General features: G+C 37.7%; 1 protein-coding gene across 3 annotated transcripts; it reads left to right on the top strand.

Moving 5' to 3' along the window:
• Positions 1-47316: 47316 nt before the first annotated feature.
• On the top strand, positions 47317-141682 carry GOLGA4 (golgin A4; the record flags this gene model as incomplete). 3 transcript variants are annotated; one of them, XM_084247003.1, is made up of 24 exons in its annotated part: positions 47317-47388; positions 58752-58841; positions 71537-71602; positions 78224-78538; positions 80800-80847; positions 83241-83297; positions 89993-90091; positions 90432-90561; positions 91707-91894; positions 92182-92265; positions 94333-94480; positions 105827-106005; positions 107934-108062; positions 109311-109466; positions 110853-115096; positions 115792-115913; positions 116285-116415; positions 122019-122132; positions 124833-124853; positions 125037-125105; positions 126755-126830; positions 131050-131153; positions 135220-135306; positions 141659-141682. In XM_084247003.1, 24 exons carry the CDS (start codon positions 47317-47319, stop codon positions 141680-141682), a joined length of 6753 nt encoding a protein of 2250 aa, XP_084103129.1. The 3 variants fall into 3 exon arrangements, with proteins under 3 accessions (XP_084103129.1, XP_084103130.1, XP_084103131.1); XM_084247004.1 differs by lacking the exon at positions 124833-124853; XM_084247005.1 differs by lacking the exons at positions 71537-71602; positions 141659-141682 and adding an exon at positions 139123-139152.
• Positions 141683-142584: the final 902 nt, after the last annotated feature.

Genomic DNA, 142584 nt, shown 5'->3' with positions numbered 1-142584 from the left:
GGAAAATGTAGTTTTACTAACAACTGTATTCTTTCTCAGTAAGCCTTGAGAAAGAAACCATTTGCTAGCACCAAATGGCCTCCTTTCCCTATGCCTTTTAAAGTATCTCAGAACTGTACGAACATACATTCAGAAGATAAAAGGAAGAGAGAAATTACATATTGTTGAAGATAGGTCTGATTTAAAAGTGAAATTCCAGAAGGCGGGAATCCTACACTTCCAAAGTATAAACAACAATGTAAACAAATAATGCTCAATTAAAAAGTAAATACTCTGAAAAAATAGTAAACTTGCAGGTACTTGGGGGAAATGTGAAGCTAAGAAATAGTTGGATAGGGTCTCCCCGGTGGCGCAGGGGTTGAGCGCTGGGTTGCAAAGCTGCCCGCGGCCTCTGCGGCGCCAGTTCAATCCCCGGCTGCTCCCCGGCCACCTGAGGAGGGTCCCACATGGTGGGCAGACCTCTCCTGCCGCCCGCTGCTCCCCTCAGCAGTGTACTTCGGTCCTTCTGCCTGCTCTGCTCCCCGCTCTGGCTCTGGTGAATTCTCTCACCCTCCCGCGCTTCTGACTGTACCCAGTGCATGTATAAACAAAAAGCGAACAAACAAACAAATAAATAAATAAAACATGCCTCTATAAAAAAAAAAAAAAATCCTACTGTGTAAAAAAAAAAAAAAGAAAAGAAAAGAAAAAAAGAATAAATAAAAAAGTCTATTAAAAAAAAAGAAATAGTTGGATAAACAACAGAAACTCAAGCAGCAAAGGACAAAAATAAAACAATATACAGGGTAGAATGGGAAAGCATGCAATTAGGATTTTTTTAAAGATTTATTTATTTATTTATACAAGCACTTGGTACAGTCAGAAGCGCGGGAGGGTGAGAGAATTCACCACAGCCAGAGCGGGGAACAGAACTGGCAGAAGGACCGAAGTACACTGCTGAGGGGAGCAGCAGGTGTGGCAGGAGGGGGGATTGAACTGGTGCTGCAGAGGCTGCAGGCAGCTTCGCAGCCCTGCGCTCAACCACTGCGCCACCAGGGGAGGCCCTTAGGATTTTTTAATCAAAGTAGTATGAAGTTCTAAAATTAGGAAATTTTATAAAATAAATCATATACCTTTAATTTGTTCCTTTTCAACAAAAGGAAATTTTCTATTGAAAATTTGCAAGGTACCATGTATACAATCATTGCTGTGTTTAGTAAGCAAAAGAGTAAAATGGAAAAATAAAAATGGTTAGTAAGTTAGAGAAAAGGTACTTACACTATTTCTATACATCATAGCCTGAGTCCCTGGATGACTTTATAAATCAACCTACCTTTTTGCCACTGTTTTCCAACTCACAGGAGAGAGAGGTGAGTGAGAAATGAATGTCCAATACTGAAACTGGGGGGGGGGGGGGTCGGGGGGGGGCTGTTTGTTAAAGTTGGTTAACCTATGCTGCCTAACAGAGCTATTCAGGTTTCCAGAATTAAACCACATATTGATTAGGAATATATATGTAAGAAGTGGTATGGGACTGCAGGGTTGGATGGGGAGTGATACCAAGAGGGTGATTAATAATGTAAAGCAGGGTTGTGATTACATGGAGGAGAAGGTTCCTCTGTTAGTGGCTATACACTGGGAACTTCTAGGATAACTGTAATGTTCAATTTCTTGATCTAGGTAGTAAGACTACAGTGATCGTTTATTCTTCCCAAAACTGTTTTGTTTTGTTTTTTTAAAGATTTATTTACTTATGATTACAAGAACTGGGGTATAGACCAGAGGTAAGGAAGGTAAGAGGATCCACCAGAGACACAGCGGGGAACAGAACAGGCTGACAGACTAAAATACACTGCTGAGGGAAGCAACGGGTGAAGAGAGGTCTGCTGCGCCATGTGGGTAGCTCCCTGACCAAGGATCGAACTCGTGCTGCAGAGGCTGCAGACAGCTTCATAGCACTGCGCTCAACCCCTTGCACCACCAGGGAGGCCCAAAAACTGTTTTGTTTTTAATTTCTCTACATTTCACAAATACACTAATTATTTTGCTCAAAATAAATGAGGGGGGATAGATGCTTGAAAATTTGTTGGGGCATTTGGGAAAAATAAAGTGAATAGAAAAGTAAGCAAAAAGTGAAAAAGCAGCTCTTAACTCCCTGGAAAAACCAGAAGTTAAAGAAGAAAGGAAACAATCATGACACAACACTTGGGTGAGCAGTAAACAATATTAGTTATAATTAAAACACCAAGTATTGATTAAAAATTGCAAAATTGGAGTCTTGCAGGGAGGGAAACAGGAGGAAATAATGAAGAAACAAAATAACAACAACAACAAAAACCCACCAATAATATCTACCAGCTGAAGACAGGCTTATTTTAACTGTGTATATAGGTCTTTGAAACAAAAATGGGTTTCTAAACTATGTACTATTTTCTAACCAGCTATGGTAGACAGACTCTAAGGTTGCGCTCCATCGTGCTTGCCTTCCTGCTGTTTATATCTTCTTGTAAACTGTGGTTTATGTCTTTGTATAAACACCTTCCTAAGAATGTGTGCAGGACTGTGACTTGCTTCTAACCAATAAAACATGACAAAGATTATGAGATGTCGCTTCCATGACTGTGTTACATTATATACGACTATCTAGCTAATAGACTCGCCCTAGAGACTCTCCTTGATGGCCTGATCAAGTAGTCATATCAGCTAATATAGGAAAGGACCAGGAATTTTAGGATGCCTGTAAAGCCAAGTCTTTAGGAGCTTGAAGATAGCCATTAGAGGACCAAATAACCTGATAGAGAAACAAAGAGTAAAGCAATAAAATTTGATTTAAAAAAAAAAATCACCGGGGGGTAGGGGGGCTCCCTGGTGGTGCAGGGATTAAAGTCTCAGCACATCAAGCTAGCACCAGTCACTGCAGCATGAGTTCAATCCCCGGACAGGGAGAGAACCCACATGGTGCAGCAGACCTCTCCTGTCTCACCTGCTGCTCCCGTCAGCAGTGTGTTTCAATGGATCTACCTGTTCTGCTCCCTACTCTGCCTGTGGTAAATCCTCTCACACACCCCCCACCTCTGGCCTACGCCCCAGTTCTTGTATGCATAAATAAAATATACCTTTAAAAACAATCTCTAGGGAGCAAGAAGCCTCACCCCTAAAACCACAAAGAAATTAATTCTGCTAAAAAGCCTAAGTGAGACTGGAAATTAATTTTTCCCAATTAAACCTTCAGATGATAAATCAGCCCAGTTAACAATCTGAATGCAGTCTCATGAGATCCTAAGCACAGAACTCAGCTCAGCAGTGCTCAGAATCTTGCCCCACAACTGTGGAAAATAACAACTGCTAAGTTTTTGTAATTTCTTACATAGCTTAGAAAATGATTACAACAGCTTCTAAAATTCTGGATGAATGCATTCAGCAGAGTCATAGAGATACAAAATATCAGTTGTATTTTTATATACTAACAATGAACAGCCCAAAAAAGAAATTAAAGGACAATTCCATTTATAACAGCACCAAAAAGAATAAAATATTCCAAACAGATTTAACCAAGGAGGCAAGAGACCTACACACTGAAAACTATAAAATGTTGCTCAAAGAAATTAAAGGAGACATGGGCCTCCCCTGGTGGCACAGCGGTTGAACGCTGGGTTGCTAGGCTGCCCGCAGCCTCTGCAGCACTGGTTCATTCCCTGGCCAACACGGAGAGGGTCCCCCCCCAAAAAAAAAAGAAAGAAAGAAATTAAAGGAGACATATGTAAATGGAAAGTTACCCCATAATCATGGGTAGAAGACTTAATGTTCTTAAAATATCAATACCATCCCCCAAAATCTACCAGTTCAATGCAATCTCTATCAAAATTCCAATGACTTTTTTTCGCAGAATTAGAAAAACCCACCATAAAATTAAAATTCACATTTCAAAGGATTCCAAATGACAAAAAAAAAAAAAAACCTTGAAAAAGAACACAGTTGGAGCTATCATGATTATATCAAAACTCATCTAAAAAGCTACCATAATCAAAAAGTGTGTTACTAGCATAAAAACAGACATATAAACCAACAGAATTAACACAGTCGTGAGAAACACAACCCTAGCACATATAGACAAATGATTTCAACAATAATATCAACACTATCACAAATGCTGTTGGGAAAGCTGCAAAAGAAAAAAGATGAAAAAAAAAGAACTCTTGCCATTTACAACATAGATGGAATTAAGTCTGCCAGAGAAAGATAAACACCATATGATTTCACTTATATGTAGAATCTAAAAAAAAAGAAAAAGAAGAATAAAAACTGAAGTCATAGATACAGAGAACAGAATGGTGATTACTAGAGGGAAGGGGAGCAGAAGGAAGGTAAAATGGGTGAAGTGGATCAAAAGGTATAAACTACCAGTTATAAAATAAGTTGTGGGGATGTGATTTACAGCATGGTCACAAATAGTTAATAATATAATGTTACATGTCAATTTATATCTCAATTTAAAAAGACTATTTTAATTTAAGATAAATATTAAAAAGGTAACTTAGTTGTACACTAAAATGGTAAGTTTATATTATGTATATTTTTACTACAATAAAAATATTTTGGATGGCTAGTAAAGGGTGAGTTTGGTAAAACAGGAGGACACTGACCTCATTTCCTTTACTATCCAATTAGACATAGTGATGTCCATGGCAGGAGAAAAAACATCTAATCACACACTGAATTTTTGTTCTGTTTTTAATACAATGATCATTTGGTCACTTAACTAGAATTGTTTTTTTAAATAGCAACAACTTGTATGTTTTTAGCTGTACTATCTGTTGTTGTTATAAATGATTTAAGCCATTTAACAGGGAAATGTACATTTTAACATCCTAATCCTCTGCAACATACTTTAATTTAGAAAACAAAGAGAGGAAAAAGAAAGAAACCAATTGCACCTGTTAAAATGTCTCTACTTAGGAAAGGGGATGTACAAAGAATCACAAAATAATCAGAGTAAGTAACTTAAGACAGGTTCCTAAAGCAGTAAAGATAAAGATCAAAATTAGTTACATTTTTGTGTTCCTAAAGAAGGGAAATTAAGATATACAGGATTTAAAGTAACAACAGTGGTGTGACATGAGCTATGATTCTTTAAGAAGGGTTTTAATATTCCACTTCTGAGAAAATAAAAATATCTGTTAATGCACTTGCACTCCAGGGTTTTCCCCAACCCCTTTTCCATTGTCTGTGCTCTGTTCTAACTTTGTAACTTAATTTGGGCGTTGGGGGGCAGAGAAGAGGGAGGATGGCAAAACATGGAAGGGATTACAGTCATGTCATGCTCTGCATAAAGACTTTTTGATCAAGGAGGGATCAGTGGTCCCTAAATATAGCCTATGTGTGCAGTAGCTATACCATGTAGGTTTGTGTAAGTACACTAGATGATGTTCCAACAATGAGGAAATTGGTTAACAATGCATTTCTCAGATCATATCCCCTCATTAAGCTACCCATGGCTAGAGCAGGAAAATAAGAACAAGCCAGATAATAGGAACAGAGAAGTAAGAAAAATGTTCAGTTTAGTTTTTTTCTTCATACTGAATACTAAATATATCATACATCATCATTTTTTTTAAGATTTATTTTTATTTATTTATACAAGCACTGGGTATAGTCAGAAGCGCAGGAGGGTGAGAGAATTCACCAGAGCCAAAGCAGGGAGCAGAGCAGGCAGAAGGACCGAAGTACACTGCTGGGGGGAGCAGCGGGCAGCAGGAGAGGTCTGCCCGCCATGTGGGACCCTCCCCCGGAGGCTGGGGAGCAGCCGGGGATCGAACCGGCACTGCAGAGGCTGCGGGCAGCTTTGCAAACCAGCGCTCAACCGCTGCGCCACCGGGGAGGCCCCCATACATCATCATTTTAAATGATGATTGTCAAATGCTAGCAATCCAAGTTTCTGAGGGCAAGGAAAAGCTAAATATCCTGGAGTCCCAACCTCATCTCAAGCAAAAGAAAGGAAATCACCGGCACGCTTTGCATCTATAAATTAAGACTGTCTACTGAATTGTTCAAACAACATGGATGGTAGGTAATATACAAGGTTGTAGTTAATCATGTGGTGACATGAACCTTGATCTAAAAGGTGGAGCATTTAAGCGCTTTAACAGCTTTCTTGCTTAAGGGAGCTCAGTAAGAACTTTAAACTCAAGCACTTCATTCACCAAGCAGAGAAATCACGAAGGTTTTCACGAGAAAGCACATGGCACAGGGAGTCAAGATCTGGTAATACCAAAAATTTGAAGAGATAACTTCATACTATTGTACATGACATTGTACAGATCTCTGGGAAGAAGAGAATGAGAATTTGGGAAGAAAATAATTTATCTGTAAGAACTCAAAATAATGATGTAAAACAGTCCATCATTCCCTGTGACAAGTGTGAAGATTTCTGGATTGGATTGCTGTTTCAACTAGGGGCATGGACTCACAGTGCTGATAACAGTGATGTTTTTCATCTGTTAGAAAACATTTGACTGGTCCTTGGCAAACGCTCTGACAACCAGAACGGAACATCAATAGTGGTACAATCCTGTGCTCCTCCTCATGTACATTTTTAAAAAATGCTTTACTTGTCACTTTCCCTTAATCATGCTCTTTATTTTAAAAAGGAAGACTAAAAACTGGATATGTATACCACGCAGACTTTCACCCCAAAATTTAGCCTTAATCTTCCAAAGGCAAATGTCCTTTACAAGCTCTCTTTTCTATAGTTGCCACTTTCCCTAGACCACAGGCCTTCCTGACTTGCAGCAGGGCCAGGACAGATTACAATTATGTGGCAGGTTCTGTCAGGCGAGCTTTGACAAGGCCTCAAAATAGACCCTGGGCACCAGCCAGGGGAACTGCTACTCACAAGTTCCAACTTCACCATCATACATTAGGCCCTCAGTACTTTTTTTATTCTCTGGTCTCTCATTCTAAAAGGGCAAAGATTTCTGAATCTCCTCCTAATCATGAGTGGCCTGTATAGCATCAAAATTAAAAAATTAAACCCTTCTTATTCTGCTCACAAATACTTTGCAGAAAAAAGACTGAATCTGTACCTATCTCTTGCACTGGAAAATAACCCATCATAGCACTCTGGTTTGTAATAGGATTTTTGGATCTCAAACTCCATAGAGGTTTATTTTATTATGAGTAGACTAGGATATGTAAGTCAAAGGAAGAAGAGACAAGGTGGGCTACTTATTTCCCTTGGAACTAATAATATAGTAGCAGATTTCAGCAGGGCAAGACATTTAACTATATACAATTATATACAATGTTTTTAATTGATATTGGTCATAAAACCTACTACAAAAGGTATTTGTTTAACTATTACCAAACATAAATCAAGCGGTTTGTAAGAGACAGTACCATTTTTCTCAAGTTACAATATTTATTTTTACCCTCACAAATAAATAAAATTAACTGTCACTCTAAAATGTTTTGAATTGCCTTATAAAATACATTTGCTGTACTTTTTTTAATGAAGGAAAGAATACAAAGTAATTAAAAGTTCCTTTCACCTTCCACAAGTTTGATAAGTTAACTTCTAGTATAAAGTCCAATAAAGACTGAAATAAATGTTTTAATTTTTACAACTATGCCCCAATTTTGCAGCCACACTTTTGAAACACAGTCCATATGCATACAGATGGACTAATACAAAGACCTATATATGAGTTGTTCATTATAGCAGTGTTTGTAGAAAGCTATAAACAACCTAAATGTTAACAGTGAATGGTAAAATATATTAGGGAATATGAATAAATTATGACTCATCTACACTGGACAGAACATCTAGTCTTTAAAAAAAAAAAACTAGCTATGTAGTTTATAGAAAGATCAGTACGATATATATATATATAATATAGAAAGATATATATATCTTATATATGTGATATATATATAATATAGAAAGATCAGTACAATATATATATATATTTCTCAAAGATAAGGGAAAGTACAAGCCACATTTCTTCTAAACATATGTGATTAACAAGTAAAAGAAAATTTTAGAGAGAGATACACAGGAAACCATTAGGAGTGGTTGCTTGGATTAGAGGATGGAGAAGATAAGGGGAAAAGAAAAAGTCAGAAGTTTATTATGTAAAGGAGACTTCCTTTCCATCACATAACATGTTCTTTTAATATAGTTTATCAATTTTTAAAAACCCCACAAACATCTACTGAACCCAGGAAGTAGCATTCTCCTTCCCTTTTCTTAACGGTTACTACCCTTAACTACTCCTCTCCCTACCACCAGACCAAAACAAGAGCACACATACGTAGTAAATCTCAGTTTCTCAGAGAAGCAGAAGTCCCTGAGCCCAAATAAATTTAAAAATAGAACAAATGAAGTATAACATTATAAACTCACTTTTTGGCCAACTGCTTGATTCCTTTTCAATCTGACCTAATTTATTGTAGACCAAAATGTTTTAAAAGTGAAAGTGCAATGTGCAATAACAAAAAAAAAAAAAAAAAGAAAGAAAGCATTTCTAAAGGTGTCCTATCTATTATTTTAAAAGGAAGAACAGAGAACAAGGGAAGTTGTTTTACTCAGAGGTAAAATTTTGCTCGATTCCTTACTGCTTAAGTTTTTAAAGCTGAGTTCTGAACGCTGGTCATAAAGTCTATTCTTTACTTGCAAACTGGATAAGATAATATGTTTTCCCAGTTAAAGAACCATCTCTCCATTCACATTCTCCACAGAAAACAACTACCTAAAGGGAAAGGCTATGAAATGGCCTCTATTTTGTAGGTGCAAATGGACAGTGCTCCTATGGTAAGAAGAATTTTTTTCCTTTTAAATGACTCTCATCAATATTCCCAGCACACTGCAGGGATTACTAATTTTCTTCTGTACATCATAAACTGTTCCTTTTCCCACTCAAAGCAGGCTAAACAATCCACAGAGAGAGTTTTGCAAGGCACTCCCCCTCATTTCTAGTAAAGATTTGTTGTTGTTTAAACCAGAATCTACTTTGCCAAATAAATTGTCCATGTCAGTTTTTTCCTTCATTATGGAGATGCTTAAATCCTGACCTAAGGTTTCCCCACAGCCACTGCAGCACGAGCTCAATTCCCGGCCACGGAGGTGACCCACATGCCGCAGCAGACCTCTCCTGACTCACCAGCTGCTCCCCTCAGCAGTGTATTTCAGTCAGTCTGCCTGTTTTGTTCCCTACTCTGTCTCTGGCGAATCCTCTCACCACCACCCCGCCACCTATGGCCTTTATCCCTGCACTGACCTTACACAAATAAATGAATCTTAAAAAAAAGAAAGAAAGAAAGAAAAAAGGTTTCCCTTGCATAATTGCCCATCAAGATTGTCAGTCATGTGAATATGACAAGGGATTTTCCAGACGGGAATCCCTGTTCACTGAAAACTGAAACTCTTAAGTCACCATTAGCTGGACAAAAATCAAAAGCAACTTTAGGGGACACACTGAGTCTAAGAATGGATATCCAAGGAAATAAGATGCCAAAATTTAGTAAAGAATTAAAGGAATTTGGCAAGCAAGACCAACAGAATAAACATACCATTACTTTATAACTGATAACTAACAAACTAAAAGTCTTTATAAATGAAAATCAAAGTAAAATCAGCTTAATTCTGAAAACAAAGCTAAGAGTATCAACAACTCTGTGAGTCAACATTATTTAGCGTAGCATTTTAAAAGCCAAAATGATCAAATTACATTTCAGCAATAAAGTTATTTCTGGTTTAATATTAATTCATTCTACTAATCACAACTTCAATATACACTTTCTTCTATAAGAGAACTTAAATGAGAATTCAATATTGTTATCTTACTCCATGTTTTTAAGACCGATTCACCAAATGGATGAGCTCTTTCACTCAAAAAAAAAAAAAAAGAGTTTGTATATTGTAAATTTTTCTGTGAACTCTGTCAGACCTTAATCATGGTAGCTGTCCTATTCACTGGCATTTATTTTGTTTCAAAACTCCTTATCTTCCCACAAAAATGGGTGAAATCACAATAGTCCTTAACTTTTTGCTACTGTTCTTCATTCTTTATTGCTTACCATACTTCAAGGTAGTAAATATCCAGCAACAAAACTGACAAAGCATAATACAACATTTCTTATAAAATGCATGAACGCATCTAATTAAACAGGCAGTAACAAATTTCTAGCTTTTGTCTATTCCAATTTTAAGATCCATATCAATGATTCATGAAGTGAATGACCTAACTTCGTAAATGAATCACACTTTCCAAAATTCTTATTCTTTAGTAGTATAATACTAAGTCAACATCTCTACAAGTGTTAAACACAGCTTGGTGTTTGTTAAATAGGATTTATTTTGCAACGCTTTTAAACCATAGCAAACTCAAAGTCCCTGCAAAGTAACTCTTACTGCAATACTTTGCAGTCTCCAACAACTGCACTTTTCCATACAGATTCATCCCCAAAATAAACTGTTATCTTGAAAACATACTGTGTTATTTTAAACACTGGTTAAGAACTCATCCATCTATATATACCCTGCTCTCCATCTCTCTGGTTCCACTGCTGCATCCACATTCTTTTCCTGTTGTGATAACATTAAAGAAAAAAAGGAATGGCCACTCTGTTATCTATCTGTCTGTCTGTCTGTCCGTCCGTCCATCTATCTATACAGGTATATATAGTTTTTAGTTAATTAGCCTGCTCTACAGTTTCTCTCTTTACAGCGGAGTTGCTGAATCACTAAATAAAAACCCAAAATAAGCTACAGTTACAGTTTAGGACACACTATTTCCCTAGTCATGTCTCAGCAGCCTGATGTTTCTATCTCCCACGGTGGAAAAAGGAGAGCAAACTCTTGAACTTTTTCCAAGAAAGAAAGAAAGAGAGAAAGAAAGAGAGAGAGAGGGAGAGAGGGAGAGAGGGAGAGAGGGAGAGAGGGAGAGAGGGAGAGAAGGAGAGAGAGAGAGAGAGAGAGAGAGAGAGAGAGAGAGAGAGAGAGAGAAAGAGAGAAAGAGAGAAAGAGAGAAAGAGAGAAAGAGAGAAAGAGAGAAAGAGAGAAAGAGAGAAAGAGAGAAAGAGAGAAAGAGAGAAAGAGAGAAAGAGAGAAAGAGAGAAAGAAAGAAAGAAAGAAAGAAAGAAAGAAAGAAAGAAAGAAAGAAAGAAAGAAAGAAAGAAAGAAAGAAAGAAAGAAAGAAAGAAAGAAAACGAAGTGGGATCCTTCGATCTCCTGCTTCCTGCTGGATAACTACAGGCAGGAGAAGAGGCCTGAATGGAGCTATATAACTTAACAATGTGGGTGTGAATAACACCCCATATTAGTGAAGCATTAACCCTGACACTCCTTTCTAGTGCCTGTTATTCCCGAGTTTCAGTTCGGGTCAAGGAAGAAGGAAAAACTAACCCCATCAACATGCCAAGTCCTCCACCCTCCTGACACCGTTCCCGGGGGGCTCATCTGGGGACAGAACCTAGGAGAGCTGCATCTGGGGAGACGGCGCCTGGAGCACCCGAAGCCGAGGGACAGCGGCCCAGGCCCATTTCTCCTACAATGGGAGCAACATCCCCGCGCGGCCGGAGGGTGCGCGTCCGCAATCCAGCCTGGAAGCCCCAGAACGCCGCGGGCAGGCGGGGGGCGACCCGGGTCCCCCGAGCCCGCAGGGGGCCCGGCCTGGCCCTGGGCAGCCCGCCCCGCAGTTCGGGTCGGCGGCGGCGCGGAGCCCCCGGCTGCAGAGCCCCGGGAGGCGGGCGGGCGGGCGCCGGGGGCGGCCTTACCTGCTCGCGGGCGCGCGGTGGCTGCGGCGCCGCCCGGCAAGGGCCAGAGCGTCTCGCACCCGCCCCGGCGAAGAGCGAGGGGCGCAGAGCCAGGGGCGCAGCGCGAGGGGCGCGGAGGGCGGGCTCGGTCCCGGGTCCCCGGCCAGGCGGGCCGGACTGGACGCGGCGGCTCCCGGCGCCGGCAGCCGGTCAGTCAGCCACGCCGGTGTCCCCTCCGCGCCGCGGACAGACAGCGGGTCCCGGCCCCGGGAGGAGCCGCAGCCCGAGCGGCAGGCGGAGCGGCGGGGGGCGGGGCCTCGGGGTCGGTGACCCGCTCACCCGGAAGCAGTTGCGGCCGCGCCGGCCCGGGAGCTCCGCGCGCCGGGAGACCCCCCTGGTCCCGGCCGGGACAAGGACGCCCCGCCGGACGCGGGGAGCCGCGCGCCGCCCGGCTCCGCCGCCCAGAGCTGCCGGGGCTGCGCCGGAGAGCGGGCCGCGGGGCGCGATCACGGGCGGGGCGGAGCCCGGGGCGGCCTGCGCGCGGGTCCTGGGGGCCCGCGGGGCCCGCCTGGCCCCTCCGCCCGCAGGACCGCGGCCGGGAAGGGGAGTCGGTGCGGGTGCCCGGTCGAGGCCGCCCCGGCCTTGGTCTAAGCGCCGCCCGGCCTCTGGGGCTTGGGTAAGTGGGCCGGGGTGGCAGTACCGACCCTAGGAAGCGAGCGTGCGAGGGCGAGTGGGTGTGGTTGAAATGCTAAAAAGCCTGATTTCCAAAGTGAAAACGCGTGATTTCAAAATTATTTCCGGAGAAGATTGCTGGGGGCAAGAAGGGGGGGTAGGGATGGAGTAGAGAGCCCGTTAAATATCTGATTAGATACAGACCAGTCGTTCATTACAGAAGTATCTCTGCACCCACCAGGTTCAAGGCGCTGGAGAAAGAGCAGGAGTCTGCTCTTGGGGAACTTACCTGCTAGTGGGGTAGACGGATTTAAGCGTTAATGACAGGTTGGTAAAACTATGCAGGAAATACACGAAAGTGATGAGAGAGATTATGTGGGCGAGACCTCTTTGGCATGATAGGATGGATAGAGAAGACCGAGCTCGAAGAGGAAGTGGTTGTTGATCAGTTTCCTAAGAAAAAGGCACGAAACAAACACAGTTTTACGCACAGGGACTGTGGATTCCAGAACCCTCTGAATAATTCCAGAAATTCCACGTTAAGAACCTATCACTGAAGCCTAAGTAGGGGCTGTTTCTGAGCTGCTCTGCAATTCAGAAGGCTTGCAACCTTTTAGAGTTCGCTGAGGGGGGCTGGGACTGTGGCACTGAGAGGGAGGTTCAAGGTATGAATTAAGGAACTTTGATCTCTAGACACTGTGACATCAACGGATATTTCATCACAGGGAGAATTATCATACCCTCGGTCTTAAAAAACATATTCTTTGATAAACTTCTCTCTTTCTCTTTCCATGTCACTATTCCCAAGACCCATGACTAAACATTAAAACTTTGATTTTTACCTGAGATCAAGAGTAACTTGATATGCCCAAAAGATCATGCTGTGTTATAGGGAAGAAAAGGGTCAGTGACATTTTGCTTAACCATTAAAGACAATTAAAAAAAAAAAAGCTGACTTGCCAGAGACAGGACCTATTCAGGTAATAAATAATGCATTACTCAAATAATACTAATAATCTTAATCTGCCCAAAAGGTCATGCTATGTTACAGTGAGTAAAATGGTCAGTGACATTTTGCTAAACCATTAAAGACAATCAAAAAACCTAACTTGCAAGAGACAGGACCTATTCAGGTAATATATAATGCATTACTCAAATAATACTAATAAACCTAATAACATTTATTGAATATTAGTTTATGTAATTGCATAATTGATGGAAAGATTGTTTGGATAATGTTAGAATTGGAGTCTCTTGCTCTTTTTATTTACTCTCTAACCTCTTGTTTTTTCTCACACCAAACTAACAGAAGAAATATTTTCTTACTGGAAAAACTGGTAGGGAGCTCAGACTCAAAGTACCTGTCATTAGCACACTATCATGCTCAGTAGGTACTTAAATTTATTGTCCCTTCCAGCACTAGGACCAACCATGAGAAAAGGGGGATAACTATGCCCATTGTAGTAGCAAAGGCATTGAAATTCAAGGAGATTATAACATTGTAACAAAACCAATAGATGAAAGAACAGAATTTAAACTCAGGTCTTTCTGACCCAAAATCCCCTTTTACTTCACTGTGTTGTTGCACTTTTATATTTAAGAGGGAAATACAAGTCAAGTGTCCAGCCAAGCAGATTTCCATGTTTTGCTTTTATAATTTTATTATGAAAATATACTTTAACTGGGGGCCTCCCTGATGGTGCAGTGGGTTAAGATGCAGCACTTTGAAGCTATCCACAGCCACTCCCTAGCCAGGGAGGTGACCCACATGGCGTAGCAGACCTCTTCTGTCTCGCCTGCTGCTCCCCTCAGCAGTGTATTTCAGTCAGTCCGCCTGTTCTGCTCCCTACTCTGTTTCTGGTGAGTCCTCTCACCCCCCACGCCTCTGGCTTGTACACCAGCTCTTGTATACATAAATAAATAAATCTTTGAAAAAAAAATACTTTAACAAAGAGTGATATGAGACAATTTTAGAAATTTTCGGTGTTTTTCCTTCTCCCTCTATATGTTTGCCCTCTATTTGGCACCAAGATGCTACTCCACTTGTTTTAAGAATTCATATGTCATATATCTTTTGAACACTCCCAAGAATGTTATAAAGTATGATATTAAAATGTCATTGTAAGGTGATCCTGATTAAATGCATCACTCTGGCTACTTCACAGGCTTTTCTTGCACATTAAGTGATTTTTTTTCCTGCCAAAAAATATGATCCCAGATCTTTGTGGAATGTTCTGACGTGTGAGTACCCCCTGGTCTGTGTGGGCTGGCTGGTCTGGGGACATATTAATAGATGAAGGAAAATGTTGTCAGTATTTATGCAGTTTTGAGAGATGAGGTGATAGGATTTGTCCATTTTTGTACCTTTCACATAAGACCTTTTGCATTTTTCTTTGATGATGTCAAGAAATAAGAATTTTCCTTTTCAAGAACTAACACTCATTTTTTTTTTTTTTTTTGTGGCTTTCACAAAATTAAGTTATCTTTTGCAAACAGTATTGTGTTCCACTCTGTACACATCTCTGGAAAACATTGTAAGTTCAAACATTAAAAATGGGATACTTCTTTTCAGAGGCTAACATTTTTATTAGTAAAATGTGTGTTTGAGTTTGGAAGCATTTTTGGTTAACTCTACAAACCTGGCAAAGCAACAGTCTTAGGCTATAAATATTTATTTTTCTTTCTAAAGATTCCTTCTGATCTAGATTTACTTTTTTTTTCTTGCTGAAACTTGCAAAAGTAGTGCAGAATGTTTGTGTACACCCTTCACCCAGTTTCCCCATGGATAGCATCTTACATACCTATAATACATTTTTAAAACTAGGAAATTGAGATCTTTCTATGTTCTTTAGCATTTTAGCATTTTATCCAAAAAATTTAGAAGTTTGAAATAATTTATTTCTATTGTATTTCATTTGCTTCTTCTCCCTTTTCTAAATTGATAGCTAATAAACTTGTGTGGGGCTCATCTGGAATTACTACTCTACTTTTAAAAGTTCTGAAGGTCAACATGCTAAAAGTGATTAATTGTAAGAGTTTTGCTGTTCCTACTTATACTGTTCCATGCCATCCTGCCCTAATAAACCTATATAAATTTATACAACCTGTGTATGTGTGTATTTTAAGACACCCTATGACCACTGATATCTTTCCAGAGATTGCTATTAATGTAAGTGGGAAAGGAATGCAAAGGTTCTCATTTGATTGGAGGAAAAAAAGGTTTCCTGAACATCTAAGTATACAAATCAGAATCCTGGGGTCTGTTGATTAGGATGCTAAATCTCACTTTTGACTAATTCTGACTCTACATGGATTTTCCCAGCCAGAGCAGCTCACCCTGAAGTATAAATCACTTTCTTCAGTCTCAGTGCTGAAGAAAGGTTGATAGGGGAGAACTTGGGATCTTATCAAGTATAAGTAGGTATCAAGTATAAATACCTAATCATAGGTAATTAAGTGATGGGCTTCTGCATTATATACTCATTATAAATGAGTAATCAAACACCCTTCATATTATGGTTCATTTAGCAAATTATTCATCTACTGTCTATCAGGCACCCAGTTAGGCCCTAGTAACACAGGGACACAACAGGATTTATTTTTTAAATGAATAGGAAACTCTAATGTGTGCCAATAACTTCAAGGTGCTAGGCAAATAGAAACTGTTTATTTCTCTCGTAAAATTTGCTGTCTGGTAAGTTCTAATAGGTCTTAGGGGTAGGTATATGGTAAATGAGAGCATTAAAGTGGCACTCATTCTAAACTAGGGTGTCAGAAATAGCTTCTAATAAGAAATGTTATGAGCCAAGATATAAAACTGCCTGAGAGTGAAATAAGTATAAAAACAGGATGAAAAAGGAAGAACAGAGAAAAAGTCCCAGGGACTAAAACGATATGACAGAGAGTATGAGATGAGCCTAAACTAAGTAGGAGCTTACCTTGCAGGGTATTACGTGCTGTGGTAAAAATTCTTTGAAAGCAAAAAAAAAAAAAAAAAAAAGATATATATATATATATATATATATAATATATATTTGTGTGTGAGAGTTTTCAAAAGACCACAGTAGCTTCAGTGTAAAGAATTTATTCTTCAAATAGGTACGTGCTAAATTCCTACTACAGGCCAAATACTATCCTGCACATTAAGTATGAAGTAGTGGAGCAAACATCTGCTCTCTTTGAGGATCTTAAAGACCATACACAAATAGAATTGATAGTGCAAACCTGGGAAAAGAGCACCCCAAGCAAAGGGACAGCAAGTACAAGGGCCCTAAAGCAAACATGTTCTTGCCATGTTTGAAGAAGAAGGAGACCAGTGTGCCTGGAGAGTAATTGACAAGAAGAAGGAGTAGGAACTAGATTGTGCCGTGTCTTGTAGACCATAGTAAGAAATTGGCTTTTCCTCTTTGAGGTAAGCTATTGAAGAATTGTGAGCGGATTTCCATGTTTCTCTTAGAATTTCATTATGAAAATATACTCTTAAGTGGGGGTGAGGGGGTCTGCCTGGTGGCGCAGGTGTTAAAGACAGCGCTAGCAAGCTATTGCCAGTCACTACAACATGAGTTCCATCCCCAGCCAGGGAGCTACCCACATGGCCTAGCAGACCTCTCCGTATCACCTGTCGTTCCCCTCAGCAGTGTATTTCAGTGCATCTGCCTGTTCTGCTCCCCACTCTGTCTCTGGTGAATCCTCTCACACCCGCCCACACACACAACTCTGGCCTACACTGCAGTTCTTGTATACATAAATAAATCTTTAAAAATATATATATGTACTTTAAGGTAGAGTGATAAGAGGCAATTTTGGTGCTTTTCTGTGTTTTTATTTCTCTTCTACAGGATTTTTGCCTTTCCTCCAAAGAGGAAATGGCAACTTGTCATTTATCAGAGGACTATTTTGTTAGTGGTAGATTTTAGGTAAGGATATACAAATGGATCACTGCAAAATTCATTCAACATTGCTGTATGTTTGAGATTTTTCATAATAAAATGAGAAGACTTTTAGCTGCTGTATTGTTAATAGACTTGGGGATAGCAGGGGGACAGGTGAAATCAGGAAGACCACTTAGGCTATTGCAATAATTCAGATAATTGTGGAAGTAGGTTAGATTCTGAGTAAATTTAGAAGGGTAGGGTGGCTGCTGCTAAGGTGCCTAATAAGATTTGCTTATGGAATGGATTTGAGATGTAAGGGGGTAAAGTAACACTTAAGTATTTAGACCTGAGCATCTGTAAGCAGCTGTCAGGTTGCTATCTACTGAAACTTGGAAGGCAGTGTCAGTAAGCAAGTTTAAAAGAAAAGACTTTTGGACTGCTCAAGTTTGAGATGCCTGTGGGATAGCTGAATGGAGATAGCAGATAGGCAGTTGGATAGACAAGTCAGTCATTCAGAGGAAACATCCAGGTAAAAAATACAAATGTATGAATCCAACTAAAGATTCGGAATATAAGGATCTATGTCTTGAGAATTAAATGGAATTGCAGTTTTCCTTAAGCCTTTACTCATGCTTTGGTTCTAGGCTGCTTTTGTTTCCAGATAGTTATCAGTTACTTTCTAGTGTCATTCAGAATACTTACACTCCTTACTGTCTACAATTCATTTGTGTTCTGAAAGATTCTGTTTTCTTAATGTTGGTCTTGTCTTTGTAGCCATCCCTTGAGAAAAGATCTATTTTCTTATACATTCCACAATGCCATGTCCCTAGAAGACATTTTACAATGTTAATATAGTAAAATAAACTATTTTCAATATAGACTTGTTCATTTTTTTGTTACAGACTTTTTCATTTTTTTGTTACAAAGAATTAATGTTCTCAAAAATATTTAATTCAGACACTTCTAGCTGTGAAATAATGGTAGAATTAGAATTTTCATGCCCATTTCAGGTGAGAATGATAAAAGGGAGCCTTGAGATGGGGGAAGGGGTGGGAAGAGGTGGCTCAGCACACCTCCATAATGGCCTTCTCAGATTTCATGTTGCCAGCAAGAGGGTTCCTAGCTACTTCAAGCCTACCTCCACCTCAGTCCAGGTCTAGCAGAAAAGAGATCCTAGCCAGTAGTCCTGAATTCACTAATTGAACCACCATGAATTACCTGCCCATCCCTTAACAAATTACTGTAGCAAGGAAAACTCTGTGGTGTGATTAGCTAAATCAAGTCATGCTTCACCTGTGGTTCACCTAAATAGCACGGATTTAGGAGAGGAGTGGTTCTCCGGAAGACAAAATGGGGTGCTGTCAACGAAATAAGGAAATGGATACTGTTGGTCAAAAAACAACACACGCTACACCTGTAACTCAATGGCCTAAGCATTGTTCCTTCCTTAAGCTTTTGAAGGAAGTCAGGAATGCCAGGGCCCTCTTTGAATTTCTTCCAGTTCTATACACAGTATTGTGTCCCCCCACCCCCCATTCATTAGGCTGCCTCATAGTCACTTGTCATTGATGAGTGAACGTCACAAAAAGTAAATGCATGAATATAAAAGTTAACCAGCTGGAAGGGTCAGTATTTCAGCAATCACTTTCCAGGATACTCCCACGTAGGTATTGCAGGTAGTTTCTTGTCTTATAATTCTTCTGTATTGTCACGTCTGCCTGAAACATATTTATTTGCCCTTGATACCCTGAGGGTAGGGTGGCTGCTGCTAGGGTGCCTGGGAAATCACTGCAGAAGCAATGATTGTGACAATGAATCAGCTTATGTTCATCTGGAAGGACATTTACACAGTGTAGAACCTTGAAAGCAAAATATATCTACAGATATGTCTATTTTCTCTGCATCTTCTTTTCTGCTTCATCATTTCCATTCCTTCCTATTCTAAGAGGTGACTTACTTCACAAGAAGTTTGGCCTAACTTAGAAGGTATTTTTCAACAGTTTAGCTACAAAAATGGGTAACATTGGTGTAAAGAGAATGTTGGCTCTATTATTCTGGAATTTAGGATGGCTTCTCTAGTTTGCTTTCTTGAACACCAAACATAACATTCTCTATTCTAGAACTTGCTTCCAGTTGGTCATATGACTGGCAGAAAATAAAACCAAACTAAGTGAATAGTTGTCGAAGTTCATCACACATCCTGGAACTGTGCTTTTATTACCAAGCACAATTCCAATCAGAATCACTGTTCTGGGGTCCTATCCATCATCATGTCATATTCAGAAATTGGATTTGGGTCTGGTTGCTTTTAAAAAGATATGACAATGGGGGCCTCCCTGGAGGCCTAGGGGTTAAGTCTCAGAGCTATCACCACTGAGGCATGAGTTTAATCTTGGCCAGGGAGCTAACCCACATATGGAGCAGCAGACCTCTACTGTCTTACCCACTGCTCCCCTCAGCAGTGTATTTCAGTAGATCTGCCTGTTCTGCTCCCCACTCTCTCTGGTGAATCCTCTATTCCCCCTCCAGCTTATACCCCAGTTCTTGTAAGCATAAATAAATAAATCTTTAAAAAAAAAAAAAAACTATTTCTAGAGGAAATGCTCATCTATGCTCAAATAAATTAATTTTTGAAGAATAATAATACCAATACCACAAAGTCTAAATATTCAAAAGACATAACTAAGAAAGACCTAATTTGATTCTCATTGCTCAAATCATAGATTTTTTTTTTCTTGCCTTGTATTCTTCATTTGTTCTTTCATTTAAAAATTTTAAAAAAGCATATATTAGATGCTGGCAGTAATATATAGGTATATAGATATAGGTGTGGTTCTTGCCTTACTAGAACTATCTAGTGGACAAATAAATTGACACAAACAGGCGCCATGGCACTATCTATAAAAAAATTTCCTGCATTTTCCAGGAAGACAACCAACGCTCCCTTTACACATCAAATTCTGGCTTTGCTGCATCAGCTGGCAAGCGTTTGAACCCTCATCAGTGACATTTCACACACTTCTGCTTGAACTGATTCCCCATCTTCATCCTTGTAGTCATGTTCAATTATCAGTGTTCAATTATCTGAATGTTTATTTGCTCTTATATCATAAAAATAAAAGTACAAATGCTAGTTATAGGAAAGATAAGTGTAGGGTAAAGAAAATGTCAGGCTTTTCTGCCCTTCCGCCATCAGGATAGATGATGGATCCTTGTCCTGAATACATGCCTGATGGCGGGCACCTGGAATAGGGTGTGGGCATAGGTAGATGGGATTCAGCTGAGCTGAGACTGTGCTTTTAAGGGCGGCGTCACGGGGGGACGCCAGCAGCAGAAGCAGCCCCAGACAGCAGCAGCAGAAGCCGAAGCAGAAGCCGAGAAGCAGCAGAACGAACGCTAGAGAGCCCAGATAGTGTGAAGACTTGCTGGGGGCTGGGAGGCCTGCCAGCCTCCCAGCCCCCCAGCCAGCACCCCTGCCTGCCATATGCCTGGTGAACCCCAAATAAAAGACCTGCAAAACTACTGAGAACTCTGACTCCTCCTTTACCCGGTCTGCATGGGATCGGAAAACCTGCACCGTGTCCAAGTCCTGCCCTTACAATAAGTCTCCTAAGTGTAATTTCAATACTACAAAGAGAGAAATCATTAGCTGTGTCAGAAGCAATGAATCTTAAGCCTCCATCAGAAAACCAGATATTCATAAAATGAAGGCCAGTAAAACTGAGCAAAGGAAAGGAAGAAAATCAGAGGCCAAATACAGCACCATGGAAATATTCATCGTAAAATGTTGTACCTAAAAGTTATATGTAGAGATTTTTTTTAAAGATTTATTTATTTATGCATACAATAGCTGGGGTATAGGCCAGAGTTGCGGGGGGTGAGACGATTCACCAGAGACAGTGGGGAACAGAACAGGCAGATTGACCGAAGTACACCGCTGAGGGGAGCAACAGGCCAAGTCAGGAGAGTCTGCTGTCCTATGTGGGTTGCTTCCTGGCCGGCCAGGGATTGGACTTGTCCTACAGAGGCTGCAGATTGCTTCATAGTGCAGTGCTTAACCCCTTGTACCACCATGGAGGCCCCATATGTAGAGATTTTGATCTTACTTTTGAATTCTTCAGGAAAGGAGTCTTCCTAAAACAAGTTTGGTTTTGGTTTTTACATTTTCAGGTATGCCTTCTGTTTGAAAGCTGAGGATTGCCTGCAGTGGCAAATCATTGCCTATAGAAAATATTATAAATCATGTATCACATCAGAGATGTTAAAATTCACAGGTCACGTAGAGAAGTTACTATGCTAAGTTCTTCGATAACATTGTAATAGTAGTTGGTAAATGGGAAGAATCAAACATTTATTCTGCCTGTCCTATATAATATATATTTTAGGATAGCCAGAGTTGTCAAGGAAAAGTTCTTTCATATAAAATTTTTGCAACAAATAAATATAGAGGAATGATAAAAGTAAGGCATCATCATTTTGGAAACAAATTTAAATATTTTCACTACTGGCTTCTGCATGCAGAAGCAGACCAGGTAGGTAATGTACACTGTGGTGGACAAGAAGGAGTGTTGGTGACGGCAGTGAAATGGAGAGCTGAGATCTATGTAAGCAAAACCATACTTCTAAAAAGTACGGTGTGGGTCAAACAAACCTCATCTGTGGGGCTCTAAGACCAGTGGACCAATCATTTGTGACTTCTGCCAATCATTAGGAACAAGCCAGAAAGACTGGTCAATGTTTTACTCTTCACTCTGGAATGTCTTTGCCGAGACCACATGAGTGTTTGAATGAAGGGAGGAGAGAGGCGGACACACCCACTGGAAAACAGAATGTAGGTTAATATCTTAAAACATTATCTTGCTGTAGCCACATGTGACTGGGGTAGAAACTCTATAACATGTGTCTTGGGCTAAACTATAAAATTGCTGTAGAGGCACAATTACTGGCTCAAACAAAAGCTGCCTTTGATAATTGAGAGGGGACATTCTGGGTCAGAAGGATCAGTTTTCTGATGAATCAGTGAAAAATTTTAAGTGGAACTAATCAGGCTTGTGTATGTCACCCTTCTTTATAACTCAGTCCAGTGATTTAAAATCTTACCCCTACCTCCCATCGACTCCCCAACAATTCCCCCTCCTTCTGTTTTTCTAACATGTATGCACACATGAAAACAGAAAGACAAATATGTGGAAGTACCTTCTAAGCATAAGAAAACTTGGAGAGATGCTAGAACCATTCTGGACAAGACAGGGGAAAAATAAGATGTGCAAGGGTGATGATGGCTGGAAAGAATTTAGCTCTTCCTACCTCCAGGGAATCAAGAAAGTCTGGAGTAAATAGCCATGAATCATAAATTAGCTCCCCAGCAAGGCAAATTCCTGGAGGATTAAAAGTTGGGAAGTGTTCCCAGCAACACTTCTACTTATTGCTGGTGCCCAGAGGATAGGAAGAATAATTGATTAATTTTTCCCATCCAGATTTCAACTGATGTTATCTCCACAAAGCACTGAGTCATATTAGGTCAGACCTGGATTTCCCATTATGTTAGTTAAGGTTATATTGGTTTCAGGGAGGAGAAATTGACTCTAACTGACTTAAACTAAGGAGCAGTATTGGAAAGCACCTGAGGGCTTTTATGAAATCAAAGGAAAGCAGAATAAGCCCAGCTCAGCAGTAGCTGAGTGGAGAAGAAACTGATCTCTAGTTCATGGCTGTGACTACAGTCTGCAGGTCCTAGGCTCTCTGGCTCTTTAAGGAAAGAGAATCTTCTGGGCCCTCTAACTCAGCTCAAGTTCCCTGGAAGCAGAGGCATTCTGATGCCTCTGTGATGCAAGCGTTTAATGGGGGAGTGCTCTCAGGAGAAACCTATAAGGCAGAGAGGGAAGAGTGTGGAGCAGGAGACAGAGCTAAGCCAGTCTAGCTTCAGCCTGACCTCCCAGTGGGGTTCAGAGAGTAAACAGCCCTGCAGAGAGTACCAATTTTGGAGCAATGAAGGCTGATTTCTTGTACCATTCCCCCATCCATGTTTTGTCCTGTGGGCTGTCTCTGGGAGGCAGCATACTTTTTCAAGCATTTGGGGCAAGGGAGTTCAGGAGAAGGGGCAGCTGTGAGTTGCTAGCTGTCAACAGGCCCAGGAGCCCAGCATGAGACACTGCCCCAGTGGGGAATCTGAGCATAGCACCACCTGCAGGAACTGAAGTTCGATGAGATGATTTACATTCAGCCAGGTGGGTGGATGGGTAAACAGTCAAAAAGCAGGTCCATCAGTTTATTTCTCTTCAAAAATTTAAATGGAAGGCACCTGAAGTCTTACGCAGATGCCCTGAGGGGAGGCCCAGGGTGTCTAGCTGCCCGAGGTCTCCAGTTCCTATCTTTCCAAAAGTCGTAATGTTCTCTCCTCGGTTCCAGAACTGCTGAAGATTTCTCTTCCCATGAGCTCCCCTTTCCCTTGGTCCGAGCCAGTTTCTATGGGATTCCAATCAGAGAAGAAATATACTCCCTTTTCTCACTACTCTTCCACCGACAATGAAATAAAGAGTAGCATATCTTTTGAGGATTTAATTGCATTCTAGTTATTTCTATTTTATAAATAAAATGTTCTTAATTGACTCCCAACTAATCGTTGCATTTTAAAAATGTAACTGTGAATTTCTCTTACTGCTTTATGGATAATTTGCAATATATCACAGGTTTATTTATTCTAAGAGCTAGAACATAGGATAAAATTAAAAATTTTAGGGATTGGTAAAATTTTCTGTAAAGACCAGGCAGTAAATATTTCAGTCTTTCTGGGCCTTATGATCTCTTTCACAACTACTCTATTACTGTCATAGCCATAGATAGTACATGGCTGTGTTTGAATACATGGACACTGAAATTGGAATTTTACATAATTTTATGTGTGATAAAATATGCTTTTGATTACTTTTTCCCAAAAATATACAATTTTTAGCTTTCAGACCATACAAAAATAGTTGTTGGGAAGATTTGTTCCATGAGTCAAGATTTGCCATCTCCTGCTCTAGTCTCCCAATTGGTTATAATTATTGAACAGAAGAAATACTGACTTATAAAATTGAGATAAAAAATAATAGACTTTATTTGTGCAATATATAGCAACTTAGTTGTCTTCTAAATTGATGGATATGTATTCATGAATGTAAGTATAAACTATTGACTGGACCAAGGTTTTCTTATTCCCAGAAATTCCCACGTAAGAAGAGAATGCAAACAGATCGCTCCATATGTTACATTTCTCTGTAATGTTTCATGAGTACCTAATTTTATAATGTAGTAATTAAATATTTATTGTTAATGTAGAATAAAAAAAGGGGGGTTAAGATATAAATCACCTAGTCACTGACATTAATAATGATACTTTACACTTGTATAGCATTTGGTAGTTCACAAAAATTACAGTTCCATGTATTATCTCTTAAGAGCCTCATAACAACCCTGGAGGTGGGAAGGCAAGGTATTATTATCCTAATTTAAAGAAGAGCAACCTGCCCACGATTACACAAGGGACAGGGGAGTGGGATGAACGCTCTGGTCACACCTCTGAATCACAATCAGTATTGTTTCCATAAAATATAATGATATATCTGTGCAAGCCTCCCTCCACCACCTTCCCCCTCTGTCTAGCAATCATGTGATCACAACCTTAAGTGATGGCTGGGGGTAGTGGGGGAGTAGTTACTCTAGCTGCTGGAAAAGCTGGGAGCCTGTTGTTATTTGGTGACTCCAGAACATCCAAAAGCTATACACTTGGAAAGCAATGCCCCTGTCAACTTCCACTGCTGCCCATAGGATTTGAGCACAGTGTCCTCACATCAACTGAATGAACCCCTAGACTAAGGTAATTATACTCCAGTTGAGAACTAAGCTCTAGGTGTTGGCAGGAGTTTCAGTTACTTTGATCATCTGTGGGCAAACAGGGCATCTGAAAGAAGGAACTCAGGTTGAACTTCTTGTCTCTGCTGTGGCTATTACTAGTGTATTTCCTCTCAGCAATTCCTCAAAAAGGAAAGGGAGATGTCTCTTCACTTGGAATAACATATGCAGTCAAGTGCATGCACACCTAGTTGCTCAGGGACCCCAATAATATAGTTCTTGGGATTCATTCACTCAGGGTCTTCCCCCACAGCACCAGAGTAGAAATAAGCTGTCCTAAAGCCTGTATGTATGTGTGTGTGTATGTTTGCACACATATTTAAATTTTGCACACATATTTGCATGCATATTAAATGTTTGCACACATTTTTAAATTTTAACTTACCGTTATGGAAAATTTTAAACAACACAGAATAAAGAATATGGTACTATACCCCATCCCCCATATGCCCATTACACAGCTTTAATATTTGGGTTTTATCAATAAACCTTTATGACCTTTTTTCATTAGCTGGAAGAAATACAAAAAGAATTCCAGTTTTTACAATGAAAAGCAAAAAATAGCACTCAGTGTTTGTTTTGCAGGGAGCTATTCTAGTGGTAGCACTTACCCCCACATTTACCATGGCACTGCCAGGGTCCTTCTCTTGGATCCACTTTATACAGATAGTGTATTTATCATATCATTCCTGCTTTAACTGTATGTTATTGTAATCTTAGGCATTGTATGTTATTTAGTATGATTTGGTAGGCTATTTGGGGGTCCAGAAACACTCACAAAAATTTCCACATAAATTAGTAGTAATTGTGCCATTTTGACTTATGTTGCTGCACAGAAACATGTCACTTTCCAATAGTGAGGGAAATCTGTATTGTTCATTCTCTGCTCTTCTTGTAAACTAATAGTCTACCACTAAAAATGGATCTACCCTATAACCTAATGATTCCACTCCTAGAAATCTACTCAAAGGACACAAAAACACTCATCTGAAAGGAAACCTGCACTCCTATGTTTATTGGTAGCATTATTTACAATAACTGAGACATGGAAACAACCCAAATGCTCCAAAAGAGATGAATGGATCAAGAAGGTGTGGTAAATATACACAGCCATCAAAAAAGGTAAATTCATGCCACTTGTGACAATATGGATGGAGCTGGAAGATATCATGCTGAGTAAAATAAGTCAGAAGGAAAAAGATAAATATCAGATTGTTTCACTTATATGTGGAATATAGAAAAACTGAACAAAGGGGCAGGAAAATACAAAACTTGCAAAACATACAGTGGTGGTGGTGGGGGGAGAGAGGTCAAAACGAAGGAGGGAAAAGCACAAGGGACCGAGGTGATGGGTTATGTGCTATGGTGGTGGGAGAATTATGGGACTACACCTGAGGGGAGAAATCAATACTACCTGAGGGCGGGGGGAAGCAAACATTGTTTAAAAATGAACAATGATGTAAAAAAATATATATAAAGAAAATAAAAAAAGAAATAAAATACTGTCCCTCAAATTAACAATGACATTAAGAAAATAAATAAACAAACAAACAAACCAAAACTTGGATTTCTCTAGTGATCATCCCTGACCATGGCCCTTCTCTACTTTTGTAAGCGTGCCCACTCTGGAATACTATGATCTTACTCTGGCCTCCCCATCACCCAGCTGTTCTCAGGATCTCTGAGTTTGAAATACCATGTTTCCTCCCCCAGAGTGTTCCCAAAGAACAGTGAGCAAATATGGACAGAGTCCTTGGATCATCACGTGCTCACGTGCTCACAAAGGGACCTTTTCCCTGGCTGTTGGCAGGTGAATTAGTTTCTTCACCACAAGGAACTCTCTGTAGGGCTGCTTGAATGCTCTAACACCATAGCTGTTTTCCTCTTGAGTGGACGATCCAAGTGTATGGCAGAAGCTGCAATGTCCCTCTCCTGAGACGATGACACCATCCCCTCTACAGTAGCCTATTGTCACGCAGACCAGCCATGACTCAGTGTGGTCAGGGACAGTATAAGGGCACCGATACCAGGGGGAAAGGATCAGTAAGAGTTTCGCTAACACAAACGGGGACCAAGCATGACAGAGGAGTGAGGCCTGATGGGATTAATCAGCCTTAGGATTGCAAAGAGAACTCTGATATAAATCTACTTCACAGAATCATAGATATAGTTGGGTTTCCTGTAAGAGTTACTAGTCAGGCCCTCAGTGGAAGCACAACTTTCCGTAGACTTGGGGGTTGTGCAGGCAGTGGCTTAGCTATTCAAAGAACAGTTAGCTCTGTTGTTCAGACTGCTTCAGACACTCGCCCCTCCTTTGGAAGGTACACAATGGCTGGACCTGGAAACCTGTGTGACGAGATAGAAGTAGTAACATGGCCAGAATGTAAGAATGTGTTTCCACTGACTCAGCCTGATCTTAATGATCAAGGTGTCCCTCTTTCTACCTCTGAGATTCCATTATTTCTAGTAGTAAAATATCCAATGTGGGGGAAATAGTTTTACTTTCCAATTTCATGTGTCATAAGGACTCACAATGATAGGCACAACACCTCCCATCTGAATCAAATCTGTAAACTAGAATTTGCTATAAAATGGCCCTTCAGGGAATTCTCTCTTGCTGTCATCTTGTGGCCACTTATAGTCATAACAACTAGATGTTGCCTTTGATTCTGAGAATCACCCACCAGACTAAGCAGGACATCCTGCCACTTCAGCTCACCCAATGGTCACCTGAATCCTGGGTGTATACTTCTGGACTTGCAGGTTGCAAGTCTATACTCATGTTGTAAAGCTTTGATTATTAGGAAGTTCTTTCTGATCTGAGCCAAATTCTGCCTTGATCTAATGTCTAGCCAACTTGTCCTTTTCCTGCTTACTAACAAAGGCAGATATTTACCATGTTTCTACATTTTTCCCCTTTAAAGTAAATATTTCAGTTTTTCCATCTCTTCTTAGATGATACAGATTCGGGTCCTTGTCATCCTGTGCTTATCTCTCAGGTTCCCTAGAAGCAGACTCTGAGATAGGGATTCTAGTGCAAGTTATTTACTGGGAGAGGGGCTTCAGAGAAACCTGTAGGGGGTGGGGTGAGTGAAGCAGGGGACAGAGTTAGTCAAGGATGTGGCCTCAGCTGGAGACAAGCCCGGAAATTCTGGGGCATGAATGACACTACAGGCACCCCACCGTGACACAGCCTTTTGTATTCTGTGTCACTCAGACATTTGGTGTTGGGGTATGGGGACTTAGGAGTTACCTTCTGAGTGAAGCAGTTCTCATTGGGGGAAAGGAGTTCTCTCAGGGGCCAGGTACAGACATGAGCTGTTAGGAGCCAACACTCACAGTATGTGGGGAATGTGTACCCAGGAAAGGGATCTGTATGCCTTCTGCTCATCTTTCCTCTCAGTCTCATTATTCACAGACTAGGGCCCACACATCCCTGATATGGCCTGACGAGTAGAATTCAAGGGAACCATTACATCCCATTCTCTTTCATCTAGGATCAGTAGTCCAAGGTCACGCTGAGGTCATGTTCATGTAAACCTGGAAATACTTTTCACAGAAAAACTGTTCCCCAGCCAAGTATCTTCCATCAGTGCTCATGGCATGGTGAAACCAAAAGCAAAAGCACTCTTATTCCTTAAAAATGCCATGCTACTGGGCCTCCTTGGTGGAGGAGCGGTTGATTGCTGGGTTGCGAAGCTGCCCGCAGCCTCTGCAGTGCCGGTTCGATCCCTGGCTGCTCCCCGGCTGCTCCCCGGCCACCGGAGGAGGGTCCCACATGGCGTGCAGACCTCTCCTGCAGCCCACTGCTCCCCTCAGCAGTGTACTTTGGTCCTTCTGCCTGCTCTGCTCCCCATTCTGGCTCTGGTGAATTCTCTCACCCTCCCGCGCTTCTGACTGTCCCCAGTGCTTGTATGTATACATAAATAACTAAATTAAAAAAAATGCCATGCTACTATTTTGAGCTCACATTCTAGCCAAGTGAGTTTCCTTTGAATAGAAACTTTGTTGTCCAATTCAGCACTCAAGGCTCTATTACCTGAAGACCTGATAAGTGAATCTCCTTGGTGACTTGCAACTTTCTTGTCTGTTCTTGATACCCAAAGACTGGTCATCTCTTAATAACTGGCTATTCTGAAGTTTGATTCATCTCCCCTGCTCTGTCGTTGCCACACATTGAGCACAAACTTTTAATTGTGATTAACACTAAGAGAATGCCTGAGAACCAGCCAAGGCCTCACTGAAACATGAGTCAGATTAGCAGACAGTATGTAACCTGGGTCGTTAAGCAGGCGATGTTGGGTGAGCAGTAATGAACAAGAGAACACCAGCACAGTGGCCTTGAGCCTCTGGTAGCTTGACAGGAGGTGGAGCGGTGTCAGAGATTATTTAGGGAATGTATTCAACTGACACTCCATTCATTTAATTGAGTTCTAATGTTTCATGTGATTGCCTTGAACTTTATAATTTGTGGGAAATTGTTCTTGGTAATTGTCCTCACCCATCCTCAAGGATGATGTGTTCCATGTATCCAATGGCAACAGTACCTTCAGCATCAAACCCAGCAAAGGTAGGCAGTCTGGCTGCTCCCTCCCTCCCTCCATTTATCAGCTGGGAGAGAGAAGGTCACCCTTCATCTCTGATCTTGATTGAGGTGTCGGGCATAGCCTTCTCTCCCCAGGCCTCCAACCACAGAAATTGTCACTGTCAGGAGTCCTTCAAGCATATTTCTCTCTGCTTGTCTTGTCCAGAACAGGCAAATCATTATCTGCAAAGAATAGAGGGTCACCATGAAATATACAACATAGTTAGGAAAGGTGAAGGACCACCTAAAACCACCTTCTTTATCCCCAGAGATGTACGTGTCCGACTTATCCTCTGGGAAATCTTTGCAGTATATATTCCAAAGTGGAGAATCATCTAATTATTCTATCCTCCCACCCTCTCAGTTAATTCCAGACCAATGACCTGAAAATCTTGAGGGTCATGGGCCCAGTCTAGCAGAAGCACCCATTCCAGCGATTCCAAGGAGGATGCTTCGCTTGCTAGCCTGTGTGCTAGTGAGCCCTTGAACACAGCCTGGAGCCATTTGTCACCCGAGTCCAATCAAAATGTCAGAATCAAAGTGCCCCAGGAGCTGATGTGGGAATCAGTTTGAAATTCCTTCTGAAAAAATGTGGCTGAGCCCCCTTGGTCTCAAATCTCACTGCTTCTCTGCACACACTTTAAGTGATTCAATACAACAAAGGAGTCACCTTTCCAGGGGCCCAATCAGGACAACCCATGTGAATGTGAATGCCTTTAGGTCACAAAGAAGTGCTTAAGGTAGTGATGGTGCCATGCAGTCCAAGAAGCTCTGGGTGCAGGTCAAGGGTCCACCACTCAGGTCATAAAATCTCCCAGACCTTGTTACTCTTCTGGAAAATAGGGATGGCACCCACTCTGCCCATCTCAGAGGTCCCCTGTGGGAGGTCGTTGCGTAGGAATACAGTTGATCTTTGAACAACATGGGTTTGAACTGCATAGGTCCACTTATAGATGGATTTTTTTTCAACAACTGGAGTCTTTCCTCCATCTCTGCAGGTTCCTCAATCCTGGATCCCACTGAAGCAAACTGTTGGCAAAGTGTCAAGTCACTTTTATTGTCATAAGCAATAAAAACAATTTTATTGTCATAAACAATAAAAAGTGGAGCTGATTGCTGTTTTATTTCTCCCACAATAAGCCCCTCCTCTGGCATAATGGCTTGTTACTGCCCATTCTTCTTTTCTTCTGGAGATTAATGTTAGTTAACTGGAGACTGAGCGTCACATCAAATGCCACTTAGTGTGTATCCAGAAGATAAGCAGTTAGTTAGCTTTTACTAGTGGTGGAAGCTACTTTCCACCTGCCAAAATCACCCTTGAGAGCTTTTATTGCATTAAAAAATGGTCCCAGATGCAATTTTTCACAACCTTCATACTTATCTCTTAGACATTTTTCAACAGATTAATCCACAAAGCAAAAGCCACTACCACATTCATTTATTTTTCATGAGTGCTGTAACAGGGATCGTGGATTCAACAAATGAAGCTGCAATTCATATTAATAATGTATGTTACGTAAAATTGATAGGCACTCTTGTTGTAACATCACTGAGCGTGTTAGAGCAAAGAGGCATACATGTGGCAACATGGTCACACAGGGCATCCCTTCTGCCAAGACATTATTTTTTTAAAGACTTATTTATTTATGCATACAAGAGCTGGGGTACAGGCCAGAAGTGCAGGGGGTGAGAAAATTCACCAGAAACAGAGTGGGGAACAGAACAGTCACATTTACTGAAATACACTGCTGAGGGGAGCAGTGGGAGAGACAGGAGAGGTCTGCTGTGCCATGAGGGTCACTTGCTGGCCAGGAATTGAACTTGAATTGCGGTAGCTGGTGATCTTGATAGCGCTATGTCTTTAACCCCTGAGCCACCAGGGAGGTCCCCCTTCTGCCAAGACATCGTAATGAAGGGACTACAGGTGAGTCTTTAGCGTTCAGTCTAAGTTGTTCTCCAGCATTGGTGAGCAGAAGACCACCTGAGAATGATCCAAACTCAATAGGTCTCCCTCTCTCTATCCCTTCCTTGCAACATGTATCTCCTAAGACAATGCCACAGTCCTAGCAATCTGCATATTAATGGGATGTCTAAATGGTTTTCATGTAGGTGGTTTACAGAACATATCATAGCAGAAGCAGGACTAAGGAAATCTGTAAAGGATCTGTGTGCAGTACCTATAGTGACTACAGCCAGGGAGTGGAAGTGGGCTTGAGGTGGGCTGCAAAATTTTTGGCAGAGTGATTAAGCAATATCCCTTCCCCCGTGATCCACACTGGGAACTCAGTAATCTTCTGGGATTACTCCTGGGGAGTCCCTTGGATTCCTAGCCCTCCCTAGGGTGCAGACACTTACTTACTATATACACATATCTGATGGGCAGGTCACTCTAGAGGGGCTCGGATTTCAGGGGGAACAATGAAGGCTCAGAGAGCAGACTGTGAAGGAGAAAGGGACATGGCCCAGTGAATAAGACTGGGAACAAGTACCTGAATGTCAAAGAGGGGTGGTGACTCTGGACAGACCATGGAGCTGCCGTCAGAACTGTCTCTTCCAGTCTCTGTGTCCTCTGCTTATTATGCTTCCACAATACATCTCCCTGTTTTATGACTGTCTGCTCTTTGGTTACCTTTTCATATGACAATTTTATAATGCCATCTTCTACAAAGAGAATAGAAGACATCTCAGTCTTTCCTCTTGCATGACTGATTAAAATTTGGCTTTTACTATTGGTCCTTTAGAAACATTTCTTCTTGGGCCTCCCTGGTGGCTCAGCGGGGTGAGCGCAGCGCTGTGAAGCTGTCCACAGCCTCTGCAGCGTGGGGTTGATTCCCAGGTGGCCAGGGAGATTCCCACATGGCGCAGCAGACCTCTCCTTTTGCGCCCACTGCTCCCCTCAGCATGTGTTTCAGTAGTCTTCCTGTTCTGTTCCCTGCTCTGTCTCTGGTGAATCCTCTCACCCTCCCGTGCCTCTGGCCTGTACCCGAGCTCTTGTATAAAAATAAATAAACCTTTTTTAAAAAAAAAAAATTTCCTCTTGCTTCATAGCTTGTTATGGAAACAGACACTTCTCTTCCTTCCTCCTCAGTTCTTTGACCAGGGGTTATTTCTTGTCTGGAGAAAGTCCTCAGATCACACCATCACATGATCCCATTTTCCTTGGCTTCCCAACAGCAGTTGCCAAAGGAGACTTACATCAGGTCCTCTCTGCCCTGTTCTATCACCAGTAAGGTAGCAGGGGTGGGGCAGTGGGTGGAGGTGGGTGAGGTGAAGGAAGAGGGGCAAGATCCCGAGTCATAGTCACCCCTGAGCAGGAAGCAGAGGAACTTCTCGTTCAGATTCTTCCCCTGGGGGTTGAAGATGGAACCCCGAGGTGAGCAACACTGGCGGCAGTTCATCCACACCCTCAGTGCACACTAGCCCAGCTCTCAAGCGCTAGCACCTGTGACTCTGCTGCACTGAAGCCTCACATGTGTGACAGGTTGCTGTGCCCAGGAATTACTGGTCCTACTTGCCCTACCCCGGCTCCCCAGTAGCCTTGATAGTGTATAAATGCCAAAGCTCCTCCCCCTTAGGTGGGATTCCTGAGTGTGAGTTCATGTTGGTGCCCGGAGTACCCACTCATGGCTGAGCTCCTATTGTGCCCATGATAATTGGCTCAGTAATGTCCAAGCCCCCTTTTTTTGGCTGCCTTTCCTATACTGTCTCACGTCCCCATCTACTTCCAAATGAACTGTTCGCACTTGAGTTATTGTCTCAGCATCTGTTTCTGGGGCAATCTAAGGAAGACATCAAGTGAAATCCACAAGGGTGGTTGTCCGTGGGGACTGGGTAGCGTGGACAGAGTGCTGGCCATCTGTTGCCCAGCCTAAGCCCTAGGTAATGATCAGGGCACGGGGCTGGGGGTGGGGCACACCATGCCTGAACCTCTGCAGAATGGTTACTTTAATTGCAGAGTGAAGATTACTAGCAAGTGTATGAGTCATGAAGCAGGCCACTTATTCCAATATCATTCTTTTCAGTTATAAAACTGAGACTTTGTCCTCCATCTGTCTGCTTTCCACTTATTACTCAGTTGGCTCAGAATTTGAGAGGAGAGTGGGAATTTATTAATCGAGGCTCCTGAAACTGCTACAATAAACATGATAGAAAGAAAGGAATTCAGGATGAGCAAAATCCAGGGTGACTATATGCTGGCACCAGCCTAAGGGAAGCAGCAGTTCTGTAATCTATAGAGGAGGAGGCAGAAAAAGTAGTAGGTGGCATACCAGAAAGATTCAGGAACAGAGACAAGGCAAAAGTCAAATCACAACACTTGGAGATGTGATCCTGTGGATGTGGCCAGAGCTCAATTACCAAAACTGGGTCACTAAACCAGAAAGGAGTCACACCATCTGTGCTGATGCATAATTTGCAGGGTGGGAGGTTAATCACATGCTTCCTTTATCAGCCTATGATTGGGCCTGGAGGCAAGCTATGCAGCTGGAGAGAAGAGAAACAATAACTAGAGCTGGCCGGTACTGATCCATTCTGCACCAGATGTGAGAAGGCAAGCTCACTTCCATCCTTGTTTGTAAAGGGGCAATGCTGTGCTTTGTCAAGCCACAGAGAGAAAAATACCATCCTTCAGTTTCTTTTCTCAGATTCTGCAGACATTAACCTTAAAAGCACACCTGCCTAGCTCATCTCTCTCATCTTCTCTGTCAAGATTCATGAATCATGAGGGGATAGCCACTAAATGACTTCAGATAGCTCTAAATGACTTCAGATTTTTCCTGCTCCAGACAAGTTACATACCAGTTGTACGGGTTGGGATTCCATAAGTTATAAGGGACAGAAATCTGACTATAATCAGTCGAAACAGAAAGAGAATTTATCCGTTCAGATAACTGTGAAGGACCATGGGCTAATGTAGAAGGTAGGAAGAAAAGTCACAGTACCTAGGACCTGGTCCAGGCCTGGACCTGTGGACTCAGTGCCAGCTCTTAATGCAGTTTGTCTCAGCTTTTCTTTATATGTTGCCCCATTCTCTCAATAGGCAGGTCTTTATGTCACTTTTAATCCTCCCAGCAGCCCAAGAATCACAAACTCTCAAGCTTAGCCATATCCACAGAAATGATCACTTCCCAGGAAAGACACTGATTAGTGCTGTCAGGGTCTCCTGTCCATTTCATGGCCCGGTGTATACAGGGTAATAAACCAATAGCCCTTGAAATGAATCCTGTTATATTGATTCATGTGACAGAGCCCTCCCTGGTATAAAGGCACCCATTATAGTTTATGTTTTTGTTTCTCTCTTAAGATATTGGATCATGCACATTTGCTTCTGAGAGATATCTGCTGTTGGAGTGTTGAGCAAACAGTCTCTGAGCCAGCAAGACTGAGAGTTTTGAAAAATTTGGTAAGATAATTAAGTGCCACGCTGGGAGGTCTCCTGGACAACAGCCTGCTCTACTTTCTCAAATGACCACCTGGTGTGTACTGTTGATGGAATATATATGTCTTTCCCCTGAATCTCTACATGGAGATCTTAATTACGAAAGATATGTTTTTCAAACTTACCTTCACTGTATCATTATGAAATAACTGTCAAGTAAGATCTTATGGTCTCCATTTACTAGCTAAGAAAGTCTAGGAACATTTTTTATTAAGTCAATATTTTCCAAGGTACGTTTTCCTGAACACAGCCTCCCTTGGTGATCCAGGAAAAGGGGGTTGTGGTCAGTTATGGATAGGTCACCTCTGATTGATTCACTATGTATGCTAGTATATTAAAGTCTGTGAAAGCAACCAGAGTTAAGAAATCTATCTGAACTAAAATTAGTGCTCAAAAGGATTTTGCAAAATTATTAGAAGTTAACCATCCTGCTTCTGCTTCATCTTTCCTTGTTTTTGCTTATTTTCATAAAGGATCTGGCTTTTCTCCAAAAGCCTTCATCTATGCCCTGCATCCTATCCCCTCCCCCATTCACAGGATTTTTCTGTCTTTTTCTCTTTCTCCTTCCTGGATCTTACCCAACAGCACTGACACAAACACAAGAGTCTTTCTGAATCCTGGCTTTCAATGTGGTCAATGGACCAGCAGCATTGACTTTATCTAGAAGCCTGCTGGCAACGCAGAATCTCAGGCCCCACAAAAAGTCTGCTAAATTACTAGCAATTTATTAAATAACTTCCTCAGATGATCTGTATGCACATTAAAGTTTGAGAATCACTATGCTAACTCCTGGTCAGGTTTCTCCTGTAAAAATGCCACTCAAACTTTATCTAATTTCTGGTAAAACAAAATGAAACAAAACAAAATCCCTTGTTTTCCCAGATTTATTCCCGCACTCCTTCCACAACTGCTAACATTTTCCAAAACTTGTTTGTCAAAGACCGGCCTCTTTGGTAAACACTGACGTCCTAGGTCCCACCTTGGTGACAGCCCTGACTCACTTTCTCGGGAATTTGTGCATGTGAAGTAGTCAAACCAGAGCACAGAGGCTGCGTGTAGGGGATTTTTGGCTCTTATTTGTTGCAGAAGTGACATTTTCAGAAAATGCCATTTGCCATTTTGTTCTCAGGACCACTCTCCATTCCTGGTTACAAGAGTGTCAAAGGCTGATCCTTCAACTACATTTCCCAGGCTTCCTTGCCACCTGAGTGCTGCCAAAGGGAAGCACTGGAGGAGACTGAGGCTGGGTGTAGGGGAATGTCTCTATGGAGGTGACACCACCTGTGTGTTCCTGTCCTGCTCCTGGACTCTGCGGGCCCCTCCATTGCCCTTGCTCTGCTAACTCTTGCCAAGGCAGCTGCTCCTTGCTCCTGCTAACCTCTGGGTGGCCTCACTGTCCCTTGTTTGGCTTTTTGGTTTGTCTATGATCTATAATACTAGCTCCCTAGGGACCTCCCTGCTGGCGCAAGGGGTTAAGACACAACCTATGAAGCTATCCGCAGCCACTGCAGCACGAGATCCATCCCCAGCCAGGGAGCTATCCACATGGTGCAGCAGACCTCTGACTCGCCCACTGCTCCCCTGAGCAGTGTATTTCAGCCAATCTGCTGTTTTGTTCCCCACTCTTGTCTCTGGTGAATCCTCTCACCCCACCCTCCCCCACACCTCTGGAGTGTACCCCAGTTCTTGTTTGCATAAATAAATAAAATCTTAAAAAAAAAAAAAACTAGCTCCCTATACCTGATATGGGTTATGTGTTCCTAGATTGGCCCTGGTTGGTACAGTCCCACATGGCGCGCAGACCTGTCCTGCCGCCCGCTGCTCCCCTACAGCAGTGTGCTTCGGTCTTTCTGCCTGCTCTGCTCCCCGCTCTGGCTCTGGTGAATTCTCTCACCCTCCCGCGCTTCCAGTGCATGTATAAACAAAATAAACAAACAAACAAATAAATAAATAAAACATGCCTCTATTAAAAAAAAAAAAAAATAAGGGATTGGAGGGAGGGAGAACATTTCAAAAGTGGCCAGATTTTGGCTGGCTGAAGTCAAGGCACACAGGGGAAAGTGATGCAGGCCGGACAGTGCTTTCCTGTGGAAGCTAATGTTCTCCAACCCTTGGGATTGTGGGAAAGTTTTGTGAATAGAGAAAAGGGCAGATTACAGAGGACAACCTATCTCCCTACACATGAGCCAATTAATTCTGTTTTGTTGTAAATTATGAAGTCAGCGCTATCTACAGTTGCCTGGGGTCAGAGGAGCTGCCCTACAACAGAAACCTCTGCATCTAGGAACAGATTGTGGACAATTTATTTTGGCTACATCCATAAACTGTCTGGGTTGGACCAGGTGCTGAGCTGTCACAGTGGGTGGGTGGGGCCTATTGTCAAATGTCAATATTTTCACAGTTATCTCACACGGGCTCAGCTACAGCTCACCCTGGCTCAGTTACAGCTCACCCTGGCTTTGGTTCCTTGTCTTTGGGAGGACAGGCAATTCTTTCATACATAGTGGGAACAGATACAAGACTGTTCAAGTAGCAGGCCAGTGCATTCTGAAGAATGCCTTTTCAAATGGAGAAAGAAGAGAATTCTGGAATCACACACTTTTGGGACAGTTAGAGACAGCAGTTGACTGAGGATGATTTTTGCAAGATGATTCTGCAGTGATATGTAAGCCTCAGCCTAAAACAAATATAATGTAATTATTCAAAATGTTGCATGGGTGCTTACATATGTGTGTTATGATTTATCACCCTTCAAGTGTCACATGATCAAGAGAGGAGAGAGATAGGAATTTAGTACAGAAGCTACACTCTTCCACCCCACCCCTATGCACATTCCAGAATAGATGACCCAAGCCCTACTAGTTTAGATCCTATATCTCACACTGTACACTGTAAAACTTCTCCTATCTTACTTAACTAACATGATGTTATGATCATGGCCTTATTAAACTAAACTGATCAGAACCTGGTCAAGACCCCATCTGTGAGCCCCAAACTAAGCAAGTATTTATATCAGCAGCTTTAAGCCCAAAGGTATGATTTCCTCTTGAGTCTGCCCACACTCACTCTTAAGAGTGTTCTCTCTCTCTCTTTTTAAAGATTTACTTATCCATGCATACAAGAACTGGGGTACAGGCCAGAGGGGTGTGTGTGGGGGGAGAGGTGAGAGGATTCACCAGAGACAGAATGGGGAACAGAACAGGCAGATTGACTGAGGGGAGCAGCGGGTGAGACAGGAGAGGTCTGCTGCGCCATATGGGTCACCTCCCTGGCCCTGGCTGGGGCTAGAACTTGCAGTGGCTGCGGGTAGCTTCATAGTGCTGCATCTTAACTCCTTGTGCCACCAGGGAGGCCCTGAGAGTGTACTCTTAACTGAAATAAAGCTCACATTTAACTCACCTACTGACTCCTCATGGATTGTTTCCTGCTTCTAAAGCCCAAGTCAAGAAACTCCGGGGTCCCTCAGCCCCTCTAGGCCCCATCAGGCAGAGAATGAGAATTGTATTGGGTTTGGGAGTCTACACTATGCTGAGAAGGAGAGTGCAGGGCACATGGAAATTTTACCAATAAAACTCCCATCAACCAGGTGTCCTGTTTCTCTGAGAAATCTGGAACTGCCTGTCCTTGGGTGTGCTCACTGGTTTGTTGTGAACAGGTGTGTGGGGAGAGGTGTGGGATAAGAGCACTCTCCGGGGGAAGGAATGCTTCTCCAACTTTTACAAGCTGAACTGGCCAGGCAGCTTGAGGGGGGAGGGTGGAGCTTTAGAGCCCCATCCACTGCCCCCCCCCCTTCCTGGCTGCCATGGAACTGTGGAGGGAAGGCAGCTCCTGGGCAGTTACCCCTGGTAAAAGGAGGATACTTCCTCTGAAGTTCTGTAAAATGGCACCAGCAGCATCCTGGCCTCTCCCAAAGGTGTACATGTGTTCATTTACCCCAGGGTTGAAAAGCCAAGCCCAATTCTTTTAATAATGCCTCATGGACATTAACCTTCTTCACCTAGTCCTATAGGATCTGAGCACCTGGAAACTGGCTGAGATAACAACTCTGTGTTAAAAACACATTTCCGTGGTTTAAACAAAATGCCAGCAAAAAGTCTTTATTTTAGCTCAATATTTCTTGGGAATATATTGGAACCCCCCCAACTCCTTCCCTACACCCCTCTAATTTTTTAAAATTACAAGACTGGTGACAGAAAAAGACACTGTTTATAATTGCAAACCTTCCTCCAAAGGAGGCAGTGCATAGTAACCAGAGGACTTTTGTTTGTTGAGTTTATTTACAACTTCCTGGTAACAACTGCCTCTCTGGCACCCAAGACAGTGCAGTGATAGAAGTGGAAAGGCAAGACTGGAGAGGCTAGCAGAGGAGACTCTCCTTCAGGAAAGGAAGGGCAGAGAAGGACAAGTTCTTGTACCAGGGGAGGAAGCTGAGCCAAACCTGGTTGAAGTCTGCGTGGGGAGGTTAGGACAGCAACCCAAGAGGCCAGTGGGTAGAATTGGTTTATATGGGTAGGAAAGATATTTAATAGGATTCTTTGGAGTAAAATACTGTGCACTAGACGATATAAGTGGTGATCTTTGTTCTTCCTGGAAAATCCCAATTCTAGAAATTCTAGATTCTGTAGTAAAATATTCATTTTTCACTATTGTGAGGAGGACTGTGTTCTCCTTTAGAGATTCGGTTGAAGTTGTATTCTGTCCTGAGATGGAGGCAGGAAGGGGGCCACCTTGCTGTTGTCAACCTCGGTCACATTCATCAGGATGGACTCAAGGTCCTGGGTGCTGATGATGTGGTTGCCAGAAGAGCTTTTCTCCAGCTTGTCTGGGGGACTAGGGAGGGGGGCGATTGGTTATGCATAATGAGGAGCCCCTGGAGGCTCCACAGGCAGTGTGAGCACAGAAACCTCTTTATTTGATGCTATTTGTTTATATAGCAAACTATTATTTTAAAATTTACATGTAGTAGAATTGAATTTTACCTTGCATGTACAGTTCTGTGAATTTTAACACGTGTGAGGTTTGCCTACCTACCATACAATGAGGGACCAGAGTTAATTCAATTACATCCATGTGACCACCAGGAACAAATAACTCTACCCACACCCCAGTGTCTCTCCTCAACCCCCCCCATTCATTGCTATGCCTTTTCCTACACTCCAAGACAATATTTTCCTTGACTTGAAGATTAGTTTTGCATCTGTGAATCATGCTGTATATAGTCTTTGTTTTCCTTCTTTTGCTCAACATTATGCAAGCTCCATTTATGTCGTCATGTAAGTACTGTAGAGCAATGACTTGCACATTTCATTATAGCATTTTCTAACATGCAGAATTTTAAAAATCCCTTTTATATACACTGATAAGCTATGTTAGCTTGGTGGTGGGTGTGGTATGGTAATGTACACTTGAAGACATGGGATCCTGTATTTCTGAATCATATACATTGTTAGAAACCATTGTTAAAGTACTAAGAACTATGTGTTTTTTCATGGTTTCTGTTTTGTGTTATACTTAGAAAGGCTTTTAGGCACTGAGAGTTTATAAAATAAATCCCCATGTTTTCTTCTAATACTTTAATAATTTCATTTTTCAGGTGTATGGAATGAACCCAAAATTAAAAAAAAAATACCACTTATTATCCAAACATTGATATAATCCTCATAGGAAATTTATAGTGGGTACAACTACATGTCTTCATTTTACAGATGAAGAAGTTGAAACATACAGAAGGAAATTTCCTCCATTACTGAACAAGTAAGTGGCAAAGCTGGAATTTGAACCTAACCAGTTGAGTTTACTGTCTATGTTTATTCATTAGACACCTTGGCCTTTTCATGTAGAAGCCACCCACCCACACAATATCTCAAACATAAAAAAATTAATCTTGAATGGCAGGCCATTGCTTTTTTTTTTTCTTTTAACACATAACAGAAACATGGTATCCAAATGTTTGCAAGGATGAATTTTTTTACTTTGGAATATGATTGTCAAGTAATCACTTAAGAACGCAGGAAATTTGACACTTTCTCATTTCTAGTTCATCAATCCTTCTCTTTGTTATCAAGCAGCCTCATTCTTGAAATAAGGTTTTTTTTATTCTTAGCCCAGTGTTGTGTTTCCCCGCTAGCTGATTTTTCTCACTTAATTTATGAGTCATCAGCTGTATAAACATCCCTGGGACAAGTCATGTAAACAAAGTACAAGACTGTTAAAAATTAAATTGAACTGCTTAAAAAAATTGAGTAGGGTGTGTCTCAGAGAAGGAAGTGTTAGACATTTCACAGTTGTAGACTAGGACAAAGGGCAAGAAGGCCTGAGATCAGTTTCTAGTTTTGTCCCTGAGATCATAGGACTCTGAGAAATTATTTTTTTTGCTCTTCTTTGTACTTATTTGTCAAACCAGTACAATAATAATGTAGCCCCTCATTTTCCCCTTATTTCTTTACTTTCTGTCTACCTAGGTAATTAGATAAAAACAAAGCATACTCCCTCTCTAACTCCCAATTCACTAAAGAGAAAAAAAGGTCCTAGGCTGAAAAATAGGCTAAATTCCTGGGAGAGTCATAGTCTAAATTTAGATACTAAATTTAGATACCTTTTTTTCCCTGAGAGGGTTTTCCAACCGTTTTAATTTACTTAGCCCTACCAAGTTCTTTTGCAAAAGCAAATATCAAAAACATGTTAAGTTTCAAAGTTTTCTCATGAAACAGATTAAAACAGTATTCTAAGTATTTCCATCACTTCCAGATCTGTTACTTGCTACAGTAAAAGTATCTGACCCCTGAACAACATGGTTGGTTTACTTATATGTGGATTATTTATTTATTTATTTATTTATTTATTTATTTATTTATTTATTTATTTATTTATTTAAATAGAGGCATGTTTTATTTATTTATTTGTTTGTTTGTTTGGTTTATACATGCACTGGGTACAGTCAGAAGCACGGGAGGGTGAGAGAATTCACCAGAGCCAGAGCGGGGAGCAGAGCAGGCAGAAAGACCGAAGCACACTGCTGAGGGGAGCAGCGGGCGGCAGGAGAGGTCTGCGCGCCATGTGGGACCCTCCTCAGGTGGCCGGGGAGCAGCCGGGGATTGAACCAGCGCCACAGAGGTCGCCGGCAGCTTCGCAACCAGCGCTCAACCACTGCGCCACCGGGGAGGCCCCTATATGTGGATATTTTTCAATAAATATTATCAATGCATAATATATGAATCTTCATTCTCTTCATTTTTGATGTCTAATGTAAGCAATTGTTAGGAACAGCATTTGAAATACCAATTAAGCAGAGTTGGCTGACCAAAATCCTCTATATACTTACTGACATTTTTTTTTTAAAGATTTATTTATTTATTTGTTTATATAAGCATTGGGTACAGTCAGAAGTGCAGAAGGGTGAGAGAATTCACCAGAGCCAAAGGGGAGAGCAGAGCAGGCAGATTTACTGAAACACACTGCTGAGGGGAGCAGCGGGCGGCAGGAGAGGTCTGCGCGCCATGTGGGACCCTCGCCAGTGGCTGGGGATTGAACCGGTGCTGCAGGGCTGTGGGCAGCTTCGCAGCCCAGCGCTCAACCGCTGTGCCACCAGGGGAGGCCCACTTACTGACATTTTTTGGTCTACTTGTGCACTAAAGATTGAAAGAGTTGTGTTAATATCTCCAATTATAAATGGAAGTCTTCAAGTTTGTCTTTTCAGTTCTGTCAGTTTTTGCTTCATCTACCTACTAGGTAGACGCACTTTTAGGATTGTTAAGTCTTCTTGAAGAGTTGACCCTTCTGTACTTTTGAAATCTCTCTCTTTTTTTTTAAAGATTTATTTTTATATAAGAATTGGGGTACAGGCCGCAGATGCGGGGAGGGGTGTGTGTGAGAAGATTCACCAGAGACAGAGTGGGGAACAGAACAGGTAGACAGACCAAAGTACACTGCTAAGGGGAGCAGTGGGCGAGATAGAGAGAGGTCTGTCCCACCATGTGGGTTTCTCCCTGGCCGGCGGGGAATCGAACTCATGCTGCAGTGGTTGCAGATTGCTTCATGGTGGCATCTTAACCCCTGCACCACCAGGGAGGCTCTGTCCTTTTTTTTTTTTTTTAAAGATTTATTTATTTATTTAAATAAGCAATGGGTACAGTCAGAAGCATGGGAGGGTGAGAGAATTCACCAGAGCCAGAGTGGGGAGCAGAACAGGCAGAAGGACCAAGGTACACTGCTGAGGGGAGCAGCGTGCGCGGCAGCAGAGGTCTGCACGCCATGTAGGACCCTCGTCCAGCAGCTGGGGATCAAACCCGCGCTGCAGAGGCTGCTGGCAGCTTCGCAGCCCAGTGCTCAACCGCTGCGCCACCAGGGGAACCTCCCCCCCTTTTAAAAAAGATTTATTAATGCAATCAAGAACTGGGGTACAGGCTGGAGGTGTGTGTGTGGGGCTGTGTGTGAGAGAATTCACCAGAGACAGAGTGGGGAACAGAACAGGCAGACTGACTGAAATATACTGCTGAGGGGAGCAACGGGTGAGTCAAGAGAGGTCTGCTGCGCCATGTGGGTAGCTCCCTGGCTGGGGATCAAACTCCTGCTGCAGTGGCTGCGAATAGCTTCATAGGTTGCGTCTTAACCCCTTGCGCCACCAGCGATGCCCTGAAATGTCCTTCTTTATCTTTAAAATATTCCTTGCCTTGAAGTCTACTTCATTTTATATTAACATAAACAATTTTCTTATGATTCATGTTTGGATATATAGTGGATCCTCTTGTGTGCTTTTCATTTGTGCTCTCAAGACTAAGGCATTTATTCCTAGCTGCTGAGAGTATGAAGATGGCTCAACCTGGCCTCCCTAGTGGCACAAGGGGTTAAGCACTGCACTATGAAGCGATCCGCAGCCTCTGTAGCAAAAGTTCGATTCCCAGCGGGCCAGGGAGAAACCACATGGCTTAGCAGATATCTCCTGTCTTGCCCACTGCTCCCCTCAGCAGTGTATTTCAGTCAATCTGCCTGTTCTGTTCCCCACTCTGTCTCTGGTAAATCCTCTCAGCTCCCCCCCACATCTCTGTCCTCTACCCCAGCTCTTGTATGCATAAATAAATAAATCTTTAAAAAAAAAAAAAAGATGGCTTGCTTGCACTGTCTTCAGTTGAAGGTGGCTGCCTTGCAAAAGTTATCATATCTCTCTCCTTTCCTCCCAAATTCCAAAAGTTACCTTTTAAACAAATCTCAGAGTCTGTTACCAGGGAGACTTGATTCATATATCCTTCTCCATGCTTTACTATTATCTGTATCTTTATATTTAAATTGCATATTTTATATCAAACAACATATAGGTGATCATGTTTTTGATATTTGTCATGAACATTTCTGCCTTTTCATTGAAATATTTGATAAATTTACATTTAGTGTGAGTTTCATATGATTGGGTTTAAGTCTACTGTCTTGTTCTTTGTTTTCCATTTATTACATTTGGTTTTTGCTCCTTCTTTGCATTTCTGTCTTTCTTTCAGTTACTTGAGATTTTTAGCAGTGCATTTTATATCTTTAGTGGGACTTTAAGCTCTATCTTTTGTTTTCTTTTTTATTATGGTTGCTCTAGGCATTACAATATGCATCAATTTTAGCTTAAATCAGTCTAACTTGAATGAACATTGTATCACTTCACAGATAATGTAAAGAATCTTACAATAGTATACTTCTATTCACCCACTTTTTGTCCTTTGTGCTACTGTTGTCTTGTAATTTACATCTTTTACGTTAAAAGCCCCAAAATATAGTGTCACAATTTTTGCTTTAAGCAATGAATTTAATTAAAAAAAAATTAAGAAAACACAGTACTTCATTCTTGTCATTTTGGGATCTCCTCCTTCCCTCCCATATACCTATCTAGTCATGATTTGTTTATTCAAGCACTTATTGCAGTACAAATTTTCTCAGCTTTTCTTTCATGAAAATGTCTATTTTACTTTCATATGGATGGATACATTTCCTGGTAATTTTTTGCTTGTTTGTTTCAGCATTTTAAAGATGTTACACCTTTACATTTTTGCTGTTCCAAATACAATGTCTTTTTTCTCTGGCCTTTTTTTTCCTTCAGGCCTTTTGTGTGTTGGGAAGCATAATAAAATAGTACTCTTTCAATTCTCAAGGAAAACTTGAGTTTTGGTGTGGTGTGCTGGTCTATCACAAAATCAGTCCCCTTTCCATGAAGTACCATTTTAGGCTGAATAACTCAGAATGGGGCAAATGCAAAATTAAGAAATATGAAGTCCTTAAAGCTGCTACATGAAAAGAGGATGGACCAATACCTGTGAGAAAAGTTGTTTTCCTAAAGGTCAGTAGAGACTTGCACTGTAGAAGTTAGAAGAGATTGCTCTTGTAGAGGGGTGCCAATGGTCACAGACACAGAACAAGATTAAGGCATGGGAACAGAAATTTTATGTTAAGTACTAAGAAGGACAGAACTTTTGATGAGGTGGGTTTTTTTTTTTTTTTCCTTCCAACCATGGGAAAGTTTGCGTTTATTGATAGCATGTAGTTTTAAATTCTTTCTTTAATATGCTATAATCCCTTTGGTTTACTTTTGACCACTAATACACACTGATGAGCTGTAATGGAAGGAAATGACAGTTGGGGTCAGGATATGATTTATTCTCCAAATTCAGCATGATCTTCCAGTCACTCCCCAAGCATGGAGTCTCACTCAGCCAGGGCCCCAAGAGAGACCGAGAGAGAGATTGTGGTCATGATGTCCAGGCTGAGATCAACAACAAGTGAAGGAATGAAACTTTACCAAAGTGATGTTGGGAAGAACACATACCTTGGAGACCAAGGGATACTCCATGTCCCAAAATTTACTTAGAGGTAGTTGTCCCTTAGGGTTAAAGGAAAAGACAATATTTGTATTACATGAATTTCACAACACACTATGAAAGAACACTAATAACATATATAGTAGTGAACTAAATTTTAATTTTCCTTATAATGAAAGAAATGGAAATAAAAACAAAAGTAAAATAGCATTTGTCATCTATGTGAATGTCAAAAAATCAAAAAATACTTGATATGGGCATTCCCACAATGTTGATAGAAACAAATTGGTATACATTTTGGAAACCAAGTTGACATTAACTATATATTGATAGATCATTCAGTTACTTTCTACAGAAACGTACATACATGTATACATATTTATAAAGTTATTCACTTTAATACTGTTTTTTAATAGCAAAAGACTAGAGAGAAGCAAAATATCCACTAATACAGGCAGCTCAGTACATGAAACTTAAAACTTAAATTATATTTCATCCATTATCTATGTAGCCATTAGAGACTAAAATACATGTACTGATTAGAAATTATATTCATGGCATAATGAGAAAAGATATGAAATATGTATGATCCATTTTAGCCACTGGAGCTTCGTGTCAGAGAGTTCTTGATTCCTGCAAGAGTGACGGGAAGGAAAGCAGCAGGAGTATGAGGCTTGAAGATACAGAATCCATCTACAATATACTATCCTTCGGCGCCCAAGGCAGCTTCCCTGGATGCCCCTTCTCTTACCCTGGACGCTCCCACACGCGGCTCCTCGCTGAGGGCTTGTCAGCCCCGCGGTCCTCAATTAGAAGCGGCCCCCTCCAGGCCTGACTTCACAGAGCCAAAGCCCAAAGCCCACACCAGTCCTCACGCCGGCTCTCCACGCGACCCTCCGCTCCAGCGAGGATGCCAGCACCCCCCCCCCACTTCCGGCTTTCAGGCGCCACCCCCGAGCGCGCATGTGCCGGCCCGAGGTCGCGCGTGTCCCCTCCGGCGTGCCGTAGAGCCTCCCGGGCCAGCTCCACGTAGGGCGCGCAGGCGCCCTGGGCACACCGTTCACCTGCTGCCGTTGTCGCCGTCGCCGCCGCTGCCGTGGCTGGATGGGGGGCCGGGGCCAGCCAGTGGCAACCAGGAGAAGGAAACGCGGCGGCGGCGACGCCGACACCCGCAGGATAAGTGTCCTGATCCGCCTGCGAGCCCAACGAGGAGGCGGCGAGGCCCGGCCGCCGCCGTCCCTGGTGTAGAGCAGCCGCAGCTGCTGCCGCGGCGGGCGGCCCCCCGGGCGTGCGTCCCTCAGGTCTGTTTCATCCTCAGGACCCCCGCGCTGCGCCATGTTCAAGAAACTGAAGCAAAAGATCAGCGAGGAGCAGCAGCAGCTCCAGCAGGCGCTGGCCTCTACTCAGGTACGATGGCCGCCGCCCGCTCCTTAGTGCCCCACGACCTTTGACACCTACTGGGGGGCGGTGAGGAGGGGGACGTGCCCTCGTGACCCCTGACCTCTGACTGGGGATTGCCCCAACTCTGAACTGGTCCAGTGGTCCAGGGGGGTCTAGGTCCTCTGACTTCTGACTCAGGTCCCGTGTCCTGATTCGGCTTCAGGAGACCGGGTGGGGATGGCCGGGTCCTTCGTGACATCTGACCTGTGCACGCCGCTGTTGCATAATTTTTGACCCATTTCGAAGGATTTCTCATCTGTTTTCGAAATTGCAGCTCAGGAGAGAGCTGGATGGGAAAATCTGGGTCCTTTGTATCATTTGACCTCACTGACCGAAATCCCCTCTCCCATCCCGGCCCGAGAGGAGGCCAGGGTCCTGCAGGGCTTCTGCAGGACCCGAGACGGAGTAGCCTGGTTCCGAAGCCTAGAGGGCCGGGCTGTTTGTTTGCCGGAGCTTTGGGACCTGAAGGAGGTGGCGGTGTGGCCGGCGTCCAGCTCCCAGGGCTGTCACGAGTTAGTCACTTCGCCTAAGTTGGTTCATCCCGGACTGGCGGCGGAGGGGCTGACACTCAGGCCGGTCTCCTGCCCTGCTTCAGCTCTTCAAGAGTCTTGTTAACGTTTGTTTTTCTCGGATGCTTTCGATTCAGGAAATGACAGTTTGCAGGAAAAGGGGGGCGTGTTGGTATTGTTAAAGAAACAGTCTCTTATGCGTTATTGAATGTGTGTTTTTTTGTTTATTTTTTGTTTATTTATTTATTTACTTTTTTAAAAAAATTTTTATAGAGGCATGTTTTATTTATTTATTTATTTTTTTTGTTTATACATGCACTGGGTACAGTCAGAAGCGCGGGAGGGTGAGAGAATTCACCAGAGCCAGAGCGGGGAGCAGAGCAGGCAGAAGGACCGAAGTACACTGCTGAGGGGAGCAGCGGGCTGCAGGAGAGGTCTGCGCGCCATGTGGGACCCTCCTCCGGTGGCCGGGGAGCAGCCAGGGATCGAACCGGCGCCGCAGAGGCCGCGGGCAGCTTCGCAACTCAGCGCTCAACCGCTGCGCCACCAGGGAGGCCCTGAATGTGTGTTTTGGTGCGAGCAGCCCATGGTCTTTTTTTGCCAAGAGCAGGACTTCTGCTAAACTTCTTCCCAACCTTTCTGAGCCTTAACAGATGGAGCAAATCTCTCTTAATTTTAGGGTTTGTACAAGAAGCCTAATAAAACAAGTTTTTATTAGAGCATCTAGTTTCTAAAGCTTGTTGTCTCTGTGAGACAGGGTATCTGGATCAAATAAAATAACTGAACGCAGAAGATTTAAAACAATCCTCTTTGGTAATATGTGTATTTATCCAGAATGCAGAAGTAAATTATTAGTGATCAGCTACTAATAGAAACTTGATTCTCTTCTGATCTCAGATTTTGCTATTCAGAACCCTCCAGAAACCTGCAGGAGGAGATCTGGATTATTGTTTTCAATAAGTTAAGGTTGTTTTATTTTAAGGGTGAATTAAAAAAGCAGTCTTTTTGTGAAAGATTACATGTATCTTGTTTTCTTCAGCAAGGGATCTTGAATTTGTTTATTATCATTTCTTGATGCATGGGGGGGGTCATCATTTTTGAAATTATATTATTCTGTGTCTAAGGACCGTATCCTCAAAAATTTCATGGGTGTGAAAGACAGTTCCCGCTTATTCAAGATTATTTATTTGTTTGAATTGGTTTACTTTTTATAACTATTTTGAGATCTCGCTTGTTATTTTCTTCTTCCTGCTTTTGAACTGTTATGGGCTTAGAATCAAGACACCTAAACTAAAATTTTCGGTACAATAAGAAAAAGTATCTAAGGAATTCTTTAAAGTGTTCTAGTGACCACAAACAAATTTTGAGCAATTTGCTTTGAGTGTTTAGAAAACAAAAAGTTGCATACTTTTTGGTTCTTAGTTTGCTTTCCTTAAATGAGATTGCCTGATGGGTATTTTTCAAGTAGAGTGAGTTGTCAGGTGTAGTTTTGGGATGAATGAATCATTTGCATCACAGTTGCAAAATTTTCCAGCAGCAACAACAGTGACATAGTATAGGGTTTCTTAAAATTTTGAGAACATTGCTTAACAATGAGACCTTCTAATAGTTCCCCATCACTTCTTTTTTAATTTTTATTTTTATCATTGTTTTTCCCTCTCTTCTCTCTTTTTTACAAAAGATTTATTTATTTTTATACAAGAACTGGGGTATCGGTCAGAAGCACGCGAGGGTGAGAGGACTCACCAGAGACAGAATGGGGAGCAGAACAGGCTGATGGACCGAAATACACTGCTGAGGGGAGCAGTGGGTGAGAGAGGAGAGGTTTGCCGTGCTATGTGGGAATCTCTCAGGTTGGCTGGGAATCGAACTCTTGCTTTAGAGGCTGCGGACAGCTTCACAGTGCTGTGCTCAACCCGCTCGCCACCGGGGAGGCCCCCCAATCACTTCTTTTGAGGCTTGTGCTAAGATTATTTATACCCTTACTTGGCAGATATTATTTTAAGTAATGATTTGTTCAACTCTCATGGTGACATGAAGCCTAATCACTAATTAAAACTAAAGCTACAAGAGGTTTCAAATCAAGTTTCACTTAATATTACTTTTTAACAACAGATATCTATTTGCATTTTTAAACTTGTAGAACTAATTGTATAAAAGAAGCACTAAAACATGATATAAGACTATCTAGTAATTTTTGGGGGTGTATGTAGTACATGAATAATTTTTTTTCAACACTTCCAGCTTTTTCAAATGTTACAAAAACTTAAAATTTAAAAGTACATATATGAAAAGATTCTGCTTATATGTGGTACTTGGAGTAGTCATTCATAGAGACCAAAAGTGGACCTGTGGTTGCCAGGGACTGATGGAGTGGGGGACTGGGGAGTTGTAATAGCAAAAGTTGCAGTTTGGAAAGATGAAAAGTTCTGGAAATAGTGGTGATGGTTACACAACCATGTAAATATACTGAATGCCACTGAATTGCACACCTAAAAATAGTTAAAATGGTAGATTTTATGTTGCATATATTTTGCCACAATATGAAAGTTTGATCAGAAAAAGCAAAATATGGGCCCCATCTCAAACTTGCAGAATCAGAACTTTTTAGAGTGGTATTCCCAACTAATGGTTTCTGAAATCGAAGTTAAAGAAAAAAATTCCAAAAATAACAGAAGAGTCCTTTCCTGAAGGAACATTTTCTTACTGTAAATTCAAGTTTACTATGTGATTTCCTCAATCTTGAAGTTAGGGAAAGCAAACTCCCTGAGAAGACATTTAAGGTCAGAAGAATCAGTATTAAATGTTATACTTTTAATTTGAGAGTATATAATGGCTATTGGTAATGACAATCCCTGGTTTATGTGATTTAAAAAAATAATCTGCCATGAAATCTGAATAGGGTAAAAGCCATATAAAGTTCTCTCATCTGCTTTATAGGAAGAACAGAAAGAAAAAATTCTAACAGAAGCTTTATCTCCCTACCTTTTGTGATGAGTTAACCCAGTTTGCTAAATAGTGAGATTCAAAAATCCAAGAACACATCATCTTTATATTCTACTGAAGCTGCAGCAGATTAAAAAACTCACATCCCTGGGCACAGGTGAGGAAGCACGGCCAGAAACTTTGATATAGAATTTCAGTTAATGTGTTACTGAAGGTCTGGGTTCTAAAAGCATAGGATTTTAGCTAACAGTGATTGGTTTCTTCATCTTCTAAATTACAAAATATTAGCAAACCTTATTTTTCTGGGTCAATTTTTTTTTTAAGATTTATTTATGCATACAAGAGCTGGGGTACAGGTCAGAGATGTGGGGGGGGGGGTGAGAGGACTCACCAGAGACAGAGTGGGGAACAGAACAGGCAGACCGACTGAAATACATTGTTGAGGGGAGCAGCAGGCGAGACAGGGGAGATCTGCTATGCCATGTGGTTTCTCCCTGGATGGCCAGGAATCGAACTTGTGCTGCAGAGGCTGTGGATTGCTTCATAGTGCAGTGCTTAATCCCTTGCGCCCCCAGGGAGGCCTCTGGGTCACTTCTTATACTTGTTATATTTATCCATGTTTTTGTTGTTTTGCTTTTTTAAAAGAAAAATGTTTTGTTAATTGTTGGCTGTTCATTGATATTTATGAAGTCCTGGAGGATGATTTATTTTGAGAGGTGACTTGGGATTTCGTTGCTCTTACCTGCTTCTCTCTCATGTGAAAGGCTAGAATTTGTATGTGGGATATGGGTAGGGAAGAAAGTCAGGTAAGAATTCCTTCTCTGCCAGCCAATACAAAGGGAGTTCTACCTTGAAAAGTCACCATATAATTTATCATCTAAACATTTTTGAGGATGATCAGGGACACTACTAATAATTGCCTTGGAACATAAACTGTCATGAATTGGGTGGCACTTGGATTGCTGTGGGCAGACAGGGGTATATTGTTACCCTGCTATTCTGTGGCTTCAGTTCCCACTATTGGAGTTCCAGCTTTTCTAAGGCAGGTTGCTTATTATATTTGGCAATTAATTTTGAGATATGTTTGGGTTGGAGGAGGCTGACCCCAAATACCTGCTTGAAGTATAAACCCTTAATTAATCCCTGAGAGCAATAATCTCCTCTTGCAGAAAACCTGTGATTTTTTTTTTCCTGTTGGAAAAAGTTGCTGCTGCCTCTCCTGCAATCTTCTGTGTATTTTTGGAGTTTTGCCTACCTGATTTCTCTACCAATTTGAATTGACTCCTTTTACTTTTAATTCTTTGGAAATTGTCGTCTTTATTGTAGATGGTCTCTCTTTTTTAAACTTTCAGTGGTTTTTTTGGGGAGGGAAAGAAAGTAAACTATAGTGTTTAGTCTACATTCTTGTACTGGCAATCTAATCACCCTGCAGTTATCTTTAGATTGTATTGCTCAGCTAGAATTTATGCTTTTTAATTTCTATTTTTTTGTATAATTAAAATATGTTGAATATATTTGATGTACTCCAGATTTAAGTTTTAGTGACCATGTTTGTCGACACTGTTCTTATGAAGACAACATGGTATGGTAAAAGCAGTTCAACTGGGGTATTGAATCAGTGAGTTGAGATCAGTTTTCTTTCTTTTTTTTAAAAGGTTTATTTATTTATGCATACAAGAGCTGGGGTACAGGCCAGAGATGTGTGGGGTGATAGGATTCACCAGAGATGGAGTGGGGAACAGAACAGGTGGATTGACTGAAGTATACTGTTGAGGGGAGCAGCGGGCGAGTCAGGAGAGTCTGCTGTGTCATGTGGGTTGCTCCCTGGCAGGCGGGGGATGGAACTCATGATGCAGTGGCTACGGAAAGCTTCATAGGTTGCATCTTAACCCCTTGCGCCACCAGGGAGCCCCCCCTTTTTTTTAAAGGTTATTTATACAAGAACTGGGGTACAGGTCAGAGGTGCAGGAGGGTGAGAGAATCCAGCACACAGAGCGGGGAGCAGAACAGGCAGACAGACCAAAGATGCTGTTGAGGGGAGCAGCGGGCGAGGCAGGAGAGGTCTGCTGAGACATGTAGGTTTCTCCCTGGATGGGCTGGGAATTGAACCCGCGCTGCAGAGGCAGTGGACAGCTTCTCAGCATGGCGCTCAACCTGCTGTACCACTGGGGAGGCCTCAGTTTTCTTTTTAAGTGAAAAAATAAATTAGGTCAGAAAATATGGCATCTTATATCATAAAGATTAAGGTTCTGTAAAATTTTTGTTTCAGAGATATCTGTGTGAAAGGGTGACCCCACACCCACACTCCTCCCTGGGTCCCAGGGATGTAGATGAGGGAATCAAAAGACATATATGCTAACCCAGATTTTGCAGTATGCAATTGGGAAGGCCACATAAGCATTCTGAGCTGCTTATTTTCTCATCAGGAAAGATAATGATATTATCTTGTTTATTTTTCACACTGGCTATAAGGATGAAAAAAGATAAAGTATTTGAAAGCATTTATAATTATAGAGCACTTATTTATTTAATGGAATCTATTAAGGTGCTATACTGGGTATTTGAAGGGTAGATGTAGTAGTCTCTCCACCATGTGATTGAGGGCTAGGAACTCCTGGTATAGTGGTAGTATATGGCTGCACATAGGAAGGTCTGGAGAGGGTTAGGGTGATATCTGAGTAGAGTCTCAATGAATAATGAAAAAACATAGTGTAGGGACATGACATTCAAGGCTTATTATCCCTAAAGGTGACTGTAATTAGAAATTATTACAAGTTTGGTCAGAAGTCTAGTATGGTGTGACTGGTTTCCCTGCGAAGGGTCTCACAAGGCTAAGTAAGACCAAAGTATCATCCTGACTGTTCTTATCTTGAACTTATCATCTTTTTCCTTCCTCAAATGGTTGTGGTAGAATTTAGTTCTTTGCGGTTGTTAAGACTTTGTTTCTTACTTCTTGCTGGCTGTTGAAGGGAACCACTTTTAACTTCTGGAGACTACTTGGTGTTCCTTACAACTTGGCCTCCAAAGGCATTTTGCCTTCTTTCAGGACAGCAGGAGTTTTTCTCTGCCATCTGCCTCTGCACGCTAGACTTATATCTGAAGGGTTGCTATGATTAGTTTGGACCCATTGAGATAATCTTTTGATCAACTCAAAAGTCAACTGATTAGTAACCTTATACTTGTATATTTATAACCTTATACTTGTATAAATATATAAGTATAAATATACTTGTGTATTTGCAAAATTCATTTTGCTGTGTAGTGTAAGATAATCAAGGAAATGATATCATATTCATAGGGCAAGGGTAATTTGGGGTCATCTTAAAATTCTGCTTTATATGTTACATATTCTTATACTGAATTTGAGGTCCATGGTCAATTTATAGTCAGTTGGTTGGCAATAAAAATATTGTGAGCCATTAGGCTTTTTGACAAATGCCTTAGAAATCTGTCTTCAGATTTCTCATGGCTATCACAATTAGTTTGAAGGACTCTAAATTCCTTTATATTTTGAAGTGAGGATAGCCCATTAGTGATCCAGGACCTTGGAATAAACGCTTATGCTTTTACTGCACGATTTATGCTTTATAGTCAGTCCATTCCCTTATGCGATCCGTATTCCTAAAGACAAGTCATCAGACCAAACCTTGCCAGATGGTGCTACTTATCTGAGGACTGTGTGTTTTGGAAACTATTCTTCAATTTTGTAACCCCCAACATCTGATTTTGTTAGTTTATCCAGAACTGATGAGACTACTCTCAGTTACTGATTAGGCTCACACAGGGCCAGGATAAGAAAACTTAGTGCCAGTGTAAAAAATTCACTATGTGGCTATTCTTTTCATGTGATTGGAAAGTCACTGCCTAGTGACTTTGTTGGTATTTGGCAATTTGGCAAGCTGATCATTAACCAAAGATTATTTGGAGATGATGGAATCACAGCAGAGAGTTGGATAAGAGCTACTTCCTTTAGTTTGGTGGTACTTTCCTAATTATTTTCCTAACTTTTTGCCTCCACAGTAGCCCTTTAATTAAAGGAGACATTATATACAATCGTTTGAAAGCAGATATAAACAGAGCTCTTTCCTCTCATAATGGCAGCCTTTGAATCATCTATCACCGCTGAAGCTGACAGGATTTGAAAATTATGGCTCTTGGTGGAAAAATGATTTACTGAATTTCCTTTAGTTTCAGTGAAGTCTATTTCTAAAGTGCGCTGGGCATTTGTAGTTTAGTTTTAGTCCTTAGGATTAAACATTTTCCATGACTACTTTCTCTTGCCATTGTGTAAGTATAGTGTTGACTTCTAGTCATACATTTCTGGATATTTAAAATATTGGTAAGACTTTCAGCTTTATTTTATAGTCAACCACTTTCTTTCTTTCTTTTTTTTTTTTAAATAATAACTTTTTTTTTTTTAGAGGCATGTTTATTTATTTATTTATTATATTTGTTTGTTTGTTTTGTTTATACATGCACTGGGTACAGTCAGAAGCGCGGGAGGGTGAGAGAATTCACCAGAGCCAGAGTGGGGAGCAGAGCAGGCAGAAGGACTGAACACTGCTGAGGGGAGCAGCGGGTGGCAGGAGAGGTCTGCGCACCATGTGGGATCCTCCTCCGGTGGCCGGGGAGCAGCAGGGGATCGAACCGGCGCAGCAGAGGCCGCGGGCAGCTTCGCAACCCAGCGCTCAACCGCTGTGCCACCGGGGAGGCCCGTCAACCACTTTCTTTAAACATGTTTTAGGTCCTTATCATTTCTGTTTGTCTTGATTGGGAAAAGATCTCTTATCCCTTAAGATAATGTCTACATATAGCTAATTTCATCTATATTTTTTTCTGGCTCATCTTTTAGAAGGTATTGGAATTCTTAGTGATAAGCAGCAGAACTCAGTCTAGCTAGTTAAGCAGAAAAGGAACTTATTAAAGAATATTCAGTAGCTTGTAAATTTCCAGGGGGGCCTGAAAGTCTGGACTGCTTTTGGGCCCCGCCACACTGTGGCGACTGCAATACTAAGAGTGTTGCTGCTACCTCAGCTCCGCCCCAGCCTTTTCTCCTCCACCACACTGCTCTGTCCTCATGGCTCTGTGTCCATGCTTGCCAGATGACGAATTTTACTTCTACATGTCTGTTTTCTCTCAGTGCTTAGTTGTAACTCAGTCTCATGTGGGTGTATTCACTGGTAGAATTCAGGTCATCTGTCCTCGATGAAAAGAAAACTGGGTTAGCCAGTCTTCTGAGTTCTAACTTCCACACTTAAAAGAGCTGTTTATAAGAAAAGGTTATTAAGATTTTGTCATATTTTGTTGGTGTTTTTCCCCTCCTTCCAATTAAAGTTCCTTTTGGTTTCTGCTTTTGACATAAAAATCACTTCCCCATTCAGAGATTATAGAAATATGCTCATATTTTCTTTTATAATATTAAAGAAGCTTTCAAATCTTAAAATAACTGTGAGGTAAGGAGATAATTGGGGTCTCTCCCTCATATAGACAACCAGTTGTTCCATCATCATTTATTCAACATCTGTCTTGATTTAAAATGTTAGGCTTAAGTGATGGTGAAGGCAAAGATAAACAGCTGGGACTACATCAAATTAAAGAGCTTCTGCACAGCAAAAGAGACAATAACCAAAACAAAGAGAAACCCCACCGACTGGGAGAAAATTTTTGCACACAACACTAATGATAAAGGACTGATCACAAACATCTACAAAGAGCTGATAAGACTCAACAAAAACAAAGAAAATAATCCAGTCAAAAATGGGCAGAAGAGGGCTTCTCGGGTGGTGCAGTGGTTGAGCGCTGGGTTGTGAAGCTGCCTGCAGCCTCTGCAGCGCGGATTCGATCCCCAGCTTCTCCCCGGACACCAGAGGAGGGTCCCACATGGCGCGCAGACCTCTCCTGCTGCCCGCTGCTCCCCTCAGCAGTGTACTTCAGTCCTTCTGCCTGCTCTGCTCCCCACTCTGGCTCTGGTGAATTCTCTCACCCTCCCACTCTTCTGACTGTACCCAGTGCTTGTATAAATAAATAAATAAATCTTTTAAAAAAAAAGGGCAGAAGAGCTAAAAAGAAACTTCTCCAAAGAGGAAATGCAAATGGCCAATAGGCATATGAAAAAATGTTCAGCATCACTTGTGATCAGGGAAATGCAAATCAAAACTGCAATGAGATACCATCTTACACCAGTGAGAATGGCACATATTAAAAAAACTAGCAACAACAAATGTTGGTGAGGTTGTGGAGAAAAAGGAACTCTCCTGCACTGCTGGTGGCAGTGCAAACTGGTCCAACCACTATGGAGAGCTGTGTGGAGATTTCTTGACCTACTAAAGATAGAGCTTCCATATGATCCAGCAATTCCACTCCTAGGTATTTACCCAAAGGACACAGAAACATCCATTCCAAAGGGCACCTGCACCCCTATGTTTATAGCAGCACTATTTACAATAGCTAAGATTTGGAAACAACCCAAATGCCCAAAAATAGATGACTGGATCAAGAAGATGTGGTACATATACACCATGGAATATTACTCAGCATTCAAAAAAGATAAACACATGCAGTTTGTAGCAACATGGATGGTGCTAGAAGGGATCATGTTCAGCGAAATAAGTCAGAAAGAAAAAGAAAAATACTAGATGGTCTCCCTCATAGCAGAAATTTAGAAAACCTAAATAAGGGACCAGGAAAAAGACTAATTAATACAAAGTAAAAATTAAAATCAACAAGCAGCTATGCACTGGAGATGCACTGCAGTGGGGGGAGGGGGGAGAGTGGCGGCGGAGGGGAGAGGAAGGATTAGGGTCAAAATAAGGGGGGGGGTGCAATTGTATGGGGAATATAACCAAAATGAAAATTCATGCATTGTGCAAAAATGAAAAATGATGTTAGAATTATATAAAATAAAATATTAAAAAAAGAGTGTGAAATGAAAAAAAATAAAATGTTAGGCTTATCATAAACTAAGTATGTATGTGTGTGCATGTATATATATGTGTGTATATATATATACTTATACATATATTGTGTGTGTGTGTGTGTATACATTCTTTATGATCTTTGCATTCCAGCTGCTCCATAGTGGTTTGTACACTGACTTGACAGGTTAAGTTTTGTTTTTTCATTCATTCATTAATTTAACAAATATTTATTAAATACCTTTTATATGTGGTGCTGTATAGACTACAGAAGGGTAAGACAGACTTATTTCTCTCAATAGATGAGTTCAGATCTATTTTATCATGGGTGAGAGAGGGTCTTGAAGTTTTGGCATTATATTACTGAGGGTTTTTGTACTAAGGATTATAGGAGTTAGATTGTTCTTTATAGAACTAAATTGACTGGTACCTCAGGTTCTCACTGTGGGGTAGTAGATGGACTGAGAGCAAGGTTCTTGACAAGAGCCATGTCTACCTGTGCATTTCATAATATTGAGTGTTAGAACTGGAAGGCACCTTAAAGATTGAATTGACAATCTTACTTTTTTAAAATGGACTTTTTATTTTGAAATGATTTTGATTCACAGGAAAGTTGCAAAGAGAGTATAGCAAGTTTTCATATACTCCTCACCTAGTTTCAGTTTCCCTATTATTATTATCATGTTATCACAGCCTCGTTTTATAAATAAGGACACATAACCCTCCAAAAGATAATTTAGCTAAGATTATAGTCCTTGATCAGAGTCAGACCAAGGATATAATAGATAAACTGTGTCTTAAAATTGATTATGCTTTGGTTATCATTTTCTGTTTCTTATGTGTTTGCTTTTTTCCTTTCTTTTACTGGGCTCTTTGGGCCTGGACTGAGAGAAAGACTATCCAGTTCATAGTACACTAGTCAAGGTAGTCTTTCTAATTTGTGCAATTTTTTTTAATCTAGGCTTCCTCCAATTCTTCAACACCAACAGGAATCAGGAGCAGGACATCTTCAATTACAGAGCAACTTGATGAAGGTACACCCAATAGAGAGGTAAGTTTGGAATTTCTTCTTTAAAAAACTTCTCACAAGACACTTATTAAACTGAAATGTAATGCTACCATTAATAACAAAATGGGAAGTTATTTTGCTAGGTCTTATGTATTACAAACAGAATAATTATGTTACAATAATTTCTAGGTTTTGTTTTTGTTTGTAATGTAATTCTTTGTTTACAAATAGTAGTAATGCTTTTATAAAATATGTTTTCTTTGTACATTTTAGTTTGAGAGGATAATGTACCTGCATTTAATACTTGAAGTTTTCATAATAATTTCATAATTTGTTCAACATTGTTTCACTTAGGAAAAAGGCCTATATTATCATGCTAGTGATGGGAAACTGTAAAGTAACTGATTCATTGTGACTTGCAACTATTTTTTTTCTTCTGTGAAGTGTGCTATAGCTATAGAAAAAAGGGTAGAACATAAATACATAAATCAGTGAATCCCCATGTAACCACCAACCATGTCAAGAAAAGAGACACTGTCAGGCACAGTAGTGGTCCTTCAGTTTGGGCTGCTCTAACAAAACTCCATAGAGTGAGTGGCTTAAACAAATTATTGTTTTTCACAGTTCTGGGGACTTGGCAGTTTGTGATCAAAGTGTCTGGTAGGGGCACCTGGCTTGCAGATACTGTCTTTTCATTATTTTTTAGCATGACCTTTCCTTGGTTCATGCACCTTGGAATAGATTGGGGAAGAGCACTTACGACTTTTTCTCCCTTTATAAAGGTATGACACCTAATGTGCGGACCTCACCCTTATGAATTCATCTCATTCTTAATTATTAAAGGCTTTGCCTCCAATCACCATCACTTTGGGGGTTAGAACTTCAAAATATGAATTTTGGGGACACAAACATTCAGTCCATAGCACTCCTTCCTTGTTGTTCTTGAATGCCTTGGTTATTATTATTCCTTTACACGTAAGTTCCATATAAATTTTATAATTAGATTTTCAGGTTCCACAGAACCAGAATAAAAGACAGCAAGAAAGCAAGCCTATGGAGATTCCTGTTGGGATTGCATTGACTCTGTAGATTAGTTTGAAGAAAGTCTGAATATTATAACCTAAATTTTATAATCTCTAGTGAGCATTAATGCACAAACACTTGTAATGCTCTATTTTGTAGGATAGAATGGCATTGGTGTGACTTAGGAGATATTCAAATTTAAAAAATTGGAAGTTATTTGCAAATTGCCTTGATAAAGGTTGCTTTAAAACAATTCTAAAAAGATACTTATTTAGCAGCCTCCCTGGTGGCCTAGGGGTTAAGTCTGCTTGTATGGCCTGAGTTTGATCACTGGCCAGGGAGCTAACCCACACAGGGTACAGCAGAGCCCTCCTGCCTCTCCAGCAGCTCCCCTCAGCAGTTTATTTCAATAAATCTGCCTGTTCTGCTCCCCACTCTGTCTCTGGTGACTCTGCTCACCTCCCTGCACCTCTGACCTACACTCCAGTTCTTCTTCTTCTTTTTTTTTTTTTTTTCTATAGAGGCATGTTTATTTATTTATTTATTTGTTTGTTTCTTTGTTTGTTTTTGTTTATACATGCACTGGGTACAGTCAGAAGCGCGGGAGGGTGAGAGAATTCACCAGAGCCAGAGCGGGGAGCAGAGCAGGCAGAAGGACTAAAGTACACTGCTGAGGGGAGCAGTGGGCGGCAGGAGAGGTCTGCGCGCCATGTGGGGCCCTCCTCCGGTGGCCGGGGAGCAGCCGGGGATTGAACTGGCGCCGCAGAGGCCGCGGGCAGCTTCGCAACCCAGCGCTCAACCTCTGCGCCACCGGGGAGGCAGCACTCCAGTTCTTCTATGCAAAAATATTTATTGCATTTCTTTAACTTTATTATTTCAAATTTAATGCTGTTGAACTTAGTTTATGCATGTACTCAATGTGAATGAGAGCTGCAGTAGTGAATAGAATTGGTTTTTGCAATCAGTGACGTCATTCCTCAGTATATTAGTTGTTAATTATAACATATTGGTTCCCAATGTAGTTGAACTCTTGAAAATGACTTGATTGCTACTATTCCTTAAAAAAAAAATTCTCTATAATGTTTTAATTGAATGTATCTTTACAAAATAATCTTTGATGAAAGGAATGATATGCATATTCTTTTACAGTAGGCTAGAGTAAAATAAAGATTTTTTCTATATCTTCCCAAATTTTGATACTAAAGAACCTTTGTTTCATAGCTAGTTTAGCATATTGTTTCTGATTGAAACATTTTTTGGGAGTACTAAATGGCATTTTTGACTACAAAATGAAATATAAGCTTTAGTTCAACTTACTGCACAATAAATAAAGGGGTTTTCTAATTTTATGATTAAATTACTGATTATATTGATCAGAATTATTTTTAGTCATCCTCCCTAGGATGCATTATGTTAGGAGGCTTTGAATATTAAACCATTCTTTCATTCCTAAATCAGCTCTGTTGTTCAGAGCTCAGTATTAATATCCTGTTGCATTCACTTTGAACATTATTCATGTTTCTCCCACACTCTTTGAACGTAGAGTGGTTTCTAAGGTGCTTCTTGTATCATTTTTATCAGGTTTAATTAATTAGCAAACTTTTTATCTTGGACACCTCCTTGTCCTCTTTCTTTTCCCTTTTCTCCATTTATTTAAGTCTTAGTTTCTTTCTACAAAAATGTTAGTTTTCAACTACAATGAGATACCATCTTACACCAGTGAGAATGGCACATATTAAAAAAACTAGCAACAGGGCCTCCCCGGTGGCGCAGAGGTTGAGCGCTGGGTTGCAAAGCTGCCCGCAGCCTCTGCGGCGCCGGTTCGATCCCCAGCTGCTCCCCGGCCACCGGAGGAGGGTCCCACATGGTGCGCAGACCTCTCCTGCTGCCCACTGCTCCCCTCAGCAGTGTACTTTGGTCCTTCTGTCTGCTCTGCTCCCCGCTCTGGCTCTGGTGAATTCTCTCACCCTCCTGTGCTTCTGACTGTACCCAGTGCATGTATAAACAAACAAACAAACAAACAAATAAATAAAACATGCCAAAAAAAAAAATAGACATCCCACTAAATGGGAGAATATATTAAAAAAAAAAAAAAAAACTAGCAACAACAAATGTTGGTGAGGTTGTGGAGAAAAAGGAACTCCTGCACTGTTGGTGGGAGTGCAAACTGGTCCAACCACTATGGAGAGCTGTGTGGAGATTCCTCAGTCTACTAAAGATGGAGCTTCCATATGATCCAGCAATTCCACTCCTAGGTATTTACCCCAAGGACACAGAAACATCAATTCCAAAGGGCACCTGTACCCCTATGTTTATAGCAGCACTATTTACAATAGCTAAGCTATGGAAACAACCCAAATGTCCAAAAATAGATGACTGGATCAAGAAGATCTGGTACATATATACCATGGAATATTACTCAGCATTCAAAAAAGACAAACCCATGCAATTTGCAGCAACATGGATGGAGCTGGAAGTGATCATGTTCAGCGAAATAAACCAGAAAGAAAAAGAAAAATACCAGATGGTCTCACTCATAGCAGGAATCTAGAAAACTTAAATAAGGGACCAGGAAACAGAATTACTATAAGAAAGAAAATATCAAAATCAACAAACAGCTATGAACCAGAGACACTCTATGGGGGCATGGGGGCATGGGGGCCAGGGAAAGGAGGGATTGTGGTCAAAATAAGGGGGTTGTAATTGTATGGGGAATATAAAAATAAAATTTAAATTAAAAATTTAAATTAAAAAAATAAATCTTTAAAAAAATCAGATATTAAAAAAAAAGATTGGAAGGAAGAAAAAAAAACCAAAATATTAGTTTTCAGAATATGTTTTGTGCTATGTTCATTAAATTTATTCCCACGTATTTTATTCTTTTTGATACTATTTAAATTCAATTGCTCCTTGATAGAAATAAAGCTGATTTTTTGAAATTGATTTCATATTCTACAATCTTTGCTGAATTTATTTGTTCTAGTACTTATTTAGTGGATTACTTGATATGTTTATATATAAGAAAATGTCATCTGCAAATATAGTTTTATATCTTCCTTTAATCTAGCTGCCTTTTTATTATGTTTTCTTGCCTAATTGCTCTGACTAGAATCTCTACTACAACTTTGGACAGAAATGATGAGAACAGACAAACTTGTCTTGTTTCTCATCTTGGGATATCAGCTAGTCTTTTGAGTAGGGTATTTGCTGTAGGTGTTTAATAGATCCCTCTTATTATGTTGAGAAATTTCCCTTCCATTCCTAGTTTGTTGAGTTTTCCTGTGATGAAGCAGTGGCGAATTTTGTCACATTGCTGCATATTTTGAAATAAATATGTGGTTTTGTCCTTTATTCTGTTGATTGAATATAATTAATGGGCTTTTGGATGTTAAGCCAACATTGCTTTCCTGGAATACATTCCACTTGTTCATGGTATATAATCTTACATTGCTGGATTGATTTGCTAATATGTTGTTGAGAATTTTTGTGTCTGTATTTGTGAGAGATGTTGGCCTGTACTTTTCTTTCTTTCTTTTGGCAATGTCTTGTTTTAGTATTAGAAATAATATTTTCCTCATAAAATGAGTTGGGAAGTGTTTCTTCCTCTTTTTTGGGGGATGATTTTATAAGATTGGTAAATTTTAAATGTTTAGTATAACTTACTAATGAAGTTATCTGATCCTGGACTTTCCTTTGCAGGCCATATTTTGATTATTAATTCATTCTCTTTATTTTTTAATTCATTCTCTTTATTTTTTAAACTGGGGAGTCAGTTTTGGTAAATTGTGTTTTTCTAGCAATTTTGTGTCATCCAAGTTATCCAATTTGTTGGCAACAATTGTTCCTTAATCTTTTTTTTATTTCTGTAAATGCAGTAGAGATTTTTCTGTTTTCATTCCTGATGTTAAAATGTGTGTTTTCTCTTTACTTTTTCTCTGTCAGTCAAACAAAAGATTTGTTGATCTTTTTGAAGAATCAACCTCGGTTCCATTTAATTGTTCAGTGTGCTAAGTACTCTTAGAATTGGTGAGGCAAGCGGATCTTTGATGAATTGTTTTTCTAAGTTTCAGGTGACCTGGACTTAGTGAAAAATCCTTGAATCCGCGTTGCTACTTTTGGTTTCTTGACCTGATACACATTTTCTCCCAATCTTTATAAACTCTTGGGGTTTTCAGTGGTGATAGGCTAGGGAAAGATACCTTGTTCTTTTTTGCTTTTGTTTTTGTTTAAGGATTTTAAATGTAATACAAATGTCAGTATAGATAAAACAGAGTCTGAAGTCATCATTTTGTACCTAATTAAAATGATACACACCTTTTCTGCCTATCTCCTTACCTGTTGCTGCTCTAGACAGTTTTATTCTTCTGTCTTCTACAGAGTGTATTATTTCAAGTACTCCCTAAATGCATACTTTGTTGCAAATCAGAATGGAGTGAATTTAATTGACCCAAATTAGTAAGTGTTGCTAACAACAGCTGTATATAACAAGTTGGTGAAGATAGAAACAAAAACTCTAAGGAGAAATACTTAGACACTTGCTAAGACAATAAGGTTTCCCCCCTGCCGCCCCTAATAGGAGATACATTAATTCATTAGGTACCTTGCTAGAAGATGCCTTAGAGCAGACATTAGGACTTAATTTTCTTTTTGAATTCTGGTTGAGAAGGTCTGGTAGAATTAGATTTAGTTCTGTGAGTTGGGGACTGAAGTGTGGCTTCTAACGCTGTTGAAAGGTGGTTGAAAAAGTAGCCTAGAGCCCTCTGAACCATTGTGAGAAGCTGCTGTCCCTAAGGAGTACTCATGATCGAGAACTAAGACAAATCTCATGTTGACTTTGACTTGAGTCTGTGATAACCCTGGTATTGCCATAGGTCAGGAAACCCAAGCTGGGATGCAGGGAATTAGATGGATTGAATGAGAGGTAAGCATGAAGGAAGGAGAAAGATAATATCTTCCTCACAATGAGCCTGTAAAATATATATTCTGAAACAAATATTTAGAAGGCAACCAGTAAAAACAGGATCTGGGATATAAATTTGCTGCAGGTGAAATGAAAATAATACAACAGTCTGGAAAAGGCTTTAAAATAATTATCAGTAGATGAATGAAGTAATAATTTTCTTAAAGTAAAAATCAAAATCAACAAGCAACTATAAATCAGAGACACACTATGGGGGGGCAGGAGGGAGTAGGATCAAAACAAGGGTGGGTGGGAATTGTACAGGGGACTGTAACCAAGATGAAAATGCATACATTGTGCAAAAATGAAAAATGATGTAAATATATATAAAATTAAAAAAATAATAAAAAATAAAGTTTAAAGAATGTAGATGAATGAAGTCATAGTTTTCTTAAAAAGAACATGAAGGGGTATGTGTGTGTGTGTGTGTGTGTGTGTGTGAGTGCATGTATGTATGTAAACAGGCCAAAAGAAAACTAGTATAGGTAAATATGAAAAAGAACCAATTGAAAATCATGGAAATAAAAAAAATGGACATAAAAATTTAATCAGAACAAAACTCAGACTGGTCCCAACTCAAGAGAACATTGGGAAATTCTAAAAGAATATCGAGTAACTCTACCAAAAAAACAAGATTAAGGGGGGAAAAATGTATGAGAGGAAGAGACATGGTGGTTAGAGGGAAAGCTTTCAACACACAGCTGATAAGAGTTTTCGGTAGTCTTTGTGAATGTTTAGTCACATGAACTTCAATCAGTGTTACTTCACATAATGGCTTCAGCAAGGAACCCATAGTGGGAGTGAATTATTAGCATATTTAAATTAGAATTTGAATAGAATTTGAGAGATTGAACTGTGACAATTTTATGGAGTTTGTAAGAGTTTCACAGAAAGCAAATGACAAGGACAATACCTTGGCAGAAAGGTTCAGTGGAAACTAATTTTGATACATTTTGCTTTTACTTGGACAAGGGACCAAGGTGTAAATTCATGTCTGACTGCAACATCTTTTGAGATGTTTGGTCACTATGTTTTTCTATATTGGCATCAGTTTTTGTGTTTTTCTCTTAAAATTTCCAATATATCTCTAACTGAGAAATTTAAAATTATTTCCTTGTGTGCATGAGTCATTTGGCTTAAACATAACTTTGGAAGCCTAAGAGTGACTTTCTATATCTTTTAACTTAAAATGACATCTGTTCTGAGTTTCTAAGAAAGCAAGATTTTCAGTAGGAGTAGAGACTTGGATAGGCTGATTTCTTAGAGCCAAACAGGCACTTAGTTTCTTTTAGTATACTGCTAAGTCTAAATTTGAGGATCTAGTATAAATCAATTCTTGAATTCTACCTAAGGAGACTTAAAAAAAAAGTTTGTCATGACTATAAGATGGTCTGTAATGTACAACCTGATGAAGAGTTAGTGTAGGATCTAGGTAGTATTTATAATGCTACAGTACTAAGGAGAAAAGTGTAAGTTCTTAAGCTTTTGCCAACATTTATTTTCTTATATAAGCTCTTTATTATATATTTTGCAATACATAACACTTTCATTGCTAATATTTCCAAATACTAATTTTTATTTTGAAATACTAATAGACTCATGGATGTTACAAAAATTTTGGAGATCCTGTGTACCCTTTTCATAGTTTCTCCCAAAGGGAACATCTTGTATGACTATACTAAACTGTCAAAACAAGGACACCCACATAGCTAAACTCTGACATTTGCAGAGCTTATTCAGTTTGCATCAGTTTTACATGGACTTATTGTGTGTGTGTGTAGTTCTATGCAATTTTATCATATGTAGATACGTGTAATCTCCACTGTCAAAAAGTTCATTTAATTATTTCTTAAACATTTAATTTATTCATGATTGCTACTATCTTGTTGTGTAGTGTAGTTTCTCAAAGAAAATGGAAACAGAATATATATTTGAAGGATTAGTATAATTGAACTTATCTATAAAACATTAGAAATTTCAGTTTTAAAATTTTCTTCTGTACAAATTTTGGGGAAAACTATTTTTGCATGTAAGTATAAATAAATGATGATTTAAAGGTATTCTCCCCAGAAATTTCGCTTTTATTTTTTTGAATGTATAAAATGAATGGCTCAATATTTGTTATACTAAGGCTTTGTGTTCTTTACCATTTATTGTTTTTACTGGTATAAATTCTTACCCCAAATTGCCAGATGTGCTATGTGCTGTGGTGCCTGTTGCATATGTCATTTGTATGTCAATAAGCAAGTGGTTTATAGTTGGACTTGATCAACTCAACTCTATTCCTGATCTTTCCCAGTAAATTATTTCGTTGGGTGGAGTGGTCTTGGTGGTAAAAAGCCAACACAGTGTTGTGCATGTAGCATGATGAGAACACGTTGCAACATGCCCTTATGACTTGATTTTCATTATTTGTTTTATTTTTATACCTCTGCTTATTATATTGAATGAGACAGCTCCTAGCCGGGATGATAGCAGAGCCTGCTTTTCTCTCTGAGTATACTATATTTGCTTTGGATTCCTCCAAACAGCCTAAAACACAGACTGACAGTGTGGTGAGTCCTTCCACCGCTTTCTGCATTCCCTTTGTGGGGAAGCAAAGTGATTTGGTAATTCTAGAAGCAAATCTCTTGTTGCTTGTCACTTACCTTCTCTCAAAGCATCTTTGGTGCCATGTTGCTAACCCTGCTTAAAAAAATCAGAGAGTAAATTGTTGAATTCTGATGGCTGGTTTGCTTTCTGGTAGCATTTTAACAGCAACACAAATAACATTGTTTTCATGAATGTAATGACTACCTTCGCTATGTCTAAATGCTAAAGTTTTTCCCTAGGATGTTTGCCTTTTAAAAAGATATGCATTGCTAGAAATCTCTGTTCTACTATTGGTAGAGGCCAAGAATATTTTGAGATGTAATTTATATTTTTGGGAAAAATACAGTGTATGTAAATCTGTAATTAAAAAACATTGAGTAGGTAGAAGAATTCCATTGTAACAGGTAATTGTATCTTATTTTGGGATAGTATCAGTTTTCTATGTATTAAATATAGAAATAATTATCATTTTTCAACTGACTGAATTCATTGTTTTGAATCTTGTATATCATTTCATTTTGGGAAAGTGGACTTTTTTCTATTTAAAGCATCCAGTTTTTTTTTTTTTATGTAACATCGTTTAAAATATCCAAGTTCTTAATTTAGTAAGTAATTTTAGACATGTTTGATTGCCTCGTTAGGATCACTTTGGGTGTTAAGATTGCACGCTGACTAAACAGGGATTGAGGCTTTTAAAAACTCTGAGAATTGGTTTAATTTATTAAGTAACTGGTGATGAAATGGGTGTGTTCCTGTATTTAACCTCTGTAGCCAGTAGTAACTTGGTCTGCATATGGGCCAATAGCAGTTGTAAATTACATGCTAATTCCATGTTTATTTATTACAAAAGAAAGCAGTTCTTAGTAAAAGGGTTGATCTGGTGATGCCTTAACTTGGATCTCAGGGTCTCTCGGTATTCTGCAATATGTAACAAACACACCACTATTTTTAGGCATTCCAGTTAGAGTGAATTTATTTTAAAAACAAAACGATATTGCTTTGTACTTCATGTAGTAATAATAGAGACTTAAAAAAAATTTGTCCCAATTCCATAACTACATAAAAGTAATTTGTATTGAGTACCTATCCTATTGTTAAAATGTTAACTTTTTTAAGATTTACTTATTTACGCATACAAAAACTGGGGTACAGGCCAGAGGTGTGTGTGTGTGGGGGGAGGTGAGAGGATTCCCCAGAGACAGAGTGGGGAGCAGAATAGGCAGATTGACTGAAATGCACTGCTGAGGGGAGCAGCGGGCAGGTCAGGAGAGGCCTGCTGCGCCATGTGGGTAGCTCCCCAGCTGCAGCCAGTTTCATAGGTGTGTCTTGTGCCACCTGGGAGGCCTAAAATGGTAATATTTTAAAATGGCAATATTTTAAAAATAGAGGCTGGACCACCTTGGTGGCGCTAGGGGTTAAGCACAGCACAGTGAAGGTATCTGCAGCCTCTGTAGCAGGAGTTCGATCCCAGCTGGCCAGGGAGCTACCCACATGGCACAGCAGACCTCTCCTGTCTTGCTTGCTGCTCCCCTCAGCAGTGTATTTCAATCAGTCTGCCTGTTCTGTTCGCCACTTTTTCTGGTGAATCCTCTCACCCCCTGCACCTCTGGCCTGTACCCCAGTTCTTGTATGTACAAATAAATAAATCTTTAAAAAAATAAAAATGGAGGCTTTGGAAACGCTTAAAAATAAAGTAGACTAAAGGTGTTTATTTAGATTTTGACTCATTCGTGTGATAATTTATTCTCAAAGGACAAAGGGAAATTCTAGAACAACCTATATACTAGGGTAAAAATTTGGTGGGGTTCTAACTTACTACATTGAGTTCACCAACTGCTGACTGTTCCTTAATTCAGTTTTCCAAAAATCTTATCTCTTTACCTCAAGTTCTAAAAATTGCTGTATCCTTAGTTTAGTAGTGAATAAGTAGTTATTGAAAGAGTGAACAAAGTGTAATTGAAGATGAATCTGGCAGGGACCCTGTGTATGCTTTTTAATTTAACTGTACTTTGGAAGGGTTTTCCTGTTATATCTAAAAATTGTTTCCAGTAGAAAATACTGGTGTATTGATATCTTTTGAGTTAGTTTGATGCTTCTTTCTGGAAGAAGGCCTTCAAAAGTCTTCCTAGACTGAAAGAAATAACTGCAAAACAATTTAACAGCATTTTATTGAGTCTTTTCTAGCAGCCACGTAAAATGTTAGGTCTTTAGGACCAGCATGAAAATGCAGGGTTCTTCCCCTTTCAGAGTTTATGGTTCAGTATGAAGGTAGTCACATCAACATGGAATTCCAATACGAAGAAATTAAAGCTTCATAGAAGAAAATACCAACATGGGGAATTTGTTAGACCTCAGGCAAGCCATGTGAAGCTTCACAAATGAAGGGGCTTTTGAAAGTTGAAAGATGAATAAGAGTTTGCAGGGCAGAAATGGAGAAGTTATTAGAGGTAGTGACAAAAATCTCTAATTTCACTTCTAGATATTCCTAACTCAGGTTTATAGGGTAATATCAGTCAGTATTTTCCTTAGCTGTTCTGAATTTATTTACATATATGATATGATAGCTAAAGTGAAATGTATGTGCAGGGAGAGAACGTTTTCAAATTTTGTGCTGTGTTTGATAGGGTGAGATTTCAAACAATATAGAGTAGGTTTTTTTTTTTGTATGACCCACAATCATGTGTCAGTTAATTTAGAATGGAAATACGAACTCTGTGACTTTCTCCTAAGCCTAAATATTTTATGGAGTCCTTTCATCATACTTTTCAGTATACTAAGAGACCTGTTGATCTCTATAAAGTATCCTTTTTATTTTATGGTGTGTAATGTAGCATATTTTTAGAAAAACTTTAATTAGGATGCTACACAAATACATGCCATCTATATAGTAACTTGTAGTTCTTTGAAGTGTCAGCGAATGGGAAGATAAAATTTAATCTGTATATTCCTCCAATCTTACTCCCATATGTAACTTTAAGAAAATATATTGCACTGTAAAATTTGATAACTCACTTTATATTAGATGAGGAGGTACTTTAATTTTATTAGGGAATAATTCAAACGTATTCTAGAAGTGGAAATAGTTGTAATAGTGGCGTAAGAATTTCCTCCCCTTCCCCAGTATCCCTACTGGATTATTTGAAGCATATATTTCTAAAAGATAAGGACTAAAGATATGTAATCATAATACATTTATCACACCTAAAAATTAATTTCTTAGTATCAGATATTTAATGGAAGTTAAAAAAATTGAGAACACTCGCAAAACTGAATGTCTCCTCCACCTATATTTAAGAATAAGTAAGATCATATATTTAACTTTTTCTTGGTTGACAGAAGAGATGTAGGGGAAATGTACTTTCACTGACTTAGATACCAACTCACTGAAACATAGTGGTTAGTATTTGGTCAAATGCTTTTGTTTAAAACATGGAGGTTATTTTTATCATGAACTACTTCTATAGCTGTAATTTTAGTTAGACACTTATAGATGCAATATAGAATTCTCAATTGCAAAGAATCTCATTTGTTGTCTTGGACCTACTCCAGCATGATGTAATTAGTAGAATGTTGCTGAACTTGGAGCACTTGTCATAGCAACAGACCAAAACAAAACGTTTTCAGATGTGAAAGGAGATACTTTAAATTACAAGTTTCTCTGAAAATTGTTATAATTTCTTTTAGGCTGCTGGCTTCTAATGAATGAAGCATTTCCATCCCATGTAGTCAAATTATTTTTTCAGAATTTAGTTCAAAAACTTTAATTTGAATATTTTTTTACTGGGAACAATTGACATTACTTCTTTTTCTGGATAGTTTTCTTTTTGAATGAGTTTTTTGCTAATTGAAACAGATAATAGTTCTGTCACGGGGGAAAAAACTAGGACTTTGTAATGGGAAGAGGTATGTGATCAGCTTTTAATAAATTTTCCTACATACTAATCTTTGCTATTTAGTTTCATGTACTACAGCAAAACGAATTTTCTAAAAAATACTTACCAGACTAGTTTTGCCTTGCATGAAAACATCCTAATAAGTAATTACTAATTTTGTTTAACAGAAATGTGTATTTAATAGGATTTGATAATAGTCTTCGTTCTTGACAGTTTTAAAACCTTAGTTTTTGGTTCCTTTTCTTTATGATGTTTTTCTTTTTTCTTAGAATGCATCTATCCAAGCCACAAAATCTCCCGACAGTGTTAATGGAAGTGAGCCAGTGACTCCTCAGGTTTGTTATTAATGTCATTTTAAAATATAGCCAGTCATTTCAGAGTGTTGGTTAATTTGTATTATTCGCTTTTGACTTTACATTGAAATAGAGATGTCCAAACATTTGATACAGTGTGTCTGGTAAGTCTAGGTTTGTAGATGGTTTCTTGGAAAAACTTTGAAAGTGGTTCATGTCTATAATAGATCATGTTAAGATTCCATTATTACTCTTTTTAAAATTAATGGTAAAGAATTTTTGGCAAAGAAAATTTTTTGAAAAAAATTAAGCCTGGCTTCATCATTATAAAAGATTATAGTGGAAGTTATATTGGAAATGGAACATCTTTTCAAGCTTGCTCCAATGCAGAATATTTTACTACTGGAGAATTTAGGTTATCCTTGATTTATAAAAGTTATGTGGAGAGTGGAATTCAAGTGACATTCTTTTGACTTCTTCCAAAATAGAAAGAAAAACAATTCATTTGAAAAAAAGCATAGGGCCTCCCCGGTGGCGCAGCGGTTGAGCGCTGGGTTGCGAAGCTGCTCGCAACCTCTGCAGCGCTGGTTCGATCCCCGGTTGCTCCCCGGCCACCGGGGTCCCACATGGCGCGCATACCTCTCCTGCCGCCCGCTGCTCCCCTCAGCAGTGTACTTTGGTCCTTCTGCCTGCTCTGCTCCCCGCTCTGGCTCTGGTGAATTCTCTCACCCTCCCACGCTTCTGACTGTACCCAGTACTTGTATAAATAAATAAATAAATCTTTAAAAAAAAAAGCAGCATAGTTATTGATAGTAATGCCTGAGATGCACATTTGTTTATTTTGGTTTTAGTAAGTATTATCATTAACCAGATTGTTCTCAGCAGTCTCTAATGTAGAGCAATAACATTCCTAACTCTGAATCTGGGCTTAATGATGAGATAAGAGGCATGAAATCTTAAATTAATTGCCCAAGGACTAGTATCTAGGTTTTTTTTTAAAGATTTATTTATTTATGCATACAAGATCTGGGGTACAGGCCAGAAGTGCGGGGGTGGAGGGGAGGGGTAGAGTGTGAGAGGATTCACCAGAGATAGAGTGGGGTACAGAACAGTCAGATTGACCAAAGTACACTGCTGGGGGGAGCAGAGGGCGAGTCAGGAGAGGTCTGCTGCGCCATGTGGGTGGCTCCCTGGCTGGGGAATTGAACTTGTGCTGCAGAGGCTGTGAACAGCTTCATAGGTTGCGTCTTAACCCCTTGTGCCACCAGGGAGGCCCTACAATCAAGTTATTGACAGTACTATGGGATTATCATAGGTAAAGGCAAAATATCACCCTTATCTAGCTGTAATTTTTTGCCATGTACTGTCTCATTTGAATTTTATATGCTATGAAAACAAAGTAAGTACCAAATTTCATTAAATTCAATAGATGAGAAAATGAGGATTTAAATTACTTTCATATGCAATTTTTAAAATTATGCGTAAAGTTCTTGTTTTGAAAATAATTTATGAATTTTTAATGTAAGAGAAGTGTTAATAAAAGTATTAAAATTGAATTTTGGATATTTTTGCTATTTTTTTAGATACGATTCCTTTTTTTTTAGGATTTTTTATTTATGCATACAAGAACTGGGGTACAGGCCAGAGGTGAGGGGGGACAGTAAGAGGGTTTCCCAGGGACAGAGTGGGGAACAGAACAGGCAGACTGACTGAAATACGCTGTTGAGGGGAGCAGCAGGCGAGTCAGGAAAGATCTGATGTGCTATGTGGGTATCCCCCTGGCCTGGGATTGAACTCACGCTGCAGTGGCTGCGGAGAGCTCCATAGGTTGCATCTCGACTCCTGTGCCACCAGGGAGGCCCAGGTACTATTCCTTTTTCTTTCATTTTCAACAGTTTATTGTGAAAAACTTAAACCAAACAGAAAAGTTGAAAGAGCTTTACAGGGAACACCTATGTACTCACCACTTAGATTCTATCACTGATACTTCCTTTATCATAAATCAGACCATCTGCACATTCCTCTATATGTCCTTTAATCATTTTGCTTTATTCATGCATTTCAGAGTTAGTTGCAGGCCGTAGTACCCTCCCCCCACAATGTTTCAGCTTGTATGTCATTACCTAGAGTTTAATATTTGTATTTTTTTTTAAAGATTTATCTACCTATTTATACAAGCACTGGGTGCAGTCAGAAGCGCGGGAGGGTGAGAGAATTCACCAGAGCCAGAGTGGGGAACAAAATAGGCAGAGTAACGAAATACACTGCTGAGGGGAGCAGTGGATGCAGCAGGAGAGGTCTGCACTCCATGTGGGACCCTTGCTGGCGGCTGGGGATTGAACCGGCGCTGCAGAGGCTGTGGGCAGCTCCGCAGCCCAGCGCTCAACCGCTGCGCCACCAGGGGAGGCCCCCAATATTTGTATTTTTTGAGGTAAAATTCATCCAAAATGAAATAAACCTTACATGTACATTGACTAAATTTGACAAATTGTATGCCAAACCCACAGAGATTACAGAATATTATCTACACCCAGAAAGTTCTCTTATGGTCGTGCCTTTCAGAGGCAACCTGTTATTTTCCCCCCATAGATTATTTTTTCTTGTTTTAGAACTTTCTATTAGTGGCTTCCTAAATTAAGTGCTCTTTTAATGTTCTTTTTTTTTTTTTTAAAAAGATTATTTATTTATACAAACACTGGGTACAGTCAGAAGTGTGGGAGGGTGAGAGGATTCACCAGAGCTAGAACGGGAGCAGAACAGACAGACTGACGGAACACACTGCTGAGGGGAGCAGCGGGCACAGCAGGAGAGGTCTGTGCGCCATGTGGGACCCTTGCCCGCCGGCTGGGGATCGAACTGGCGCTGCAGAGGTTACGGGCAGCTTCGCAGCCCAGCTATCAACCGCTGCGCCACTTGGGATGCCCTAGGTACTCTTTTGTGGAAGGCTTCTTTCACTATGTTTTTAAAATCCAGCTGATGGAGGATAAAGGTCTGAAAAAAGAAAACAGTGTTGGAGGGCCTCCTCTGGTGGCGCAGCGGTTGAGCATGGGGCTGCGAGGCTGCCCGCAGCCTCTGCAGTGCCGGTTGGTTCCCTGGCCACGGGCGAGGGTCCCACAAAAATAAGAAAAAAAACAGTGTTGGAGATATAAAAAAGGGTCTGAAAACAAACTAAAGTGAAGACAAGAAGGAATTAAAAGTTACTGATGTAATTCATTCATTTTTACTTATAAATTTTCCTTTTCTAATCCCCACATTCATCTTTTTAAAAATGAATTTTAAATTGATGAATGTCTCTGGCATCAATAACCTTACAACAGTGGGCAGCAATGGGTGTGTGGTTTTTCAGGTGTTAGAAGGCCTGAAGATAAAGTCATTAAGGAACCCAAACCCTTTGCTTTTTCTACCACACCCCCAACTCCCTTTAGCTTCCTGTCCTTATCAACGCCTTTCATCTTCATAATTACAAACTGGTCTCCAGAATTAACATCTTAGTTCTAGTCAGGAGGAAAGACTGAAGATGAGGACAAAAGGCAGACTCCTTGTTAGCAGGATAATATCTCCCTAGAAGGTTTATACTGTAGATTTCCTCTTTTAGTATGGATCATTGGATAAAAAACTTTAAATGTAATATATCACAATATGATGCATACATACAGAGATGATATATTCTTTATATAGCTTTCTGAATTTTTGCAAACTGAATGTATCTTTGTAACTAACACCCAAAAATCAAGAAACAGAAATTATTCACACCCTGTGTTCCCTTTCTCTTACCCCCAAGAGTAGCCACTATCCTGACTTCTAATTTTATGGGTTAATTTTGCCTGTTTTTGAACTTTATGTAAATGTAATGGAGAGTGACTACTCTTGTGTCTGTCTTCTTTTGTTTAGTGCTTGGTAAGATTCATCCATAATTTTGCTTGTAGTTGTAATCATTGGATTCTCTTTGCTGTATAATAATCTGTTACTGAACAGGCTGTAATTTATCTGCTCTGAACTGTTGTCATCAAGAGTAATTTAAAGTTTGGTACTATTTTGAATAATGCTGTTGTAAACTTTATAGTTTACTTTTTTCGTTGAATGTATTTCTGTTGGAAATACACTTAGTAGTGAAAATTGCTAGTTCAGAGTGTGTTCACGTGTTTTGTGTTAGTAAATACTGACAAATAGTTTTCCAAAGTGGATTCTCCATGTACCTAATAATTGGTGTTTTCCATAGTTTTAATTTTAGCCATTCTGGTGGATGTGAGTTCATAACTCATTGTGGCTTTGAATTATATTTGGGAAGGTGAATGCTTTTGCCTGGTTATATTGTTACCCTGAACAAAGTTGGAATCTGGTGGAAAGGAAAAAATATTGGTTGATAAGTAGTATTTATTTTTTACTTTGAATCAGTCATGTTTCTGAGTACTTTATGTGTGTTTATTTTTCCTCACATTCCCCCTCTGAGCTAAAGTGCTATTGTTATTCCCATCTTACATATGAAGAAGCAGAGGCAAAGAGTAATAGATTAAGTAACTTTCTGGAGGTTATATTTCCAGTAAATGATAGAGTTTATACTTGACCCCAAGACAGCTGGTTTCATATTCTGTGCTTAACTATTGCATTATAGTATCCAGCAGTGTCTGTCACCTAGACTTGTAGATGGCATCCTTATTAATTTTGTCTTTTGTTTTAGCTCCTTTCTTTCATAATGATAATTGTTAACTGTGTTATTTGCTACTAGTGACATCCATGTAAGGTGTGTGGTATTATTATCATCATTATTGTTACTTTTATCATTCTCATTTTCAGAGGGGGAAATGAGTAATGAGGTTAAGTACCTTGGTCATGGTCATAAAGAGCATGGTGATGGGGCTAAGATTTGAATTTAGACAGTCTTCTTAGCAGCCGACAGGCCTAATCACTCTACTTAAACATGTCACTCCCAAATCTTGTAGATAGGACAGCTATTAGGTTTATCAGCTTCTACAAATACATATCTTTGACATTGTTCTTCAGCTTCTGACTGACCCTAAAATAACAACTATTTCTAGTCTTATTCAAACTTGCTTCACCTATTTGCCCTAGGGCAATTTACAAGAAGATTGTATGAACTAAAAACTATTTTTCACATAGCTTAGAAGTGGGTGGTAATGGAATAACAAGAAAGTGGTTCTTTAAAATTTTTGAACATGAGGGTCTCTCTTCTTCCTATAAAACCCTCCCTCTTCTCCTGCCCCTCAATATAAAGGTAAAACTTACACATTATGGAAAAAGTTAGAATGTATGGGGGAATATAAAATGGAAAATAAAAATCATCTGAAATGTTACCACCCAGAACCACTCATGGTTAACTTTTGGATGTCCTTAACTTGATTCTAAGGGGTTTTATGTAAACTTACATAAAAAATTGAAAAATGATTTTTCAAGTAATTACAAAACAGTAAGTATTGTAATTACTTGAAATCAAAATTAGTTTACAATATATTGTTTTAAAATCTGTTTTTTTTTTCTTCTTTAGTAGTGTATCTTAAACCTCCTATTCATTGTAATGAATATTTGTTTGGCCTCCACTTTTTACTATTATAAACAACCTGTGATTAATTTCTGTGTCTGTGAAGAGGGTGGCACAAACCCCTTCTTGCGTACTTCTACCTTGCCTAATCATGTCTTTCTAAATCTAAAATCCATGGGTAAAGTATTCCTGGTTTGACTTTTTAAATTGTTTACTAAAGAAAATCTTTTTGTTTTCCTGTATTCTTTGCCTATCACATGATTGCAGTCTCCTCCCCTGAGATTTTCACTGCTGGCATCTTTGAGATCTTGCAGGTGACTTTGTTCTACTAATAAGAATGAGTTTCTAGAAAGGTCTGTTCAATATTGATTGCTCTCATCTGAACAAAATATTGATACTTAGAACAGTTTGTTGAATTATATTATTTTTAAAAATTAATTATTTAAATTAAGAGAGTAAGTCCTGCTTATCAATCACTGTTACTAACATCACATTTACTGATCTGTGTACAGGGACTTTAGCTCAACTGCCCTCCATGATTTGTCAGTGGTTATTTTATTCCCATTAGACAGAATGGTAAGTAGGGCAAAGTTGGATGGCACTAATCCATTCTGCTTAGCAGTCTCTTATTGAAAAAAAAAAAATGGGCTCATTACCCCTTCTCCCCCTTGGTTCCCTTCTTTTGTTGAGAAGAGTGATTAGAATCACCACGCTGTATAGTGGTAAAGCCCACTTGATTTCAGCCTCATACTTTCTGCTTCATGGTCTATATGTACATTTTAGGCACTGGGTCTGTACTGGTGACAGATGGCTGCTGCCTCCAACATCTAAGGCACTGTATAGATGAATCCTCATAGCATACTTGTGAGGTCAGCTGGGAATGTATGGCTTCCTTCTCTTTTACAGATGTGCAAACTGAAGGGAAGTGACTTAGTGAAGTTCGCTCTACTGCTTGGTGACACCTAGGGCCTATATCCCAGTTCTCTGACCAGGTGCAGTACTTTCTCAGAAACAACGAGGTGTCTGTTGCTTTTCAGAAAATATTTAAAATGTCAAGAATATAAACTGAATTTGTTAGAGCTTTTTAATAATTACTGCTGATAGGGGATTATAAAGTCCAAATGTGTGGATTTTAACCCACGTGCTCTGTTGGATTTTGGTTTCAGTCAGGTGATATACAGTCTTTTGCACAGAAGCTCCAGCTCCGGGTACCTTCCATGGAGTCTTTGTTTCGAAGTCCAATAAAGGAATCTCTATTCCGATCTTCTTCTAAAGAGTCTTTGGTACGAACATCTTCCAGAGAGTCCCTGAATCGACTTGACCTGGACTCTGCTGCTGCTGCCTTTGATCCACCCTCTGATATGGAGAGTGAGGCTGAAGACTCGCTAGGAAATTTAGACAGTCTCAACAAAGAACATTTGATTCAGTGTTTGCGGAGAATGGAACGACGGTTGAATGGCTGCAAAGGCAAATATTCTGAGGTAGGAGCGTTACTTATTTGCTTGTACAAAAATTTCTTCCCATCTTTCACTAAGACTCTTACCAAATGACCTCTGTACCTCTGAAAGTCTTTAACTAGATATTGCCACAGACTACCCACCGCTAGTAACCAGTTATGTGGGGCTCAATAGTTTAGCCAACCACGGAAATAGAAGTCAAATAGTAATAGCAATTAGTGAAAGAAGGGAAGAAAGTTTTGTATTATTTTCACTAATTTGTCTAGGACTTTTAAGTTTAAGGCTGGGACAGCAGTGTAAATGGTATTTAAGTGTGTAAGAGTATATTTTATATTTATAGTGCCATTTAATTTTGTACCATCTCTGTGAAGTAATATTAACTAGCTCTGTTTCACAGAATAGGGATTAGAAACTCATAGAGATTTAATTATAGAGATTAGTTGACTTAAAGTCATTCAGGTAGCAATTGACATTATAGATTTGATTCTAGGTCTTTGTTTCTACTGTTCTCTGCTCCCTCAGGTAAAGTGATACAGATTATTAGATTTGAAAAGAACCCATAATCTTTATCTTTACCTTTCCTTGCCACTGTAAGTACCTAGGATGAAATTGTACTGTAATGACATCTTATTGTTGGGTTACTCTTCCGTCACTACTCACTTTTTGAGCGTTTCCTACCTGGTCTTAAGGACCAGAGGAGGGTCCTGGTCTTAGGCAGAATATTATTTTTTGTATTATCTTTATTGCTGGACTCACTTTTTCTTGCAACCTGCCTCTTGATTTGGGACATTGATGGAAAGCATTTGGGACAAATATTTTACCAGCCTTTTCCAAGGAAAATCGCAAGGCTTAGAATGGACCTTCTAAGGAGTGGGGTTATTTCTTCCTAAAATTTACAACCTCTAGGTAGCACTTCCACTGCTCATCTGTGACTGTGCAGGTGCTTCTTTTCACCAACTCTCTCCGTCCACAGGGCAGCAGCCTCCTGCTTGCCTGTGACCTGTACATGCCGGGGCTTCTCTTCACTGACCTCCCTCAGTGGAGGCAGCTCTCCTCAGTGCCACCCGCCTGCAACCTTGCAGCCCTCTCTTAGCAAACCTGTCTCTTTTGGGGAAGCTCTTCCTGCCTGCTTGCGTTTATGCAAACGTCTTTTACTATCCTATCCCTTTTCTAATAAACCTGCTCTTTAAATAGCAAAAAAAAAAAAAATTTATAACCTCTCACTTCAGAGAACACTGGCACTTCTAATGTAGTGTCCAAATAATTCATTGGAGCTATGTACTTTCACATGAGTAATGCTGTATAATAAAAAGATCTGTTAAACCATAATTTCATTGAGTTGTGCTAGAATGTTTAAATTTCCTATTTAAGTTTAATGGTTAAACATCCTTTTAATACTTGAATTGTCAGTTTTCATCTATTGGTTAGGATTTTTTTTTACAGAGTCACAGTGATCGGTCCTATAACCCAACGGAACTTTTAGAGATCAATTATGTGGTCTGTTAAAGTCCAAATCATCTGGAGAGCTTGTTAAAACACACATTCTTCTTCTCAACTCTCACTCAGTTAGCTTTAGTTGGGGCTCAAGAATTTCTATTTCTAGGTCATGCTGGTTACTAATGGTGGTGGTCTGTGACTATAGGTTAAGTAGCCTCCTGCCTTTAGGCAAGTTGGCTGTAATGTCCACCTATGAATTAGGTACTGTAATTTAAAAAGGTATATGTCTAAGGTAAAGTCACTTAGAGATTTAATATCTTTGTGTTTAGAGTCATTTTAAAAAATTTTTTAGAAGTATGTTTTCTGTATTGTATAGCTTCAACTGTACATGCATCTATTTAGGCTGAACTATCTCTAAAAATATTCTTCTGATTTTTTTTTTTTAAAGAGGCATGTATTATTTATTTATTTATTTGTTTATTTATTTGATTGTTTGTTTATACATGCACTGGGTACAGTCAGAAGTGCGGGAGGGTGAGAGAATTCACCTAGCCAGAGCGGGGAGCAGAGCAGGCAGAAGGACCGAAGTACACTGCTGAGGAGAGCAGCGCGCGGCAGGAGAGGTCTGCGCGCCATGTGGGACCCTCCTCTGGTGGCCGGGGAGCAGCCGGGGATTGAACCGGTGTCGCAGAGGCCACGGGGAGCTTCACAACCGAGAGCTCAACCGCTGCGCCACTGGGGAGGCCCCTTCTGATTTCTTTTGACTTTCATAATGAGATATTTTATCAGCATTTAGGAAATTATAATTATTTAGAAATAATTAATATTGGTGACTTTCTTTATTTTAGCTTGTTACAGCTTATCAGACTCTTCAGAGGGAGAAAAAAAAGTTACAGGTAAGTGATTTGTTGACTGATACTGATGTGTGTAATTTTAAATTAGAAAGGATCTTTGAGTAAGATAGTTACAATGCTCACTTTCAGTAATTCTTCATATGATTAAAATGTTTAACTTGTTTTACCATTATTGGAGATTTTGTTAAGTAATCCTAGAGATTTCACCTCTATTAGGATTGGGCTGGAGTTTTAATCCCTGAAGTGTTGAAGGTATTTGGATTTAGGCATGCTTGCTTCTTTTACGCCTATTTCCTAGTGTCTCATTCTGCAGGTTATATTTTTGCTTTAGCGGTAAAAAGACAACTTTCTAAACTTTCCTTTCTACATTTTTAAACCCACAGACATCTCTGTTCTTTATCCTTTTATCAGACTATAAACCCAAACATCCTTTCTTCTGTATTTTGAGATTAAGTATCTAAAGAGAAGAAGCTCTTACGAGCCCTTCTGGGTCTCTGACCTTGGCTCCGCCATATCCTGTGGCCAGAGATGTCCCACCCAATATCTCAGATGATTGTTCACGTGTCAGAGCTAAGGGGAAATATCCCTTTCATTTTCCACTTGTACCATAAGTTTGCTGTGTTATTTATCAAATAATAGTCTTATTTTTTATTATAAAAATTATTTTAAACAGTTTTAGTGTTTTGTCACATTTAAAGGCACTAATTACATAGCCAAAACTATTTGTAAAATGATTTGATGTTTTAGAAGTAAAAAATTTAAGAAGATTAATATGCCATAAATGTTAATCTTCACTAAGGTACAGTATTTAGTTTTCTGGCTTTGGTATGGAATATAATCAGTTCAGAATAGTGACCCTAGTTATATGTGTTGAATCAGTATTCTAATAACAAATGTGAAGATTAGATTGTTACAAATAGAGTTTTCAGTTTGATAATGTTTTCTTAAGCATGAGTTATATCAAAGTGGGGCAGATAAATTCTGGTTTACCCCATTGTCTTATTAATATTAATATTCTGTAAATTGGTTCTCAGTTTCTTGGTTTCTGTGAATTATCTATGGATTGTTATTTCTAGATGTATGTTAACTGCCACTAAGTGGCAGTAGAGAATTATGATTGCATAGTCCCAAATACAAAGAGCATTGGAGATAAAAGATAATATGTGCTCTTTTCTGCACATATATATATGACCATGTGTATGTGTCTAGAAGCCTCTTTATTAAATAGGCAAACATCCTTGCAATAGATATAATAAAATTAAAATTTAAGTATTGCCAACACTATTATCAGTGCTACTTGTACTGGCTAAATAGCATTTAGTGAGCTCTTACTTATGTCAGGCATTATTGTGTATTTTAGTCCTTAAGCCACACCTGGGAGGAAGAAAGGCTTGCTTCTTCATTGTTGCACAGCTTGAAAGAGATAGGGAGAAGAGGTCGGGTGTACTTCTGGGCAGTTAAAACTATTGAGTGTGTGCATGTAAATAATGCATTACAGTGTTGCATTGTTCTCAGCATTGCATCTTCCTGCATTTAAAATTTTGACTTAATATTTGATTTTTGTTTTATACAACCCATTTACACTTCCCTGGCTCATAAGCAAACCATTTGCCTACCTGTTTTTACATTTTATGATTGTTTTATATATATATTTATTACATCATCCTTCATTTTTGTACAATGTATGATTTCCTATGAAATTCCCACCACCAATTCCTCATGCACCATCTTATAGTCCCTTTTGCTCTTCCCACCCCTGTCCTGATCCCTCTCCCTCATTTTGTGATTGTTAATCCACAAACCGATGAGATTCCAGATTACCTCCATTCCTTTACCTTTATTTATTTATATTGTACAAGAATAAGCAGGAATATGCAGTTACTTTGTTTTCTCAACTAGTGAAAAGAAGCCTCTCCCTCCCCTGGTGAAAGAATGAGTAATTTCATCTTTCAGTAGAACTTTTAATTTCGGGATTTTTATGTATGGTTGCTACTTTTGCAATCTGTAGTTCTCTTTGCAAGTTTCTCCTGGACTTTATTTTTTCAAATGTAGAAAAGGGCTATTTTGTTTTTAACTCACAAAAATCTTTAAAACAGACTAATAATTGACATTATAGGCTACAGTGAGATAAATTGCATTTAAAATGTGATATAATTAAAAAAATATTTTTTTAAATTAACATACAGTAGAACAAACTTTTATTTGCCCTTATGTGATTTGAATAGCCACTCTCATAGACAGGAAAAAGTTTGTAAACATCATGATTTAATACACTTTTAACATGACCATGGCCTTCGTATTTTCATCCCTGCCCATCATTCTTAGGTTATTTTTAGATATGTATCTGTAATGTAAAAATAATTATTTTTGACTTGCTTTGTATTACTGTGTCATACAGTTTTTTGAACCAACTTTTTTTTTTTTTTTAATTAAAGGGTATATTAAGTCAGAGTCAGGATAAATCACTTCGGAGAATTGCAGAATTAAGAGAGGTAAGTAGCAGAGATTAGTAACAGTAATTAAAATTCTCTTATTTACCTGGACTCTTCTCCACACTGCAGTAGTTTCATATGTGCTTCAGTAACTAGGGTATTAACTAAATAGCTTAGTCTACAAGACCAGGAATCAATTCTTAGTTTTATTTATGCGGTTTTCCTGAAATATATGTTGTTGGTGGAATTAGTAAAATAATATTGTCTTGGGGCCTCCCCGATGGCGCAGCGGTTGAGCGCTGGGTTGCGAAACTGCCCGCAGCCTCTGCGGCCCCGGTTCGATCCCCGGCTGCTCCCCGGCCACTGGAGGAGGGTCCCACATGGCGCGCAGACCTCTCCTGCCGCCCGCTGCTCCCCTCAGCAGTGTACTTCGGTCCTTCTGCCTGTTCTGCTCCCCGCTCTGGCTCTGGTGAATTCTCTCACCCTCCCGCGCTTCTGACTGTACCCAGTGCTTGTATAAATAAATAAATAAATAAATAAATAAATCTTAAAAAAAAAAAAATATATTGTCTTACTTAGCAATATAACATCATATGTCTCTATGAACATTCATTGGCCACTTCCAAAGCTAAACTGTCCCTTCCATTAGGTATTTTGGTTTTTTTTTTTAAATATTTATTTTTATTTATGCATACAAGAACTGGGGTACAGGCCAGAGATGTGGGGGTCGTGAGTGTATTCACCAGAGACAGAGTGGGGAGCAGAACTGACAGATCTACTGAAATACACTGCTGAGGGAAGCAGCGGGTGAGACAGAAGTCTGCTGTGCCATGTGGGTTAGCTCCCTGGCCAGGGATCGAACTCCTGCTGCAGTGACTGGCAATAGCTTGATAGCGCTGCTTTAACCCCTGCGTCACCAGGGATGGATGCCCTGCAGGCTTTTTTTTTTTATAACCAAAAATATTGATAAAGTAATGTTCACTGTAATTTGGGGGTGTTGGGTAAATTTTTACAGTGAAGTATTAGACTCCAGGCAAATATTTATCATTTGTAATTATGCTTTACTAGTGTCAGCTTCTATCCTGCCTTGAAAAAGAGGGAGAATATTGGCTTTTATTTATTGGTTGGAGAATAGCTTTTGTATCTCTACTATATCATTTATTGTTAACATTTAAAAATCTTTTATTTTATTTATTTATTTATTTATTTATTTATTTATTTATTTATTTATTTATTTATACAAGCATTGGGTATAGTCAGAAGTGCGGGAGGGTGAGAGAATTCACCAGAGCCAGAGGGGAGAGCAGAGCAGGCAGACGGACGAAGTACACTGCTGAGGGGAGCAGCGGGTGGCAGGAGAGGTCTGCGCCATGTGGGACCCTCGCCTGGCAGCCGGGGATCGAACCGGCGCTGCAGAGGCCGCGGGCAGCTTCGCAGCCCAGCGCTCAACTGCTGCGCCACCAGGGGAGGCCCTAAAAATCTTTTAATTCCAAAATAAAACATGAATAGAAAATCATTCATGAAAAGGTATATATAGCTTATATGTATATGTTGAACATTATAATAACTACCACCAAGGTCAAGAAGTAGAATTATGCCAGTCACCACAAATACCCCTCCATGTTTTCCAACCTAATCAAAGCTTTCTTCCTTTATCCGGCAGTAACTACTGGCCTGATTTTTAATGTACCTCATTGTGTCTCTTTAAGGTATTATCACCTAAGTTTACTCCTCTAGACACTACATTCTTGCCCATGCTAAAAAAATTGACATATCTCTTATGACTTTTTAAATCTGCATGTTCCTGCATCTGTGTTTTCCTTGCTGTTCATCTGTTCATAAATCTGATGACAGCAATAGTTCTGTACAATTTTTGTAGGTTATGTCACTGTTTAGCATATTAGATATTTTTTAATGAGTCACAAAATGAAGTAAAAAGGTAAGCAAAAATATTTCTAACAGATACCTTGTAATTTCCTTTGGCTACCCTTGAATCATATAACACGCAGATATATGTGATTATACTTTTGCAAATTATGAGGCTATCTAAGTAGATGGGGTTCTCTGATTTCCTTTTAAGGTCAGTAAAATAGGGAATAAATGAAGACATTGTCTTCTGTCTGTGCATGGCATGTGCTTTTTCCAGGCTTACCCAGATGCAATTTGTTATAAGCAATTGCTATTCTCAGTGCTAACTTCAGGGAGGGAGAGTTTATATTTTGTAGCTTGAAATCACTCTGACCATAATGGGTAACATAGAGTTGAGAGAAAAAACAGTGAAACAGTTAAAGGTATTTGATACTTTCTACTCACCAGAATTTCTTTTTTTTTTTTTTTTAATTTATTTATTTATGCATACAAGAGCTGGGGTACAGGCCAGAGTTGTGGGGGGTGAGAGGATTCACCAGAGACAGAGTAGGGAACAGAATAGGCAGACTGACTGAAATACACTGCTGAGGGTGTTACAGGGCAACCCCGCTCTACAACGGGTTGCCTGACTGTGGGTCCTCAACCTCACACTTAAAAGGGACTTACACTGCAGACACACACAAAAGCTTAACAAAAAGTTTATTTACAAGGGAAGGGGAATGAGGAAATGTACAGCTCAGGGAGAAAAGAGGGATATAAAGTCTTCAATGCATCCTACCCGTTCCACTGACCTGGAATCCCGATGGCACGCTGAGAGCTGGTGAAGAGCCAAGAGCCATGAAGCCAAGGGAGCCCCAAGGCCCTCGTACCTGGTTTTATACCAAAGCTGGCTGCTTAATTCCACCCTCAGGTCCCAGCAACCCTCCCTTTGGTGATGATGGGATTTGTCATTTCCAGTGTCTTGATGGCTTTGGTCATTTAGAAATTAGCTCAGGACATCCTTTCCCTCTAACAAGGGGAGCAGTAGGCGAGACAGGAGAAGTCTGCTTCGCTCTGTGGTTTCTCCCTGGCCGTCCGGGGATTGAACTTGTGCTGCAGAGGCTGCGGATTGCTTCATAGTGCGGTGCTTAACCCCTTGCACCACAAGGGAGGCTCAGAATTTTTCTTTAAGAAATTATTTTTCTTAAAAAAATTAGATCTTGCAGTACTTAAACATAAAAATGTTGAGTCCAAGGTTTGCCAAAATTTGAAAGCAGTGTAAATGACCAGCAATAGCATAATTATTGAATTAGTTGTTATATTCAGTAATATTACAGAATTATTTATCATTATTGTGTTAAAAAGTTCAATTGCATTATACTCTAGTATCTTGTGACTTAAGGGGCTAGTTTAAGCAGTTAACTGGAGGCATCTTTATTAATTACATAAATGGCAGAAAAAATAAGTTGACAATATTTTCTAAATCATTATTGATTTAAACTTAAACCAAAAATACAGTTTATTTTGATTTTTAAAAGAGTTTTCTTTATGGGCTTACATTTGCCAAAATAGTTTTGATGATTGCTGTTGATGTATAACCTGTCAGATAATACTAAATCTTGAACTTTTTTTAAACTCTGTGTAACAAGCAGTAAGATACTGAATTTTAGGATAAGACTTATTTTGGCTGAGTGTTGCATCATTGGGCAACACTGCAATGGTAAAGAAAAGAAACTGAGTCATGGAGCAGACTGTAGGATGTAGGATGCTGCTTAAGAGCAAGATTTTGGCCTTTTTATTGACAGAGAATTGTGAGTCAAACTAAACACTGGATTTTGGGCTGTAGGAAGGTTGAGTCCAATGACGTACACCCCACTCCTACCCATGGCTCCAATCTAATTAGCAAGGTGGTCCATGATCAGTCCCTGGGGCACAAAGCATATCAGTCACCGGCCCCCAGAGTGTTCCCGGTCATGCCTCAGGATGTATACCCATTGCCCCAGGGCAATCGGGTGTCCTGTTCTTGTCTAACTTGAAAGAAGCCTTGTAGGCTACACCCACAGGAAAGGGTAGCACTTTGTGTTTTTTGGGGTTTTTTTTGGGGGGGGTGAAAGGGTTTGATTAAATTACTGAGTGCTAAAAAAGATTGGAATGGTGATAGAACTTGAAATGACCTCTTAGGAGTGGTTGAAAAGTTGGGGATGTTTTATATGGGAAGACCAAGGAACTTTGTTCCTTATTCAGTAAATATTTATTGTGTCAAGCTACTAGATATGTAGATTATGATGGCATTATGTACCTATATGCTTACATATAGAATTAGAATGGTTGATAAGACAAAATTCTTGGCTGAATGGTGCTTATTTTATTATTGATGAAGACATACATACATACATGTACACTACACCATCATTTAGTAAACAGTTCTAGTAAAAAAAAATAAAGTAAGCACAAATGGATGAAAATTGAGTAAGATTAGAGAGAGTGGTCAGAATTTAGCTGCTCTTTGAAGAATGGATTATAGGGGTGTAAGAATGCATATGGAAGCCAGTTAGAAGATTCTTACAGCAATGGTAAGACTGGTAATAGTAATGGTAGGGATAGAAGAGTTGAGAAATGGTCGTATTTGCTACCTATGGAAGGTAGTGCCAATGCGATATGCTAATAATTGGAAATGGGATCAATACAGTTGACCTCTGTGTTTGACTGGACTGACAGTGAATGCTGTTGTCACTTGCTGAGAAGGGGAATAGTGGGAGAAGACTAAGTTGTTGGAAGAAAAATTTGATTTTTGTCTAGCTTCAGAATTAGAAAGTGATATTTCATAGAAGAAGGATTAGATTTATTCTTAGTGATCCTAGGGGTTTAATGACAAGCATTTTTTTAAAAAAAGGGAGCGGTGACCCTAGCTACTAGGATCCAGTTCTGGAGCTGTTGAGGTCTCCATCATGGAGGTGTTGGCAAGCCAGCCTGTGGGTGTGGTTGGGAGATAAGTATACAAATCTCAAGTGGCTTTATAATTCTAATCTATGTTGTTTATGGAGTGCTTATTGATAAAATAAAATTGTTAAGTAGGGAAAGGAAAAGAAGGCCTGATTAAAAGATGCTGCCATTGTATCCAAGCACTGCTTCTCTAGATGAGATGATAACATTCAATACCTGAAAATCATGTATAACTTGAGTTTTTTGGTTTTTTTTTTTAGATTTATTGATTGATCGATTGATTTATACATACAAGCACTGGGTACAGTCAGAAGCACAGGAGGGTGAGAGAATTCACCAGAGCCAGGGTGGGGATCAGAGCAGGCAGAAGGGCCGAAGTACACTGCTGAGGGGAGCAGCGGGTGGCAGGAGAGGTCTGCGCGCCATGTGGGACCCTCCTCCGGTGGCCGGGGAGCAGCCAGGGATCGAACCGCCACTGCAGACCCTGCGGGCAGCTTCGCAACCCAGCGCTCAACTGCTGAGCCACTGGGGAGGCCCTATAACTTGAGTTTTTTTGAACCATTAGGGATGCCATTGTAACAGAGTGTAGGATGGTAGGATATAGGAAATTATTTAGAAGAAATAAATTTTAAAGGATCTCATTGTTTTTAAGGAGATGTACAACTGCTCCAGACTAAAGAATTGGCCTGTCCAAAATCATGGAGGACTTTGTAATCAGATTCTTTTATTGCTATTATTTCACAAGAAAGTTTTCTTTAATAACAAAAAAGTTAAGAAGGACATAGTCTTAGAATAAAGTACATTTGTTTAAAACATGTAAGAAAATCAGATTTAGGAAAAATCCTTCTCTTTCTTATTTCAGCATAGATGGGTGAAAACTTCATTCTGGGCATTTCTTGGTCCAAAGACCAGCATTTGGAGACCACTGTTATGGGAGGATGTCAAACTAGGAGTCTTTATTGAGAGGAGTAGCATAATGTGCTTAGAGACCTTGGATCATGGTGGGTGTGGAGGAAAAGAGGACAGTTAGTGCCTCAGTGTATTGAGAGTTTGTAAATTTGAAACAATAAAATAAGTGGGTATTGTTTATAAGTCCTTGAAAATATTTGAGGGAAATTTTCTAGCCAATGTGTGAGGCATAGATTCAATCAGAGGAAGACTTGCGGTAAGGATTCTCTCTGGGAATGCTATTAAGGACAATTAATCATCAAAAATTATAGAGATCTGGACTATGATTATATATGTGGAAGAAGAGTAGGACTTTCACATTGTAGGGAAAGTAAAAAGTTTTTTGATCACTTATGCAAAGGTCAACAAAGATAAGTAAGATGTGACTTTGAGTGTTTTGGGTGTAGGAATTAGAAAAATAGAAATCCTAGAAAAATAAAGGATTTTGATGAAATATTTAATATGTTCCAGATGTTAATCTCTAGCATTCTGTGGGAGCAAGTGTAAGGGAGAAGCACTGGGGACACAGAACTGAACCCAGAGCAATAGATGCCAATAGAGAAAACTCTAAGAGACAAGAATGGAGTCCTGAACCCACAGAAAGCAGTTACCTCAAATAAGGAGGTAATTATTGGTGATGCTCTAGCAGAGAGGTAAAGATTGTTGGATTTAGTTCAGAAAACTCATTAATAAACTAAAGGAATTTAAGTAACTTCAGAAACTTGAAATTTTACTTATCTTAATTTTTAACTTCACTTCACATTATCAATCTGCAGTCATTACAGCTACAAAGATATGCCTTTTCTTCTTCATCTTCATATTCTTTATGGAACAGAATTATTTATTGGTATAAATAATAATATTTTAAAGGTTAATTATTCTCTAATTATTTTTGCTGATACCTTATCCTAAGAGAAATGCAAATATGGGTTGAACATGTTTCTAAACTTTGAAAATTTCAAGTTTATATTTGTATTTTATAGTGAAAATTACCTATAAATTCTTATATGTTTTAGGAGCTCCAAATGGACCAGCAAGCAAAGAAACATCTCCAAGAGGAGTTTGATGCATCTTTAGAGGAAAAAGATCAGTATATCAGCGTTCTCCAGACTCAGGTAAAAGATTTAAAGTAAAAGTGTGGAAATTTTGGACAAAGAAAAATGAAGTGTTTTTGATGAGATAGGTCTCAGATGTTGAGAAAAGTGGCCTGTGTTTAAAACTTCTTGCTTTCCTCAAAATTTTAAGAATAATTTTTTAATTTATTGTGTCTTTTGGCTAATTATGATATTAAAAACAGTACATAGAAAAATCAGCAGCAGTGGAAGTAAACTTTTTGTTTCTTTTTTTCTGTCAATATAACAAAAAAAGATATCATGTATTTTCCCTTTGTTTTAAAGAAAGTACTACTGTCATAATTTCTAAAAAGTTTTTCTAAAGAAGCAAATTTTTTTTTAGGTTTCTCTGCTGAAACAACGGTTACGAAATGGTCCAGTGAATGTTGATTTCGCCACACCACTCCCTCAGATGGACCCAGAGGGTGAAGACTTCTCTAAAGAGAACACAGAGAATGATGTAGAGCCAGTCGGTAAGCTGCATCTTTTCAAAAGGTTAATTCAGAAACTAGAGTAGGATGTCAAGAGATTCCAGGTCATGAGCTAATGGATGTGAGCTGAGATAGAAGTAAAATGCCCTTGATCCTAACATTTCTAGAAAGTTGCAAGAATTTTTAGTTCCTTGTTTGGTATTTTTTGTTATTTAGGGGAAAGTAACTAAGTACTTGGTGTAAAATTCAAAAGTCTATGAGTAGCACCGTGTTTTATTGTAATTTAAATTTATTATTATTTTTCAAATTTTATATATTTTTTACATAATTTTTCATTTTTGCACAATGTGTGCATTTTCATCTTGGTTATAGACCCCATATAATTCCCACCCCCCTAAATTCATTTATATTATCCTATCCTCTTGATAACAATAGCTGGATTTCACATAAATAGGTCGGTTCTGCTCAAGACTAATATATATACTATTTGTAATTGTTTGGGTATTTTAGTTTTTAAATAATATTGATTATATATTTCTACATCCAGAGGTACCTGTATTTGAACTAGTACTTGCTTTTTAACTGGAAAAGAAGAGACAGTTACATTTTGTTTTAAAATTCAATAATAGGCCTACCTACTCTTTAAGTTTTGAGTTATATGTTCATTGGAAGGAATACTACATAACAATATTTCTGTCAAAAATATATGCACATATGCAACTGTGCTCCCTATATATCTTAGGTGTGTAGATGGATATACCAGGTAGGCTTGTGTAAGTATACTCTATATACTTCCACAGGAGAAAAATCACCTAAGGAGACACTGGAAGGCATTACCTTGTAAGCCTTGACTGTGCTTTATTAATCCTTTTGGGATATTTTTCAATAACAAAAGATTGTTATCAAACTGTCTTCTCAGGAAGGTGGATTTAGTTAATGTTAGTTAACTACTGAGTGCTGTGTGCCGGAACCAGAGATGTGAACACACTACTAAGCCTTTCAGATAAAGTTCTAACAAATAGTAAGAGAGGAAGTTTCTGGGGTCTCTCTCTCATGTTGGTCTGACTCCAATACAACAGAATGTTGGGATAAGAATATACTCCTGTGTTTCTAGAAGAATAACTATTCCTAGGTACCCTTACATTCCTTACTGACTGCCCCTGTTTATGCTACTTTATTGTTAATAGTGGGAGATGGAACTTCTGTTAAAACATTGGAAACACTTCAGCAAAGAGTTAAGCGTCAAGAGAATCTACTGCAGCGTTGTAAGGAAACAATTAAGTCGCATAAGGAACAATGTGCTCTATTAACCAGTGAAAAAGAGGCACTACAGGAACAACTAGATGAAAGACTTCAGGAACTAGAAAAGATGAAGGTAAAAGAGCAAATGAATTGGTTTGATGTAGCCCTGTACAGCTAGATCCACAGGTCCCAGCGTGACCTTCGCCTCCTCTGAAAAGCCTTTCCCCTTCCTCTGTACAGAGCCTGCAGAGGGCACCTAAGTGTCCTGGGCTTCATAGCATTTCCCCTTCTTTCATCACATCTTGTGTCCTTTTCTCCTAGTAGACTATGATATGTATTCAAATTAAATAAAATGTTTAGAGTTCTCATATAAGGAGAAGCTTTATTAGAGATGGAAATGAATTTTTAAAATTTTTTTAGGAGCTTCATATGGCTGAGAAGACTAAACTTATCACTCAGTTGCGTGATGCAAAGAACTTAATTGAACAGCTTGAACAAGATAAGGTAAAACCACAAAACTTATAATACTAAAATTTGCCAGGGACCCCCAAAACCTAACTTTTAGAAGCAGTTGGAAGCATTCAGCTTTCTGCTTTCCAAAGTTATTGCAGTTGCTTCCAACGAAATATCTTTTTGTTTCAGTTTCTAGATTTATATAACTATTAGCTTTAGTTTTGTATCATGTGAAGCTGATTCTCTGTGATTTCTGTATTCCAGTCAGTGTTTTGATTTATATCTTAGAATAACTGTTGGAAAGGAAATCTGTTCATAATATATAACATTTCAGAGAAAAATTAAATTATGTACAGTTAAGGCATTACTAAATGTGAATGATATCAGTATTGTCTTTCAAATATAATGGAAACTGATTAGTCTTTTAGATAAATTGCTAAAAAGTAGATAAGTGGTACTAGCATAAATAGACAGGTTTGCAAATGAATTTTAGAATGTATAGATGAGATTGGCAGTTTTGAGTTAGAGCAGCAGCTGTAACTGTAGTAGCAACAACAACTGAAAAATTCATGGGTAGTTTTGATCTAAGTCAAATTAGTAATATATTAATGTACTGCTTCACAGCTATAGTATTTTAGTGATCATATAATTAACATGTCAGTGCTGTTCTATTGAAATGTATTGGCAGTCTTTTTGTTCTATAATGTTTTGCTAGAGTCTACTCCATAAACTTTTACTCGATTCTACTCCATAAACACATTAAAAAACTTTGTTATGAACACAAAATATTTACAAAAGTAGATATATTAATAAAATGAATATCTACAACTAGCTTCAACAATCTAATGTTAATTTATTTCATCTGTATATTTCAATCCCCATTATCCTCAAGTAGGGATTGTTTCAGGGCAAATTCAGGAAATCTTATCATTCGTTACATAAGTATTTTAATATATCTTTAAAATAAGGATCTCTCTATTTTCCTCAAAATAGAGCCACATTATCATGGTCACATCTAAAAACTTAGTAGTGATTGCTTAATATGATCAACTATCTAGTTAGTTTTAGATTTTCCCTTTTGTCTCAAACAGTTTTTCCACATTTTTATAAATAGGATCCAAATAAGGTTCTTTCATTGCAATTGGTTGATATGACTCTTAGGACTTCTTGTTCACTTATAGGCTTCACTATCCCCTCTCTTTCTTTCTCTCTTTTTCCATTGTGATTTGGTATTTGAAGAAACTGTTTTGAAGTTTTGCATAATAATGCCCCATTTACCTGGTTTTTAACTGTCCATTAATATTGGCAACCTGAAAGTCAAACACTAAAGCAGGAATTGACAAACTCTAGAAGTATAATCTTAAGACCATAAAATTCGGTCTTATTTTTCAAAGATAAATTGAACCACCCCATTTTTTGTTTATCACAAATACTGGTTTAATATATAACATTTGATTACCTTTGTGACCATCATTTCTTGTGTAGCTAATCCAGAGAGAGGAATGATAGTAACTATTAGCAAGTTGGAGGAATGGCATGCCTCACTGACAGCAGTAAGGGGTGGTAAATGGGACCATTGGTAGTGACAAGAAGAAAGAGAAAAAGCAGTCAGATCTGCTCACAGTCTTGGTTCCTCTAGTGCGGCATTCTTCCAGTAGCCTTCCACTCTCAGCAGCCTCTGACACCTTCCCTGTGTTTCAGCACAGATCAGTAATTGTAGTTCTTATAATGGCACTGAGTCAAGTACAAAAGGGTATATTTGGTTCATTATAATTGTTTACTAAGGTAGGGGAAAATAAAGCAAACATTTATAGAAAAATTCTAAAATAAGTCTTTGAAGTAAAATCTGTTTTTAATGCTTAAAAGATTAAATTCACTATTTAAAATACTTTTTACATAAAAATATCCTGATATCATGCCAAGTAACCAATGTTAAAGTATTATCTAGTGTAGCATACAGTATACAAGGTAGACTTCATTTTTTGAAATACTGAAATAATACTTAGGCTGTATTTAATAAGTCATGTTATGTTTCTATCCTTTAAAGTAAGTTTGAAGTGTGTGATTAATGATGTAATTTTGTTATATAAAAGCTTTAGAATCTGTATTTCTGTTTAGGGAATGGTAATAGCAGAAACAAAACGGCAGATGCATGAAACCCTGGAAATGAAGGAAGAAGAAATTGCTCAACTTCGTAATCGCATCAAACAAATGACTACTCAGGGAGAGGAGTTACGGGAACAGAAAGAGAAGTCTGAAAGAGCTGGTAAGAACTCGGGGGTTATTTTATGTTAGAGCTAAAAAGTCATGTTAAGTGCTTGATTTAGAAAATAAGTATAATACTAATTAAAATGCTTAACTGTAGAGTCTCTTTAACACTGAATTGTACCTTGGAGGAGGTAGGGATAGGTAAACTATTGCCAATAGTTGACATCCAGCCCATGTGAAGTTCTCAAACAGAATGATTCTTATATTTTTAAATAGTTAAAGAAAAGAAGACTTTGTGACTCTGAGACTGACCATTACCTGCAAATCCTAAAATCTGGTCCTTTTTAGAAAGAATTTACTGACCACTGCCTTAGAGATTAGAACGCAGGTTTTCAATATTGGAAATGCCCCAAGTAGTCCCAACATGGCACATACTAAATAACTACCAACTTGTTGATGATCTAAGGTAAACAAAGAGTGTAAGATACGGTTTGCTTTTTTAAGGCAGTAGTGAGTAACTCATTATTATACATAGCAACATGTGCTAAAGCACAATACTTTTTAGGCTGTAACATGTACATAAACAAAATGGTGACAACAACGTGTAATACTGTGTAATTTTGGGAAGAACAGGAGAGATGTTAGAAGTTGAGAAAGCTGAATGAACTGGTGCCTTCTGGTTAGTGACAATGTGTGCTGCTGCTTTTTTTTTTTTTTGTAGAAAAACTGGGGTGTAGGCCAAAGATGCGGGGATGAGAGAATTCACCAGAGACAGAGCAGGGAGCAGAAAAGGTGGATACACTGCTAAGGGGAGCAGCAGGTGAGACAGGTCTGCTGCACCATATATGGGTTAACTTCCTGACCAGAGATTGAACTCAGACCACAGGAATGATAGTGCTGAGACTTAACCCCTAGGCTACCAAGGGAGGCCCAAGAATGTATGCTTTGAGCCCCCAAGTAGTGAATAGAGTGGGCCTAAACTGGTAGCTGGGGACAGCACATATTTCAGAAGCTACATTATAAACAGGTACAGTGACCATAGAGGGTGTGGAATCAGCTGAAAATCATTCTTGCTGCAGTGAGAAATGAACTTGGTTTGTGAAGGAACTTACTATTAAAGTGCTTAAAGGTAAGTAGCTAAGTTTAGACCTTTGTGTACAAGGCAATAGGAAATCAGTAATAGGGAATTGTAATGTGATGGAAACTAGTGGTTTATGTAGAAAAGAAATGAAGGGGGAAGTCAAACTTTGAAGCACAAGCAAAAATTCAGGTTTGAGGGACTGAGAGCTTTGATCACCATGACTGGGATTGTGGATCTGGGAAAGGGGAAGGAGAATAGAAATGCAGCATTAGGTATTTAATCAACTGGAAGGGGCCAAAAGAAAAGTGGGTCTCAAAAGTGACTTCAGGTTTAAGCTTAGTAGGCTGAATGAGTAATGGAAAATTAGAATAGGTAATCTAACTGTAGAAAAGGAAGAAAAGAGTGAAATGATGACTTTGCTTAGATACTTTGAATTTGAGACAATTATGAACTTTCCAAATGGAATTGACTTGTAGGACTTTGGGAATGAGACTGGAACATCTCTCAGTGCCTAGGTTGAAACCCACAGTTAAACTTGTAGTTTTACTGTAATTATATGTTAGTAGTAGCAGCTTATTTAGAATATATGCACTGCTATTGTTCTACCATTCCTGTAGCCAACACGTAATTATTTTATGCAAAGCTCTGTTATAAATGCTTTACTTGTATTTACTGGTATATATAGTCCTCACAATTTTTCTTTTTAAAGAAAGAGGTGCAGGGGACAGGGTGAGCAGACTCACCAGAATCAGTGTGGGGAACAGAACAGGCAGATCTACTGAAATACATTGCTGAGGGGAGCAGCAGGCAAGATAGGAGAGGTCTGCTGTGCCATGTGGGTCAGCTCCCTGACCAGGGATTGAAGTCATGCTGCAGTGACTGGTGATAGCTTGATAGTGCTGAGACATTAACCCCTGTGCCACCAGCTGAGACATTAACCCCTGTGCCACCAGGGAGGCCCAGTCCTCACAATTTCTATGAAATAGGTACTGTTATTCTAATTTTACCAATAAGAAACCGTAAGAACATAGACTCTAAGTAACTTGTCTACATTTGTGTATAGAACGGAAGTATATAGTCAGGATGTGAATTCAGTTATTTTGAATACAATTTGTGTTCTTACCCACAGGGAACTTAAGTTTGGCAGAGAGAAATAAATGAGGAAAAAAGTTGCCCAAGAAGTCATAGGAATTGTGGATAGTTAGGCTGTTAAGGGGAATATAAGAGGTGTTTCCAAAAGTTAGAGGAGTAGAATGAAGACTTTAAAAAGGGTCTTTGAATTTAATAATGATTTGATTTCCAGGATGTGTTTTAAGAATTGATTAGAAATCAAATTGTAAGGTGAGGACAAGAGTGTGGTTCTGGACAAGAGAGGTAGTTGGTTGAGCCACCAAATGTGGTCACAAATAATCCCCCATCTCCTTGAAGTTTTATTGATAAGTGAGTAGGGAATTTAGTTAATGAATTTGTTCCCTGTAAACCTAAGAAAATTTACATTCACAGAGTGCTAATAAATCTTAGAATAAAATCTCTGAGGGTTTTACGTGAAGCAGTTTGAAGTTCGGAGACATTATTAAACAGGTTTGCTTTCGCTGAACAGAAAACATAATGTGAACTCAGTTTCTCATATCAAGTGTTTGCAATTTTAGGGCTGCCTTTGTTTACAACCAGTCAAGAGTAAATAATGCTGTTTAGGGATTAGATTTCTTCTTAAAATTGGGGTGTTTCTTGTGGGGAGGGAGAAAACCATGAATAAACATCTAATTGAAAGGGGTAAATGAGAAAAACAAAGGTAGACAAAATCTACAGTTAATTCACATGTAGGATAAAATGTTCCCATACCACTATTCCAGTAAATTCATTAGTAAATTCATGAGTAAATTCATTTACCTCCCTTCTCTTATTTCTCCAAAACAGATGTATATTTTGTTTTAAAATTTGATTTTTATAAAACTGTTTTTGTAAATATTTCAGTTTTAAATTGAGAAATTTTTCTTGTAAATAGCACTGCCAAAATATTAAAAATTAGTTAATAAATACTGAGAAAATTAAGATTTAAAGTTGCCTAATAGGTATATTCACTTTAGAATGTCTTTGCATGACACAGTCATAAATGTTTTAATAGATAATTTAAAAATTATATTGTAGTTATAATTGTTAAGGATGGCGATGGAAAGTTATAGTAGACTGATTCCACCCACACTGAAGATACTACCTTTCAAACCATAAGGAAAACTAGTTTTGTATACCATTTGCATTTGTTCAGACACAAGTCTGAACTGAACTGTCCAAATATGTAATGGTTCTTAGTCAGCTGAAATATAAAATGTATGTATCAATGGACAGGAAAGTACCAGTCTAATACTAAAGGTAAGAAAAAGTCTATGTAAAGGAAGTAGTTAACATAGTCTGTTAACATCATCTTAGAGAATTCAATTACTGTGCTTAATGTTTGTTTTTTATTAGATTTAGATTTCAGAGGCTAAACACTTAAGAACAGGCATGAGAGAGAAGCATTAGCATTAGCAAATCTCCCAGTTAAGATTTTTAGAAATAAATGTGTCTACATATAAAAGCTATCAGAGAACTTGAACTCCTCATGCATTTCCAACTGTAAAAAAAATTTAATTCTGATATACTTAAGTAGTTCTTGACATGTGGATATTAATAGACAACTAATTTTTTTGGCTCACTTATTTTGGAGGTCAAAAGTGGTTCAAGTACAGTCTCCACTACTTTTCTTGGAAAACAATCTATTGCACTCAGTTTTTCTATACAAACTGTGATGCCTCCCATATGTTGAGGACAAAGGGAAATTTGAATGTCTTTGGATTTTAAAAGAATAATGCTGTCATAAAATATTGAGTGTGTGAATATGGTATCAAGGCTACTTTAAGAGAGTACATATTGGTATGCAGTGCTTATTCTACTCTGCAGTGAAACTTTAGAGATGATTTTTGAAGTATGATGTTATAGCACTCTGGTTTGTTAGAATTATTTATTTTAGTGAATGAAGACTGCTGAAAATGAATATACTGGTTACAAGCATCTTACTAGAACTGTTGAGCGCATTCCTTTTTAGGCATTCCTTAAGAATAGATGGTCGTATCTTTAAGTCACCAAATTTTAAACATGAAGAAGTCTGGCGATGGTGTATTTCAAGTGTTGGGTATTATTACTAATTGTCCAGAATATATCTCTTCAGTGCAGCAACAGTGCTAATTGTCAGTACCACTCAGTTCGCACTAGATTTTGGCTATTCTGTGTGTGCAAGTGTGTGTACGTTTTAACTGGGATAGGTTGGGGGTGGGGTTACTGGTAAGTCTTTAATGTAATACATCACAAAAAGATCAGAAAATGAAAGCACATCACTTGTTTCAGTACACTACCATTTAGTTTTCACTCCAATCCATATCTTTTATTACTATAATCAGTATACTGTACATATAATTTTGTATGCTCTCCCCCCCCATTTAGCTTTATATTAGGAGTACTTTTTCATGTTGCTAAAGTACTAACATATCTTGATGGCTGTGTAAGAATGCATGTACATCATTTACTTAACCATTTCCCTTTTAATCAACATCTAGAACATATTTTCTCTATTTTAAATAATACTGTAATAACTGTGTGACACAGCTTTTTCCATCCTTGTTTTTTGAGTTTCAGGGTACATTCTCATAGATAGATAGATTTTACTAGTAACTTTTAAGTGATTGAAATATATAGCCTTTACAAAAAAGAGCCCACACCACAGTATTAACAACCCTCCTCCATTAAAAAGTTCTTATCTACGTTATGCAAAAGAAATAGTCTGCTTGGATTAGGAAAGTTTGCAGAGTGCACTAACTTTTATAAACCCTATTTCTGTTTCACATATCCTGTCTTTGCTAAAGTTATGTGTTTTATATGATTGGCTGCTTTTAAAAATGTAGATGAATTCATAACATTCTTTGCTTTTTTATTGTCATGTTGTGTTTGTGCAGGAAATACGTTTTTTATTCATATGTATAGTATAGGACTGATATATCAAAGACATTCAGTGGAACATATTTATTTGACATTTGAAGGACCTTTTAAAATAGAATTTATGTATTTAAATAATGTATAAAATTTGTGCATATTTATATAATAAACAAAATTACGTGTATTAAATGCTTTGTCAGTTGCTGATAATTTATGTAACAAAGTTTTCTTGGAGTCTTGAAGTCTCACAAAACATCTTATTTTTGTGCATCCACACATGCCAATAAGTGAATCATGGTGCCTTTCCCAAGCCTTGTATGAACAGGACTGGGGTAAGGGCTACTTTTGTTCTTATCATAAATACCTAGAATAAGCTTTACAGAAAAAATTCCATGTTTCTCAGGCAAAAAAAAAAAAAAGTATGAATTAATGAAGAATTAAATATACTACTTTAGAGAATAATATGTAGATATTTTGGCTCTAAATGAATAATTGATGGAAAATTTATTACTTTAAATGAAATCACATTTTCATTTAACATCAATTGTTTGCTATTCATGTATTTGTGGCTTGATACATTTCTTTTTTTTTTTAAAGATTTATTTTTTATTTTTATTTATTTATTTAATTTATTTATACAAGCACTGGGTACATTCAGAAGCTTGGGAGGGTGAGAGAATTCACCAGAGCGAGGAGCAGAGCAGGCAGAAGGAGTGAAGTACACTGCTGAGGGGAGCAGCGGGCGGCAGGAGGTCTGCGCGCCATGTGGGACCCTCCTCCGGTGGCCGGGGAGCAGCTGGGGATTGAACTGGTGCCGCAGAGGCTGCGGGCAGCTTCGCAACCCAGTGCTCAACCGCTGCGCCACCGGGGAGGCCCAGCTTGATACATTTCTACAGTAGTAGTTGTGCATTCATCTGTTTAGTCTTTGTCACCCTGCATTTATTTATATCTCTGTCATATAATACATCAGCAACTGGAAGAACACATTTCTTTGCTACAGAATCATATTTTCAATTTAATTAAAAAAATTTAACTTTTTAACTTAAAGTTAACTTAAAGTTAACTTTTTAACTTAAAAAAATTTAACTTTAAGCCTAATATTTTTCAAGATCAGCCTGATATTTGCAAGGTATTTGCTAGAGGAATTTGTGTGGTTAATATAAGTAGTGCATGAAAAGCCACATAGGTCCATAAAATGTTTAAAAGACAAAGCATGGTCAATCTAGAAAATGAGTCATGTTATATATTTAGAAAAGTGACTTAAAAGTAGATTTGCATTACAAAGATGATGTGGATATTAAATTTTTGAAATCCCCCTCTATATGTAAGTATTGCACTTTTGGTTTATGCCACTGGGTGGTAGTATTATGATATCTTCATTTATGTAAATTCAAATTTTCTGATCACAGGAACCTCTTTGTACTCTTAAAACTTACTGAGGATTCCAAGAACTTTTCTGTATATCTGTTATAAATACTGATATTTATTAAAAATTAAAACTAAGATTTTTATAAATGTTTAGTTTATTTTTAAATAACAATTATAAATCTATTACATATTAGTATAAATACTTTTATTAAAATCACCTATATCTTCCTAGACACAATTTGTGTGTGAAGAGTGCCTTATTTGACTTAGTGGAAGTCAGACTTCTTCATGCCTACTTCTGCATTTAATCTGTTGTGATGTGATTTTGTTTGAAACATGAGAAGAAAGTGGGACCTTATGGAGAAGTACATTTGGAAACTGGAGGACTGCATAGACCCTCTGAAAAGGTCTCAAGACCCTGAGGGTCCTTGGGTCATATTTTGAAAACTACTGTTTGTAGATTTTGCTTTTATTCACAAAAGAGGCTTTTGCTGACTGGGTGGGGAATTTTGGAAAATATAGTTATTATTTTTGTTGCTTTTTTTGTTAAATTGCATTTCATTCATTTTTGTAGTAACTATGCTTTAAATTTAATAGCACACGCATTTTAGCAGCTATTATATTGGGATAGAGACATAAGCACTGGCTTGCATATTCATTCTTTTTTTTTTTTTTTGGATTTTTTTTTTTTTAAAGATTTATTTATTTATTTATACAAGCACGGGGTACAGTCAGAAGCGCAGGAGGGTGAGAGAATTCACCAGAGCCAGAGCAGGGAGCAGAACAGGCAGAAGGACCGAAGTACACTGCTGAGGGGAGCAGCGGGCGGCAGGAGAGGTCTGCGCGCCATGTGGGACCCTCCTCCGGTGGCCGGGGAGCAGCCGGGGATTGAACCGGCGTCGCAGAGGCCGCGGGCAGCTTCGCAACCCAGCGCTCAACCGCTGCGCCACTGGGGAAGCCCTTGCATATTCATTCTTGATATTATTATTCAGCTTCTTAGGATCAGCCATTAATCTGGAGGTTGTGAGCTTTTCCACATTTCTGTTTCTGCTTATTCCCTGCAGTGGAATAGAAGTGAATCTTTATTATCCTTACAGTAAAATGCAACAAAATAAAACAAAACATGCTACCTGTAATCTGAGAATTCTGGCATTTGTTACTGTGATAAGGATATTAAGTTTGGGGAGATGAAAAGGTCATGAGCTAGCATAAGCAAATGCCATATTCTTCCTATATTTGCCTAAGGTTTAGATCTTTTATTTCCATCCCTTTCATACTACAGCTGTCTTTGTGAAGTACTTCCTTTAGTCTTTGTTCACCCAGTACTGGTAGATGGCAAACATTCAATAAATTTATGATGAATGAATGCTTGAAGTACTGAACAGTAGATTGCTAGCCTTTCTCATTTAACTCTTAGAGTATTTGTCCATTTTTATAATTCCCATGGGTGTGAATGAACCTTGTCTTGAAGTGGCAAGTGAGGAGATAGCAATAAAAGAAGCACTTGCCCAACACTGCTTTACTTTCCTGACAAAGGACTGTATTTAAGGTTCATTAAATTTTTCCTAGACATATTTTCAAAGTGTTTTTTTATTTTTTAAACAAAAATTGCCTGAGATACATTGAATTTCGCTTTGGAAGAACACAGTGTGTTCTTGCAACATTTGGCGGCAGTCCTGCTTAGCCTTCCTGTTGATGTGTGCTGTGACGGTAGTTTTCCCTGCTCACTCTTGCATGTTGGCAGAAGACTTGTTAGCTGTGGTTGATGCACGATTTCTTTCTCTCCACTCACTTATCTTTTGTTGGTAATAGGAAGATATATTATATAGATGCTGAGAACGTACTTCTTTAGTACTAACATTAAAATCCCAGCATAGTTTCATTTTGGAAAGAGTGGGGAATTCACTTTGACAATATTACATCACTATTATATCACGTCATAAATGGACTACATCTGCTGGTTGCAGAAGGTGAGACTTTCCTGGCTATTAAGTAAACTCTCAATATCCCCCCCCCCCCCACTTCAGCATTGAAATGGGAAACATTGTTGGAGGCTGACTCCCTGTAAGGAAGTAGCTTCATCTTTGGTACAGTGTAGGATCCAGAATGGGTTTTCTGTATATGGCCAGAGCAATGTGTTTTACTCTCTTAGTGGGGATTGGGTGGGGGCTAAGGGATGGGGTGCTTAACATTTCCTTTATGGAAATGTTGGAGATGGAATGTTGCATGAAGGAGATGGAAAACAGTGACTTTTTCTGTATTTGTCAGAAATTTAATCTGCTATATTAGGTTGAAAGTTAGAAGCCATCAGTAATTGTTAGGCTCAGAAATTCTGACTTAGTAAGTTATACTATTGATCAGCTGAGCTTGGTCAGTGTCAGCATTTTTAGTATTTAAAAACTACGCAAGGTAAGGGCTGTTCCTTAAATCCAGTTTTGAAGTTCTACCATCAAGTCTATATATCCGAGTTTGCTTATTATCTGAGAGCAAAGAGGAGCGCCTCAGATAGTGGAGTTGAATGATTATGTTGAAGTATAAGTATCAAAGGTTTCTTTTTAGGTATATAATAATATGGTTCTCTGACACAGTGGCAGAAAATGGGGGAGGAGATTACATTTAGATTTTTAAAAAACTGAGAACCAGATCCTAATTTACCTGATAATCAAATGACCTAGAAAAATGATTTCAGTGGATTAAATACTAACATTAGAACAAATATAGTTTAATAGTCTAAAATTTACTTAGTGTGATTAGAAAATTAAGTTTTTAGAAAATTTCATCTGAATAAGAAATTTGTACCATGGATTTTTTTGTTTGGAAAAAATGAGTGTACTATATCTAATTTTATACTATATTAGATTCTAGAATTTAAAAAATGAAAGCAGGGAACATTTACTTGGTATTGCCTACATACAATTTTAATTTGCTTAATTGGAAAGTTTTTCATTTTAAACTATTTTGCTGGAAGAATATAAAAATTTTCTTCATGTTCTGCATACATGTTCTCATGTTGTATATATATTTAAGATATTTTTGTGATGTGCTTAGATACAGTTTTACATGCTGGAAAATAGCGGTATTGAAAAGATGCTAATGCCATCCAAGCACTAAAAAACATCATTTCTCTTTCCATTTTTTTCTATCCCAGATTTAAACTTTCAGCATTAGCAAAAAAGTAAGCTCTCTGTTAAAGTCTTGTTCCCAAAACTGATAACTTTACTTAATTGCTCTTTAAGAAATCAGGAAACTGATTTCTGGTTGGTACCTAGAACTATTTCTTTATGCTTGACACTAGAATTTATAGTAAACAAATATCTAAATAATAGAAATATAGCATTTTCCTTTAAATTTTTTATTTTCCAACGTGTTTATTTCTAAGAAGTATTATCTTGGTGTCCACTGGCATATGCTAGTAAAGTTAAGAGTAGGAATCTTTAAAAATAATTTCAGCTAATTAATATTCCTTTGAAATTTAGACATTATTTGAGAATCTGTTTTATACCTGGCCGTATAAATGAGTAGATTGGATAGATTTTAAAAATCAAAGATGTGGCTGCCATTAAGAAACTACTTTAGAATAAATGTCTTCAAGTATGCAATGTCTGTGCTCAAATCCTGTTTATAAAGCCAAGTTGTGGATAATAAAAGGGCTCCTCTTCCACCCGAGATGCCAGAGGTTGAAATTCCACATTTCTTATATCTAGTCAGAATACAACATATGCCACAAAATGTCTACACTGGATTCGAGTTTCTTGAAAGGATTAAAAATCCATCTTCAAAACTAACATCCTGTTAGTCATCTCCCTGGTAAAGGGAAGTCTGTAATCTTTTATTCTGTGAGTTTAAAAGGAAGTGATCTAGGACAATAACAGCAGTAGGATTTTCACAGGGTATAATTATGCAGTAGAGAGAAAATGTGTTTGTATATATGTGTGTGTGTGCAAACATACAGTGCACACACGCATGCACAAGCATACCTACACAAGTGTATAATTTCACGCAGATACACTTAAACACACATGTTTTTTGGTGCCAAGTTACCCAGCTGTGGCTCCCATCCTATCCTGATTTTGTTTGATATTGGATGAGCTAAGCATTAAGATCTTACAGTTCTAGATTAGATGATAGTTTTTGCTGAGTCTGAATTCTTATTTCACCTAAAAACTTGCTGGTGGTGGTTTTCTTTCTCTTGCCCAAGTAGTAGGTTACATTTCAAAACACATTGTTTAAAAATGGACTGTGGTGGAGGACTATTTGTACCTTGGTGGTGGGTATGGTGTGGTGACATACATCTGAAGAGATGTGATCCTGTACCCCTGAATCATATACAGTATTGTAAGCCAAAGTTACTGCAATAAAAAAATTATAATAAAAACACTCTAAATGGGGTAAATTTTAGCAACTCTCTTTGTTAAAAATTGAAAAGTAATTCAACCAGTAAATATTTAAGAAAAAGCAAACTCTGCTTTTACTGTACAGTGAAGAGATTTTTAAAAATAAGATTAGTCAAAGAATAGTTGTTTCATTATTAAAAATGTCCTAGTGAGTTTACAATAGTGTTTTCTAATTATTGATAATAGATAACTGCATAGCAAGCAAAAAAGCAATTGAAATTTATGTATAGTATTGAAGTAGCTACAAATATTCATTATTTTGAATTTGCTATTCATAAGGATAGTTGTGGTGAGAGTGGGGAACCTTTAATAATTTAATGTTTTTTTTCAAACTTCTGAGCTTAAGTTCATGTAAACAATCCAAGGATCCGAGTTCAGAACTCAAGGACAAATTGGTTTTATTAAATGGACAATTTTTGTGGCCTTTTTGAACTACTCAAAAATATTTCTTAGCTTAAAACAATAGTGAGTTTTTTAACCTGTCCTGCTACTGCTGCTCGTAGTTCTCATAAATTTAATGTAGAACCCTTTAGCTCAATGATGGTATTTTTTTTTTATTTCTTGAGATACTTGTGTTCTGTTGTTTTCTTTATAGCTTTTGAAGAACTTGAAAAAGCTTTGAGTACAGCTCAAAAAACAGAAGAAGCACGGAGAAAAATGAAAGCAGAAATGGATGAAAAAATAAAAGCTCTTGAGAAAACAAGTGAGGAGGAGAGCATCAGTCTTCAGCAGGAATTAAGTCGGGTGAAGCAGGAAGTTGTTGATGTGAAGAAAGTAAGACTAAGTCTAGATTGAAATGGGATATAGCAATTTTGAAATTTAAGTTTTATGCTTTGCTTTGACGATAAAGAAGAGTTAATGTGAATTTTAGACTTTTGACTATTTTCTTATATTCACAATATCAGGAATAAGTACTTTGATAAAGAAATGATTTGTGTCTTTTTGGATATCCTCCCCAGAGATCGTTTCTGCGTGTGCAGTAATTTCTCTGTCATATTTTATAGTCCTCTCTAATTTTCTCAACACAGAAGATAGCACAAGATATACATATTGTTCTATACTTTGATTTTCCACTTACTACTCTGTCTTGAGAGCATTCCTTTTTATTGATAAAAAAAAGATGCTCATTTTCCCTGAAGACTTCTTGGGATTCCATTGTATAAAAGTCTCATAATTTAATCACTTTTACTGATAAATATTTGTTTCCTTTTTTGTTATTGCAAATTATAAATATCCTTTTCATGTTTGCTCACATATATGCTTGTTTAGAATAGATTCATAGAAGTGGAATATTACTCAGACAATAATTAAGTATTTTGAAGTTTGCGTAGTTGCTGCAAGCTCTATGTATGACAATTTGTACTCTCACAAACCATGCATTAGGTTATTTCCCCCCCCCCCTTTCACAAAGATGGTGTTACCTAATTTTATTCTTCCAAGCTCATAAATTAAAAAAAAAAAGATACTGAAGTTTTATTGCTCATTTCTCTTACCAATGCGTTAAACATACTTCTTTATGTTTACAGGGGATTTGTAGGTTCGTCTTTGAGTTGCCTGGTCAGATCATTGATTCATTTTCTTATTAAATTATTTATCTTCTTTCTTACTGATTTCTAGAAACTCTTTACTTACTATAGAAATTAGTCCTTTGCCTATAAGATGCTTTTAGCCAAATAGTCTTCTCAGTTTATTTGTTGACTTTGTTTATGATTTATTTTGGGTTCTTTTGGCCATGTAAAATGTTTATTTTCCTTAAATGCTATCTGTGTTTTGTTCTGCTTCAAAAACACATTCTTAATTGAGAACATTAAAAATAATCTATTATTCTCTTATTTTTATGCTTTCACTTTTTTATGACTTAACCTTTGATCCAACTGAAATTTAATTGGTATAAAGAGGTTGGGATTTAACTTAAATTTTCATATGACTACCAAGAAGACTCCAAATAATTTGTTTGATAATCTGTGTTTTCCTCTCTAACATGCCATACTATCTTTAACATACTCAATTATTGTAGTGCTACATGTGGATCTTTTTTTCTGAATTCTCTGGGCTGCTCTATTTAGTTTTGTCTGATCATGCCTGGTATTACATTGTTATAATTACTCTAGTTTTACAATATGCCCTACTATATGGTACCATCCCCTATTGTTATTTTTCAGAGAAGTACTGTGTATTCTTGAACATTTATTTTGCCTAGTGGGAGTCATACTCTTGGCTGTATTTGATTATATTAGATTATCTGATTTATTTAGGGAGGTTTGACATTTTTATAAGATTATGTCTCCCTAACTAAGAAAGAACAAGGTCAATACTGTTCAGTAGATAGTACGTGCCTGGAAAGCTCGGCATTCTTAGATTAGTGCAGCCAGGGCAGTTGATCATGGTGGAATGGCCATCCTCTGAGAGCATCCTCATTTCTTCTACTGTGACTCCCATCCTGATTGGTGGGAAACAAGTGCAAGATGTGGAAATGGAGCTGTAGAACTGACTGCTGCACAAGCATCGATCCTTGTCTTAAATGAACAACACTTTATGGTTTTCTGTCAGGTTTCAATAACTCTGGTGAATTTTGATTTGTGTGGAAAATATCTTCTGATTTTTCCTTTTAAAAATTTATTGCCTCGATGATTTAACTATAATATTTAGTTGTATGTATTTTATTCTGAGTGTTTCACTTTAACAATTTGGCTGATTTTCAGAAATCCTCAGAACAAATTGCTAAACTACAGAAACATCATGAAGAAGATCTGGCAAGCAAAGAGCAGGAACTGACCAAGAAGTTTCAGACCCAAGAAAGGAAGCTTCAGGAGCAAATGAAAGTAGCTCTTGTAAGTACCTATGTTGTTTTCACTACAGATAAGCTTTGCAGTATTATAAAGGTGTCATCCTCTCACATTGGCATTTGAGTATGCAAATAAGACAGGATTTAGGTGGGAAAGACTGTTATTAGAGCAGTTACTTAGTGTTGTGTGCAAATTAAATTTACTAATTGAACAACCTGTCATTAATCAGTTAACTTATTTATTTTCACCCTGGAAGTAAGTTATGATTAAGAAAATAAAGGAGAACACAGCTAATTGAAGCAGTGAACCAGTGACTGTAAACTCAGGAAAAATGTCTTAAAATTCACCAGACTAAATATGCCAGAGCTCAAGTTTCAGAAAGTTTTGTCTGAAATGTGCTATAAAGAAGAAAAAATGAAAATGACCAAGTAGTTTTCATTTTAAGTAGAATAATTTCAGTAGTAATCTTCAGTCTAAATAATGTTTAAAAAACAAAGTAAAATAAAAAACAAAACTACATAAGAAATATTTGTTGGAATAGTACAACTTGAAAGTTTAAAACAAAAATTTGAACTGAAAATATTGCTGTTGGCAGATGAATCCTAAGCAGTACGTTAAAATTAATATTCTTAATTGGAGTCCAAAGCTACTTAATGTTAAAAGTGCTCTCTAGGGATTCTCTTTTAAAAACAGTAAACACTTTTAATATGAATGTTAATACATATTAAGAGCAATCAAAGAAGCTTTTCAGGATTAATGGGGTAGTAAAAGAGCCCAGAGCATCTGAAAAGTGTTGTGTAGGTTTTGATAGATATTTCCTTAACCTAATCCATATAGTCACATGTAATCTTCTGATTCTGATTTGGTTTTCCACATGGGGTTTCCTACTACAGTGAGCTATTTCTCACAAGTTATATATACTTTCAATGTAGTTTCTAGACTTAGAGTTGAAATATCTGGAGTGCAGAGAAGAGATAGCTGCAGTGGCATGTCCCTTCATATTCTGTGGCATTTTGTAAAACATGTTTAAGTAGTGGAAAAATAATAGACATAGTGGGGTTAGTGGAACAAAATTTTTCATCTTAATACTAATTGTGGCAAAGCCTGGCCAGACCACACTGGAAAAGCCTTTGTGCCTTGTTTCTGCAGAGTGGAGCCTGGGAAGAGAGAAGAGATTATACTGCCTACCTTGAAGGGGTGGTGCAGAGCAAATGAAATTAATGATTTTTATGGAAGTGTTTTGGGAGTGCTGAAGATTTGTGTGGCTCTAAGGTGGTATTGTTTTTGGCACAGGAAAAAAGTCAATCAGAGTATTTGAAGCTCACCCAAGAAAAAGAACAGCAAGACTCTTTGGCCCTGGAAGAGTTAGAGTTGCAGAAAAAAGCAATCCTCACTGAGAATGAAAATAAACTTCGGGATCTTCAGCAAGAAGCAGAGACTTACAGAACTGTAAGTTTAAAAATTATTAAGTTTCCAGAACTATGAAATTATTTGTGTATGATAACTGTTGTTTTCTCTCCAGTCAGCATAAAGTTGTAAATATTCTTGTTTTTAAGGGGTTACATTTACATATGCACACACTTCAGTTTTAGATAGTTAAGAACTGTTGATGGAAGAGTGGCTTGGTGCTTGCAGGAGATTTTCCTCCTGACTCAGCCTGTGGCTGCATATATTTCTTTTATCCACTCAACTGTTTCTTTGCACTTAGGCTCCGCAACAGTTCTGTTCCATTGCTTACTGACCCTTAATCTTTAGGAAATGGCCTCACTTTGTAGGTAGCACTTTCCCTGGCACCTTCCTGCTGTCTAGCTTCATCTTATGGCATGTTCCACACATAATTCAGTCTCTGTTTATATCACAGTATGGTTATCCCAGTGCCCCTTTGCATTTTAAATTTTCCCCAAAGTTTAGTATGGGACTAAAATACATAATGAACACATTTGTATGTCTGTCTAAATGTGCACATTTTAATAGCCCTTGGTCCTTCCCTAGCAGAATATGAAATATATGACCTGTTTTGAATAAACTTACGTATATTGGTTAGACTTTTTAACCTTTTAGCACTGATTTAGATAGCAAAACTGTCACATTTCTTACCCATAATTCTAAATTGTGTTTTATTTTTCCTTTTTTAACATTTATGTAAGGTGGCATGGTAGAGGGGAATTGGTACCCAGGAAGGTCTAAGTTTTCTACTTGCTAGCTTTGTACGTTAATCACAAAGTAATTTCCTCACCTATTTATGAAGGGGCTGGGTTCAGTAATACCTTTCTAGCTCTGACATTCTACATCTTTTTTTTACATAGCTTTTCTTTTCATCCAAGATTAGTATTTTCATGATATAACAGTAATCTTTGGTAATAATTTGTAGAATTTCATTCTTTTTGGGAAAAAAATACTCTAATAATTTTGGGGGTGTAAAAATCAGATACATTTTCTTCCAAAATTAAATATGAAGGTAATAAAATACTATTATACTATTAAAAAACACAGAAAAAACATACATCTTTCTACCAATAGTTACTGTTATCTGCCTTGTGATTTATTTCTTTTTGATTATCCATTCAGAATATTCTTGAAAATACAGGTAGTTGAAATAGATACCCAAATAGGTCAAAAGAATAGTGAATTATGACTTGTTTAAAAAATAGAATATTGTTGTAAGATGACTCCTTTAGGAATTGAGCACAGATACTTGGACCTTTCTAATACTTGGTATGTTTTGTAGAGTTATTTATCAAAATTTGAATCTTTAAGTGTAAATATCATGTCACGTATGTCATTGCTTATAATCAAAGATGTACTTTAATAAAAAATATACATTTTCATTAACAGAGAATTCTTGAATTAGAAAGCTCTTTGGAAAAAAGCTTGCAAGAAAGCAAAAATCATTCAGAAGATTTGGCTATTCATTTGGAAGCTGAAAAAAATAAGCATAATAAAGAAATTACAATCATGGTTGAAAAACACAAGACAGAATTGGAAGACTTGCAGCACCAGCAGGATAACCTTTGGACTGAAAAACTCCAGGACTTAAAGCATCAGCATCAGACCGAAATGGAAAAGCTTAGAGAAAAGCATGAACAGGAGAAAGAAACACTGTTGAAAGATAAAGAGACTCTCTTCCAGGCTCACATACAAGAGATGAATGAAAAAACTTTAGAAAAGCTTGATGTGAAACAAACGGAACTGGAGTCATTGTCTTCTGAACTGTCGGAAGTATTAAAAACCCGTGACAAACTACAAGAGGAACTTTCTGTTCTAAAAGATCAAGCGGAAAAAGTGAAGCAGGAATTAGAAGCCAAATTGGATGAACAGAAAAATCACCACCAGCAGCAAGTTGACAATATCATTAAAGAACAAGAGCTGTCTATCCAGAGAACTGAGAAGGCATTAAAGGATGAAATTAATCAGCTTGGTCTTCTTCTGAAGGAAAAGGACAAGCATTTGAAAGAAAATCAGGTTTATGTGGAAAATTTAGAGGCAGATTTTAAAAGATCTGAAGGGGAGCTCCAGCAGGCCTCTGTTAAGCTGGATCATTTTCAGTCATGCCAGAGTACCATGCATGAGCAGGCAAAAGCGTATGAGGATCAGCTGACTCAATTGCAGCAGAAGTTGTTGGATTTGGAAACAGAAAGAATTCTCCTTACCAAACAGGTAGCTGAAATTGAAATGCAAAAGAAAGATGTTTGTATTGAGTTAGAGTCTCATAAAATTCAGGTGCAGGACTTAATGCAGCAACTTGAAAACCAGAATAATGCAATGGAGGAAAAGGTAAAATCTCTAACCCAACTTTATGAGTCCCAACTTAAAGATAGTAATGTGGAGCAGGAACAGACAAAACATATCTTGATGGAAAAGGAAAATGTAATTTTACAAATGAGAGAAGGGCAGAGCAAAGAAATTGAAATACTCAAACAGAAATTATCAGCGAAGGAGGACAGTATTAGTGTGTTGCATGAGGAATATGAAACCAAATTTAAAAATCAAGAAAAAAAGATGGAAAAAATTAAGCAGAAAGCAAAGGAGATGCAAGAAACATTAAAGAAAAAGTTGTTGGATCAGGAAGCCAAACTTAAAAAAGAGCTTGAAAATACTGTTCTGGAGCTTAGTCAGAAAGAAAAACAGTTCAATGCCAAAATTTTGGAAATGGCACAGGCTAACTCAGATGGAATCAATGATACAGTGTTGAGACTGGAAACAAACCAGAAGGAGCAAATAGAGAGCCTTAATGAGGTGCATAGGCGAGAACTTAATGATACCATATCACTCTGGGAAAAGAAACTGAATCAACAGGTTGAGGAACTTCAGGAGAAACATGAAATTCAGCTACAGGAGAAAGAAAAAGAGGTAGCAGAGCTGAAGGAAAAGATCATCATATTTGGGTGTGAAAAAGAAGAGATGAACAAGGAAATAGCATGGCTAAAGGAAGAAGCCACTAGGCAGGATACAGTATTAAAGGAATTACAACAACAGTTAAACCAGAAGTCTGCTCACGTGAATTCTCTCTCACAAAATGAAACTGAACTGAAAACACAACTGGAAAAGCTGGAGGTTGACTTGAATAATGCTTTGAAGGAAAATACTTTTCATCAACAGCAAATAGTTGAACTACAGATGCTGGCAGAAAAAGATAAGCTTAAAGTTTCTGACTTGACTGACAAGTTGAAATCCACAGATGAAGAATTCCAGAGCTTGAAATCTTCACATGAAAGAAGTAAGAAAAATCTAGAAGATAAACACTTGGAATTCAAAACACTGTCTGAGGAACTAGCAGTTCAGCTAGATATTTACTCTAAGGAAACTGAAGCTTTATTGCAGGCTAAAACAAGTGAACTAGTCAACATTAGTAGTAGTAAAATTAATGCTATTTTCTCTAGAATTTCCCATTGTCAGCATCACACAACGAAAGTAAAGGAGGTACTACTAATTAAAACTTGCAAAATTTCTGAATTAGAAGCACAACTTAGACAGCTAACAGAAGAGCGAAATACAATAAATAGTTCTTTTCAGCAGGCTACCCATCAGTTAGAAGAAAAAGAAAATCAAATTAAGAGCATGAAGGCTGATATTGAACGTCTTGTAACAGAGAAAGAAGCCTTACAGAGGGAAGGAGGCAATCAGCAGCAGGCTGCCTCTGAAAAAGAGTCTTGTATCACACAGTTGAAGAAAGAATTATCGGAAAACATCAACGCTGTCACACTGATGAAAGAAGAGCTTAAAGAAAAAAAATCTGAGATTGGCAGTCTAAGTAAACAGTTGACTGATTTGAATGCTCAACTTCAGAACAGTATCAGCCTAACTGAAAAAGAAGCAGCCATTTCATCACTAAGGAAGCAACATGATGAAGAACAACGTACATTGCTGGATCAGGTGCAAGATTTATCTTTGAAGATTGAAACTCTGAGTAAAGAGAAAATGTCTGCTCTTGAAGAGGGAGATCACTTGTCCAACAAATTCTCAGAATGGAAGAAGAAAGCACAGTCAAAATTTACAAACTATCAAAATACTATTAAAGATTTGCAGATGCAGCTTGAGTTAAAAACAAAGGAAACCAGTGAAAAGGATGAAGAAATAATTTTATTGAAGGAAAACCTTGATCAGCAGAATCAAAGATTTGAATGTATAAAGGTTGAAATGGAAGATGAGAAGAGCAAAATGGAGAAAAAGGAGGGTAATTTCGAGACTGAATTAAAAATGCAAACAGCAAGAATTGTGGAATTAGAGGAGCAAGTTGCTCAGAAAGCAGTTGAAATTGAGTCCTTAAATGAAATTCTTAAAAATTATAACCAGCAAAAGGACATTGAACAGAATGAAATGGTTCAGAAACTTCAACATATTAAAGAGTTAGGGGAAGAAAAGGACAACAGGGTTAAAGAAGCGGAAGAAAAAGTTTTAGAACTTGAAAAGCAAGTGTCGTCCATGAAATCTGAACTTGAAACTAAGAAGAAAGAATTGGAAGATGTGGCTTCCAGTGTGAAAAGCAAAGAAGAGGAATTAAAGGCATTGGAAGATAGACTTGAATCAGAAAGTGCTGCAAAATTAGCAGAGCTGAAGAAAAAAGCTGAACAAAAAATTGCTGCTATCAAGAAGCAGTTGTTGTCTCAAATGGAGGAGAAAGAACAGCAATATAAAAAAGATACAGAAGGTCATTTGAGTGTGCTAAATACAAAATTGAAAGAAAGAGAGACAGAAATTCACACCTTGGAAGAAAAACTTAAGTCAATAGAGAGTTTACCACAATCAGAGCCATCAGTTGTACCCAGATTTGCAAAAAATCTGGCAGCATGTACTGAGCAAGAAGAAGCAGATTCTCAAGGCTGTGAGCAGAAGGTTGGTGAGCAACAAATCAGTACTTTACAAAGAAATTTAAGTGAAAAAGAAAAACTGTTGCAGAAGCTAGAGCAGGAAAGAGTAGAGACAATTTCTTCTCATTCTGATTTGCAGTGCAAATACCAGCAGCTTTTAAGTAAGATAGGACATGCCGAAGCAAAGCAACATGAGGATCAAGTTATGATAAATCATCTTCAAGAAGAACTTGAATTAAAAAACAAGAAATATTCCTTGATAGCATCCCAGCATGTGGAAGAAGAGGGAGGTAAGAATAACATTGGGACAAAGCAGAACATGGAAAACATACTTGATGATGTCCAGAAAACCCTCCAGGAGAAGGAATTAACCTGTCAGATCTTGGAGCAAAAGGTACAAGAATTGGACTCCTGCTTAGTAAGACAGAAGGAAGCACATAGAGTTGAAATGGAAGAACTGACTTTAAAATATGAAAAACTACAGGCTTCACAACAGCAGATGGATGGAAAAAATAAACCCACAGAAGTTTTGGAAGAAAGTGCTGAGGAAAAGCCCAAATCACATGTGGGCCAACCCAAATTGCTTAGTAACGTGGAGGCTGAGCACAATGACCTGGAGTTTAAATTAGCAGGGCTCGAGCGGGAGAAGCAGAAGCTGGGCAAGGAAATCAATAAATTGCAAAAAGATCTTCGAATGTTGCGGAAGGAACATAAGCAAGAATTGGATATAGTAAAGAAAGAATATGAACAAGAAATGGAAGAGAGAATCAAGTAAGTTTTTTTTCAATATGGATTTTTTTAAGGTAATCCTCCTTAATCAAGTCCTTTATTTTTTTATGTGCCTAATACAGTTAAGTTCACCTCCATAGAGTATTAAACATGCATCTAATATGTTAAATAATGAGGAAGAATAAAAAAATTTTAGGCCAGGGTAGTGTTATTCCACTTATTTATGGGGGGAAAGCCTTTTCTTGTATATAAAGTCATGGTTATTAGATACATGCCTATGTCATTTTCATGTTTTATTAATTAAATTTTTTTGGTAAATATCAAAAAATTTTTATTTTATTTGTTTTATAGGTACTTTATTAAATTTAATTCTTACATTGTCATTAATTTTTGGACTTATGTGCATTACTTATAGTATTAAATTATTAATACTGGTATTAGTATTACATTATTATATAAGATATGTATGGTGAAAATTTTTAAATAAAAAGACCATTTTCTAGAGGTAATCATAGCTTACATCATTTCGGAATTTTTTATACTTCCGGACACACACACACACACACCCCCACCCCCACACCCACTCACTTCCCTCCCCTCATGTCTTCTTCCATCTCTTAAAAATGTTTTTATCCCAGTGAGATCATACTGTCTGTACCATTTTTGAAGGCCAGGTAATTCTTTGCAGGGTGTTATTTTTATGATAACAGTTAACTCTTTATATTTTGGTTAATTAGACAGGAGCAGGAAGATCTTGAGTTGAAGCACAATTCCACATTAAAACAGCTGATGAGGGAGTTTAACACACAGCTGGCACGAAAGGAACAGGAGTTGGAAATGACAATAAAAGAAACCATTGGTAAGTATGATTTAAAATTCAATAAAGGACAAATCAGAATCAGCAGAGACACTTTATAATTTAAGTTTATCCTTCTGTGCTAAGTACTTTAAGTAATTAAACTGGAGGAAGAAAAGATTCTTGCCCAAGAAAGTTTTCTAAGGGAACCTCTACTGCCTGGCTTGCTTTATGGAGAGGCAAGCCTTTAAGGAGCAGAGGAGCAGGTGAAAGAACCTGAAGGTGTTAGATATTTAATTGCTTATGAAGACACTTGTGCTCTGTGAGAGGGTACATTTGATCAATTTTTTAAATTCAAATTTGAGTTGAAACAGATTTCTTACACAGATATTTTTACTTAATGTGTTTTCTTATGTGTATCCATTTTTCATTAGATAAAGCTCAAGAAGTAGAGACTGAACTTTTGGAAAGTCATCAAGAAGAGAAGAATCAGTTACATAAAAAAATTGCAGAGAAGGAAGATGATCTGAAAAGAACAGCCAAAAGATATGAAGAAATCCTTGATGTACCAAATTTTCTCTCTTTTGAAATTTAGCTGTGATAGGTTTTATGGTGGTGCTAAAGAAGATTGGGCTCTCAGATTTTATTTTTTTTCTAATGTGGAGGGATTGGAAGGATACTTGGTATTATCAAGAAATATTTCTACACTGTATGCAGATTTATAAGTCTAACTGATTTCGGTCAGGATTTTAGGCAGTAAGATCTTCTTGGCATGTGTTAAAGCACAGTGAGTTACTGAGGGGAATGAATTCCTTTCTCTGTCTTCCTCACAGAGTTAGAGTAAATTGTGAGAGAACCACACTAAGAATTGAGAGTATATACTTGGGTGAAGTTCTTTTTTTTTTTTTTTTCTTTTCATATTCAATGGCCTTTATTACAATGATTAAAAAATATATATTTTTTAACATATATTTTACATCATCCTTCCTTTTTATATGATGTATGCTTTCTCCTTTCAGGTGTAGTCCCCATATAATTCCTACCACCCATTCAGCTGTGCACCATCACCATAGTCCCTTGTGCTCTTCCCTCTTCTGTTTTTATCTCTCTCTCTCTCTCCCATCCCTGTGGAGTATCTCTGATTAATAGTTGCCTGTTAATTTTGTTTTTTAATTTACTATAAATCTGTTTTTTGGTTCCCCTATATTCCTCATATAAGTTCAAACCACCTGATATTTTTCTTATTCTTTCTGGCATATTTCACTGAGCTTATATAATCCCGTCCAGCTCCATCCATGTTGCTGTGAATGCATGAATTTATCTTTTTTGGTTGCTGGGTAATATTCCATTGTGTATATATACCACATCTTCTTGATCCAGTCGTCTATTTTTGGGCATTTGGGTTATTTCCATATCTCACCTATTGTAAATAATGCTGCAGTAAACATGGGGGTGCAGGTATCCTTTTGAGTTAAAGTTTTTGTGTCTTTTGGGTCGATTCCTAGTAGTGGAATTGCTGGGTCATGTGGAAGCTCCATTTTCAGTAGTTGGACGAACCTCCACAAAGCTTTTCATAGTGGTTGGACCAGTTTGCATTCCCAGAAGTGTAGGAGAGTTCCTTTTTCTCCACATCCTCACCAACATTTGTTGTTTCCTGGTTTTTTTATATGAGCCATACTCACTGGTGTAAAGTGGTATCTCACTGTGGTTTTGACTTGCATTTCTGAGGGAAGTGATATTACTTAGTACTGATTACAAGTGATATTAAAAATATCACTTGTACTGATTACAAGTGATATTGAAAATATTTTCATATGTCTGTTGGCCATTTGCATTTCCTCTTTGGAGAAGTGTCTTTTTAGCACTTCTGCCCATTTTTTGACTGTATTGTTTACTTTGTTTTTGTTGAATCATGTCAGCTCTTTATAGATCTTTGTGATCAGTCCTTTTTCAGTAATTATGTGCAAAAATTTTTCTCCAATCACTAGGGTGTCTCTTTGTTCTGGTTAATGTCCCTTTTGCTGTACAGAAGCTTTTTAATTTGATGTAGTCCAAGCTGTTGATCTTTTCCTTCACTTTCTTTGCTTTGGGGAATGTGTCTTTAAAGATATTATTGAGATATATGTCAGGTAGTGTTTTGCCTATATTTTCTTCTAGTGCATGCAGCAGTCCAGTTTTCCCAGCACCATTTATTGAACAAACTGTCCTTGTTCCACTGCATATTCTTTGCTCCTTTATCAAAAATTAGTTGTCCATAAATATGTGGGTTTATTTCTGGGTTTTCTTTTCAATTTCATTGGTCTGTGTGTCTGTTTTTGGTCCAGTATCATACAGTTTTAATTATTATGGCTTTGCAGTATAGTTTGAAGTCTGGGCATGTGATACCTCCATTCTCCTTTTTAGTCAGGAGAGCTTTGGCTATTCGAGGTTTTTTTTGTGGTTTTATATGAATGTCATCAATATTTGTTCTGTCTCTTTGAAGAATATCATTAAAATTTTTATTGAAATAGTGTTGAATCTGTAAATTGCTTTCAGTAGGATGGCCATTTTAATAATGTTAATTCTTCCAATCCATGAGTGGGGATGTCATTCCATTTCTTTGTGTCTTCTATTTCTTTTAACAATGTTTTATAAGATTTCTTTGTATCACTCCTTCATTTGGTGAAGTTCTTAATGGGACAGTAGTGTTTGGTTTGAGGGTGGCTACTTAGCTTTTTGAATATACATTTCTGTATCATGTTTATTTACTTTTTTTTTTTTGAAACTCCTTAAATAGAAGTAATTGCATCTGTGTTCCTTTTGGACTTAGCTGTATTTATTGCTTCGCTTATAACACATCATTTTTATCATATGTGTGTGTGTATGTATATATAGAATTATTACTCTATCTGTTCTTTCCCCCTTGTCTGTAAACATCTGTGGGCAGGGATTTTGTTTATCATCTCTAGTCTTTAGTACCCATTTACATGCTTGGCTCAGACCAGATACTTAGGAAATTTGAAGGAGGTGACACATTGTAGGGCAGGAAAAAACATTTATTTAGTGTCATGATCAGACTATTACATTTAGCAGTCAAGCATGGTTGCAAAAAGAAAAAAATCTATGTTAAAACCCTTTGTTGGAAAGTTTTACACTTTCCACAAAACAGAAACTAAACATGTTACACAATTAGCCACAAACACAGTCCTTGAGTTTTTTTGTCCATATACATGAATATTGCCTGAAACATGTCTTTGTACCAGCTGGGCTCTGCCACCACTGTGCTTGGCTGAGTTCACAAATCTGTTGTAACCTGTTGCTTCCCTGATACTTCTCTGACTTTTCTTTCTTGCTAAGCTTTGTTTCTTGGCAGCTAATTAAAACTTTCTGTCACTGTCAAAGCTACTGCTGCTGCTGCTGAAATCACCATAACTATCTTGGTTTCATAGTTTACTGAAGTATTGGCTTCCACCACCATAGGGGCCAGGACTTCTGCCTCCAAAATTTCCTACTTTCATGGGTCCCAAGTTTGAAGATTGATTGTTGTAATTGCCAATATCTTTGTAGCTTCCACTACCCACAGAATTGCTTCCATCATTACCAAATTCATTATAACCATCCAGATTGCCACCAAAGCCACCTTGACCACTGAAGTTTTCTCTACAACCAAAGTCATTATTCCCATCAAAAGCACCTCTATAGGGCCTCCCCGGTGGCGCAGCGGTTGAGCACTGGGTTGCGAGGCTGCCCGCGGCCTCTGCGGCGCCAGTTTGATCCCCGGCTGCTCCCTGGCCACCGGAGGAGGGTCCCACATGGCGCGCAGACCTCTCCTGCTGCCCGCTGCTCCCCTCAGCAGTGTACTTCGGTCCTTCTGCCTGCTCAGCTCCCCGCCCTGGCTCTGGTGAATTCTCTCACCCTCCCGCGCTTCTGACTGTGCCCAGTGCATGTATAAACAAAACAAACAAACAAATAAATAACATGCCTCTATTAAAAAAAAATACTTATAAAAAAAAAAAAGCACCTCTATAACCACCACCAAAGTTTCCAAAACCACTTCAACCTCTTTAGCTGGATGAAACACTGGCCATCTCTTGCTTAGATAGGGCTTTCCTTCATAGTTGTGGCCATTCACCAAATAGTATTTCTGAATAACAATCTTGTCTACAGAATCATGATGAAATGTTACAAGAACAAAACTCTTCTTGCCACTCTTTCAATGAATCATCATTTCAATCACTTGAATTTTCACATAGTGCTCAAAATAATCTCTTAGGTGATGTCTTTCAGTGTCTTTAATGCCACAAATAAAAATCTTTTTCACAGTTAGCTAGGTACCAGGTCTTCAAGAATCTTCTCTTGACACAGGCCTCTTTGGTTCCACAAGTCTTCCATCGACCTTATGTAGCCTGGATTCATCCACCTTGTGGCCTCTTCCAATGTGGCATAAGCAACAAACCCAAAGCCTCTGAATTACTTGGTGTTTGGGTTTCTCATTACTATACAATGTGTGCTTTCCACATTGCTCCAAATGGCTTCTCAGACTCTCATTGGTTGTTCCACAGCTTAAACTTCCAAAGAATAATTTCAGCAACTGTTCTAGCTCCTTGGGAGAGTCTGACTTAGACATGATGTCAGTGAAATGGGAGACTCTTACAATGCTTACATGGTGGCATTCATGGGCAGAAAGCTAAATTGTCTTCTTAAAATTTGGGCCTAACTGAATAAATAGCTAAAAAGGTGATCCTTTCAAACAAGGCTAAATCTCATTGACACAGACATCCACGCAAGATATGCCATGGCAGAGTAAAAGCAATAAACCAAGACACTGGGCAATAATGTATTCAAAAGTTTCTGTTTGATGGTGTTTTAGTAGTAGAGATAGGTTAGTGTTCTGCAGTGGGGAGAGTTGGAAGCAGGCTGATTACTAGAGATCTCTGCTTTGCTTATGTTGAAAGAAGGAATTTACTCTTTTTCAGCTGTTTTAAGTTTCATGACAAGCGGTATTCAAAATTAGATTTTCCAGGTGTCTGTGGTTCACGTGCGATGGCGCCTTATCTGCTTTCATTTGTTTTCGAGAATGATGTGACTTGGTTCAGGCAAGTCAGCAAATCTTAAATCAGATACCTGTGGTGGTTTTTCCTGTTTAGTCTCTTACTCAGCAAGCACTTGACCTGTCTTCATTACTCAAATCTGATCAATATTCCAATTCCTCATGTTCTTTTAGCATAAAGGTTATTGCAAGATTTATAAGCGTAAGAAGAGGTCTGGACTGCTCTCTGCAATAAATCCTGGCAATTAGCAAGACAAATGAAGAAATGCAAGGATGAGGAACAGTCTTTTAGCAGAGCAGACAAAACAGAAGAGAGAAAATTTTGTTTGCCAAATTTTATAAGGATTTGGGACTAATAGGTCATATATTACTTTTGCAGTCTTTTCTGGTTTTTACAAAGTTGGGGGTAAGAGGATACATTACATTGTTTACCAACGCATTGGATAATAACTAATTTTTTTTAAGAAAACAGATTTTAGTTCAACATTTTACTCTAAAGAATTGTGGTGTGGTTTCAGGGCAGATGTGTAGGAGACATGTAGGTTTGCTGAACTAGGACAGAGAACCATTTCTTCTTTATCAGATACTGCACGCCATCCAAAGGGGCTAGTGAAAAACATCCACAACTTGTGATCAATAAATTGCCAGGTGGTTGAACAGAGCTGTGCATAAATTATCTACTATTTTATGTGAATGGATACTTTCTAGATATCAGATCCTAATATAGAAAGGGCAAAGTCTTCAAACACAGTTTCTTTGTTATAGTTCTGTCACAACACTGTTACATCCTCAGTTGTTGCTTAAGCCTAGTAACCCTAGTTCAAGGGAAAGAAATTACTTGATGAATTTTATGGGAAGGAAACAGAGAGAATGAAGATGGGAAAAAGAATATCCTCAGAATTGCAAACATCATTAAAAAGGGCTTAAACTTAAAAGTGGGGCAGAAAAAAAGTAAGAGTAGAGTAGGAAGGAAAGTGTTTAGACTATATTCATGAATTACAATAAAAATAGTGGTTTGTGTCTTTAAAATATGTTAGGTATCTGTTTATCCTACAGAGGTTGTTTTCTCTGTATCATGTTGCCTCTTGGTGATGTTCTTTTGGTGTTTTTTAGTTAACATATTTTTTTTAATCTTAAAGGCTCGTGAAGAAGAAATGACTGCAAAAGTAATGGACTTACAGACTCAACTTGAGGAGCTGCAGAAGAAACATCAGGAAAGGGCACAGCCGGAAGAGAATCCTGGCAATGATAAAGTGAGAGGAACTGGACTTTGCTTCACATGTTTCTTAGAAATGTATTTTTGTTGTTTGACTTGGCTACTAACATACATACTTCACTTAATCCTAACAAAAACCTGTCAAGAAAGACTCTTGCCTCCATATTTTTAGATATTGACATTGAGGTTCAAAGAGGTGAATAAAATGTTCAAGACCACACAATGAATGTTATATTGGGAATTTAAGTTCATCTGCCAGACTTAAAGCTCCTAGACATTTCTCTTATACTAGTATTTCTTATTCTTTTCCATGGAAATAGCAAAGGAAAGTAAACCTCATAGCACAATAACCAGAAATGGTCTGTTAATGGGTATGATAATTTTAGATTTTCATATTTTGACTTAAAATTCATTTAAAATTTATATTCTACTCTATAACATATCCTATTTATAGTTGCATTAAAGTTTTTTCTGGCTATATATTGGGCCTCCCTGGTGGCACAGGTGGTTGAGCACTGCACTGTGAAGCTGTTCTCAGCCTCTGCAGCAGGGGTTTGATCCCGGCCAGCAGCGAGAATCCCACATTGTGCAGCACACCTCTCCTGTCTCGCCTGCTGCTCCCCTCAGCAGTGTGTTTCATCATTCTGCCTGTTCTGTTCCCTGCTCTGTCTCTGGTGAATCCTCTCATCCTCCTGTGCATCTGACCTGTACCCTAGCACTTGTATAAATAAAAAATGAATCTTTTAAAAAAAAGTTTTTTCTAATTATATATCACTAAAAAATAATTTTTATTTTTCTTCTTGATTAATGGCCCATATACAGATGTAACCGGGTTATTTTGGATAAGGGGATATAATTTAGGGAGTTCTGGCACTGCATACCTAGGCATTTTTTATAATCTTTGTCTTTAAGTAAAATTGCTGCTATGAAAGATAGGCCAGTTTTACTATGTGACTTCCTATCTCACTGTGCACCCCAACAAATGTACCCAACAGGGCATGTGGGGCCTAGTTTCAGAAACCGTCATGTACTGTTCTACTTCCTAAAATGTTCTCATTCACCCAGTATGGATTTTTTCTTAGCACTGTCACTAGGGTCTTGGAGAGTAAGAGTAAGAGTTTTAGAGAAGTCATTACAGAATGTCAATTAACTGAGTGCAATTTTCTAGATAACCAATTATGTGGATGACTTTTCTTTTCTTTTTTTTTTTTTAATTTCTCTCTTTTTTTAAAAAAATATTTTATATAATTCTTACATCATTTTTCATCTTTGCTCAATATATGCATTTTCATTATGGTTATATTCCCCATACAGTTGCACCCTCCCCCTATTGTGACTCTAGTCCTTCCTCTACCCACCCCTCCCCCCCCAGTGTGGGAATTTAGAAAACTTAAATAAGAGACCAGGAAAAAGACTAATCAATACAAAGTAAAAATCAACAAGCAACTATAAATCATGGATTACTTTTCTAAAAGAGAACAGGGCCTTATGAAGGTCTACTTCGTTGTACACTGGATACATATATCTTTGTTTTTAGTACTGAGTGGACAGTTTTCTATGTTTCATTAGTAGCTATACATTCTGTTTTAGCTTTTTATTTTTTATTTCATTTTTGGCATTGGGTCATAATTTGAGTATACCCAGTGTTTTTAAATATTATTTCCTATGAGAAAAATACATACATTTCACTGTATATATTCCTTTCATTAGTATCAAAATAAATATTAATGTTGAATATAGTGGCATTTTGACCTGTACCAAGATACCATGAAGTATTCAATCATCATGAAATTAATATTCAGAAAGTCTTCTGAATCTTATCTTGTGTCACAAGAAAGAAGAGAAATTATCCTTTATTTCTACTCTAAAAAAATATTTTTCTCTTTTATTCTTCATGAATTTTTATCCTTGTCCTTCTTGAGCATCTTTTGGTGTTTTAGGGATATCTTTAATTCAGTATATCACTGTTGAGTTTAATGAGAGAATTTGTGATTATAGCTCAGAGTAGATTCCCAGAAATAGTCCTTTAGAATTTTCCCCAATGTGCCTATCTACTTTAAACAGATGTTAATGTATTTAATTTAGAAAAATTATACAAATAGTAAATGTTTGTGAGAGTAAGATAATATAGAAGTACACAGAATAAACCCTCCCCTTGTCAGGTAGTTATTATTGTTAGTTTGGTGAGTGACCTTCTAGTCCTTTTTCTTTGTGTATTTACATTTCTTTGTGTGTATTTACATTGTAATAGTTTATATAACAAAATAGACCAGGTTTAAAAGCAGATATTTAAAGTTGTCTCATCTCAAATCTATCTCCTTTTTTTTTTTAAATAAACATTTGTTTTATTTATTTATTTATTTATTTAAGTTTATACAAGCACTGGGTACAGTCAGAAACGCGGGAGGGTGAGAGAATTCACCAGAGCCAGAGCGGGGAGCAGAGCAGGCAGAAGGACCGAGGTACACTGCTGAGGGAAGCAGCGGGCAGCAGGAGAGGTCTGCGTGCCATGTGGGACCCTCCTCTGGTGGCCGGGGAGCAGCTGGGGATCGAACCGATGCTGCAGAGGCTGCAGGCAGCTTCGCAACCCAGCGCTCAACCGCTGTACCACCGGGGAGGCCCATATCTATCTCCTTCTTAAGACTATAATACTGAATTCTTAACTTCCTTGTGTTCAGTATAATTGTTTTTTGTAGATTTTGTTGTATACACTCATGATTTTCTTTTCCATTTTCAGGTTACAATTATGGAGCTACAGGTAAGACTAGTTCTTCATTGAATATAATTGAGGGATTATGTACTTTCAGGAGCAGTCTGTGCTTTAAATTAAAATATAAAGAGACTGTTTCAACAAGGGAAAGTTTCCCAAGCAGTACAGAAAGGTATCCAGGTAATGATGAAACTCCTATGGTTCTTAGATCTCACTTTTTTGTTTTTTCAGACACAGCTAGCACAGAAGAACACTCTAATCAGTGATTCAAAGTTGAAGGAGCAAGAGTTCAGAGAACAGGTACAGGTGTACTTGTCTGATGAATGCCTTTCATTTTGAATTTACTTGTGTTAGTATATACTTGATCTCATTTAGCTAATACTTAAAAAAAATAACTGATTTTTTAATAGCTGCTTTTTTGTCTTAATAGGAAATTTTATTTTCAAATCCAAAGACTCCAAAACATACCTCTATAAGTACATGATCACATGTATTTAAACAGGAAAATTTGCATTCTATTATTTTCTAGTTAATTCTTGGACAGCATTTTATATTTTTCTAATTTATAATAACTTAAATTCTCAGTAAGAAGTTATTTTTGCTTTTATCAGAGAGAAAATACCATGACATTAATCTTTACTACTTTTTCCTAGTGAGTAAATTGTCTTGATTTAATATGATTGTCCATATATTATCCATAGTTTGATTTAAATAGGACCATGTATGCCCAGAAGGATGCATAAAGATGTAAACACCAGTATATGTTTGTCTGTGGTGCTTGATTTTTAGTAGTCTTTCTTTAGACTCGGAGGAATCAAGTTAGCACTCAAGCCAGACTCAGATGGTCAGGCTAAATCCCCAAGGATTTTCCAGTTTTTCTTAAAATTCTTGCATATAAATCTCTTTTTTTTAAATTGAGGTAATGTTGATTTATAAACATACAAAACTCTTGGTAATTGCTATAAGTAGGTGATGAATGGGCATATGGGCATTTATTATACTCTCTATATTTGTATATGTTTGAAATTTTTCATATTGAAAAAATACAAAGATACCACAAGTAGAAGATACCTGTACTTCCCAATTGTTTAAATTTTCTCATTCTTTGGGGATATTATAATTTTTTTATTTATAATTCTTTGGATATTATATTTGGATATTATATTCTTTGAATATTATAATTCTTTTGGGATATATAGTTCTTTGGGGATACCTGGGAGTGGAATTGCTAGATCATAAGGTAATTGTATATTTTATTTTTTGAGGAACCATTAACTGTTTTGCATAGTAGCACCATTTTACATTCCTCCCAACAAAGTATAAGGATTCCAATATCTTCACTTCCTCTCTAACAAGTTTTTTTTTTTTTAATAGCCATCCTAGTATCAAGTGGTTTTAGTTATGACAACATTATGGCTTATATTTGCATTTACCTGCTGTTGAACATCTTATGCTTGTTGGCCATTTGTATGCCTTCTTTGGACCAATGTCTTTTCAATTCCATTTTTCACTTGGGTGGTTTTTTGTTGTTGTCATTGAGTCATAAGTATTCTTTATATATTCTGGATACAAGTCTCTTATTAGATACATGATTTGCAAGTATTTTCTCCCATTCTGTGGGTTGTCTTGTTACTTTCATAGTGATGTTTATTGAGACACAAAGTTTTACTTTAGGTAAAGTCCAATTTTGTATATATGTGTGTATATATATATATATATATATATATACACACACACACACACACACACACAATTATATATAATTTATGTGTGAAATATTATGTATATGTTTTGTGCTTTTAGTGTTATTGAGAAATCATTTGTGTTAATCTTATTTGCCTATATTTTATCTTTGTTTTAAAAAAATCTAGTGGATATACGGCAATTCTGTATCTTTTACATAGGTTCCAACTCACATACTATGGTTTGAATATTTGTTGTTATTGTAGATTCACAATTTAGAGGACCGTTTGAAGAAGTATGAAAAGAATGTATATTCAACAACTGTGGATACACCTTACAAAGGTAAGAATGATTGCTCATATGTTATCCATGGCTATCTCTTAAAAATGGCTTTGTGAATGATTTTAGTTTTTATCTTTGCTAATCTAATTCATTACAATGAATTCACTTTACCTCTGTAAATTCACAGTAACTTTACCTCTATAATTCATCAGTAACAAGTTTTGAGGATAGGATGGTTTCTAAAACAAAACGTAAAGCATATTTATTGTAAAAAAAGAAAAATAAAACAATGCTGTAATGAAACTGCAAATTCCCACTTTATTCCCACTTTCTAAATGAACCTTTTTTACAATTCATGTAAATTTTTCTAGAGTCTTCTGTAACTGTCAGAAGTGTGATCTGCTATATGTGATCTGCTGTATGTAGATCTGTGATCTGCTGTATGTAGTTCTGTGTGATCTGCTGTATGTAGTTTTATACTCACACATTTATATATTTTAGATACCTTTTTTAACTATTACAATTATGCTGTAATGCTGTAATTATTTTAAAATCAGTTTTTAAGGAGAAATAATTTAATAAAAATTCTTATTGAAGTTAGAAAAGAATGATCATGAAATAATATTCTTTTGATCTAAATTAATGTATGCCACTTTTAAAGAATGTCAAAGATGAACTTGAGTCTTTAGGTGGTTGTTCCTTTGAGATAACTGTGATCTTTCAATAGCTTCATAACATTATCCATTCTCAGTTTCACTGCTTGCTATATTAAGAGTTATTTTGTGAAATGTTTCATAAAGCTTCCTGCTTTTTAATGGGAGCATTGGGTCATCAGTCTGAAGCCATTTCACTTTCTTTTGTGTTTTTGAAAACTTAATACTTACTGCTATGAGATAACATAAAATACACAGTTTTTAGTTAAAGAAGGATTTTCTTTGGATTTGTTCTTAAATACTTTTTCAAAATGAATAGAATTTTGGGGAAAAAAAGAATAGACCACCAACTTGAACATTTCCTGGGGCTTAGAAAACCCTGGTGCTAGAAAGATTGTTTGCCATAGCTAAGTCAACATATGTAACTCTTAGCATAGAACTTTCCTGAATCCATGCTTAGCAGTACATTGAACATAGTATTGATTCTTTGAGTTAACTTCAACTTAAGAACTTCATACGTACTTTCCCCCTCAAGTTAAAGTTTTAAAATGAACATGTGTACAGTTTACTTAATAGCTGACATGTATGTAATACTGAGTACTAAGCACTGTTACAGAACACAGTTCATTTTATCAACTCGTTTAATCCTCTCAGCAATCCAAGTAGTCTGATTGAATATGCACATTCATCTCTTCATCATGCTTCCTCTTCAAAGAATGGGAGTAAAATGAGCACTCACCAAGCAGGAAGAAGTCAAACATTGTCCTATCTTTAGAAACTTTTGTATATACCTCTGCAATACTGTCTTTATTCCACTCCTTATACTGACGTTTCCCCCCTTTTAATTTATGTTTTCTTGTTGAACATTTGATTAAGAGATCACATAAAACTCTTAAGTTTCTTCACTCTTTTTTTCCCTTTTGTCATTTATTTGGTTGAAAAAGCCACTTATATGTGCTTGAGTTCAACACATTCTGAATTCTTAGTTCTTCATCTCCTTAGAACTAGGTTCTTGTTCAGATGCAGGTTTGCATTTATGGCTATAGACCTATAAAGGGAGCTGTACCTCACATTTAAAGACACATGCTTTTGGGTAGATTCCTACAAGTGGAATTGCTGTGCTATATGGTAGATCCATTTTTAGATCCATGTATATGTGCAATACAGAGAAAGCAAACATAGGGTCAAGAAAAGACAAAACTTGCAAGCTGACCACAGATCTGAGGCCTCCATCTGGGACAGGGGCGGGAGAGAGGCTAAAAGAAGGGCAGGAAGAGCACAAGGGCCCGTGGGGCTGGATCCCAGGTGCTGTGGTGCTGGGAGAACTGTGGGGACTACATCTGAGGGAAATAAAATACTGTCCAAAAATTAACAATAATGTAAGAAAATAAATACTAAAAAAAAAAAAAAAAAAGACACATGCTATTTTTGTAATTTTAAGATGCTTCATATGTTTCTGGTGTTGTTAGTCTCACCTTTTACAGTCGATTTTAGCAACCATTGGTGACTCCTTGACTAAATCTAGCATTGCGTAATGGTGATAGTCAAATTCTAGCATTTTTTTCAGTATATGTTGACTGGAATTCTATAAACAGACTCTTTCCCTGACATCCAGAACATTTCTAGTACCTTTGAGGCTCCTTGTGCTACTCTTGAATCATGTATCTCTCTGTTCTTTCCCAAGAGTCACCACTGTTATTACATTACAACTGAAGTATAGTTCCCTAAAACAATTTTATTTTAATGGTTTATATGGTTTTGGAAATTTAGAAATATCATACTGTGTGTATTCTATCTTTTCTTACCTTTTTTTCACTCAGCATGAATTTTGAGATTCATATTAATGAGTGCAGCTATAGTTTAACCACTGTTAATGCTAAGTGTTAGAGTAGTAATACATTAGATTTTTATACCACACTGTTTATTCTCCTGTTGGTGGATATTTGAATTCTCTCATTTTTGCTTTTATAAACAGTGTAACTGTGAACATTGACTCTTTAGGTTCATGTGAAGTGTTTTTTCCATATGTGTTGGTAGTAATTGAATTTGTGTCATAGAATGCTTGTCTTCTGCGTTATAAAGTTTTCCAAAGTAATGTCAAAGTGTTGTCTATAGTGGTTGTATTTATTTACACTCCTGGGGCCAGTGCACAAGTGTTTCCATTGTTCCACATTTTCCTCACTGCTTGGGATTATTTCACTTTAGAGATTTTGCCAATCTCATGTATAAATGATACCTCATAAGGTTTCATTTGTTTGTTTTTACTCAACATTTGGTGATTTAGGTTCCAAACCAAAAGAAATGTGAAGTTACAATAAAGGACCTCTTTATACTTTGGCATTTAAAGCCTCATATATTGTTTATAGTACTTACAATTGTAGCCTAATTGTATTATCCTGCTGCACAGTGTGATATCCTGTTCTTTATTTAATTTTTTAAAATTTCAGGGTTATCAGATATATTTTACATATAGCTACATTCACCTTTTTTTTTTTTAGGTATAAATTAAAGATTTTTGACAAATTTATGCAATGATGTAACCACCAACAAAATGAAAATGGAATATATTCCATGCCCTGTTATGGTCATTTCCTGCTTCTAGCCGCTGGAAATTACTAATCTTATTTTCCTCCCTTAAAGCTTTTTTTCCCCCTGGAATTTTACTTAATGGTATTGGTCTTTTGTATTTGTATATCTGTACCTTTTGTTTTTTCTCCCTTAACACAATGTTCTTAAGACATATCTATGTTCTTACATGTATTGTAATTTGTTCCTGCCTAGTATCTCATTGTATGGCAAACCATACATTTCTTATCCATCACAGTTAATAGGCATTTAGCCTGTTTCTGATTTTAGACTACTATGGCTACAGCTGTTATAAACATTCATGTTAATGTCTTTATGTAAACCTGAGTTTTCATCTCTCTCAAGTAAATTTCTAGGAGTGGAACAACTGGGCCTTATGATGTTTGTTAGCTGCATCAGCGAATCAATGTGCAGATATTTGAAAAGTATTTTTCACCATTAATGTTTTGTGTCTCCCAATAATCTTACCTAGCTCAAGATTCTAAACCTATCCTATATTCTCAGAGTTCCAGATTTTGCTGATCACATTTAAGTCTTTCATCTACTGCAACTGATTTTTGTATATGTCTAGCTCTTGTAGGATTCTAGTCTAGTTTACTATATCATAGCTGAAAATGGAAGCCTGTTATTCTTGAAAGTTAATTTTGTTAGGTACAGAATTCTAGATTGAAAGTGGTTTTTTCTTAGTACTTGGAAATTATCATTGCATTATTTTTTTCAATTTTGTTATTGTCGAGGGATTTTTTTTACTAATGATCTGTTAGTAATCTTTATTTCTCTCTGGTTGCCTTTAAAATCTTTTCTTCATTGATCTTTTATAATTTCATTCTGTTGGGTTAAATTTCATTTTATTAATTCTACTTGGTATACCTTATACTGTGGATTCCACTCTTTCAAGGGAAAAATGCCAATTGGGCTTTCAGTGTATATACAATACAGTACAATTAGTGCAAGAATGATTGTGGTCTTTGTTCCTTTGTCTTTTGTCTATTTTCTGTGTATTACGTGGTTTATAATTTGATCTGTTTTTTTGTTTGCAGGTGGCAATTTGTACCATTCTGATGTCTCAGTCTTTGGAGAACCTACTGAGTTTGAGTATTTACGAAAAGTGCTTTTTGAGTATATGATGGGTCGTGAGACTAAGGTATAAACCATGTCTGTTGATTTGGCATGTGGCTTAATTTAAAAGGAAATATGTCCCACTTTTAATACACATATTGATGCCAGATGTTTACTATTAGCAGACCTTACATGCTAATAGTAGACAATAGATAATTGTATTATTGCTTTTAGTTTACAAAGTGAATTGGCAGATCTTGCCTATGTTTGCTACTTTTATAAATCATTCATTTAAATACTGTTGTATGCATAAATAAATAAATCTTTAAGAAAAAGAATATTATGAATTTATAGGTCATATATTCAGCTAAACAGCAGTAATTATAAGACTAGAAGTTATTGAATCATTGATTTATATGGAGATCTCATTTCTTTGTATCAAATAATTTCAAAATAAAGTGAGATCCAGTTTTAAATCAAAGTGATATCCAGCTTGATCATGAGCATTTATCACAGGAGGGATGTATTCATACTAATTCAGTGTCTTTTTTTTTATTATGAACCTTTTTTAATGCAAAGGATAGCTAAAACTGCTTATTTGTTAAGAACAAATATAATACAATATGTTTTCCCTTATTTTGTCTTTGTTGGGTAGCAGCCTGTATTTGAGATGATGCAGTTCATTTAGAGTTAACTTGTTACCACAGGGAAAGGGGAAAGGCATATTTTTTTAAAAAAGAATAATCTCTTAGAACTTAGCTATTTAGGTTCATTCGTGAATCAAACATTGTTTTCACAGTGTTGTTGCTAAATAAATTATTTAACCTTTTCTTGAAGATACTGGTTGCCTCAACCTGTTTCTTCTGGAGGTTGTGTAGTATGTGTAGGATGAGATCTCTACAGAGTTTGAGTCCTCCTGAAGAAGGACAAGCATACGATGCATTCTGAGGTAGTGCCAGTTCAGCCAAATCTTAGCTTGTGCTTTTAGGATTCTTCAGTCACTTTTAGGGTTTGAATTTGAGATAGCTGAAAAGGATGTCCTTGAGGTACAGGCAACCCCATCTGACACCAGCTGGGAATCCAGGTCAATGCTCTCTCTGATCTTAATCTTTAGTATACTCTTCTGGTTATTGAAAATGTGGAATAGTCTGTCATTTTGCTATCACATATTATCAAGGTAAATATTGAAAATTGATAGCAGGTACTCAGTTTAACTTACTGCATATTTATTGAGTACTTACTAGATATGTTCCTTTGCTGTGATGAATAAGGAAATGAAATCTGGCACCACTCTGACTTAAGAGTTTACCATACAATACAAAAGTGAACCTGTTTTCAATTAAGCATAATGTGATGCAGAATGTATTAAGGGAGGCACAGAGTTCTCATATTTACTTGTGGGAGTGTCAAGGAGGACTTTATGGAGGAGGTGTGTTTACTGGGCTTTATGAAAGGGGGCTTAGATTTTGATAGACGATTCAGAAAGAAGGGGAAGTCCAGACAGAAGGTCCAAGGTAGGAAACTGACTGTGCTTTTTTATAATGGTAAGGAGTCGGGTCCAGTTAAAATGCTGAAGCTATGAACAGGGAAGTGATTCTGCTTAAGACTACATAGAATGTGGAAGACCTGAAATGATTTCTGTGCTTTGCCTATAGTTATTGATGGGGTAGTCCTGGAGCCTTTTGGGCAGGAATTGACAAGATCAGAGCTGAATTTAGACTTACCTTGTGCCATTTAGCCCAATCCCTACATGTTAACAAAAGAATGTGAAATGGAGACCAGGTTGTGATTTAGAATGAGTGAGAGTATATTGTGACCTTTGTGATTTGATCATCTGTAGTTGTTTCTGTCCAGCAGGAGCTGTATGTCATCCCACCTGCGTTTCTTCATCTGGTTTTGCAGTGTTCCTTATTTTATGAGGCAGATTATTATTTTTTTTGGAAGAAGACCACATGTAGGACACATATTAGTACTTCTTTCTTCTGTCTTTGCCTTTTTTCTTGGAGTTTGACCTTCCATGCTATTATTGATACTGAAATTCAGCCTGTTCTCCTTTTCAATAGAATGTGTTTCTCATCCTAAGCTTTATTGAAGAAGCCTCTTCCTAATGAAAACCTGGCAGAAGAGGCCACTTCTAAGCCAGGTGGCTCATTTAAACTTTTCCTCAATTCCTAGGGCCTGAGGACATTGTATGTAGAGTAGAAAGTCTGATCTTTCATAAGATGTGGCAGAGAGCCTTGGCTTCTCCATTAAAGTGTTTTCTGGCAAGTGAGTGAAGAGCTTTAAGTTTTCACTGGGTAATCAGCTGCAAATTTTGGATCTCTGATGAATTTAGAGGTGGGTTTCCCATTTAACAATGATTAGAAATGTCAAGGGAAAACTTAGCCACAGATCTTTTTCTTTTTTTGGACAGACATGCTTGTGTATGCATGTGTATGTATATAATGGACTGACTATAAATGGACTTTTGGATACTTCGACTTTCATAAGCTATTGAAATTAAAGACTGTTCTCTGTAATTGCTGAATCCCTGATTTTCCATTTTTGGTGCTTCCTAAAGATAATCTTCATTGAGCATATACAAAAAACCATTTAAATTGTTTCAGTGTTACTAGAAAAATACAAAAATAGTTATTACTTCATATTTCTCTTGCCATTTCATACCACATATCTTGCCTTCTAGACTTTTGCTTAGCACACAAAATTCTGTTGTGACCAGGCAATGCAATTTAAAAAATAAGTTTTTAAAAAATATCCCTGGAATTCTACAAGAACTAAGTTTATTTTTTTGTAAAGATATTTGTGTTTTTGTTTCTGATTGACATACATAAAAACTGAAAACTTTGTTGCCCAATACGCTTATTTTTCTACGGTACAAACATGTCTGATGTATTTATAATGTTCTTTTATTTACCTTTTAAAAAATGTTTCAGACAGTTCATATGTATTCTTAAGCAGAAAGTTTTAATGGCATCTTATCATCAAAATGGCAAGGGCAAACACAAAAGGAAGGAAGGGGTCGGAAATTAAAATACTGTTCTGTGTGTGGTTTGTGGTTGAGGTATAGTACTAACTAATCTGTTAATTGAAATAAGTATTAGAAATATGTAAAGTGTCTTGCCAAGGTTTAGCTCATAATAGAATATTTTAAAATGTTAGTTCCTTTCCTTCCTGGAAATAATTACACTTTTTTCCCTAATGATGTGCATTTCCAAATTTTTTGTTTAACTCTATCATCTTTTCCTTATGGCCTTCTCCAGTCTCCTTCCCAACCTTCTACCTTTACACATGCGCACAATCTGTGTAACAGTGAACAAACCTCCCCATCCTCTGTAGGAATCCCTTGGAGGGCATTAGTACCCGAATTTGTATGTAAGCACTGAACTTGTTATCCTACTTATTTCATAAGTGGTATCTTCTTTCCTCTCTGTCTCCCTCAAAACATCTCATCTTGATACAAATAGGGAATTTCAGCCTTTGAGGAGAATTTTCCACGAGCTTATGGGTGACAGTCTGACTTACGGTATATTTATTTAGATCTGCACAATTTATGATCTTGTTTTGCAAGCCACCATGTGTAATGTTTTGATTCATCATGTTTTTTACCAAACAAAACATCTTGTGTTTATTTAAAATGTAATTTGTATTTCTATTAGGCTGATGTGCTGCATGTCTTAAAATTTATCTATTAAGCATGTTCATGTTCATGCAGTAGCCCGTGTTTATGAGATATATGATGTGATTTAGTTAAAGCTGAACTTGGGAGTATCTAATTCTGATTATTTAGAGCTTATGTTTTGACAATGCATCAGTTACTAGATAGATTTCTATAAATAAAAAAGCCTTATAAAATGAATGAAAAATAAAGTTTCATCTTAATAAGTCAAAGGACCATATAGATCTTTTTATAGCTTCATGCTATTGTAAATGCATCTTCTTAAAATAATAACTCAGACATTGTGAGGAACACTTTTCAATTGAAATTCTAGTGTTGGCTGTTATTTCCTTGACTAATATCTTCACATCATACTTCTTTGGTCGTGGCTTCCATTGAGAGCACTAAAGAATCCCACCAGCAGAACATGTCAGAATGGGTTGAGACTTCATCTGCTTCACTGTCTTTTAGTGATCATCTCTTGCTTTTCTTGTAGACCATGGCAAAGGTTATAACCACTGTACTGAAGTTCCCTGATGATCAGACTCAGAAAATTTTGGAAAGAGAAGATGCTCGGCTAATGGTAAGCTTTTCAAGTAGGCTGTAGATAGAAGATGACTTCATCTTGCTTACATTGTCTCATTTTCAAAGACTTTGAGTTGGTAAAATAAATAAAAAATTTTTAATCTACATTTAAATATAGCATAAAAAATGAGAGAGAATCTACATTAAGAGATTTTAACCAAGGACATACATGAACGGCCATCAAAGAAAGAACAACCTTATTTAACATATATGAGGTTGACACTTATATATGTTCTATGAGCTCTCCAGGCTTGGGCTATTTTTGGAAAGGATAGAAGAGCATTTGTTCTGGCATATCCAGTACTAATTTAAAAAATCAAATTTTGTCAGAATTTTTGATGTTTTATAGATTATAATATACTTATTATATACAATATACAACTATATATTATACATAATACTTATTCTAGTTGATTTTCAGAGGTAATAATTCTGAGAAAATTTAAGCCATTTTGAGCATCTGACATACCCTACAAGGGAAATGTCAGTAAGTTTTTAGAAGCGTTTAATGAGGTCAGCTGTGACTGAAATGAAACAAACACACATTTCATAAATTATGCAAAATCCCCATGGCCTATCTTTTTTTTTTTTTTATCCTAGATCAGTAATTCATTCGGAAGATCCATTCTAAGCACAGTGTGAAACTTAATGTTTTGCCGCTAGCTTTCTCTTTTTGTTGCTTTTTCTTGTTTTGTGAGTAGCATCCTCCTCTTCTTCCAATTTTTTAAATTTCCTATTTCATGGTTCTAGTACTGCTGTTCTCTCTCCTCACTAAAATAGGCAAAGATCTCCTTAGTAATGGGCCAGCTTTTTTCTGAGTACCTACAGTCAGGACTAAGTCAGTAAATAATTACTTCCTAAAGTATCCCATCTTAACCCAACAGACTGCTTGAACACAATTTTCCCTTTCTCTAGTGGTCACCAGTTTGTTCTGGTTCTAACCCATAGGGTTCTAACCCCCAAAATGCAGAGATAACTTAGATGATAGGCTTTTCTCATCCATGCTAAATGCCCCCAATATTTACAGCTATTTTTGAAGTTCCTCTCCTCTAATCCATTGCACAGGGTCAGTTCTCTGGCACATTCTGATCTCCTCTTCCTGACCTCCTCTCAGGCCAACCTAGCATTCCTGATCTTTTCCCCAAACATTGTATATTTTCTTTTTCTTTCTTTCTTTTTTTTTTTTTAATTTATTTATGTATACAAGAGCTGGGGTGCAGGTTAGAGATGTGGAGGGTAAGAGGATTCTCCAGAGATAGAGTGAGGAGCAGAACAGGCAGATGCAGTTACAGTTATTTTGATTGGCATTTAATTGTTCTTTTGTAAAGCATTCTTTCTTGGTATCCACAGTTTCAACCCTGGTATCCCTAAGATTTTTTTCCCTCTGAAGAATTAAATTAATTTTAAAAGTTAAAGTTTTTGATTTGTTTCAAGCAGAAAAAATCTGCCTTATTATAGTAGACAAGTTAAAAAAAATGCATGTGTCAGAAGCACATACTATTGTCTTCCCTAGAGCACACTTTTCCTTCTCTCAGTTTTTAGCTTATTGTGCCTGGTATTTCATTTTGTGATGGTATTGTACCTTAGGTGGCCAGAGTAGACTTTGTATTCAAGTAGCAATTGGGGAGCGGGGGGGGGTCAATGCAGAAAATTTTAACTTGTCTAATTTTTTTTGCTGACTAAAACTTCTCAAGAAGTATACCTTCAGGTTATTTTAGAGGAGAATGTTATGTTTTATTTAGAATAATTTCATTAAGAAAATTTCTTTTAAGGACATGCTAAAGCATCTCCTAGAATTAAGAGATTCTTTGGTTCTATAGAAATCTTTTTTTTTCCAATTTTATTCTTTTATTGAGGTAACATTGTTTACATTGTATATGATTCACAGGTATAGGACCACACAGTTCAGGTGTATGTTCCTACACCCACCACCAAGGCACTCATAGTCATCCCTCGTAGTCCACTGTGCCGCTCCCCACTTTTATTCCCCCTCTGGTAGTCTCAATCTACAGTCAGACGAAATCTCTTTTTAAAAGTTTTTCTTTTGTTAGAAATACGTTTTTCTCTTCAGAGTGTTAGTAAATTAACACTTTTAACCTAGAGGATGTTTTTCTTGATGATTCCATGGAAATAAATTTTTTCCTTTTTTCATGAAAAAAATTTCCTTAATTTTCATTCCCCTTTCACTCTGTTCACATTTAAAAGTTGATCTTCTATTGACTTAGTTTTTGCTTTGTTTTCATGTACATCTTTTGTGTTGAATTCATCATCAGTCCTTGTCCTACACCAGTCTTGTACTTATGTTAATGGTTCTCTTTTTTTCCCCCTTGGTTGGAATTTTAAAAATCTCTTCCTCAATAAAATAATCAGAATGTTTCAGCATTACTAGGTATACAAGTTCCCCATCTCAGTGGAGCCTCAGTAGATGCATGCCGGGTGGATTCAGGGAGCAAATGCAAAATAAAACTGACACATAGGAAGAATACTGCTCATATAAAACAGTTGTTATCTCAAAAGTGGTTTTGACTCTTGATGTTGTTAGAATTATGTGACAAACATTGCAAACAATTCAAGAACATATTACACTGAAAGGGAGCCTTTTGTGATCTTCATCCTTCAGAGTTTACCACAGCAAGATCACCTTTTTTTTTTTTTTAAGATCATCTTCATTAATAGTGTGGGGAATATTCCTAGCTTTTCTAAGTTTCATCAGTATATATTTATAATTATTCCTTTATTGCTTTGTGTTTTTTTTAATTAAAATGACAGTATGCATCAACATGCTTTTTTTGCTTAATTTATATTTTTATATTACTCCACTCATGATAAACTTACCTACTTCATTTTTTAAAATAGTTCATTATATAGTTATATGGATGTCCTATAATTTCATTCACCATTTTCTTAGAATGGACACTTTGGGGTTTTCCATTTTGTCAGTATTTGCAAATGTAAACATAGGGAACATGTTTAAAATGCATGCTTTTTGCAAGTTTTCCAATAGGATATTAACCTTGATGTGTTGCAAATACTATTTTCTAGTTTGTATTTTGATTTTGTTGCCTTTTACTAACTTCACATTAAATATAAAAGATAAAAGGATGATTCTGTGGTTGATCACACATAGAACAGATTCAGATATTATAAGCAACCCCTTATTGTTTGGTTTGTAGCTGCTGTTTTAAATCAAACCATGAAGCTAATTAATAATTTTGAATTATGATCACCTTAAAATAGAACATGGATTTATTTAAGAAGGTGGCTACAGTAAAAGCTATATTTGAAATTGTGTCTCTTTGAATTTGGTTTGGGTCATCATTCATAAAACCCTGATTAATTGCCAAATTGCAAGAGGGTTTTGTAATAAAATTAGAACATTTTAGGAATGACGGTTCCTAAACCATATAGCTATAGTGTGTTCACATTCATCAACATTTTCCCAAAACTTTTGATGGTAAATTGTGATTATGTAAATTAAATTTCAGTGTGTACTATAATAGAATTGTGAAAAAGATACTTTTATAAAAAGCAAATAATCTAGCATATACCTGTGTACTTAAAGTGTTAAATACTTCTCTAAATATGTTGTTTAAAAAACTTTAAAGTTGCAAATAATATCTCAACTACATGGTGTTATATTTTCTTAGGATGGGAGGGAGATATTATAGATTCCTCACATTTTGCCTATACTCCCTTGAGGAAAATTTAACAACAATCTGTTTAGTCCTGCCAAGATCATATACACCTATAATCTGTGTGTTATATTAAGTCTTAAAACTAACCCAATAAGCTTTTTTTCTTCCTGGCTTTGTAGTATACTTCACCTCGCAGTGGTATCTTCTGAGTAAACCATCAGTCTGTGCTTAGTTAGCATGTGGTGAGTGAAGAATAATGTGTCTTGTGTCTTTTGTGCAAAAATCAAATGTATTGCATGATACTAACCATTTTGTTGGAATTTTTTTGCTCTTTTGATTAATGACTATGTGATTGATTATACTATGGGTTAATATAGGCATTTTCTATTAATTCTGTTTTATAAATTAATAATATGTAGATTGATAGTCACCATCACCAATAAGAATTATGTAATTTTAGGAATTTTAGTTTTTAAATACTAATTGAAAGTTTCAAAATTGTGCTTTGAAGTTTTGGTAAAGAATCTACAAAAGTATTTATGTATTTTATATTTCCTTTTTTTAAATTTCTCAAGAACAGTCTTTGAAATTAAAGATTGTGAGAGAGCAATGACAAGTCATTCCTTAGACAAAAGTGAAGTGATCCTAGAATGATTCTAGAATTCAAAATATTGGAAAGTGTACTTAGATTTGAGGTTAGTCAGAAATAATGAAAAACCAATAAGGTTAATTTAAAAATAAATTAACTTTTATTACTACTTGGAAACATACAATTTAACAGATGTTTATCCTGAGAAGACTTTCAGGCATCCTGCTATAATTGAAAGTGGCTGTTTCTAATTAACATTATTACAATAAAGTGGAGGCATCTAAAATGTTTCAATATGGCTCACTGTCTTCACCATTTAATCTCCACTCCCAGTCTCTACATATTATTAATGCCAATAGCTTGATTCAGCACTGCCTGAAATTTAGGGTATACACACACACACACACACACACACACACACACACATATACACACACACATACACACACATATGCACACACACACACCCCTCAGACTTTACTAGAGTTTTCACAAATCACAAATAAGCCAGGTCACAATTAGTAGAACTTAATTACAAGTAAAGATTCTCTGTGATTATTGTAGTATTCAAGTAGCAGTATCAAGGTTTAAAATGCCAATACACAGTCTCTCTCTTTCTAACCTGTTAGTTTTTAAAATCCTTTATGCCTATATTTGAATCTCATTTTGATTTTAATAAATATCAATTTTAGTGATTATCTCATTTTCTTCAATCATGTAAATCCTATATGTAATGTAACAAATCTTAACATTTTCCTTTTTTTTAAAAAAATACCATTATAAACACTGCATCATGCTTATAACTGTATCATTGCATTGTATACTGTGTAGCATTTGTCTCTTCATTTGAAACATTTGAAACATAAGATTTGCATTCATTATACAACGGACACTTACATACTCTCCACTTATATTCATCAATTATTAACATTTCCTCATTTGCTCTCACTCTTGCTTTTTTCTCCATACATATTTCCCCTTTGTTAACATTTGACACTTACTTGCAAACATAAACTAAATGCTTTAGAAAATATCGTTAAGAACAAGGGCATTTTCCTACCTACACACAACACAGTCATCAATCTCAGGAAGTTTAACATAATATATTAACTAGTATATAATAAACATTCATATTTTTCCAGTTTTTCAAATAGTGTCATAACTGTAAATTCTGGGACATTGCATTTCACTGTCATGTTTTTCTAGTCTCTTTTAAACTAAAAAAGTTCTCCCAGCCTTTTTTTTTTTTGTCTTTCATGACATTGACATTGTGCAGCATCATTAAATCATGCAGGAAATCTTTTTCCCACAACAGTTCAAGCTAAGATTTCAAAGTAATAACTGACAAAGGGATTTAAATATGACAGAAGATCCTGTTCTTATCTTCTCTGGGTTTCTAAGACCAACATGCTTGCTGAGCTAGTTTTATGAGAAGTGGATTATATATTTCATTTACAAACTGAAGAGTTTAAAGCTTTCTTTTTCCATGAGATATATTTGGAAAGTTTGTCTCTAATTACTTAACCTTATTTAGTCATTTCTCTTAATGATATTTTCAACCTCTAACTTAACATAGCTATTGACTTTTAGCATTTTAATCAGAGAAACCTTATTGGGAAAGTTTGGCATCATTTCTCACAGTATTTTAAGTTTTAGAAATTAATTTCAGATGAAGCATGACTTTTCACAACCAAAATGCTGTTTGTGCTTTGCTGCCATGCATATCATAATGGGAGAGTTGCAGTGTATAGAAAAATCAGCACATTAAGGAAAAGGGAAAATCTTTCTCTTATTTAACTCCAATCTGAATTACCGCATACTTCCGAGATTCTGCTAAATCAACATGCTGACTTCTGGGTTTCTGTAATAATGACCTGGTAGCATTCAATAAATGGTGAAGGGTTGCAGTGCCCAGTTACACTAAACTGTTTTCCAGGATTGCTGATTAAACATCTTATTATTACTTTTTAGAAGATTTCTTTAGGATTTAATATTTAGACTGCACAACTTAAATTTCCAGACCATAGAGTATGACTTTCTTTTAACTTGAAAGAGCATACTGTCCAGAAAACTGACTCTGAAAGTTTTCTTTCCTCCTTTATCCTCTTTTCTGTTTTCTTTTCCAGTCATGGCTCCGATCTTCGTCTTGAAGAAGTGGAGAAGATGTTGGGCAAGTTAGAGAACTGCACGTTTGCTCATCTTTGGGAATGAAGCTGTTCTTCAGGGCCCCTCATGTAGCCAAAAGATCAAGAAAACTCTGACATTGGGCCACAAATATATTGCAGACTGCCTTTAAAATAGAGTGTATCAGTGGAGAATGGTGATAGTTTTTTTTCTTTTTTTCTTCAGATTTTTTTGTTGGGAAGAGTTTTATGTTGTTTAAAAGATATTTTAAATGACTTAACCTGATTTATGGGCTCACTTAATGTTCCTTTTATCCATTCTTCTAGAACCTCTTTTTAAAGAACTGCTTGCCTTTCCTATTTATTTTTAGGGTGATTTTTTAAAAAGACTTGTGCAATACATTTTGAGGTGAAACCTAGTAGATTTTTCTGATAAATTAGAGCATTTAATTGAACTATTTTATCCAGATTGATTTGTTGAATATTTGCTAAAGACTAGTTCTTTAAGCTATGACATATGAGAAATCCAAACAGCAGTACCTCATTGTTTACTTAGCTTTTGTACTTATATTTTCCAGAGGAAAAAATACTACTGTAAATTGTAAATAGTCAATACATGACTGTATTGTATGCAAATCTGTGACTGTTGGCAGTGTCATCCTGGAGGAACAGAAAAATAAAGTTTATTTACTATATACAGTGTGCTCATTGTGCTTTTTCCTAAGTTGAAATCTATTTCAAAAAAAAATTAAGAATTTAGGGTCTGTCTAGGTGATATAATGAGGGACTCTTTGTCAAGATGGCTAAATGTGGAGCATTTGGAAAGATTTTTTAATGTCCCAGATTAGCATGACCAAATTAGAAGACATATGGTAGAAAAACTCCTTTGTGGTGTGTGTTTTAGGATTCCATCAACTTGGGGATGCTGC

This window comes from Talpa europaea, assembly GCF_964194135.1.
Source record: "Talpa europaea genome assembly, chromosome: 11".
Classification (NCBI taxonomy): domain Eukaryota; kingdom Metazoa; phylum Chordata; class Mammalia; order Eulipotyphla; family Talpidae; genus Talpa; species Talpa europaea.
This window is presented reverse-complemented; position numbering and strand designations above follow the sequence as displayed.